Source organism: Selaginella moellendorffii, unplaced genomic scaffold, assembly GCF_000143415.4.
Source record: "Selaginella moellendorffii unplaced genomic scaffold, v1.0 SELMOscaffold_40, whole genome shotgun sequence".
Taxonomy (NCBI): domain Eukaryota; kingdom Viridiplantae; phylum Streptophyta; class Lycopodiopsida; order Selaginellales; family Selaginellaceae; genus Selaginella; species Selaginella moellendorffii.
Window position 1 is genome coordinate 1,011,874 of NW_003314301.1, and position 124,788 is coordinate 1,136,661.

The 124,788-nt window shown below is 45.6% G+C and overlaps 38 protein-coding genes, 1 long non-coding RNA gene and 1 other non-coding gene across 51 annotated transcripts; 26 read left to right on the forward strand and 14 right to left on the reverse strand.

The window, feature by feature from the left end:
* Positions 1-22,955: 22,955 nt before the first annotated feature.
* Positions 22,956-27,376, reverse strand: LOC9633851 (protein TORNADO 1). Its single transcript, XM_002979300.2, has 3 exons — positions 23,457-27,376; positions 23,200-23,396; positions 22,956-23,148 (listed from the first exon to the last, which is right to left on the reverse strand). Exon 1 carries the CDS (start codon positions 27,295-27,297, stop codon positions 23,641-23,643), a length of 3,657 nt encoding a protein of 1,218 aa, XP_002979346.1. The 5' UTR covers positions 27,298-27,376; the 3' UTR covers positions 22,956-23,148; positions 23,200-23,396; positions 23,457-23,640.
* Positions 27,377-27,589: 213 nt separating this feature from the next.
* On the reverse strand, positions 27,590-29,580 carry LOC9633852 (diphosphomevalonate decarboxylase MVD2, peroxisomal). Its single transcript, XM_002979301.2, has 9 exons — positions 29,321-29,580; positions 29,019-29,217; positions 28,871-28,937; positions 28,755-28,818; positions 28,615-28,695; positions 28,472-28,558; positions 28,204-28,410; positions 28,027-28,148; positions 27,590-27,958 (listed from the first exon to the last, which is right to left on the reverse strand). The coding sequence occupies exons 1-9, from the start codon at positions 29,534-29,536 to the stop codon at positions 27,790-27,792; spliced, it is 1,212 nt and encodes a 403-aa protein (XP_002979347.1). The 5' UTR covers positions 29,537-29,580; the 3' UTR covers positions 27,590-27,789.
* A 16-nt stretch (positions 29,581-29,596) lies between these two features.
* LOC112349618 lies at positions 29,597-30,984 on the forward strand. Its single transcript, XM_024684347.1, has 2 exons — positions 29,597-30,685; positions 30,759-30,984. The coding sequence occupies exons 1-2, from the start codon at positions 29,630-29,632 to the stop codon at positions 30,807-30,809; spliced, it is 1,107 nt and encodes a 368-aa protein (XP_024540115.1). The 5' UTR covers positions 29,597-29,629; the 3' UTR covers positions 30,810-30,984.
* A 221-nt stretch (positions 30,985-31,205) lies between these two features.
* Positions 31,206-32,354, forward strand: LOC9633853 (GDSL esterase/lipase At3g05180). The gene has a single exon (XM_024684189.1). The coding sequence runs from the start codon at positions 31,206-31,208 to the stop codon at positions 32,352-32,354; it is 1,149 nt and encodes a 382-aa protein (XP_024539957.1).
* A 378-nt stretch (positions 32,355-32,732) lies between these two features.
* LOC9660381 (50S ribosomal protein L15, chloroplastic) lies at positions 32,733-33,874 on the forward strand. Its single transcript, XM_002979149.2, has 5 exons — positions 32,733-32,817; positions 32,889-33,042; positions 33,135-33,347; positions 33,413-33,561; positions 33,607-33,874. The coding sequence occupies exons 1-5, from the start codon at positions 32,767-32,769 to the stop codon at positions 33,829-33,831; spliced, it is 792 nt and encodes a 263-aa protein (XP_002979195.2). The 5' UTR covers positions 32,733-32,766; the 3' UTR covers positions 33,832-33,874.
* A 37-nt stretch (positions 33,875-33,911) lies between these two features.
* On the reverse strand, positions 33,912-35,881 carry LOC9660382 (beta-glucosidase 6). Of its 2 annotated transcripts, XM_024684214.1 has the most exons (7): positions 35,710-35,881; positions 35,448-35,649; positions 35,242-35,395; positions 34,606-35,192; positions 34,389-34,517; positions 34,134-34,317; positions 33,912-34,047 (listed from the first exon to the last, which is right to left on the reverse strand). In XM_024684214.1, exons 1-7 carry the CDS (start codon positions 35,845-35,847, stop codon positions 34,014-34,016), a joined length of 1,428 nt encoding a protein of 475 aa, XP_024539982.1. In that variant the 5' UTR covers positions 35,848-35,881; the 3' UTR covers positions 33,912-34,013. The 2 variants fall into 2 exon arrangements, with proteins under 2 accessions (XP_024539982.1, XP_002979348.2); XM_002979302.2 differs by having other exon boundaries at positions 33,912-34,317.
* An 85-nt stretch (positions 35,882-35,966) lies between these two features.
* On the forward strand, positions 35,967-36,527 carry LOC112349582. 2 transcript variants are annotated; one of them, XM_024684216.1, is made up of 3 exons: positions 35,968-36,198; positions 36,261-36,364; positions 36,423-36,527. In XM_024684216.1, the coding sequence occupies exons 1-2, from the start codon at positions 36,010-36,012 to the stop codon at positions 36,345-36,347; spliced, it is 276 nt and encodes a 91-aa protein (XP_024539984.1). In that variant the 5' UTR covers positions 35,968-36,009; the 3' UTR covers positions 36,348-36,364; positions 36,423-36,527. The 2 variants fall into 2 exon arrangements, with proteins under 2 accessions (XP_024539985.1, XP_024539984.1); XM_024684217.1 differs by having other exon boundaries at positions 35,967-36,198; positions 36,261-36,527.
* An 11-nt stretch (positions 36,528-36,538) lies between these two features.
* LOC9633854 (2-(3-amino-3-carboxypropyl)histidine synthase subunit 2) lies at positions 36,539-38,572 on the forward strand. Its single transcript, XM_024684215.1, has 10 exons — positions 36,539-36,635; positions 36,693-36,877; positions 36,939-37,044; positions 37,112-37,381; positions 37,437-37,507; positions 37,559-37,626; positions 37,694-37,809; positions 37,856-37,962; positions 38,020-38,153; positions 38,213-38,572. Exons 1-10 carry the CDS (start codon positions 36,555-36,557, stop codon positions 38,458-38,460), a joined length of 1,386 nt encoding a protein of 461 aa, XP_024539983.1. The 5' UTR covers positions 36,539-36,554; the 3' UTR covers positions 38,461-38,572.
* Positions 38,573-38,586: 14 nt separating this feature from the next.
* On the forward strand, positions 38,587-40,527 carry LOC9660383 (mitochondrial adenine nucleotide transporter ADNT1). Its single transcript, XM_002979151.2, has 8 exons — positions 38,587-38,875; positions 38,953-39,001; positions 39,053-39,216; positions 39,289-39,326; positions 39,396-39,508; positions 39,575-39,688; positions 39,742-40,071; positions 40,130-40,527. The coding sequence occupies exons 1-8, from the start codon at positions 38,682-38,684 to the stop codon at positions 40,211-40,213; spliced, it is 1,086 nt and encodes a 361-aa protein (XP_002979197.1). The 5' UTR covers positions 38,587-38,681; the 3' UTR covers positions 40,214-40,527.
* Positions 40,528-40,852: 325 nt separating this feature from the next.
* On the forward strand, positions 40,853-42,065 carry LOC9660384 (leucine-rich repeat protein 1). Its single transcript, XM_024684190.1, has 7 exons — positions 40,853-40,940; positions 40,990-41,122; positions 41,191-41,262; positions 41,500-41,643; positions 41,712-41,783; positions 41,835-41,906; positions 41,965-42,065. The coding sequence occupies exons 1-7, from the start codon at positions 40,853-40,855 to the stop codon at positions 42,014-42,016; spliced, it is 633 nt and encodes a 210-aa protein (XP_024539958.1). The 3' UTR covers positions 42,017-42,065.
* LOC9660385 (pentatricopeptide repeat-containing protein At1g11290, chloroplastic) lies at positions 42,065-44,484 on the forward strand. The gene is made up of 5 exons (XM_002979153.2): positions 42,065-42,162; positions 42,219-43,920; positions 43,967-44,157; positions 44,207-44,278; positions 44,336-44,484. The coding sequence occupies exons 2-3, from the start codon at positions 42,221-42,223 to the stop codon at positions 44,085-44,087; spliced, it is 1,821 nt and encodes a 606-aa protein (XP_002979199.2). The 5' UTR covers positions 42,065-42,162; positions 42,219-42,220; the 3' UTR covers positions 44,088-44,157; positions 44,207-44,278; positions 44,336-44,484.
* A 232-nt stretch (positions 44,485-44,716) lies between these two features.
* LOC9660386 (leucine-rich repeat protein 1) lies at positions 44,717-46,209 on the reverse strand. The gene is made up of 7 exons (XM_024684379.1): positions 45,924-46,209; positions 45,722-45,854; positions 45,581-45,652; positions 45,368-45,511; positions 45,246-45,317; positions 45,090-45,161; positions 44,717-45,025 (listed from the first exon to the last, which is right to left on the reverse strand). Exons 1-7 carry the CDS (start codon positions 45,976-45,978, stop codon positions 44,971-44,973), a joined length of 603 nt encoding a protein of 200 aa, XP_024540147.1. The 5' UTR covers positions 45,979-46,209; the 3' UTR covers positions 44,717-44,970.
* Positions 46,210-46,279: 70 nt separating this feature from the next.
* Positions 46,280-47,737, forward strand: LOC9633855 (GDSL esterase/lipase At5g45910). Its single transcript, XM_024684378.1, has 5 exons — positions 46,280-46,568; positions 46,633-46,854; positions 46,915-47,075; positions 47,129-47,396; positions 47,452-47,737. The coding sequence occupies exons 1-5, from the start codon at positions 46,301-46,303 to the stop codon at positions 47,691-47,693; spliced, it is 1,161 nt and encodes a 386-aa protein (XP_024540146.1). The 5' UTR covers positions 46,280-46,300; the 3' UTR covers positions 47,694-47,737.
* Positions 47,738-49,115: 1,378 nt separating this feature from the next.
* On the forward strand, positions 49,116-50,910 carry LOC112349632 (GDSL esterase/lipase At3g48460-like). Its single transcript, XM_024684377.1, has 5 exons — positions 49,116-49,545; positions 49,637-49,864; positions 49,921-50,084; positions 50,184-50,451; positions 50,511-50,910. The coding sequence occupies exons 1-5, from the start codon at positions 49,269-49,271 to the stop codon at positions 50,747-50,749; spliced, it is 1,176 nt and encodes a 391-aa protein (XP_024540145.1). The 5' UTR covers positions 49,116-49,268; the 3' UTR covers positions 50,750-50,910.
* Positions 50,911-53,163: 2,253 nt separating this feature from the next.
* Positions 53,164-55,169, forward strand: LOC9660387 (pentatricopeptide repeat-containing protein At1g11290, chloroplastic). Its single transcript, XM_002979155.2, has 2 exons — positions 53,164-53,403; positions 53,487-55,169. The coding sequence occupies exons 1-2, from the start codon at positions 53,164-53,166 to the stop codon at positions 55,167-55,169; spliced, it is 1,923 nt and encodes a 640-aa protein (XP_002979201.2).
* LOC9660388 (GDSL esterase/lipase At3g48460) lies at positions 55,157-56,832 on the forward strand. Its single transcript, XM_002979156.2, has 5 exons — positions 55,157-55,468; positions 55,540-55,761; positions 55,818-55,981; positions 56,041-56,311; positions 56,386-56,832. The coding sequence occupies exons 1-5, from the start codon at positions 55,228-55,230 to the stop codon at positions 56,628-56,630; spliced, it is 1,143 nt and encodes a 380-aa protein (XP_002979202.1). The 5' UTR covers positions 55,157-55,227; the 3' UTR covers positions 56,631-56,832.
* Positions 56,694-57,272, forward strand: LOC9660389 (U2 small nuclear ribonucleoprotein A'). The gene is made up of 4 exons (XM_024684380.1): positions 56,694-56,831; positions 56,893-56,933; positions 56,992-57,121; positions 57,185-57,272. The coding sequence occupies exons 1-4, from the start codon at positions 56,750-56,752 to the stop codon at positions 57,199-57,201; spliced, it is 270 nt and encodes an 89-aa protein (XP_024540148.1). The 5' UTR covers positions 56,694-56,749; the 3' UTR covers positions 57,202-57,272.
* Positions 57,273-57,704: 432 nt separating this feature from the next.
* On the forward strand, positions 57,705-59,916 carry LOC112349631 (protein OVEREXPRESSOR OF CATIONIC PEROXIDASE 3-like). Its single transcript, XM_024684376.1, has 10 exons — positions 57,705-57,715; positions 57,772-57,822; positions 57,900-57,947; positions 58,028-58,077; positions 58,203-58,367; positions 58,428-58,931; positions 58,993-59,322; positions 59,383-59,477; positions 59,545-59,605; positions 59,663-59,916. Exons 4-9 carry the CDS (start codon positions 58,030-58,032, stop codon positions 59,576-59,578), a joined length of 1,176 nt encoding a protein of 391 aa, XP_024540144.1. The 5' UTR covers positions 57,705-57,715; positions 57,772-57,822; positions 57,900-57,947; positions 58,028-58,029; the 3' UTR covers positions 59,579-59,605; positions 59,663-59,916.
* A 206-nt stretch (positions 59,917-60,122) lies between these two features.
* Positions 60,123-62,478, forward strand: LOC9660390 (pectin acetylesterase 8). The gene is made up of 11 exons (XM_002979158.2): positions 60,123-60,287; positions 60,337-60,761; positions 60,840-60,922; positions 61,018-61,147; positions 61,202-61,296; positions 61,353-61,433; positions 61,487-61,608; positions 61,666-61,780; positions 61,837-61,914; positions 61,968-62,189; positions 62,251-62,478. Exons 2-11 carry the CDS (start codon positions 60,548-60,550, stop codon positions 62,356-62,358), a joined length of 1,248 nt encoding a protein of 415 aa, XP_002979204.1. The 5' UTR covers positions 60,123-60,287; positions 60,337-60,547; the 3' UTR covers positions 62,359-62,478.
* LOC9660391 lies at positions 62,408-63,885 on the reverse strand. The gene is made up of 3 exons (XM_024684191.1): positions 63,167-63,885; positions 62,868-63,105; positions 62,408-62,796 (listed from the first exon to the last, which is right to left on the reverse strand). The coding sequence occupies exons 1-3, from the start codon at positions 63,883-63,885 to the stop codon at positions 62,506-62,508; spliced, it is 1,248 nt and encodes a 415-aa protein (XP_024539959.1). The 3' UTR covers positions 62,408-62,505.
* Positions 63,886-64,092: 207 nt separating this feature from the next.
* Positions 64,093-64,810, reverse strand: LOC9633856 (actin-related protein 2/3 complex subunit 5A). The gene is made up of 4 exons (XM_002979305.2): positions 64,662-64,810; positions 64,527-64,599; positions 64,367-64,467; positions 64,093-64,283 (listed from the first exon to the last, which is right to left on the reverse strand). The coding sequence occupies exons 1-4, from the start codon at positions 64,778-64,780 to the stop codon at positions 64,148-64,150; spliced, it is 429 nt and encodes a 142-aa protein (XP_002979351.1). The 5' UTR covers positions 64,781-64,810; the 3' UTR covers positions 64,093-64,147.
* Positions 64,811-64,894: 84 nt separating this feature from the next.
* Positions 64,895-64,966, forward strand: TRNAG-UCC. The gene has a single exon. It is a non-coding gene; the product is annotated as a tRNA-Gly (tRNA).
* An 84-nt stretch (positions 64,967-65,050) lies between these two features.
* Positions 65,051-67,257, forward strand: LOC9633857 (diacylglycerol kinase 5). 2 transcript variants are annotated; one of them, XR_002993443.1, is made up of 12 exons: positions 65,051-65,388; positions 65,460-65,570; positions 65,627-65,755; positions 65,820-65,905; positions 65,972-66,056; positions 66,109-66,157; positions 66,214-66,296; positions 66,352-66,419; positions 66,476-66,550; positions 66,601-66,688; positions 66,763-66,851; positions 66,902-67,007. XR_002993443.1 is itself a non-coding variant. In XM_002979159.2 (12 exons), the coding sequence occupies exons 1-12, from the start codon at positions 65,206-65,208 to the stop codon at positions 67,193-67,195; spliced, it is 1,368 nt and encodes a 455-aa protein (XP_002979205.1). In that variant the 5' UTR covers positions 65,051-65,205; the 3' UTR covers positions 67,196-67,257. The 2 variants fall into 2 exon arrangements, 1 of the variants encoding a protein (XP_002979205.1); XM_002979159.2 differs by having other exon boundaries at positions 66,735-66,851; positions 66,902-67,257.
* A 167-nt stretch (positions 67,258-67,424) lies between these two features.
* On the reverse strand, positions 67,425-69,074 carry LOC9660392 (O-glucosyltransferase rumi homolog). The gene is made up of 5 exons (XM_024684346.1): positions 68,436-69,074; positions 68,184-68,379; positions 68,044-68,108; positions 67,780-67,990; positions 67,425-67,723 (listed from the first exon to the last, which is right to left on the reverse strand). Exons 1-5 carry the CDS (start codon positions 69,038-69,040, stop codon positions 67,505-67,507), a joined length of 1,296 nt encoding a protein of 431 aa, XP_024540114.1. The 5' UTR covers positions 69,041-69,074; the 3' UTR covers positions 67,425-67,504.
* A 304-nt stretch (positions 69,075-69,378) lies between these two features.
* LOC9633858 (cyclin-dependent kinase B1-1) lies at positions 69,379-70,932 on the forward strand. Its single transcript, XM_024684328.1, has 8 exons — positions 69,379-69,614; positions 69,673-69,817; positions 69,878-69,939; positions 70,002-70,113; positions 70,170-70,263; positions 70,322-70,391; positions 70,466-70,604; positions 70,674-70,932. Exons 1-8 carry the CDS (start codon positions 69,418-69,420, stop codon positions 70,764-70,766), a joined length of 912 nt encoding a protein of 303 aa, XP_024540096.1. The 5' UTR covers positions 69,379-69,417; the 3' UTR covers positions 70,767-70,932.
* LOC9660393 (beta-glucosidase-like SFR2, chloroplastic) lies at positions 70,920-73,259 on the forward strand. 2 transcript variants are annotated; one of them, XM_024684326.1, is made up of 10 exons: positions 70,920-71,099; positions 71,164-71,273; positions 71,322-71,489; positions 71,551-71,717; positions 71,774-71,995; positions 72,046-72,211; positions 72,264-72,503; positions 72,559-72,708; positions 72,766-72,895; positions 72,956-73,259. In XM_024684326.1, exons 1-10 carry the CDS (start codon positions 70,937-70,939, stop codon positions 73,126-73,128), a joined length of 1,689 nt encoding a protein of 562 aa, XP_024540094.1. In that variant the 5' UTR covers positions 70,920-70,936; the 3' UTR covers positions 73,129-73,259. The 2 variants fall into 2 exon arrangements, with proteins under 2 accessions (XP_024540094.1, XP_024540095.1); XM_024684327.1 differs by having other exon boundaries at positions 72,766-72,899; positions 72,956-73,073.
* A 4,568-nt stretch (positions 73,260-77,827) lies between these two features.
* LOC9660394 (sterol 3-beta-glucosyltransferase UGT80A2) lies at positions 77,828-79,852 on the forward strand. Of its 2 annotated transcripts, none has more exons than XM_002979162.2 (11): positions 77,828-77,961; positions 78,018-78,129; positions 78,178-78,348; positions 78,404-78,467; positions 78,520-78,574; positions 78,630-78,801; positions 78,850-78,980; positions 79,050-79,158; positions 79,222-79,343; positions 79,407-79,556; positions 79,619-79,852. In XM_002979162.2, the coding sequence occupies exons 1-11, from the start codon at positions 77,851-77,853 to the stop codon at positions 79,823-79,825; spliced, it is 1,404 nt and encodes a 467-aa protein (XP_002979208.2). In that variant the 5' UTR covers positions 77,828-77,850; the 3' UTR covers positions 79,826-79,852. The 2 variants fall into 2 exon arrangements, with proteins under 2 accessions (XP_002979208.2, XP_024539999.1); XM_024684231.1 differs by having other exon boundaries at positions 79,059-79,158.
* A 418-nt stretch (positions 79,853-80,270) lies between these two features.
* LOC9660395 (aldehyde dehydrogenase 22A1) lies at positions 80,271-83,010 on the reverse strand. Its single transcript, XM_024684230.1, has 14 exons — positions 82,832-83,010; positions 82,733-82,773; positions 82,553-82,651; positions 82,344-82,471; positions 82,166-82,288; positions 81,941-82,094; positions 81,786-81,889; positions 81,657-81,735; positions 81,513-81,608; positions 81,312-81,449; positions 81,035-81,256; positions 80,782-80,973; positions 80,585-80,725; positions 80,271-80,524 (listed from the first exon to the last, which is right to left on the reverse strand). The coding sequence occupies exons 1-14, from the start codon at positions 82,941-82,943 to the stop codon at positions 80,381-80,383; spliced, it is 1,773 nt and encodes a 590-aa protein (XP_024539998.1). The 5' UTR covers positions 82,944-83,010; the 3' UTR covers positions 80,271-80,380.
* Positions 82,996-88,249, forward strand: LOC9633859. 5 transcript variants are annotated; one of them, XM_024684228.1, is made up of 20 exons: positions 82,996-83,119; positions 83,174-83,274; positions 83,338-83,484; positions 83,572-83,763; positions 83,811-83,906; positions 83,960-84,019; positions 84,074-84,562; positions 84,623-84,710; positions 84,754-85,149; positions 85,201-85,257; positions 85,310-85,366; positions 85,423-85,510; positions 85,565-86,058; positions 86,113-86,412; positions 86,468-86,846; positions 86,893-87,090; positions 87,151-87,282; positions 87,371-87,446; positions 87,543-87,886; positions 87,959-88,249. In XM_024684228.1, exons 1-14 carry the CDS (start codon positions 83,035-83,037, stop codon positions 86,223-86,225), a joined length of 2,463 nt encoding a protein of 820 aa, XP_024539996.1. In that variant the 5' UTR covers positions 82,996-83,034; the 3' UTR covers positions 86,226-86,412; positions 86,468-86,846; positions 86,893-87,090; positions 87,151-87,282; positions 87,371-87,446; positions 87,543-87,886; positions 87,959-88,249. The 5 variants fall into 5 exon arrangements, with proteins under 5 accessions (XP_024539996.1, XP_024539995.1, XP_024539993.1 ...); XM_024684227.1 differs by having other exon boundaries at positions 87,963-88,249; XM_024684225.1 differs by having other exon boundaries at positions 87,543-87,750; positions 87,813-88,234.
* Positions 86,266-86,679, reverse strand: LOC9660396 (kynurenine formamidase). Of its 2 annotated transcripts, XM_024684233.1 has the most exons (3): positions 86,573-86,679; positions 86,459-86,526; positions 86,266-86,405 (listed from the first exon to the last, which is right to left on the reverse strand). In XM_024684233.1, the coding sequence occupies exons 1-3, from the start codon at positions 86,661-86,663 to the stop codon at positions 86,280-86,282; spliced, it is 285 nt and encodes a 94-aa protein (XP_024540001.1). In that variant the 5' UTR covers positions 86,664-86,679; the 3' UTR covers positions 86,266-86,279. The 2 variants fall into 2 exon arrangements, with proteins under 2 accessions (XP_024540001.1, XP_024540000.1); XM_024684232.1 differs by having other exon boundaries at positions 86,299-86,405; positions 86,459-86,679.
* Positions 86,677-87,223, reverse strand: LOC112349571 (kynurenine formamidase-like). The gene is made up of 2 exons (XM_024684192.1): positions 86,890-87,223; positions 86,677-86,843 (listed from the first exon to the last, which is right to left on the reverse strand). The coding sequence occupies exons 1-2, from the start codon at positions 87,221-87,223 to the stop codon at positions 86,677-86,679; spliced, it is 501 nt and encodes a 166-aa protein (XP_024539960.1).
* A 3,255-nt stretch (positions 88,250-91,504) lies between the features above and the next one.
* LOC9633860 (queuine tRNA-ribosyltransferase catalytic subunit 1) lies at positions 91,505-93,953 on the forward strand. 2 transcript variants are annotated; one of them, XM_024684356.1, is made up of 16 exons: positions 91,505-91,578; positions 91,738-91,811; positions 91,894-91,987; positions 92,074-92,252; positions 92,320-92,370; positions 92,430-92,486; positions 92,556-92,676; positions 92,742-92,808; positions 92,878-92,919; positions 92,984-93,089; positions 93,175-93,285; positions 93,351-93,422; positions 93,480-93,581; positions 93,633-93,679; positions 93,750-93,777; positions 93,829-93,953. In XM_024684356.1, exons 2-16 carry the CDS (start codon positions 91,785-91,787, stop codon positions 93,910-93,912), a joined length of 1,188 nt encoding a protein of 395 aa, XP_024540124.1. In that variant the 5' UTR covers positions 91,505-91,578; positions 91,738-91,784; the 3' UTR covers positions 93,913-93,953. The 2 variants fall into 2 exon arrangements, with proteins under 2 accessions (XP_024540124.1, XP_024540126.1); XM_024684358.1 differs by lacking the exon at positions 91,505-91,578 and adding an exon at positions 91,628-91,667.
* A 157-nt stretch (positions 93,954-94,110) lies between these two features.
* On the reverse strand, positions 94,111-95,007 carry LOC112349572 (fasciclin-like arabinogalactan protein 8). The gene has a single exon (XM_024684193.1). It carries the CDS (start codon positions 95,005-95,007, stop codon positions 94,111-94,113), a length of 897 nt encoding a protein of 298 aa, XP_024539961.1.
* Position 95,008: 1 nt separating this feature from the next.
* LOC112349622 lies at positions 95,009-95,192 on the forward strand. The gene is made up of 2 exons (XR_002993445.1): positions 95,009-95,049; positions 95,104-95,192. It is a non-coding gene; the product is annotated as an uncharacterized LOC112349622 (long non-coding RNA).
* LOC112349621 (fasciclin-like arabinogalactan protein 8) lies at positions 95,163-96,991 on the reverse strand. The gene is made up of 2 exons (XM_024684355.1): positions 96,805-96,991; positions 95,163-96,621 (listed from the first exon to the last, which is right to left on the reverse strand). Exons 1-2 carry the CDS (start codon positions 96,895-96,897, stop codon positions 95,185-95,187), a joined length of 1,530 nt encoding a protein of 509 aa, XP_024540123.1. The 5' UTR covers positions 96,898-96,991; the 3' UTR covers positions 95,163-95,184.
* An 81-nt stretch (positions 96,992-97,072) lies between these two features.
* On the forward strand, positions 97,073-98,254 carry LOC112349573 (pentatricopeptide repeat-containing protein At4g18520, chloroplastic-like). The gene has a single exon (XM_024684194.1). It carries the CDS (start codon positions 97,073-97,075, stop codon positions 98,252-98,254), a length of 1,182 nt encoding a protein of 393 aa, XP_024539962.1.
* A 776-nt stretch (positions 98,255-99,030) lies between these two features.
* On the forward strand, positions 99,031-99,747 carry LOC9633861. Its single transcript, XM_002979165.2, has 2 exons — positions 99,031-99,169; positions 99,241-99,747. The coding sequence occupies exons 1-2, from the start codon at positions 99,046-99,048 to the stop codon at positions 99,687-99,689; spliced, it is 573 nt and encodes a 190-aa protein (XP_002979211.1). The 5' UTR covers positions 99,031-99,045; the 3' UTR covers positions 99,690-99,747.
* Positions 99,682-100,976, reverse strand: LOC112349598. Its single transcript, XM_024684278.1, has 4 exons — positions 100,405-100,976; positions 100,264-100,338; positions 100,139-100,208; positions 99,682-100,068 (listed from the first exon to the last, which is right to left on the reverse strand). Exons 1-4 carry the CDS (start codon positions 100,437-100,439, stop codon positions 99,916-99,918), a joined length of 333 nt encoding a protein of 110 aa, XP_024540046.1. The 5' UTR covers positions 100,440-100,976; the 3' UTR covers positions 99,682-99,915.
* Positions 100,977-106,169: 5,193 nt separating this feature from the next.
* Positions 106,170-107,856, forward strand: LOC112349574 (pentatricopeptide repeat-containing protein At3g63370, chloroplastic-like). The gene is made up of 2 exons (XM_024684195.1): positions 106,170-107,027; positions 107,158-107,856. Exons 1-2 carry the CDS (start codon positions 106,170-106,172, stop codon positions 107,854-107,856), a joined length of 1,557 nt encoding a protein of 518 aa, XP_024539963.1.
* A 67-nt stretch (positions 107,857-107,923) lies between these two features.
* On the reverse strand, positions 107,924-109,492 carry LOC112349575 (pentatricopeptide repeat-containing protein At2g13600-like). Its single transcript, XM_024684196.1, has one exon. It carries the CDS (start codon positions 109,490-109,492, stop codon positions 107,924-107,926), a length of 1,569 nt encoding a protein of 522 aa, XP_024539964.1.
* Between the last annotated feature and the right edge of the window lie 15,296 nt (positions 109,493-124,788).

A 124,788-nucleotide genomic window follows, 5' to 3' on the forward strand; every position in this document is an offset into this window, starting at 1 on the left:
TCCTTACGTAGATCTTGGTGAAACCAAAGTTAGTGAAGTTAGTTTCTTGTGATCCCGCATCTGATTGTGATGTCCCTTTGCAGTTTCGATGGAAAGGTCAATGCACACCAAACTGTAAAATCTTGGAGCAAAATAACGGTCGGATCTATGGCAAATGCCCCTGAAACATTGTAAGGCTCGTGTGGTCTCATGTGGTGTCCGATCGAGATGCTTCTTTGCAGGGTCATCAAGAAAGACATTGTATACCATTCTGTAAAATCTAGTTGTGATCTAACGGTTGGATCTCCAGAAAACTCAAAACAATCTCGCGCGTGTCAAAATATTCTAGGAATATACTCCTATGTGCCCCTGAAAATGGCATGCGGCCCCACGCCATTCAAGAGATAACGCCAGATGACGCCGAGAATTTTTTGGTGCATTTTTTGGGTTCAAAATTGCATAAGCCCACACGCTATAAAGTTTATCTTTGCCAAATAGAGAAAAGTTTATCTATGTCATGTGAGGTAGTTACAGTCCTTTGTGCTCGGCATCTGCCTCTTGCAGCATTTGCACTGAAAGGGAATTTTTCTCCATTCAGCATTTGGCCCTGAAAATGGCATGTGCCCACACGCCATTTAAGGAATAACGCCACAGGACGCCTGGATTTTTGGGTTTAAAATGTTTAGGGTTTTTTGGGTTTTTTCAAAATATTTTGGGTCCAACGTTTTTTGGGTTTCTTTGGTGCAAAATTGCATGAGCCCACACGCTATAATATTGATTTGAGAGAAAAATAGAAACAGATAGAATTTCTTTATTTAGCTGAACATCTGCCATTTTTGGAAATACAAGATGCTTTGGAATATCCAATTATGCATGGTATAAATATAGCGAGGGTATTAAATGATATCCCAATCATGATCTTTCTTTTGGATTTCGCGTGCATGCAGTCTGAGGAATGATGACGTTGCGGATTTCTTTTGGATTTTGCGTGCTTGCATGCGCGCGGCAATCCAGAAATTAATGGTGGCGCCCAAGTCCGAGGAATGATGACGTGGCGGGATTACCAACCGTTGTGACATTTCGCGCGTGTGAGGTTAGGTTTTGCATTTTGCTTCGTACTCGCGCTCGCACACTCGCGCTCGCATCGCGCTCCCACTCGCGATCACGCTCACATTCGCGCTCATCTACCTTCTCTATAGGTTTCTCGTGTGCATCGGCGTCCACTCGCGCTTGCATCACACTCGCGCTTGCATCGCGCTCGTGTGCATCGGCGTCCACTTCAAGACACACCCAGTTTGTAACTTCGCCGCCAACTCCGCCGCCCACTCCGCCACCCACACGCAGCCCACTTGGCGTCCCGGGAGATTTCAGCGCCACTCTCCAACTGTAAGTGGCAGAGTAGCCTTGCTGCTACGATCCGCTGCACACACAGTGCACATTCGCCAGCGAGTCCGGCCTCGATTGTCACGGCCTCCATTCGGCTTCAAATGGTAAGTCTTTTAGGCCAAGTAGAAAATGGCATAAGGCCACATGCCATTCAGTAGCAACATTGGCATGCACCGATTGGGCTCTCGAGTGCAGTCCGGTTACAGATGGCGTGTAGCCTCACGCCATCTTAGGATGCCACCTCAAGACATCTGATGCAGTGGTGAATGGCGTGTGGCCTCACGTTATTTCCAGCTGCTAGCTTTTCATCTGTCAGCTCTAATTGTTGTGTATTTCTGAACAGGCAAGGAATTGCGTTCTTCTTCCAGCCACTGTCAATGTGGATGCAGAGAAGGGGGAGGAGCTCACCAGTTGAACTTTCGGGATGGAAGGCGAGGATCTGATGCTGTACAACACAGATGGTGGGAGAAAAGAATGCATGGGGATCCTCATCCAAGTGACAGACACTCCATGCAGTTCCATGCAAGAATATGGACTGGCACTTGTGGTAGAGACAGCGTCCGCCTTCAAGATCCACCTTGCACATCCTAGCAGCTTCCCATAGGGGGGCAGTGGCTATGAGGAATTCCTAGAGGGAGCTAGGGAGAGGTTGTCCAGGAGGCCCACAATTTCAAAGACGCTGCGGGTCTATGAAGATCACATGGAATCCACGGACCTCACCTACGGCGATGTTCAAAAACTATATTCCAACATTGAGCCGTTGAGAGTGCCTCCAGTTCGCGAAGCGAAGGGGAAGGGGGTCGATCTGGAAACTACCCCGAAGCAGAAAAGGGTGGTCAAGCTCAAGCTGACGTCCGACTCTGCTGCTCCAAAAAAGAAGCTACTCGGTGATGCCATTGCCTCGGGTTCGAACACTACACCCACCAAAAAGAAGAGCCGCAAAGAGCAGAAAGAGCAAGAAGAGGCAGCAAAAATCGTCGCAGATAATAGTACTTGTTACTATTCCAACAAAGTATATACAATCGACGTGAGCCGTATCGAGATCCAAAGCAAATACAACCACAGGCTAGTATCTGATGAGTGGGTGGAGAAACTGAAGCAGAAGATGCTGGCAAGTCCAGTAACACCCGACATCGCAGACGTGATCCCCTACTACCGAACAATGAAGGGCGAGACGAGGTTTCCAGACTTGATCAATAGGAAGGTGTTGGACGATCAGAACATCCGGTTCTATGCCGTCTCCGGGCAGCATTCTAGCTTGGCGATGCAACAGATAGTTGTGGATATTATGGTGGGCGAGGAGGTGAAGAAACTCTTCAAGACAAAAGTTGTCCGCCTGATAAAAGGCAACTCGCCCCTCCGATCTATCATATACATCTCCCACGCGCAGAATGTCAAGCAAGAAATGTGCTATAAATCGGGTCTGCACGAGACATTGGCACGAACATGGAAGCTCTGGGTTCAACTGAAGAAGCCACAAAAACCAGGACAAGGACGTGCACTAGCAACTAGCGCCTGGCAGGTAAACCTCGTTGCATGTGGCATAGCATGTGGCCTCACGCCATTTCCATTGCAGGAATTCTCGAGTCTTCTCTCGAAAACACTGGGGGTCAATGACACACTCAGCATCCATAACATTCTACTCGCGACAAAAGTTGTTTTTGACAAATGGGTAGATGTGCTGAGGAGGTACCATGACGGGGAGTTGCTAAACTCAATGGGTGTGGAGGACGGCCGGAAGCCCAATGATTTGAAGCTCAACGCCTTGCGTTTCTCGCGGTCTCTAGATGACGACGACCTTCTGACAGTGGCTAATGCTCTTCTACGTGGTGAGGTAGTTTTCAACAAGACCAAAATGACTCCCAGCCATATTGTGACATACGAGGACTTGTGCACGACTCTGAGAGCTCGTGCGCTATTGAAGGATTGGATCTTCGAACAAGTGGCTGTGGAGAGGGTGAGCATTGACACCACGCAAGAGATGATGGAAGAGCTGGAGTTGTCAAATGAAGACATCGACGACTACGTGAAGGGGGCCCCCAAGTTCATCGATCTGTTGCGGGATGCCACGAAAAGTAAAGCTGAGAAGTTGGATCAGTATCCAAATTTCATTAAGAGGGATGTCGACCGCCGGCTTCAGAAACAGCTCGACCCCGCAGCAGAGGCCTATCGAGAACCTTACCGGGTATACGTGAATTCGGATGAGGATCAAAGGTGGAGGAGCATTGTTTCCCGCGGAGATGAGCAGGTCAAGAACATCTTTTGTGTGATGGACTTCACAAACGAGGAGATCACTCATGCAGACGAAGTCAGCTCCATCATTGACTTAATGGTGGGACTTGCGGAGGTGGAATCTTCAGTCCACTATATGATCTACGACTCCGAATCCTATCACAAGTTCTGGAAGGCCTTGAACGAGGTGAAGGCTCGGTTGAAAGGCAAGGAGATGCAGGAGATCCATGGGATAATGGCTAAGAAGAAGATACCGATGAATGTCCGCATCTTCACACTCGCCCTTGTTATTGGTCCTACAGCAGAGTGGGACTGGAGTGACTTCCCAGCTTCAATTAACAAGGCCGATCGAATTGATCTGAGGGAGGTCAATTTACCCGTGCCTGACGAACTGAAGATGGCTATGGAGCTTTCGAATCCAAAGAAAGCTCCAGGTGCAGCATGGGAAATGCTCAACTGGGTCTTTAACGCAATAGCGGGTGACTCCAAGGGCAAATGTGTTGTCGAGTACAACTGCGGCGGACTATTCTTTCGAGCCGCACTACTCAAGGGTGTCCCGTGTGTTGCGGTGACAAACTCCATTGAAGAGGTGACTTCAATGGAGCATATAATTACAGTTGCCAAAGAAAAACAGTATCTTCTCTGCGAACCTGGTGAGTACGCACTTTAAGTTTAAATGTTATCTCACAAGCTCTGTATGCAGGAGCGTGGCCACCCCCAAATGCTGAAACGGCGTTAACAGCTACTGATGTTAGGCCGAGCTCACAACCTGCACAAGGTAAGGTCACGTGAGGCCTCACGCCATTTTGATTATAGATCGTTGTGAATATTCAGACACGAGGACTGAAAAGCGCACTGGTGGCGCGTCGAAGAAGGACAAACAGACAAGCAATAAGAAAAAAGGAGGTACAAATTATATTTGCAATGGCGTGTGGTCTCATGCCATTCCTTGCAGGAGACACTTCTTCAAAGGCAAAACAGGCAAGCACCAGCCAAGCTCAAACTGATAGTGGTCATAAAAAGCGAAAGTACGTTGGACAGTCGTCGGGATCAGAGGTGTTTGATTCGAAAAGGAAGAAGGGCAACGAAAAGATGATAGGTAATGCCTCGCGGTTATGGCATGTGTGCTCATGCCATTCATTGCAGATCAAGGGCTGAGTGAAAGGAGCCAGTCACCACCTCCTGACTCAGATTCCTATGGCGGACTCCCCTTCCCCAATCTCAATGGAGAGGTACAATGGATGAGGGATGCTTTTCAAGTTAGGGCCACGTTTTTCTCATCTCGTCATCTTCGAAGGGTGCAAGAACGTGCAGAAACCATGTTAAGACAGTCGGGTGAGGATACGGTCCTAGGTCAAGCACTAAAACAGGCTATGGATGTCTTGTATTTTGAGATGGAGACTCGGCCAGATGATTTTCCCAAGATGGTCCTGGAAGAACAAGCCATCCAGCCTGAGCAGCCTATGGAAGAAATCCAGGAGGGGGATGAGGAGCCAGAGAAAGATAATGAGCAGGAACAGCAGAAGGACGAAGAGGAGGACAAAGAAGAGGAGGACGAAGAAGAGGAGGACAAAGAAGAGGAGGACGAAGAGGACTTGGATGGTCCTCACAATGGTGACGATCACAATAATGACGATGACGATGATGACGACGATGGCCAGCCTGAGGTGGCCAAAGAGCAGCGGAGGAAGGTCATACAAGACAAACCATCAGGTAAATAATAGTACATCCATTCCTAACCTTTTACCATTTCTAACATTGTCCATGTAGGTCGCAGAAGAAATGGTAAGTAGAGATTATTCAGTTGAATTAAGATACAAACTCTAGCCTTTAGTGTCGAGGAAGGATAGTGCCAAGCAAGGGTCGAAACGTATGTCCAATCCTTCAGAATCAGCAGTGTGCCCAAGTGATATCGGTCCTAGTTCCTCAATAGCAGTTGATGGTAAATACAGTATAGTCGATTCAATGTGCTAATGAGTTTGTTTTTAGTAGCCAGTAGGGAGGATACCATCTCAATCGAAGGGAGATATTTGGACATGCATATGGATCCGCCAGTGGACTCTACTTCCCTGCAAGAGTCATCAGAGCTGGTGGAGGCTACTATCCATATCAACGCCAAGCAAGCTGACCACGCTCCACTTGATGCTGCCCATACCACTGAGTCAATCTTGTCCACGTATCCAACTGACGGTGACCAGGCGCCATTGGACCCGCATGAGGCCGCCCCAACCGCCGAGCCGGTCTTATCCTCATTTCCAACGTGTGCCCAATCGTCTGACTACGCGCCGTTGGAACCTCCCTACACCGCCCCTGCTGCCTGTTCGGTCATGTCCACTTTGCCAACGGAGGCACCAGCTGAAATGGCGTGTGATCACACACCATCGGAACCACCCCATGCCACTGTTGAGCCAGTTATACCAGAGTCTACAGCTGAAATGGCATGTGCCCACACGCCATCGGATGCGATTGACCCCACATTGCAGAGGAGAGTATTTCCGCCCTTCACGTTTCCTCGACCAAAACCCTCTGAACGACCATCGGGAGCACCATTCGCTAATATTGTAGATGGTAAAATTGACTTGTACCATTTTTTATGTTGACGCATTTCATTTCAGAGTCACGGCGAAAGTACTGTATCGTTTTTGATCTGAACGGTGTCCTTTTCTCCCATGAGCGTGGCTCGTCCTCGAATGTCACTGCACCCTCCAAAGCCTGCGGTCACAAGTTGGTCAAAAGAGACAGATTCACATTAATCACACGGGAGAAACTGCGGGATCTAATAATGACCATGCGACACTTAAAACAGAGGGCCGAGTTCAATTTGCAATTGGGAGTTTGGATATCCATGATGCACCACAATACATTAACGTTGCTACAGATGATGCACGATCAGACGCGAGTAATATTACCATTTGATTTTCTCCTAACGCAGGAGGATTGCTTGACTATGGTCCATGTGAGAGGTAGCAAGCCCATCTTCGTCAAGCCAGAGGCTATAGTGATGAACCAGACTGCTAGGTCAAGTGAAATCCTCATCATCGATGACTCGCCGATTAAAACTGCAGCGAACACGCACACATATGCAATGCACCCCATCTCTTGCAGTATGGAAACTAGGGAGAAGAAACCGTATGTTCTGGGGGACCTTGCAAAACGGCTTGAAGCGATGGTGATAGAGAACCGGCCAGTCCAGGAGGTGGCTGCAGAAATCAATCAAATGGCAGATGGAACGGTATATCAGAAGCCATTTGATCGGACAGACACCAGTCATCATTTATGGCATGTATATTGTCTAGCCAAGCACTATCCGCATCTCCATAATCTGCTCAACCGGATGGGTTCTTCGACCACTGAACATGAGCGTGGACGTATTAGAGAAGAGATGGCATTACTATTGGGTTTAAATCCTGATAGTGTGGAGAGTGATGAAATTCCAAGATTATTGTATAGGCGTTGGAGGCAAAAAATAACAGTCTGAGATGGCATGTATTTATTTAAAAATGTAACTTATTATGGCATGGGGTTCCATGCCATTGTATTAATATTAAAAGACAATTCTTTGAGAGGATTTGCATTATACTAGAAGTGTTACAACATGTTATTGGAAGTCTACGAAGTTGTTTTATTAATAAGGGGAAAGTAAAGATTGAATGGGGACTTGGGCTCCACCTAGACTCGGAGCAACTGAGCCAATATTAAAAGGATGGAAAGAAATTGGACGACGATGACAAGGAGAAGAGAGAGGTGAAGCAGTGGCAGGGGGAGGAGAAGTGATTGAGTAGACATTTCCTTGTTTAAAATAAAATGGCATGTGCCTCAATGCAGTTGAATTTTGTTATATTTATATACTATATAAAGGTTTGGAAACCTTATTTTACAAGTGGGATAATGACAATTCCCACTTTAACGAAATAGAGCTTAACCATACTTTGTTATATAACTTCATCTTTTTAAAATATAATCTCAAGCAAAGTCTTTGACTACAGCCAACATAGAGTTGTAAGCGACTAATTTTTCCATTCTACTTTAGTCACTTAACCACATCTCTGACCACTTGGAGGAGTCTTTTTCACAACCTCCGTAAGTCCAATTCGGGACTTGGGGCTTGATAGCCCCGAGAATGGCATCCATGCCACTCAACCTTAGCACTTGGTCCAAGTGCTCCACGTGTCCAATCCCATGACTGACACCCCAAGGTACCACCGACATATCGGCCCGTTACGCTAAGGCCATGCCCATTCACCTTGGTCACACTGGTGGTCTAACACCACCTTTCCTGGCTAAACTAGCTCCATGCAGTCCTCCCCCCTACTATACTTTTGGAGCTCACCAAACCTCCTAGGGTCTGGGAGACAAACGCTTTGGGCTTTCACCCTCTCAGACTCGAACTCGGACTCGGACTCGGACTCGGACTCGGACTCGAACTCGGCCTCGGTCTCGGTCCCAATCTCGGTCTCGATCTCGGTCTCGGTCCCGGTCTTGGTCCCGGCCTCGGTCTCGACTTCGGACTCCATCTCGGGTCCATCTCGGACTCCATCTCGGACTCCATCTCGGGTCCATCTTGAACTCCATCTCGAGTCCATCTCAGACTCCATCTCGGACTCCATCTCAGGTCCATCTCGGACTCCATCTCGGGTCCATTTTGGACTCCATCTCGAGTCCATCTTGGACTCCATCTCGGGTCTATCTTGGACTCCATCTCGGGTCCATCTCGGACTCCATCTCGGGTCCCTTTTTGGAGCCTCGCTTATTGCTCACTTCATGCTCGTTCCTTAAGCACTTTGTTGGGAGTTCCACTCCCACTCTTGACCTTTCTAAGTCAGAGCTTTTGGTCCAAACGTGTTACGCTCGTTTGGCTTTTGCTTCGGCCACTACCACGTGGCACCCTTTCGGCTACACTTTGGGGCCTAGGGATTTTGTGTCTCACAACTCTACCACCCATAGACAAAATTTGATGTCCTCATCGAACAGTAAACCCTTTTTATAAAGTAACACCCACAGGTGTTACCAATTCCATCCTTGGTACCCAGCCAATGCTTGTCTATGGTTTGACACTGAAGGCTCACCATGCCTTGTCCATCCTCTAAGGAGCATAGTCTCTCCAACATAAAGACTCATTCGGCCACCTAGGGTGGTTTGCTCCCTTTTATTGGTTCAGTTCTTGCTAAACCCGTTAGAGACACCTTCTCTAACTCAATTCCACTACTCATCCTCGAGTAGTCTTAGATTCCATCGACATAACCTTTGCACTTTAGAACTTTTAATTTTGACTTCTCAGAGTCAATTTCCTAGGTGTCTCTGACACCTTACGTTGCACATGGTGCAACTCCACTTCCCCATCCTAGGAAGTTCTTTACTTGAGGGCACCCTCATCCTCTCTTCGATATCGTGCCACCTTTAGCACTAAGTTCTAGTTATCATAATTTGTGCCAAGGCTGTCCACGGCCTTATTATTTGGCTACCTTACTGCTCCCCCATTTGGAGCTTCCACTTTCGCCAAATCGAAGCGGTTGGGAATCCATCCTTGGGAAAACATTGCATTTCCCACAATCCGTTAGCACCCAACACATTAGTGTTCTCGGCCTAACTTTGCCATTTAGATTCTTCCCCCTGATTCTCATGGCTCTTTCTTAGCCACTAGTCTTTTCCTCCTATCCTTGATTGTTGCACTCAGCAACATCGGATCGCTACTTCCATTTTCGAGGTATCCTTTCGGTTCCATAGCAAAGACTCTTCTTTGCCAAGTCCGGAGGGTGTTCACCCCTAGTACGTCTCTTTAGCATCTTCTGCTGTGGGCTCTATCCATGGCCCAACTTCGTGACCCTCCCATGGGTCTCTTATAGAGACTACTTTCCTCGGACTCACTATGCCATCGCATTGACATATTTCATTTCCCTAAGGTGTCCTTCTCACTTGGTCACCTTGACCAAGCCACACCATCATCAATAATTCAAATCAACACTTTGAACTTGGAACTTTATCCCTTAACCTCACAAGGACTTTGTGCTTGTTTTGGCCACAAGATCACCTAGTGATCTAACCTTGGCACCTTAACAGGTTTGCTAATAGGTATTAGGTCTTCTAGAACTTAAGTTGTTGACCATGACCCTGGGGGCATCCCCCACACTTGGCGGTGCACCCAAGCCAACCCTTACAGCCAAGGGTCCATAGCAACTGAGATTAGGTGTCCCCATCTCACTCACCACGTCCTTGGTGCCACTTGCACTAAAGCGTTCAAGTTAGATATGCCAAGCTTTCACACTAAGCAATCTAACCGTGCATCACGACTCCGAGGCATCTCTCGCTTGGCGGTGTGCCCAAACCAGTCTCCCCACTGAGAGTCCATGACCACCGAAATATGAGTGTCCTCATATTCCAAACCATCACCACGCCCTAGTGAATTGGGACTCGAACCCAAGCACTAGAGGGTCGGGACTCGAACCCAACCTCCGTATATGCATCTACGGACGGCATCTCATAAGATGCCTGGCGTGACTCCCCACGCCAGTGCACCAATTTATATTTAAAGTGCGCTGCAGATCACAACTTAGGAACTTAGTTCCTCCGCACTGCTAAGTCCTCTCACTTGACATGTCTGCGATCATGCATGGACTCCTCCATGCTCGGCCCCATAGGCCACCCTTTTGACGTTGGCTTCTTCAACTAGGGTATTCGTTCCCCCCGACTTACCAATCTCCCTTAGCAAGTCATCCGGCCACCGTAACATAGTTCATGCATAAGCATGAAAGTCCTTAACCATCAACTTTTGTTCAAAGCCCTCTCTTGAACACTCGGGAACTACTTCCTCAACCTTAATAGCCTCACCTCATGGCAAGCTTCAAGACCACACTTCTGCTATGCCACTCTGATTTCGCGCGTTCTATGAACCATTTACACTTGGCTAACTAGGTACTTATCTACCTAGAGGGACGTTCAATGAACTCTGTTCCTTAGCTTGCTAAGGTCTCTCCTTTCGCAAGCTTTCCAATTACTATATAGTCTAACATGGACAATCCCATGCTTTAGACTCTCTATAGCATCCCGGTCGCTAGTAACAACATGCTTGAGCACCCACTTGATTCTCCACTCCCAACCTGCATAACCACCCTTAGTCATGCCTATCAATTCCTATGGTTCGGTTCTATCTTTATATTACTTGCCTTTTAGCCTCATACATTTCCTTCGGTTATTCTCCTCCAGACTAGGAAGATAGTTTTGCACTTTCTACCATGCCTTAGCAAGTATTCATAAGGATGAACCTACTCGACAGCCTAGGGAGTGGTTCCTCAATCCGGGTCTGCTCACTTTGTAATCCCACATACTGGGATTACCGTTGCTACTTATGGGCCTTCATATGCCCATCACTAGCCCCACAAAAATCCCGTCTTTGGCTTTGTCTGATTTGGGTAGACGGACTTCTCCCATCACCGCAACCTTTGACATTTGGATAGCACCTCCTATTCATCATTTGCTAGGGACTTTGTCCCTTGGGCATTATCCATTGCCCTCATGACACCAAACACCATTTTCTGGTGTTTTAGAGTGTTTGGGTGTCCCAATGATGGCCTCTCTGACAAGAGCATTCCTCTTTCGACATTGACTTACTATATCGCAACATAAGAAATTTATCCCCCATAAGGGTATATCTAACTTCCTTATCCCAATAAAAAGTCTTAGGTAGTTGCCTTCTACCAGTTTAACGAATTATTTTGCACCTTTTGCTTAGTTGCCTCATAGTTGTCAAGTCCTACAACTCATTGCTGGTGCTTCCACACCTCCATCATTATCTGGATCACTACACTTTAACCATATGCCTTCTAGCTTAGGCTATGCCATTCCTATTTCCATTGGGATTCCTTTGGACAGGGTTCTCATGAACCTGCCAACTTGACCTCAAAGCAGCACGCCTTGGCACCTTCGGTGTCTCCACACCATCGGCTCCACGAGCCTACCTTTATGACACTTCTTACTTGTGTCTAAGTCTTTTTGCCAAGACCAATATAGTTGTCTTTTATGCCAATTATCCATTAGCACTACACCATAGAGTTTATGCACAATTTTGTGTTAAAGTTGTTTTCTTTCGGGAAACTCTTTCCCATGACTTTAGCATGGCACCTTCTGCCATCAATGAGATACACATTGTTCTCATGCTTGGATCTCAAAATCCTCCCCATCCTTTGTGGGGCACCACACACTTCAGTCCAAATGCTTCCATCAATCCTTTAGGATTATTCTTTGACTGTATTGGAATCATTCAACTTTTTGGACTTTGTTAATTTGACGACCCATGAGGTCCTATTTTTGAGGTGCTAGCTCACTAGAATACAACTCCTTGTATTCATGTCCTACCCACAAAAACCATCTTTGCAAGTGTTACTCTGATACTTGATTTGTTCTCTAGGGGCAACCTTTTGCCCCTTATGACCACTTGTCCATGTGATGAGAATACCAACTCATCCTCTAAGTACACCCCCAACTCCTTGGGTTGTTCCAGCATTTATTAAAGGTAGCGCCAGCTACCATTTCAAGGACTTGTATCCTCTTCTGTATTTGACCTCCCTCGGTCATCAATTCCGGTCTCAAGTTTATGAGCACCAGCCTCCACTATATAAAGGTAATCTTGTGACTCCTTTATTGTTTTGGAGTCTGCATCTTTCCCGTGATCCCAACTATAGTTGTTTACCACAACTACATTAGCCTATTTGCTGCATCAAACGCTCATCTGGATCACATCCTCAACTCTTTGAGGAAACCCTCATACTATTCCTAAGGTCCAAGAGTCGTTCCCTTACTGGCCCTTTTCCATCCACCACATCATGCACAAGTTCACGCATGAACTCAAGTGGAGAGCCATGTCCTCTCCACATGCTACTCCTCGAGGATAGGTCCATACCTAGGACTTTCCAATTCCAATACAAGTGGTGATATACTTGGCCACCAATAAAAGTTGGACTAAGGAACGGCTCCGATACCAAATTGTAAGCGACTAATTTTTCCATTCTACTTTAGTCACTTAACCACATCTCCGACCACTTGGAGGAGTCTCTTTCACAACCTCCGTAAGTCCAATTTGGGACTTGAGGCTTGATAGCCCCGAGAATGGCATCTATGCCACTCAACCTTAGCACTTGGTCCAAGTGCTCCACGTGTCCAATCTCATGATCGACACCCCAAGGTACCCCCGACATATTGGCCCGTTACGCTAAGGCCATGCCCATTCACCTTGGTCACACCTTTGGTTTAACGCCACCGGCATCATAGTCCCATCTCTCAAAGACTGGGCCATCCGTCCGTGAGTGATCATCCCAGATCCACTCCTTAGCATCCCTAGGATGCCTGCAGATATGGGGAATAGCCTTCCCCGACATCTCTTTTCCAGTTCCCACCAAATCCCTTCTCGTCCATGGTTGTGTTCGCCAACACTGCCACTGGATCAAGGCCCACAAGCCCAACCACTAAGTCCAACTGTCCTCTGGGACTTCCTCACTGTGTGACTATGTCCTTGGTCACCACACCAGAGGGCTACTCCTCTTCCTTTCCGCAGTCTGGGACTTTGGGGCAACATTTCGGAACACCGTGGCCATATGCGGGTCTCGTGGGTACTCTCCTTGCCTTCTGCCCTTGGGTGCTCTAGCCATGGGCTTAGAGCGAGGTTCTGTTGAGCCACACTAGGTATCCAAGTAAGTAGTGCCACCCACACTTGGACTGGGAGCATCGGCCAGTCGATCTCTCGGGGGAACTAGAGCCGGCTCTTGAATACTTCACCAAGCTACCCCACTTGTCGGTCCGTATTCACTCTAGTCTTGGACTTCCCAGTGGTCAGCTCATCACCCAACACTGGGTATGGCCTTCCTGGGCCAAAATGGCCTTTCCTGGCCAAACTGGCTCCACTGCAGTCCTCCCCCCTACTATACTTTTGGAGCTCACCAAATCCCCCAGGGTCTGGGAGACAAATGCTTTGGGCTTTCACCCTCTCAAACTCGAACTCGGACTCGGACTCGGACTTGGACTCAGACTCAAACTCGGACTCGGGCTCAGTCTCGGCCTCGGCCTAGGCCTTAGTCCCGATCTCGGTCCCGGTCTTGGTCCCAGTCTTGGTCCCGGTCTCGGTCTCGACTTCGGACTCCATCTCGGGTCCATCTCGGACTCCATCTCGGACTCCATCTCAGGTCCATCTCAAACTCCATCTCGGGTTCATCTCGGACTCCATCTCGGGTCCATCTCGGACTCCATCTCGGGTCCATCTCGGACTCCATCTCGGGTCCATCTCGGACTCCATGTCGGACTCCATCTCGGGTCCCTTTTTGGAGCCTCGCTTATTGCTCGCTTCATGCTCGTTCCTCAAACATTTTGTTGGGAGTTCCACTCCCGCTCTTGACCTTTCTAAGTCGGAGCTTTTGGTCCAAACGTGTTACGCTCGTTTGGCTTTTGCTTCGGCCACTACCACGTGGCACCCTTTCGGCTCCACTTTAGGGCCTAGGGATTTTGTGTCTCACAAGAGTTCATAGGTGAGTCGAAGTCCTATATATCCACAACCATCAAACATAAGGTAAAGCTCAATGGGTTAATTCAAGTTCTACATAGCTATAACCATCAAACACAAGTCAAGAGGCTTTATAGAATGTTTCAAGTGAAAGATAATTATAGCACATGTGGTTTTTACCCTTTATTCTATAATGATTTACCATAGGATAACCACGAAGCAGAACCTAAATCCTCTATGTGCCACATGTCACATGCCATGTGTTCAAAAGATAGTGGTTTGGAACCCAAATTTCAGGGCCTTGGGCCACTAAACGAAGGAACGGAGCCAAATTCCCAAGCATGGAGCAAAAAAGCGAAGGAACCGAAGAAAAGTAACTCCTAAGCATACAACCTAAGGAGTGAAGAAATAAAAGCATGGAACGACTTGGAACAGTCTTGGAGGATCTAGCATCCCAATGCCATGACCAGCATGCAAAACGGAACAAAACAAAGTTTGGTGCTATTTTAGCATACCGGTGGCCTAACGTAAGGATATAGGTACTCCATCAGCTAGCATGATGTGTAAGCTTAGACCCAAGTCAATTGCAAAACAAAGAAAAGCATCCAAGTGGGAGCTAAACTATGCTTTAGGTTAGTTGGCCATGCCCAACTTGCCCACTATCCCTACTATACATTTGAAACCTTTCCTTTGAGGAACACACACTTTGGGCTTTCACCCCAATCCTCCTTTAGTATCAGGAGTTAGTCTCTGGGACAAGCTCTAAATATGGAATATCCTTAGATTATGAATTTGGACACGAGATGAACACCATTGTGTTCAGGACAATTTCTACATTCTGTAGATATGCCAAATGGACAAATTTAGGCATTTTTCATAAATAGCATTTGGGACCGGAATGACACTAACACAAAGGGCATGATAGCAAGGGTGTTTGGCAAACACGGTAAGCTATCATCCAATAATATTAAGGGATTAATCTCAATATACAAGGGTTCTTGTCACTAGCTAGTGCAAGACATAACAAGATGGGAACTCTTTATCGGGTTAAGTATACTTAGTTAATAGTACGTAGGAATTTTATCCTTATGCTTATCCAGTTTAAGTACACTTGAAATGCCCAATTAACTCCACTAGCAGAAGAAAGACTAATAACAAGTCCAGGAATACCTACCTCCTGCCATTGTGGTAGTAAAGAAAGAATATTCGAAAGAACAACCAATAGATAACTTTTAATACCTAAAGTTACATTTGCGACACGTTCCCCCCCGTTAGGGAAGATCTACGTCCTTGTCAATGCATACTCCAGTCTAAACCACCAACAAGGAAAAAACTTTAGAAAAAGATCACAGTGATCACATTATGTGAGAAATGCACCAACTTAAATGAGTTATAGTAACTTCTTTGTCTAATGCAAATGCACTACCAACTCAGACACCTTCCGGCTGTTGCCAACAAGGAAATAACCAACAGAGTCAACCACCCTTACTACTCTAGGTGTCACTCAATTTACAAAAGTGTGATATGTCCTTGCCTGCAGGGACATAGAGAGAGAAGCCAAAGGCCCCAACCCTTATAAACAAAGAAACCAAATCCGTCGGTAAAGTTTAAATAAACTTTTATAAACAGGTAGTTAGAGTTGTTTACACGGTCACACCCTTTTTACGAAATAAAGAATATCGACAAAGAAGCAAGTGATGTGACCAATCGACAATAGTTACCCCATAACTAAAGATTTCACTATACACACAAAGTGCGGAAGCCAGTCTGCCTATATTGGCCCAAACTAAAAGATCAATATATAGACAATATCAAAGTTAGAGACAATGAAATTTTAAAGACTTAATTATTAGTGAATAAATCTTAGATTAAAACACAAATGTATTCTAAGTAAGTTATCATTTGATAAACCAGTATTATAGTATAGGAATCACCAAGATCACTATAGTTGGAAAACATAGGATTCACTATCTAACAAAATTCAATAACTAATATATATCATTAATAACACTCAATGATAAAACTTAACTATCAAAGATTGCAAATAACATACTAAACAACTTATGAAAGACAGCTCAAATAACACAAAGTATCATTGAGAGATAAGTAAAAAGCTCGCAAATGTATCACCCAAAGGTAATAACATTCAACCTATCAAAATCAGTTATAGTAATAATCAACAAAACAAAGTGAATACCGTAAAACCAATAAACACTTATTCATGCCGACTATCACACTAACCAAGTTTAATAGATCCTGTTCAACAATACGAAGGAACTCAAGTTGCTTAAGTAATCGTTAGCAACATCCTATCGATGTCTTAAACCCAAAAGACCAATCTAGAATATACTACAAAGAACATGTGGTAATGCGAAAAACCATAAGCCATCAAAAAGAACAATTAACCATCATAAAAGATTATCAATCATCCCATCAAAAAGAGATATGCAGAATCATTGTCAAAGAAAGAATTTACCATCTCGAAGAATAGCGAATTATTTTATATTAACAATAATCAAGTAAAACCTTTTGACAAGGATAATCAACTACCTTAGATGATAATCAATCATCACCAATGATTGTTAAATGCAAAAGGCAACTTCAACATCGAAGTGTGAGACACAAAATCCCTAGGCCCCAAAGTGGAGCCAGAAGGGTGCCATGTGGTGGTGGCCAAAGCGAAAACTAAACAAGCGTAACACGTTTGGACTAAAAACCCCGACTTGAAAGGTCGAGAGCGGGAGTGGAACTCCCAACAAAGTGCTCAAGGAACAAGCACAAAGCGAGCAATAAGCGAGGCTCCAAAAAAAGGGACCCAAAAAGGACCAACACATGACACGTGGAAGTGTCCGAGATGGACTCAAGTTGGAGTCCGAAGTGGAGTCCGAAGTGGAGTCCGAGATGGACCCGAGTTGGAGTCCGAAGTGGAGTCCGAGGTGGACCTGAGTTGGAGTCTGAAGTGGAGTCCGAAGTGGAGTTCGAGAAGGACCCGAGATGGAGTCCGAGATGGACCCGAGATGGAGTCCGAGATGGACCCGAAATGGAGTCTGAGATGGATCCGAGATGGAGTCCGAGATGGAGTCCAAGGCGGAGTCCAAGTTGGAGTCCGAGGTGGACCCGAGATGGACCCGAAATGGAGTCCGAGGTGGAGTCCAAGGTGGAGTCCGAGGTGGACCCGAGATGGACCCGAAATGGAGTCCGAGATGGACCTGAGATGGAGTTCGAGATGGACCCGAGATGGAGTCCGAGATGGACCCGAGATGGAGTCCGAGATGGACCCGAGATGGAGTCCGAAGTTGAGACCGAGACCGAGACCGAGACCGGGACCGAGACCGAGATCGAGATCGGGACCAAGACCGAGACCGAGGCCGAGGCCGAGACCGAGGCCGAGCCCGAGTCCGAGTCCGAGTCCAAGTCCGAGTTCGAGTCTGAGAGGGTGAAAGCCCAAAGCGTTCGTCTCCCAGACCCTGGGGGGTTTGGTGAGCTCCAAAAGTATAGTAGGGGGGAGGACTGCAGTGGAGCCAGTTTGGCCAGGAAAGGCCAGTTTGGCCAGGAAAGGCCAGTTTGGCCCAGGAAGGCCAGACCCAGTGTTGGGTGATGAGCTGCCCATTGGGAAGTCCAAGACTAGAGTGAACACTAGCCGACAAGCGGGGTAGCTTGGTGAAGTGTTCAAGAGCCAGCTCTAGTTCCCCCGGGAGATCAACTGGCCGATGCTCCCAGTCCAAGTGTCGGTGGCACTACCTACTTGGATACCTGTCGTGGCTCAACAGAACCTCGCTCTAAGCCCATGGCTAGAGCACCCAAGGGCAGAAGGCAAGGAGAGTACCCACGAGACCCGCATATGGCCACGGTGTTCCGAAATGTTGTCCCAAAGTCCAAACGGTGAAAGGGAAGAGGAGTAGGCCTCTAATGCAGTGACCAAGGATACGGTCACATGGTGAGGAAGTCCCAAAGGATAGTGGGACTTAGTGGTCGGGCCTGCGGGCCTTGATCCAGTGGCAGTATTGGCGAACACAGCCATGGACGAGAAGGGACTTGGTAGGAACTGGAAAAGAGATGTCGGGGAAGGCTATTCCCCATATCTGCGGGCATCTTAGGGATGCTAAGGAGTGGATCTGGGATGATCACTCACGAACGGATGGCCCAGTCTTTGAGAGACGGGACTATGATGCCGGTGGCGTTAGACCAAAGGTGTGACCAAGGTGAATGGGCATGGCCTTAGCGTAACGGGCCAATATGTCGGGGGTACCTTGGGGTGTCGGTCATGGGATCGGACACGTGGAGCACTTGGACTAAGTGCAAAGGTGGAGTGGCACGGAGGCCATTCTCGGGGCTAGCAAGCCCAAGTCCTAACTGGGACTTATGGAGGTTGTGAATGAAACTCCTCCAAGTGGTTGGAGGTGCGGTTAAGTGACTAAAGTAAAATGGAAAAATTAGTCGCTTACACGAAGCTAATGAGCCAGAATGCCTTCCTTAACAAATTCTAACAAATGAACCACAAGCATGAAAACTCAAGGAACTAAAAGCTCGAAAATGTTTATAGCCAAATCTTGTATAATAATGATCATGAGTCTTGCATGAACTAACTTCAATGTTAAAAAAGAAATTATGGTATAACCCACAATATCCTCTTTAACACATCTATAAGCTAAACTTCATAAATGCAAAACTAATGAAGAGTATTTTTGCATCAATCCAAAATTAATGATCTATGTTTGTTATTTTACATATGAGTATTGCATGAACTAACTTCAATGCTAAAGAAGAAATTATGGTATAACCCATAATATCCTCCTTAACATATTTATAAGCTAAACTTCAGAAATGCAAAGCTAATGAAGAGTATTTCTGCATTAATCCAAAAGCCAAAAATAACAAAATTATGCTCAACAAGTGACCACTAAACCGATCCTCCATGAATCCGTTTATAACAAAACATAACTCACTTCATAACAAGCATAAAAAGAATCATTAATGATCAATATATTCCAACTCAAATCCAATAAAGATTTAAACATTCCAATATTGATCACTAATTCTTCCGCTTCTAGAGTTAATATAGTCTATGATTAAATCACTTTTCAAGAAAAAGCTAAAACACAACCCCTACTAAATAATCTTATCTAGAACATAACTGATTCAACTTGCCACTCAATTAATTTGCACAATACAGTTGCTAATTGACAAATGCACAAATGCTAATAACACAAAGTTATAGCCAAATCATTAACACTATCTCTATTGAGACCAATGAAACTTAATATCAATCCTACGGAGAGACATCTCATTTCACTTAAATCTTAACATTAATAATATCAACAACAAGACATCACTTCTATGCCATCAACACCAAAACAAAGCTAAAAAAAAGCAAGAGTGAATCACCACCCAAAACTCTCTAACAGCTAAGCTAACCAAAGTTGAAGATATTTTAATCAGTATCCAAGACTAATCCTTCAATAATACTCAGATACAAATAACACATCATCAAGAAATGAATCACCACATCCAAGATTCAATGTAATCCAACTCTACAGACTAAATGTAATTAAATGATATTGACAAAGGAATCGATATGCCAACATAGAAAAACCATGTAAGCCATGACATGACCCTACGCAACACTATCAGATAAAGCAAGTCTATCATTGCTAAATTATCATCAAGTGAAGTAAGTATCAAAAGTCCTTAACGAAGTCTAAAGCAACCAACAACCACTTTTCAACTTGCCTTCACAAAACCCAAACACTAAACTCATGCCATCAAGTCATATACTTGTCTAATATGAATGTAACACCCCAAGTATGAGATATAGGTTCATGGACAAACAAGAACTAAATAACCACTCAAATTTAATTTAACTGCAATAAGCTCACCAACACGTTTAGCTGTTAGCTCTAAGCATACATTGAAGAGGCTAGCTATACATGACCAACACTTAGTCAAAACTAAAATGAAAACTCATATTGGTACATAACCTCCTTATAGACAAAGTTATAGTAAGGTATTAACATCTTAACCTCAAACAACTAAGTTGGACATCACCATCTTAAGCCAAGGTATAGGGCCACCAAGACCAAATCAAGATCAATAAGAATTCACTACTCTCACAATGTTTAACGAAATGCAAAGTGCAACCTACCACCAAATACAATACTAAAAAAAGAAAAGCACAAGGGTCACCTTTCTAGAAAAATGTAACGACCACTTTTTTACACCAACTCCAGACTCTATCCAACTCAATTGCCTTAGCCTCAAGAAAGCAACATCCCTTTTAGGCTATATCATACAAACTACATACTAAGGTTTAAACAAACCAAAGTCAACTCCAACCCTTTCACTAGTTTGTATTAATTGTCTCTGGGACAAGCTTGAAACTTACTAAATATAGAATGTCCCTAAATCTAGATTGTGAATTTAGACATGGGATGAATACTATTGTGTTCAGGACAATTTCTACATTCCATAGATATGCCAAATGAGTAAATCTAGACACTTTCCATAAATAGTATTTAGGACTGGAATGAGACTGATAGCGAGGGTGTTTAGTAGACATGGTAAGCTATCATCCAGTGATATTGAGGGACTAGTCTCAATACGCGAGAGTTTTTGTCACTAGCCAGTGCAAAACATAATGAGACGGGAACTTCGTACTAGGCTAAGTATGCTTAAGCTAATAGTATATAGGAATTCCGTCTTTATGCTCATCCTGTCTAAGTACACTCAAAATGTCTAGTTAACTCCACTAGCATAAGAGGGATTAATAACAAGTCTAGCAATACTAACCTCTTATCATTGTGGCAGTAATAAAAGAATATCCAAAAGGATATTTAATAGATAACTTTTGATACTTAAAGTCATATTCACAACAATAGTAGGTAAGTTATGTATAGTTGACCAATTTAAAGCATAGTCTAACTCATGCCTACATGTCTATCCTTGTTTTATGTTTAGCTTGGGTGTAAAATTAAGTGTTCTACCATATTAGCTAATGGAGTATTTATATCCTCGCATTAGACCATTAGTATATTGAAATAGTGTAAAACTCCATTTAGCTCTATTTTGTATGCTAGTTTTAGCATTAGGATGGTACTTGCTCTAAGACTATTCCTAAGTTACTCCTTAATTATATCTCTTTGCTCATTGGGTTATATGCTCAAAAGTTTTTTTATGTTTTGATTCTTTCACACTTTGACTATATGCTCTAGAGTTTGGCTCCATCTTTTTGTTTAATGGCTCAAAGCCCTAAAACTTGAGTTTTGCTTTGCTACTCTTGGTGCACATATTTAAGGGTTTAAGTTTCACTATATTGCTCTTAGTCCACATGTCTAACGATTTAGATTCCTTTTCGTAGTTTTCCTATAGTAAATCACCATAGGGTAAAAAGTGAAAACCACGTGCCTCATATCACCCTAGTCCTAAAAGATAGTATTTGGGACAAAATAAAATATTAAATATAGAATTGTGTCAGATTGTAAATTTAGGCCTAAAAGCAATACCATTGTATTGAGGACAATTTTTATATTCTATAGATATATCTAATTAGCAAATCTAGGCATTTTTCATAAATAACCAATGAGACTAAAATGGGACCAAAATATAAAGCATATTAGTGAGAGTGTCTAGTGGATATAGTGAGTTATCATGTTGTGATATCAATTCAAGTATACATAAGATAGTTGATTTCTAAACTAGCTTAGGCAGAAACCAATAAGGGGGATCTTCTATTATTATGGCAGTAAGAAGAGAATATTTAAATGGATTTACTCTATAAATATTTCACCTCATTTGGGTCAAATAGGCAATATACCATAAACTTGTTTACTATTGAACTCTTGAAATTGAATATAAAAATTAAAATTTTGAAAGAATCTAGAATAATTACTTTATTAAACTTTTCCAACAAAATAATTTACCATCCATGCTATAAGCTTCACTAAAATATACCCATCCTACTTTTATCACATCCTTCAATATTTTGTTGAGTTGTTTATTAAAGAGTATACCATTGCCAATAATGGTACACTCCACATGATATGGTTGTTGAAGAAAAAACCTTTTCACTCTAGATAGATGACTTCTACCATTGTATTTAATGCAAAATAAAAATTCCCTGCTAAAAAGATCTCTATAATAGTAATCCAATGTGACTCCATACCTAAAATTCTTTGCAACATTTTAACACAATCTGGTGAAAAAGCATACAAGGCTTTAAATTTTAATACATTCTAAGTCACATTTTTTAATGTTAATTATGTAGATATATTTTTATAGTTATGATTTTCTGTTATTAAACTTTTCTCTGTTTGTAATCAAGGTTGTAATATTTCTTATCACTAGAGTTTGCATGAGTTGGATACTTTAAATATTGAAAAACTTTTATATCAACAGTTTGCATGCTTACTATAAGTTTAATGGCTGATCTTGTTATATGACAAGTCTTCAATCACGTGACTTAAAATTTAATGTTTACCATTTTGCATTGTGTGCTGAAAAAGTATTCTAACTCTAATGTTTAAAAAAGTTGGCATAGCTTTGCCACCAAACTTTACTAAACAGCATCTTTACATAATGTTTTGTGTTTACTTATTTGTATATTTGCAAGGAAGCAAATATCAAACTTTGAAATTTTTGTTTATCTGGTAATGACAAGTGTGAGTTTCTGAAACTTTACCATTTAGTAATGTATTTTTTTAACCATGGATGCAAAAGCAAGCAAAGCAAAATGGATTTTATATTTAAGTTAGTCATTTAATTTCCAGAGTTTTTAGGTAATCACAAACATTCTTCTAAAGCTATAAATAAAAAGCACCCTTCCCTGGCCGGTCTCCATATCCTTCATTTCTCTTTTGAAGATTCCATAGGGCGGTTCAGGGAATAAATATCTTCAATGCCTAATCTGTGCCAACAACATAGCTACACACCACGCCTTAGAACTACTGATCGTATAAAAAGAGAAATTTGAGAAATCCAGGCCTTCCGGGGAACTCGTAGAGAAAACGATCTCCTCCAGATATCTGGGGAGAAAAGATCACTGCATTTGGTCCAGCATCAAAAGTGTACGCTGCCTGGAATGTTCTCACATCAATGTAACGAAATCTGATTAAATAAAAAAATACCTGAGGACTTCCTTCCAGTGCTCCACGAGTCCAATGATCCTTCTGGAGGTATCGTTCATGTAGCAAATTGGTGGAGAGGTGTCTAGGCAAGTTGCATGGAACTGGTTGCTGTCCGCGCAAGTCAACTTGGCGAAGGAAGAGAAATCGCGTTTGGACAGAGCTTCTTCCATCTCCGTGATTCTCTTTGGCACTACTCCCTGTTTGGGAATATAAACTTACATATGCCAGGAAGTCAAAATCGAGAGAGAAAAAATCACCTTGGCTCGATAATGTAGGAGTGGACTTGTCTGGACAGACTCTTGCATGCCCGATGTATTGCTCACTTCTTTCTGCCGCGAACGAACTCAGATAAAATCACAATAGGTACACTCAGAACTTCCAAAGCTTCATACTTGCCCACAAATCACAAACTTGTGATGCTCTACAAACGGAAATCATTTGTCATTGCAGGTGTTCCTGGCAGACCCAGATGCCCTTCTCCTTGTTGCGGAAGAGACCAAAGTCGGCAGCAAATCTCAGTTTCTGCTCTCCGAGAAAGTACTTGTAAAACACTTGCAGCTCCTCGAGCGTGGGGATTCTTTTGTGTAGTGGGTTCTCATGCGTCGGAGACTCATCCAGACGTTTGTCTATGGCTCCAAATAGCTTACCCACGACCTCCTTGAATACGTCGTCTTTAACGCTCTTGGGCAGCGATGGCAAAGATACCCCAAGTGTAGACACCAATGCAAGTTTTCCCGCGAAGAATAAGATCTTGAGGGCAGGAATCAGCACGGGAGCAGCCTTTGTCCACCACTCGGGATCGACTCTGATGGGAAATCCCTTTTGATCTTCCACCGGATGGCAGCCACCGTACTCGCACAGGAAATGCAGCTTCCAACTGGAACCAAAAGCCGAGGATGAAAACCGCTGCAAGATATTCTTGTTGTCGACGAAGTATGGATACTTGGGTTCCTTTGAGTCCCACTGCAACGCCAGCTTGGACATGATCTTATCACTCTGCAGCTGGACTGATGCCAGTTTCTGCAACACCTTCTCCTCCAGCTTGGAGATTCGAGAAATGACCCGGTCGGCCTCTTTGGTGACGTGATTCTTGATGTGCCTCTCCAGAATTTTGATCTGCGCCTGCAGAATTTTGACTGCATCCTGAAGTGTGATGTCCTCCGACTTATCAATGCAAGCACTCGCTGTCTCCAAATCTTCAGCTTCTACACACTCCTGCACCTCGTCTTTGATGGCGTCCAGGAGGTCTAGACGAGTTGCAAAGTATCGCTCCCGCTCTTCCGGCAACACCATCTTCAGCACCTGACTATATTCGAACTTCCAATGATCTTCCGAAGGCCATGCATACTTGTAGAGCAAGTTCTTCTCCAGGACCTCGGCAAGCGGAACCACTTGAACTGGAGGCGAGCTCGTGAACTCCAAGTTCAAGAGCTTCACGCACTCTGGCTTGATGATCTTCTCTTCCAGCTCAATGGCCGGGCAGCCCCAGTTGTACGCACCACATATCTCACTGATGCATTTCTTAATTTTGAAGAAGAGCCTTCCTGCCTCGTCGAGATTTGACTCCTCAGGTATGCAAGCTAGCACGTCGATCCAATGCCGGTCGTTCCAATGACCCCTCTGGCCTCCTACTTTGACGATCATCTCAATGTTGTTCTCACCCAGGTGCCACCAGCCTTGCCCCACAGTGTAGGCGGATGATAAGCTCGCAAGCCTGACCTGTAGCATTGTAAATATACCTGTTGGAAGCAGCATCTTCTCTGAATCCTTGCATTCGAGCCTCCTCCCCCAGAAAGTGGTGGTGTCGTCATCCGCAGCCATCGAACCGGCTGGTAAATTCGACCACGATTGGATTCTCTCAGTTAGGAGTGACAGGACAATGGCTCGTTTAGTTTTCTGATCCAATAGCAACACTCCTAGCCTGTTCAGCGAGGTGATAATATAGGGAAGATCGTCCGGTGTGCAGCCTTTCTTTGGAAGCATGTCTTCGACCTGGATTATCGGCATCCAAGTGGGAGGAGGCTGCTCCGCTGGCAGGTTGTCGATCATCCTATTCTGGCGAGGTAAGAAAACTCCGATAATATCTCGAACAAACCACTGAACATCGAGAATGAGAAAAACCTGGTCTTCATCGTCCACCTCCTGATCAAAATAGATCACCTCCCCCATGTCATGCAGATGGCTCACTGCGACTTTGAATAGTCGATGGTCCTGAATGCCCAACTTGCTCCTGAAGTGCTTCATGCGTATAAGCTTTTGTTGTTGAAATTTCTTTGCTTTGGCTAGAATGACAGCTTGACAGATCTCAGGTACCTTCGGTCTACTTGTTAGCAGCTCATCCAGTTTGAGCTTTAGGTGCTCTTTCAAAACTTTCACGCTCTTGACCTTGGTGGCCACCAAACCGAAGAGGCTGTTTTCAGCATGCCCAAAGTCGATCACACTTGAGTACTGCCGTACCATTTCTTTGCATCTTGACTTTGCCAGGTCTGACATCGTCCAACCGTCTTGTGGCGGGATACTGTCCTCAAAATAGTTCAGCACAATCAGAACTTTTGGTTTGTGCTTGGTCAAGGTTCTGTGTGACACTATGAACCTTAACCAGTACTGAAGTTGGTCTTCCCACGTTCGAATATCTTCCTTACCAGGAGCCTTGGAGACGATTAGAAAGAGGTCCTTGTCGCTCCCTCTGATGAAATAGTGGTGGAAAGCATGGAATTCCGGTTGACCAGCCAAGTCACATATTAGCAGGGTCTTCTTATCAAATTCAATCTTTTCCATATCAATCCCGTAGGTGGATAGATGGCGCTGCAACTTGGGAAGGATACCTTTTTGTCTGGAAAGATTTTTCCGTATTGTAGTCTTCCCGACTCCAGAATTTCCACAGATGAAAAGCTTGGCCATGGTTGGTTCCACCCGCTTTTGGGCTGCAAGGCCCTCAATACGATATAACTTGTTGCGCTCCATGATCTGTGAGCAGTACGTAGCCATAATATCGGTGTCCCAATTCGTTCTAAATGTCTCCAGGGGGCAATTAAAATTCTCGTTGAGGTACTCAACAATCTGTGCCAGGCCATCCAGCTTACCAATATCAAGGCGTTGAATTTTGCAATTAGGTAACAACTCCAGGAGCCGTTGGCCTTTACAGCATGGAAAGCTTGTATCTCGAATGTTTTCTGGCTCGTGTTCAATATCCAAGACGAGACTGCGGAGGCTTGAGGTTAGAAGCTCACCCATGACAGATAGCAGCTTCTCTTCCTCGTTCATGAAACCAGAATAACCTGAATGCACTTCTAGTGAGTTGAGAACCACCGAGTCCTTGCATAGCTTCCCAAGTTCTCCAATGAAACCAGTGCTCTGCACCCCTCTAAGCATCAAATGGTGCAGCTTGCAATGCTTACTTCTCAAACCTGTCATAAACTCGCTGGCACTCTTGTCGACGGTAATGAGCTTCTGCTGGTACACATCCAAGCCGAGGTCAACCAGCTTACAATCTGGGCTTTGAAGTGTGCGGCCCAAATGCGACAAGATCTGAGAGTTAAGTGTGCGGCGATAGAGCCTGAGCCTCCAAATGTTGCACGCAGGATTGACGAGCCGTTGGACGAGCAGTTGTAGAGCATGCTCTTCATGGATATTACCCCCGTCCACTGTCAGCTCCAAGCTCTCCAGGGAGGGAACCGATGTCAAAGCCGAACAGAGGCGCTCATTTAGAATGAGTGTACCTTTTTGTGGAGATTTGATGGATAAGTGCCGCCAGGAGCAAGATGGAGCCTGGAGAGCACAAATCAGACCTTCTAACGTAGAATTCTGGTCGATCTCTAGATCCAAGGATGCCAAACTGGTGAGACTTTGCAAGGACATGTCATCACAATAAGATGCTGAGAGGTGTTTCAGCTTCTTTCCTAAACGCTCTAGGATAGCCATCCGGTTCTCATCCAACTCAACCCTTCCAGGGACAGACACCCAAACATCACGATCCAAACCATTCAACTTATCAAGATCCTCAAACTCAAACTCTTTAAACTGGACATCAAACTCCAGGGATGACAAACCAGCAAAGATCCTATGTAGCTGCACATTAGAAAGCTGCCTAATGGCCATAACTCGGAAACTCTCAATGAAGCAAGTGCATAGCCAAGAAGAACTCTGTATGCTCGCTGCTAAGTACGAGTTGTGAGGAAGAATTAGTCAGTGGGAGGAGCCAGAAAACGTTACCTCTCACATGTAAGAGCTAGCCTTTCTTAATAGTATAATAACATCATCAATAACACTAAATGTATCCAATTGCAAGGTACACATCAAACACCGTGGCCCTTCGTAAACTCTCCCCACGTTCGGCCTCTAGCCACACATAAACAGCATATAGATAAGCTCAACAAGTTCCACCCGAACGAACAGGAAGCGTTGACATCTAACTGCAAATGTAAGAGTACAAGTTTCACGTTTTACAACCTTAGCCAGTAAGAGTGTCCAGATCTCGGCCCAAGTTCCACAACAAAAGCTTTGGAATCAATCAGTCGTCCTCCTTTGTATTGGATTCTCCATTGGTAACCGCTTTTGAGAAGGCTATGGCTAAGTGGTCTTTCCTTGAAATCATTCACACAAGGAAGCGCCATTCCCTGGCCGGGTGCAAATTAGATAAGCAAGCTCTCCATGTCCTTCGTCTCTCTTTGGAGATTCTATAGGGCGCTCCAGGGAACGAATATCTTCCAGTTTATCAATGCCTAAAGCCTCCAAAAGCTCTGTGCTACCAACAACGTAGCTGCAAACCACACAAACAAATGCCTTAGGACTACTATTCGTGAGAAAGAAGAAATCAATCTGTCTTACCTTGATAGATTCATGCCTTCCGGTGGGGGAAACTCGTAGAGCAAACGATGCAGCAATGCTCCTCCAGATTTCTGGGGAACAAAGATAACTGCATTTGGTCCAGCATCAAAAGTGTATGCTGCCTAGCAGTTCTCACACCAATCAACCACAAGTCACGAAATCGAGATCGAAAAATACCTGAGGACTCCCTTCGGACTTGTTCCAGCGCTCCACGAGACCAATGATCCTTCTGGAGGTGTCGTTCATGTAGAAAATTGGTGGAGAGGTGTCGAGGCAAGTTGCATGGAACTGGTTGCTGTCCGCGCAAGTCAACTTGGCGAAGGAAGAGAAATCGCGTTTGGACAAAGCTTCTTCCATCTCAGTGATTCTCTTTGGCACTACTTCCTGTTTGGGAATATAAACTTACATATGCCAGGACGTCAAAAATCGAGAGAGAAAAAATCACCTTGGCTCGATAATGTAGGAGTGGACTTGTCTGGACGGACTCTTGCATGCCCGATGTACTGCTCACTTCTTTCTGCCGCGAACTCACCTAGAAATAAAAATCACAATAGCTACACTCGAGAACTTTCCAAGCTTCACACTTACCACACAAATCACAATCCGAAGATCATCCCACTCGTGATGCTCTGCAAGCGGAACAGCAATGCTATCTTTTCCATCGTCCCTCTTTACAGCACACAAAAATGCATGTTAGTATCAAAGTTTTTCAAGGAAAAAACAAGTACCTTTCCCATCTCCCACTTGACAAATCCTCCATGGAGACTGCGGCAGGCGCTACCGGAACCACGCCTGTAGCAGCAAAAGTTTGCTCCAAAACACTCCATTCAGTGAATGGCTTTACCGAGCGATCGTAGAAAGCTCCCCTGGAAACGACTCCTTGATCCCCATAAGCTGAGCAACGGTGAACACTGTAGGGAAGAAAACAAAGAAAAAACCCAGTGTCAGTCAGGATATATCTCACAGAAATTTCTTTCTGCTTTTCTTCTTACCAAGACAAGCAAATCCAGCTGCTGATGAAGCTAATCCAGCAGCGGTAGGAAAGTTGTTTTTCGAAACGATGTGAAGCTTGAGATGTTTCCAATCCTCCTTTGTAATCACGATCCCAGTTTTCTCGTCTTTGACATCGGTGGCTCTATCACGAAGCTCTTTGAGGCAGCTCACGTATCTATGGCTCGACAAAGAAACCTCCTGCGATAACAGAAAGAAAGAAATTATGAAAGAATTTCGATGGATCGAGAGAAAGAAAAAGGATGTGTCGATCTCGAGGAGCCTGGATCTGAGAGACGCTCACCTTGTCATTGAGCCATAGCCTATCAGCATCGAAATCCGGGCTCGTAGAGACCGTGGTAGTCGCGGAGAGATCGTTCGGATCCAGCGTGACACTGATGCTGGAATTCAGCGGGAGGATGAGATCCTCGTCGCGCTTACCCCAGTACTTGATCACCGCGATGTTGCTTGGAGCTCGCGCGGTTCGTGACACGATCCAGGCGCTCCCATCGGTCCCCATTTGCTAGGAATCGATTAGGGTTCTAGCGCATTTCCTTTCCTCTCTTTACTAAATCTAAAACCCTAGCCAAGATCTCTAGGGCAGAGCGGGGAAATGGACGATCCCATAGATCGTGTGGAGATTTCCGGATCCACATTGGCCATGGCGCTGCGCGAGCTGGGATCACACACAGACACCGACGGGCTGCTCTTCGGCCGATTGCACACCAGATCCATCCAGAATTTCCAAGACGATGGCGATTCCCCTGCGGCGCCCAGCCGCCGCGAGGAGCACACGGCGATCATCACCGGCTGCTGCTGCTCAGGTACGCTCATGAGCTTCTACGATGCCGCCGGGGAGCTGGACGATCGGAAGCTGGAGCGCCTTGTCGGGAATCGCCAGAAGTGGGGCGGGGACACGATCATTGGCTGGCTCCTCGGCCGCAGGAGCTCCTCAATGCGGCCATCGATGCGAGAGGCCGCCGTCACTGCGAACCTCAACGCCAGGAATCCAGCCTCTCCAGCTCCATCGCTCGATCGGGAGAAAAAAATACTAGACAACTCCAACTCCTCCATCGATCTGGGCTTGCCCTACGCTACCTCCAGCAGGAGTAGCAGCATTAGCGACTCTTTCATCGATCGCCAGGAGGAAAAGCTGGGCGATGCTCCAGCATTGTCGCCGTGTTTGTTCCTCCTCCTCACGGAGACCACGGCAGAGAACTCGATCCAGACGCACGAGTACCGGGCATTCCAGTTCCAGCGCCAGACACGGCAGTTCCATCCTCGGCTTTTGGTCGTGAGAAACGTTGGAAGAGCAGGGAGATCATCCGAGCAAGGTGGCTTGTATGGAAGCTTTGTTCCAGTGTCTCCGCTGCCTTGGTTCTCCACGAGCTTTGGGAGCTCTTCCACGATAGGCGAGGAGGAAGAGGTTGATAGCTGGAGGAGTTCCTCCGGGACTGGTGGAAGGGGGGAGAGATCTTCTTCCTCGCTGCGGCAGCAGCAGCAGCAAGCGCTGCTCGGCATGTACGCCGAGGGATTCAGCATCGACCAGCTCCAAAACGTTTCCAGATGCGGTGGTAGCGTCCAGGAGATCGAGCTCCTCTACTCGAGAATGCTGGCCAAGATGCAAAAGATCGCCTACGAAGTTCGACAAAGCTCCGAGGCTGTCCAGGTACGTCATCCATGCTTTTCTCTCGTTTCTCTTCATGATCAATGCGACTGATGAGTTTTTCGTGCTCTCGCAGGAAAAGATGACGAAGATTGCGAAGCTCAGAGCTTCTCAAGATCATTTGTGACTACCGTCTCTTATATATTTACCCTCTTCGTTTCGTTATTTTTCTCGAGCAGGGTTTTTCAGGCTGCTCGCATGACGAGATTAAATTTGTGTGAAGAAGAAAACAGTCGTTGGTTCACGTAAAAAGGTGGCGACCATTATTTAGGTGTCGAATCTAATTCCAAACCAACTTTTTCTACTTTGACCACAAAGTCAAGGTGGTAAAAAGAGACGCTGCGACCCCTCAAATTGAAAGGGATTTTTCGATCGCTTTGGTAACTCAAAATACATTGATCGTTCGAAAGCTGAGATTAGCGTTCCTGTTTCAGATATTAGCACACTTCACAACTAGTATATAAACTTCGGCCCCCAAACCCAATTCCATCAACTTGACTCACAGCTCAAAAGCGAAAGAGAGATGGCTTCTTCTACTTTCGCTGCTCTGGCAATCTTTGCTGTTTTGTTTGCTGCATTGCTCTCTCACTCCGCTGCAATCCGATCCCCGAAGCAGGACTCATTCTGCCCCACCGCAGTCTTCACCTTTGCAGATTCTCTCAGCGATGGCGGCAACCGCGACATCGAAGGCGGCGGCAAGACTCTCTCCGGCATGTATCCCTACGGCGTCACCTACGGAAGGCCCACCGGACGCTACTCCGATGGTCTCGTCATCCCCGACTTCCTGATCCAGAAGCTCCACCTCGAGAACCTCGGCATCCCCAGCCTCGAGTTCAATGGCACCGAGTTCGTCAGCCTCAACTTCGGATACGCCGGAGCCACGGTGATCAAGGTCGAGAACCAGCCCTTCTCGAGCCCCCACATCTTCTCGGCCCAGGTTGACGACTTCGTGCGTCACCGCGACACGGTCGTGCGCGAATACGGCCGCGAGGATAGCGATCCATGGTACCAGAACGCGCTCTACATGGTCGAGATCGGAGGTGACGATATCAACTTCGGGCTGCCGCTGGGAGGCGGCTACGTGATCAATGTCACCATTCCGGCCGTGATCCAGGGCCTGGCTGATGGAATCCACAACTTGTACACACACGGAGCTCGCCGTGTCTTGCTCTACAACATGCCCCGTGCCGATTGCTCGCCAAACTATCTCCAGTCCTTCCTGCAGTACCCCGAGGGGATGTTCCACTACGACAAGGATGGTTGCATCGTCGAGATTGCCCAGATTATCTCCTACTTCAACGCACAACTCCATGCTTTGGCGACGGACCTCACGGCAAAGTATCCCGATCTCACTGTCTACTACTTCGATTGGTTTGCCGCCAACACCTATGTTTTGGAGAACATGGACGAGTTTGGCTTCACGAACTCGCTCCAGTCGTGCTGCGGCGGCGGCGGCAAGTTTAACTGCAATGGAGATGGGCTTTGCGGGTGCGCTCCATTGAACCAGACCGATGCTGTTTACACGGTGTGTAAGGATCCCAGCAAATACTTCACTTTTGATGGTATTCACTACACAGAGCACTTCTACAACATCATGTCCGACTTTATCATTGCCGGAGACTATATCTCGCCCATGGTTAAGCTGGACCAGGGATGCAAGGTCATAGTCTAACTATGGGTGATTTGTCATTTTTATGCTAATCTCACAACCACAAACACCTCATATAAAGCAATGTAACCACTAATCACTAATCATTAATCAATTATTTTACTTTGGAGACTATATCTCGCCTATATCTATAGCTGGACAAAGGTTGCAAGGTCATAGTCTAACGTGATTGTATTGTCATAGTGTGCTAGCACAAGCATCTCACAACCACGAACACCTCATAGCTAATCAATTTTCTATACACAACTAGATTGAAAACCCACGTTCTTATTATGTGATCAAAACACCCCTCAACTCCTTCTCTGGGTTTATATCAACGGCTGGGATCACAGATTTGGACGGCTGAGATGTGAATTTTCAAAAGCGCAAATGCTCTTTTATTCTTTAGGTTGGATTTGACGCTAAGGCTTTGGCTATGGCGACGCCGCCGATGGCGAGCTTGTGTGGCTGCCACGCCTCGATTAGGGTGAGTGAAAATCTTTGTCCCGTCCAGCTGTGGGAGCGCATTTGTGATTACGGTGCTGCATTGTTCTTCAGGATCGAAGTGGCGGCGGACTCTTGCTGCGGTCGAATTTCACACAATCTTTCAGGTTCTCGGCTTCCAGTTCCGTGCCCGCGCAAACACAGAAGAGGAAGCGGTGCATTGTCACAGCCAAGAATGATCCATTCGTCGAGCCACCAGCGGTTCTAGGTGAGCCGAAAGCTTAGCAGTTTATGTTTGTTTTGTGTTGTTTTCTTAGAACAAGAACTCTCAAGTTTGTTTGCTACTTTTTTTCCTTCCAGATCGCTTTCGCCTCCACAACCTGGCTCCACAACCCGGATCCAGGCACAAGAACAAACGAAAGGGACGAGGACACTCAGCCGGACAAGGTGGAAGCTGTGGCTTTGGTATGCGAGGACAGAAATCGCGAGCGGGGCCTAAAGTAAGGCCGGGATTCGAAGGAGGCCAAATGCCTCTCTATCGCCGTCTACCAAAGTTGAAAGGAATCGCTGGAGGTAAAGCTTCTTCCATCGATCAGTCTAGTAGTTATTCTCGAGTTTCTACTCCTTCCACCTTACAGGCATGCGTGCTGGTGTTCCAAAGTACGTTGCCGTCAACATAAGAGACATTGCCACGCATTTTAACGATGGCGAGGAAGTGTCACTGGAAACTCTCACGAGCAAACGTATCATCAATCCCTCCGGAAAGGAGAAAAAGCTTCCACTAAAGGTATAGCATAAACAGTTTCGCTACTATACATCGTTGTTTCCACAGGTTTTGGGAGATCTCGGCGATCTCCAGGACTCGAGCATAAAGAAACTGTCGATCAAAGCTAGATCATTCTCAGCGTCCGCCAAAGTGAAGCTCGAGGCAGCCGGATGCACGCTGATCACACTTCCCGGCAGGAAGAAGTGGGTCAGCGCTTCAGTGTCCAAGAACATCAAGCGAGCGGAAGAATACTTTGCGAAGAAAAAAGGCCTTGTAACTTCTGAGACGTAAGATGATGTAAGTTAGCGTGCCAAGGCACGATTTTTACGTGTCCTCTCTGTCATGCTTGCGTATCTTTCCTGTTTTCAATATCTTGTAACGACTTTCAACTTTATTTTATAAAACAGATTTTTAGATTGTGTTGCTTTCAATCATGGTGACATTGGTGTTGCAAAATTCACTTGATTGCAGCACTATTTAACATCGCAATCGTGTTGTAGTATTTGCCTGCAAGAAAGCTCTTGAACCACTTGGCCGATTCCTTGGGGTACCTCGTCAAGTTGTCATGGCGATCAACATAGTAGAGACCATACCTCCAAGTAAAACCATTCGTCCATTCCCAGTTATCACAGAGTGACCACACGAAATAGCCTCGGATCGTGCTTCCCTTTCGGATAGCCGTGAGCATCGCGTCGACGTATCCGCTTATGTAGTTGATCCTGGTAAGATCACCCAAGTTGCTCGAGTTCGTCAGGGAATCGACAGCGTCGCTAATCCCTGAAAATAGCGTGAAACAAACCAGATGTGAGTGTAAGGGATTTTTGTCCCAGCAGGGACGGGCCACTGACCATTTTCGGTGATGAAAACTCGTGGATTCTTGTATCTCACGCGAATGTAGCCCAGCAGCTTTTCAAATCCCCAGGGAACAACGTTGATACCATTCACCTGTGGGCCTAGAGAGACTCCATCCTTTTGAGCTGTGAGGCAAAGAAAAGAAAAAAGGTCGCTGGCACGTATCAATCAAACACGAGGCAAAGAATCATAGAAGGAAATCTACAAACGTACCTAGAAGCCGGACATTGTGATCTTTGTAATAGCCCACGAGTGAAAGAGGAAAATCCAGGCCCGTGGTCGCGTAGTTTGTAGTGTAGTGATTTACTCCAAGAAAATCGAGAGATCCCTGGACAAGAGCTTTGTCCTCGACGCTGAATCGTGGAAGCCGGTCTCCAACCAACCGGCGCATGGAATCCGGATAATCCCCAAAGAAGATCGGGTCCAAGATCCATCCCACCTCGAAATCCCTTGCCCGCTGCGCCGCTTCCTCATCGCTCCGGGAGCTCGTCAGCGGCTCATACCAGCTCGCATCGATCGCGATCCCGATCGACCCGCCCTGGTGCTGGAACCTGGAGCGGTAGATCCCCACGGCGGCGGCGTGCGCGAGCAAGAAATTGTGCACGACGAGGTAGGCCTCCGTGGAGGAGTTCCCCGCTGCGCAGCCCCTGGGATACTCCTGAGAGCATCGCCCAGGCGCAAGAAGTCCAATAATGTAAGCGAAATTCGCCTGGAGATGGGGCTCGTTGAGCGTGATCCAGTTCTTCACACGGTCGCCAAAGAGAGAGAAGCATAGCTCGGCATATTCCGCGAAGTCCTTCCTGGGAATATTTCGTCAGCGCCAGAGAGCACATCCCGTCAGATTCGTACCTTATGCGCGGGCTCAGCCACGAGCCGTACTCTTCGTCCAGCGCGAGCGGTGTGTCGCTGTGAAGAATCGTCACGAATGGTGTAATCCCTTTCTCGATCAGTCTGTCGATCAGTCGATTGTAGTGGGCCACTCCTTCGGGATTGATCTTGCGATCTGCGAGATGACCGATCAGCTCTGGAACAACAACAGATACTTGAAAGAGTACCGGGGAAAATTCTGCTCCAAGATATCGAGAATCGGTAAGCATCCGTACCGAGATCCACCATGAGGTCGATATCGTCCTCGAATCGGTGGTACTGGTCGATAGCCACATCCCCGGACGTGGAATCGACAATCTTTCCTGGAATTTTCGCGAATTCATCCCAAATGGATGCCTTCCTTCCTCCTGTCGTCGCCGCGCCTTCATACTGTGGAAGCATTGGAGGATTGACACGAGAAATCGCGAGAGGAATTCGAGAGATTTCTACCTGGTAGGACGATGCCGCTGTGCCGAAGTGAAATCCTGCGGGAAAATCTCTCCTGGAGAGCGCCGGGGCAGCGCGGACGCAGTGGAGATTAATCCACATTGTCCCAAATGCGAGCAATAGAGTGGAAATCTCCATCATGCTGGGTTCCAGTCAGTAGTGCCTGCCTTTTATGCTTTGGCCAGATAAAACAACGGTATACTACCAGTTAGTCAAAAAGTTTTAACCCTTTCATTTGACCCCGTATTTCGCGAGGCTTCTTTTTACCCTTGTTAGGGTTTCGGGGCGATTAGGGCTTTTGCCATGGAGAAGAAAGAGGAGACGAAGGAGGAGAAGACGCCGACGCCACAGGAGCCGCCAGTTCCTCGCTCCTGCCGCAAGAGATCCAATCCAGATGCGTCCTTCATCCAGGACGTGAGGGATCACTTGGACGAGTTCATGAGCGCGTCCATGGAGGATCACAAGAATTGCTTCATGAACACGCTCGGCAAGGTAGAAATCTCTGTGATCTTCCGATCGTTGGCGAGTAATCCTCCATCGCTCCTTCTCTGCAGATGTTTGGAAAGCCGGCCCCCAAACAGGAGGCCGCGTCGAGCAGCAGTCCGCCGATCGAGGGCGTTCTTGCGACCACATCGAAGTAGGTGCTCGCTCTATCGAGGTAAAATTTCCCCGCGCGTGGAGAGATTTCTTGGTGGCAACACTTGGATTTCTTTCAGGGGCAAGAGCAAGAGCAAGGAATGAGAGGAGAAATTTTTCTTGTGAATACACAACTCGAGGGATAGCGCTATGTTTTAATCAATAAAGAAGCTTTTCTTTCTTCTCACCTAGGGTTTGTAGGGTTTTAGGCGATGGCGCTCCTGGATCGCTACGAGGTCGCCTCCACTGCGGCTCACATCCAGCAGCACGGATTCTCGCGCGTCGGTCTCCAGGCAAGAATCTAGCGTAGAATTTGTCGAGCAGAGGCATTGATCTTCTCGAAATCTTAGTTTCCGGATAATCTTCTCGCCGACAGCGTCGCCGTGACGAGCGCATTGCAAAGCGCTTGCGGTCCTGGCGTGAGATTCTTTATCATGGCGGACACCACGTTTGGCAGCTGCTGTGTTGACGAGGTCGCGGCCGCTCACGTCAATGCCGATTGCGTCGTTCACTATGGCCCGGCTTGCCTTAGCCCGTAAGTTTACTTCTATCATAGAAAATTTTCGAAAGTTCTTTGCTTACGTTGTTCTGTGCAGTGTGACCAATCTTCCTGCCTACTTTGTGTTCTTAAGAACTCCTTTGGATATAAATACGTGTGGAGAAGTCGTAGCTGACCTTGTTGCTAAAGACGAACGTCTACTGGTTGGTGTCTCGTTTTCTTAGTTTTTTTCTTTTGTTCTTATCGAAACTGTATCTCTTTTGCTTACAGGTTCTCTATGATCTTGAGTACGCGCACGCGATTCCAGAGCTGCGAGAAACAGTCCGACAGGAGGCTCCAGAGAACTCAGGCCTGACTTTTGCAGAAATTATTGGCAGGGAACTAAATCCTTGCAAGTGTGACAAAGAGCCAATACTCGATAACGATGAACATTCAATAGGTGGCTTGAAATGGAAAGGATCAACGCCGACCAAGATTCTGTGGATTGGAAAGGAAGGCCCGGCATTGATAAACGTGATGCTCACGTACAACTCTGCTGCCGTAAGTTCTTTCTAAGTTCTTTTGCATTCGTGAGGACCTGACGGGCTACTCGCAGACAGTGAGATATGATCCTGCGAGCGGTGAGCAAACTAGCATGTCCAGTCAGAGCTCGACTTTGTGGCGAAGGTATAAAAGCTTTTATTCGCAGTACCTGATTTTTAATATCGAGTTTTCCAGGTACTATTTAATCGAGCGTGCCAAGGATGCAAACATTGTCGGCATAGTTGTGGGAACACTCGGGGTTGGTCGGCGTTTTTCCTTATTAGTTGATTGAAGGATGTTTTTTTCTCTAACACCTGTTCTTTCTCGCAGCCGGCTATAAGCAAGCTATACAGAATGTAAAGCAGATGGTGAAGAGCGCAGGGAAAAAGTCATACACTCTTGCAGTCGGGAAGCCAAATCCTGCAAAGCTTGCAAACTTTCCCGAGGTATGTCTAGCTACCACTCGCAAAAGTTTTACTCTTCTTTGAGTAGTGTGATGTGTTTGTCCTTATAGCATGTCCCCAGACGGCGTTAGTAGACAACAAGGAGTTCTTTGCTCCTCTTCTCACCACATTCGAAGCTCAACTGGCATTTGTGAGGTATGCTCTTGTTTGCGATTAGTATTCATTCAGCTCTAAGCACGTCGAATTTGACAGGGGCAAACAATGGACTGGCTCGTACTCCCTCGATTTTCGAGACGTCCAGCTGCCAGCTGATCCGCAAGACTCCACCACGGAAGAAGAGCCACGCTTCTCGTTTATAAGCGGTGGCTATGTTTCCTCAAGAACTGGTGAGACAAAGCGTTTTTTACTCTTCTCTCAGGTCAATCTTCACTGACGTCATGCTTAGCGGTTGACAACAAGGACGAGGAAAGCAGCGGCGATCTTGTCCTGGTGGGCAGTGACTCCTCGTCGATTGGAACTCTTTCGACTGTCGGGAAATCACCAGGAACTAGAACCGCGGCGGATTTTTTCGCATCCAGAAGCTTTCAAGGTCTGGAATTGGAAGCCAAGAGCACGAAAGTTTCCAAAGACGGCGATTTGAGAGCAGTGACAGGACGAAAAGGGCGAGCCGCAGTGTACGAAGATGAGCAATAGGAGTTACACTTTTCCTCGATCTCGGGGAGATCCAATCCCGACCGCTCGTGTGGGGAACGGACGGTCGTGATACTTTTTATAATGGTATTCCATGGTAGTACACGTGATGGCATTCTCTATCCGGCTTCGGTTAGGGTTTAGGGTTTAGAGCTCCTGGCAGCGGCCAAGCCCAGCGCGGATTGGCAGCGGCTTGGCGATTCTTGAGCTCCCAGCGCGCGCGCATGGCCGATCAAGCAGGTAGCAAGAATGCACCCGCCGGTAACGCGGCTTTCTGCGAATCGCCTCAAGTCTACGATAGAGACGCGTCGGCGATCGCCTCGCTGGTCGACAACACGAAGCTGGATGTGAAATCTCCCACGGATGTCTTCCTCTCGATCACCAAGTCGCTGATTGCCGGTGGCGTCGCGGGCGGAGTGTGAGTAATCTCGGGTCTTTTCCCCCTTGCATGCATTGGTGGAGTGATATTTCGTGAAATTTCCATCGCTGATCCAGGTCCCGGACGGCCGTTGCCCCCTTGGAGCGCCTAAAGATTCTTCTTCAGGTACTCTCCATGCACTGGGAGACAATGTGCCACTAACGGTGTGTCGGACAGGTCCAGAATTCCCAGAATGCCCGCTACAAGGGGATGTTTCAGGGGCTGAGGACGATCTGGAACACGGAGGGAGTGAAGGGATTCTTTATCGGGAATGGCGTCAATTGTGCCCGAATCGTCCCCAACTCGGCCGTGAAGTTTCTAAGCTACGAGCATGCGGCCAAGTAAGTTGCGACGCTCGCTTTGTTTCCTTGCCTTTGTTGCGTTGCTGAAGGTTCTTTTCTCTTTTGTCACAGTGCCATCCTCTGGGCGTATCGAAGGGAAACTGGCGATAGTAAGACCTTGTTTTCTCATCAACTGCGATGACGGTTTCTCATGGTGTTTTTTTGGGATTGCATTGTAGGCGAAGCGGAGCTCAATCCAGTTCTACGCCTGGGCGCCGGAGCTTGCGCTGGGATCATTGCAATGTCTGCGACTTACCCGATGGACATGATTCGAGGTCGACTAACCGTGCAGGTCTACCTTCTTTTCTCGTTTGCATGCTGCTAGAACAATTTAATGCTCACGTCGGCGTCTCTACAGACCAAAGGTTCCGAGAGTAGCTACAACGGGATGCTCCACGCGGCAAGGACGATCGTCAGGATGGAAGGATGGCAAGCGCTATACAAAGGATGGCTCCCGTCTGTGATCGGAGTGGTAAGTTTTCAGTTTTCTGTGCGTGTTTACTTTCACTAATGTCTGTTTTCCAGGTGCCTTACGTGGGACTTAACTTCGCCGTCTACGAATCGCTGAAGGACTACATCGTCAAGGAAGAGCCATTCGGACCCGTTCCAGGCTCAGAGCTTGCTGTTCTCACGAAGCTTGGGTGTGGTGCCGTCGCGGGAGCAACTGGCCAAACCGTGGCATATCCTCTGGATGTCATCCGACGGAGAATGCAGATGGGAGGGTGGTACACGACAACGATCAACGGACAGAAGGTGCAAGTTCACTACAATGGCATGCTGGACGCATTTTCTCAGACTGTCAAGAAGGAAGGCTTCACTGCGCTCTACAAAGGCCTGGTTCCCAACTCGGTCAAGGTGGAGTGGCTTGTCTATGTTTTCTCGTATGGCTGGCTACTAACGATTTCATTCCCAGGTGGTTCCATCCATCGCCTTGGCGTTTGTGACTTACGAGATCATGAAGGACCTGATGACGCTGGAGTACCGTATCACCGACTGAAAGTGCAGCGGCCCTCGTTTTTCCTTTTTTTTGACGAGCGCAGAAATCTGGTTAGCTGCTCCCAACGCGGCACCGGGCTGGTTCCTATCACCCTCTTCCTTTCTTTCGTACATTGTGATCCTTCGGTCGACGAAATTTTCCCATGGCAAAGGTACTTTTTAGTATGCTGATGAAAACGTAGGTGTGAAGCAGTGGGTTCTCGGTGACAAGATACGTCATGGAAAAAGGACAAAGAACGAGAGGATTAGAATGACAGACCGAGATTGGTAATTTTACAATTCCCCATTGCAATAAAGGAACGAATGAAGTGAAAATCGATCGGTGTCAACTCTCGACTCGGTCATGGTATGAGTTTGGTGGGCAAGTAATGACCGCGGCGGTGGGCACGTAAATCAACGCCGGCTTCTTCTCCTGATCCGAAGGTTGGCCTTGGGCCGTGAAGTAAGTCGAGAGGTTTGCTCTTTCTTTTCTTTCTTTGTTGTTTGTACATTACTATGACGTCTTTGCTGGATTGATGAGCACAGATAAAGAGAAGTGCACACAGAAACGCTTGTAAGGTGTGGTCTTTTGCGTCCTGCAAACAATTTAGTATCTCCGGCGGTGGTGCGTCTTGGTGCTTGAGGGAGAGGGAGAGGAAGGATGAGGCGACGAAGCGTAGGCGCTGTGCTTCTTGTGACACTGGTGGTGGTGGCGCTGCTCTTCGAGAATGGAAAAGCAAATCGGGAAGGTTATAAGCCTGGTTTCTTTCCTATTTTTTCTCAAGGGAAAATATTCAGGTGAAGCTTTAGCAGCTTTCAAAGAAGCGCTCGTCGACCCAAACGGTGTGCTGGATAGTTGGGATCCATCTCTGGTGAATCCGTGTACATGGTTTCGAGTGACTTGCAACAGCGACGATTTCGTGATGCGAATGTGAGTTCCAAGCTCATACATGACAAGAAGCTAACTATTATCTCCCTCATTTTGTTTTCCCGTTCCAGAGACTTGGAGAATGCATCGTTGCGAGGGAGACTAGTACCTCACCTTGCGAGCCTCCGTCATTTGCAATATCTGTAAGTACCTACATTAAAAAGAGGAAGGAGCGCACTGTAGAGAAATAGATAGAGAATAGAATAGAGGGGCCAGTGGGGTCCTTGTCTTTGCAAAAAGAAGAGGAGGATTTGAACCTGCCACACAAGCTGCCACAGATTTTCAGTCTGTCTGCTTGGCCACTAGGACCTTGCTGCAACTCTTGTTACATACCAGTCTTCCTTTCGACTTGTAGAAGCTGACTTGTTTCACATCTACAGGGAACTTAACAATAATCTCTTAAGCGGTTCTATCCCACGGGAACTTGGGGAGCTTAAGGAACTGATCAGCCTGGACTTGTACGACAACTATCTCACTGGAACCATTCCTGACACTTTGTCTGAGCTCAACTCTCTCAGATTCTTGTGAGTACACTCCCAGTATCTCTCTGTCTGACTCTCGAATTAAATTAAACACTGTGTGTCGAGTGCAGAAGATTAAATAGCAATTTGCTTTCGGGATCTATTCCGGAATCACTCACCTGTTTGTCCAATCTCAAAGTAATGTAAGTGAAGAGTGTGCGTTTGATAGCAAAACTATGATTCTGATATTCCAGAGACTTCTCGGATAACAATCTCAGCGGACGGGTTCCCAGTGATGGTTCATTCGCCCGCATGAGCTCCAAGAGGTGCGAAGATGTTCTTTTCATGCTTCAAAGTGAAGTTCGAAGTTTTATTTTCTTGCAGCTTTCAAAGAAACTCTGGTCTTTGCGGTCCCAGTGTTGGGAGAGAATGCTGATTTCTATAATTCTCACACAGGTATATATAGCAGTATACATGTTAAGATTACGTATTATGAATGGATTGAACTTGTTGAAAAATCCCTGTGCCTTCGTTTTCGTGATTCAAGCATTAGTGCGGGTCATAATTCAAAATATCTAGCAAGTAAGTAGCTTCATGTTTCTGTGGTTTGTGACTTACATCTGTGTTTTCATGTACAGAAATGGAAAATCATAGCTTACCGACTAGAGCAGTCGTCTTCTCTGCAAATTCGGGAGCAAACCAGAGGCTCATGTCGAAGCGCAAAAAGAACCCCCTGGATCACCTGGAGGTTGCACTGATTGGAGCAGGCAGTGGAACATATGCCCAGCTTTTGGACGAGTGCGGCCGAGCAAAGTCGGTGCTTCACGGCAAGTTTGTCCACCAGCACATTATCGACAACGGGTACGAGCAGGACACATTCGTGGCTAATCTGGTAATGCAGATGTACATCAAGTGTGGCTGCTTGGAGGAGGCACGCCTGGTTTTTAGCAGGATGGTAAAACCGAGCCTCGTCTCATGGACCACTATGCTTTCGGCATATGCCCAGAACGGATATCCGTCGGAGGCACTGAAGCTCGTAAATTACATGGAGCTCAACGGACTGAAGCCAGACAAGGTGACCCTCTTGTGCATACTGGGAGCTTGTTCTTACATCGGAGAGATCTCACGTGCCAGGGAAGTGCATCAGCGAGTAGCTGCCTGTGGATTCGACAGCGAAACTCCTATCGGGAATTCGCTGGTCCACATGTATACGAGATGCGGTAGTCTGCAAGATGCAAGGCTCGTCTTCGAAGGCATGACCAGGAGGAACGTCGTGTCGTGGAACTCAATGGTGGCTGCGTGTGCACAACTAGGCGGTGCTAAGGATGCTCTCGAAGTGTTTGCGCGAATGCTGGAGGAGAATGTGCAACCAGACAAGGTGACTTTCATGAATTTGCTTCAAGCCTTTTCTACTGACGAGGATCTGGCAGCCGCTCGAGATATCCATTCGAAGATTGTGGAGCATGGATTCGAGTCGGACGTGGCCGTGGGAACCGCGGTAATGAGCATGTACGGGAAGTGTAAAAGTTTGGAAGACGCCCGGCTGGTGTTCGAGAGACTACACGGGAAGAACTTGGTTACGTGGAACACCATGATCTCAGTATACGCTCACGGTGATCGTCCAGAGGAGGCACTCTCAATCTACAATGCAATGGGGGAGCAGTACATACAACCGGATCATATCACTTTCACCAGCGTTCTCGCGGCCTGTGCATCGATTGGTGTTCTACAAAACGGGAAAAGGATTCACGGTCACGTCAAGGTGTTTCGGATGGAGGACCACGCTTCTGTGGCAACTGGCCTGGTGAAAATGTACAGCCAGTGCGGAAGTGTGGGAGATGCAAGAGAAGTATTCGAGACAATGAACAGGGACTTGGTGGCATGGAACACGATGATAGCAGGATACGCACAGCACGGCTACACAGAGCAGGCAGTCGAGCTCTTCCACAAAATGGACGTGATTCCAGACGAAGTTACGTTCGTTAGTCTGCTGGACGCTTGCGGCCACAGTGGCCTCGTGACAGATTCGTGGTACTACTTCCGTTCCATGCTCCAGCTGGGAGTATCTCCAACGATACAGCACTTTGGCTGTATGGTCTCGCTTTTGGGAAAAGTGGGGAAGCTGGACCAAGCCGAAAAGCTTATACTGAGCATGAAGGCCTTTCGAGTAGAAGCAAATGCCGTGGTGTGGAAAATGTTTCTGGATGCGTGCAAGACGCACGGAAACATGGAGAAAGGAGCTCGAGCTGCTGCTGAGGTTCTACGCCTGGAGTCAGGGGATTCTTTCCCTTACGTCGTCCTTGCGAACATATGCTCGACAACTGAAGAACCAGAACCACAGTAAGCACGCAAGCACCGTTCTTTCTGATCCAGTTAATCCACGCAGGAACCTGCTGCTCGTGAACACTGTCATCAGTACGGATGAGGCACACGAATTTGTTTCCAGTTCTGGAAAGCTTCCTAAAGGGCACAGTACACCATCTTTCTTGGTAACTGATCTCGCTTAAAGTATTATTGCGAACCAAACTTTCGAGACCATTCTTCTGACCCACCGAGAAAATTTTCGTGTCGAGCAGAGTACGTTGTGCTTTTTATTTTCTAGTGCTCATGCATTTCTTGTGTTCAGGGACGGGCGTGCAGCGTACTGGTATTTGACACGAGATTCTTTTTGACCTGCATCAGAAAATCTGATTTACTGGTAAATATCACATTTTAATTGTTTGCTTTTCGTTGTTTCTAAGACATTAGCCTGCAGACACTTTCTTTACGAGTCTCAAAGAATGAAGTGGAACGACGAAACTCCAAATTATTGTTATAGTGCGCTCTGGGTGGAGACTGTTGGACTGCTTCTAAATCTCCGTCTTTTCCAAGACTGGTACGGACAATACAGAGAAAATTTTGATTTTTGAGAGACTTTTCATCAGGTGTTTAATGCCGTTTATACTAGAATCAAGTGTTTTTTCCTGCTGGCTTGTGTGTAAGTGCTGAGCTCAGATAAGTACCATTTTTTCCGGGCTGCAAACGTTTAGCAGGGATGCAGAAGAGAGCCCAAGGTCTGATTCCAGTCCTTGTCGTCTGTCTGTGGCTACGACGCTAAACGTTCGTTTTTGAATTCTTTACAGGTCCCAAAGCGAAGGAATTTTGAACGGTGACTTTGGATTGCATGATCATTGTTGGAGGAAACTTCCAGAACGGAGTCCGAGGATTACAACTCATGGCATCCCCGGAAGATCATTCCCTCTACAACTCTCTGGAAAATCATAATTCTGTGGACGTGAACTATGGTCTCTGTTTTGCTGAGAGCGGTATGCATAAGTCTGCTGCTACGCCTTTGTCATTACCAAGACTGACTTTTCGTGGTGATTGATTGATGCAGTTTGGACTTGAGGTTCAAGTACAGGGTCTTTTGACTGCGTGTCCACAAAGTCCTGGATTGCCTTCAAAGCTGCAACACGCAGTTAATGTGACAATTAAGCTCCCAGACGACTCGAAAACTACATCTACCTTACCTCTTTTGGCCAAATTTCTGAAACGAGCCTCCCCGAGGAACAGTTCCTGTGAAGCTGTTATGAGAGAGATCGCTGCAGAACAAAAAAACATACAGGGAAGAAATGTAAGTTCTTTTGGAGCTTTCCGCCGGCAGAACTGTTCAAACTATAGCTTACAGGACTTTCAGGTTCGGCAACGTCGTAAGCTCTTGTGGGATTTGACCGGATAATTGGTTGTCGTTGAGCCGGCTGTAGTGAGAATTATCGTAAGAGGAACGACGTGTCGACAAATCACTCACAGGAAAACAAGACTTCGCATGTTACCGATCGATTTCGGGATTGATCCGGACAGGTGGTTGTATTGCAAGTCGAGGCTGACCAGGGACTTCAAGTTTCCAAACTCCGGAGGGATGGATCCAGTAAGGCTGTTGTTGAAAAGCTCCCTGCTCATCGACCAATCGATCCACAAGAAAGGTAAGCTACATAAACTTTCCATAAAGTGCGACACTTACAAATGCTCCAAGTTTTTCAGATTGGCGAGCTCGGGAACCAGCTTCCCGGACAGATCTCCTCGTGCCAAGTCCCTGCAAGGAAGAACACGATCCGATCATCAAAACGTCCAGGTTGCTTTCCAATCTTCTCTCCCTGCTTACACTCTAGTGACAAGGTCGTCTTGGTTGCAGGTAACATAGAGCCAGGTGCAAGGATTGATCAATGTCGGATCCCAGGTCTCGAGCATCCCAGTGGGATCGCTCACCGCCTGCTTGAACGCGTTGAGCGAGTCTCCTGCCAAGAAGAACAAACAATGCCCGGTAAGAGACGCCAAGAGAGAAGCTCTCTTCTCCTCCTCCTTACCTTCCAAACTGGCCAGGACGAGATCGAACAGGAGAAACAAGCCCAGGAGCTTCATCCTCTCCTCTCCGAGCTCCAAATCTTGGCTCCAAACTCTTTCCTCTCTCCTTTTGGCCAGTCCACAAACGTTTAAAACTATATGGACCGGGTACGTGCGATCGAGAGCCTTGTTTACAGGAATGTGGCCTTTCAGTGGATCACAGCACTACTAGTCTTCGGTCAGAGTTGACTGAGTTAGTCAACCAAGTCCAGTGTTCGAATCGCTGGTCTTTATCTTATTTAGCGCGATTTTCATACAAGACGACAAAAGAATCTATAAAGTAGATTTTAAACTTTCTAGGGATGCCCCATAGCGAATATCTTTGCATAGTTCTTGGCCAATGGCTATGGTTATAGTGTCTGTTATCGCAGCTTTGATTTCTCTCGAATTCACGGACGCTGGATCATCATCGTCCTGGGAACTGGGAGGATTCACGGAAAAAATCCCTGCCATCTTCCAGTTTGGGGATTCCCTCTCCGATACTGGAAACTCTCTCATCGCCTTTCCACAAGCTTACAAGCGTCTCAACACATCGCCCTATGGCGAGACCTTCTTCCATGGTCCCTCGGGGAGGGAGTGTGATGGACGCCTCATTGTCGATTTCTTGGGTGAGAATGGTGGCCTCTTTCTCTCTTTTGGATCATCTCTTCTTGTTCTTTGTGTGTGATTAAGCTTCCAGCTATGGATTGCCGCTGCTGGAACCCTACTTGCGTCGATTCAAGGGGCAGGATTGGCGACATGGCGTGAGCTTCGCGGCATGCGGCGCCTCCGCGCTAGGCCGCTCCTTCTTCCACGATCACAACATCTCGATCGGGGCGACATTCCAGCTCGATATCCAGCTCCAGTGGTTCCGGGAATTCAAGACTGTCTCGGCGATGCGCTCCTCGAAACGAGGTAACCGTCGATTAGATCAGAGGATACGATCAAGAATTTCGTGAGATAATTGCAATCCAGGTCGAAGAACGCACCCCTCTGCGGATGATTTCTCCCAGGCGCTCTACATCGTCGGCGAGATTGGTGGTAACGACTATGGAGACATGATGAGCACTATGGATTACTCTCAAATGCTCCAATTCGTACCGATGGTCGTCCAAACCATCCGGGATTTCATCCAGGCAAGGATGAACTTTCCCAATCCGTTCGTTTCTTTGTTTGATCAATGTCACAGGATCTCTACAATTTGGGGGCGCGCAAGTTCCTGGTGATCAACATTCCACGCCAGGGATGCAATCCCTCCGTCATCCTCTCGCGCCGCCCAAGCGATCGACTGGACGATTTTGGCTGCGTCGCGGATTTTAATGCGCTCAATTCTCGTCACAATTCACTGCTCCGGATCGCAGTGGACAATCTCCGGGAACGCCTTGCCGGAGCATCGATCGCGCTCGCGGATTTCTATGGCCTAACTGGAGACGTCCTGCGAAATCCCCAAGAATATGGTAAAAAGCAACTCTTTTTTACTGCACCATGAAGGTAAAAATTGGTCTCGCGCAGGGTTTACTGAGACGAGTAAACCGTGCTGTGGCTCGCCATGGCAAAACTGGATCGTCGATTGCGTGGACGGACTGATGATCAACGGTGCGCTGACCATGGGTCAGACATGTGCTGACCCGTCAACGCATCTGTATTGGAATGGATTGCACTTCACGGAACACCTCTACCAGGTTGCGGCCAACGCATTTCTCAAGGGACAGTACATAAGTGTATCCAAAATAGGGGATAATGTTAAATTGTGATGAAAGATATTTTTTAAATCAATTTGATAAAGGCTTGCCATCTACCGCTCCTGAGGTAAAAATCAAACATTTCAATCAACAAATTCAGTTCTATATGAGACTTTTGAGATGGCAATAAAGCTAGGAGGGGAGAGATAGGTGTCATCTATCTATCTATCTATTTATATGTTGTTTACAGTCTTGTAGTGCTCATAGAGAAGCATAAGACTTTATGAATGCAATGCAATTGAAAAACTTTAAAATTGGTGGTGGATGTTTTCTGGATTAAATAATCATTCATGTTTACATCCCTAATAACCATAAAAACGACCAGATTCAAGTATGCCATCTATTATTCTATCTTTAAGATCGTCATAGGCTTTACTAAGATATTTAAACCAGGGATCCTAGAACCTGTTATTTCTAATTCATGGACAATAGTTTTAAAATCTTTTGGCCTTACTTCATGCTGGGTGCCATGAGACCTTGTAAACAGTATATGAATGAATGATTCAATTCCAAAACAATGTTTAAATACAAGATTAGTAAGAAATAATCAATTCACGTTTTATTATGATTATTAAACTTTGATCTGATGTGTCAGCCATTGAGTGGCTGCCTAAATCCTAGTTGCCACCGCTCCATTCAACTTTGTAAATATATGACATCATCCCAAGTCAATCATCTAGATAATAAACATGGCTTGTTAGGGCAGTGGTCTTCTAATAACAAGCTAAACAGATTTAACTAGTGAGAATGATTTGCACCTTGGGTGAGAAAGTTGATTGGTGGAGTTCCTTGTAAAGAGAATTCAATGAGCAATATTGTCAGACTAAGGCCTTGAAGAAAGCAATATGACCACAAAGAGTAACGAGAATTGTTTAATTAAAATTCTACAGTGTTACATAAACATGGATATTGATGTGATCAAACGTCTAGGAGTCTCAGTTCCTAGTGCAGAGCTGGATTTAGATCCATGAATAGGTTCTTGTTTGGTACTGACAAAACATTTTATGGTTTTTCTTTAAATGATACCATCCTTAGATGGAGTTTTTTGCCATGAGTAAAAAGAGAACTTCCAAAGGTGGAGATTGGTCCTCAAGCATTTTAATGTTCCCCTGGAAAGTTAGTGGATTTCTTCTGTTGTATGTTTGGTAAGATCTGGACCTTATGAACTTGCATCTTGGCACTCACATTGTTTCATGCTTCTTATTGGGCTTCCTCGTATTACCCATGCTAGGTAATATCTGGTCTATGGAGATTACAGCATGGAGCAGCAAATAGATCCTGATTCCTGCATACGACATGAAAGTACAGCACAACAATGTCAAATAGCTCGTTGTAAACATGTACGATGTGTAGGACTCGCGTACTGGACCTTATCCTAGCCAATGAGAGCTTGACCAGTAGATAGAGAAAAAGCTAAAGTTCACAATGTACTAAATGGTAAAAATATTTTAGAGTAATATGCATCTTAAACAAATTCAGTTTGGATAAATTCTAACCTATGGCCATTGTTGGCTGTTTTAAAGAAGCAAGAGCCTAAAGATTGGTCCTCATTCCTTCCAAAGATATATTCCTTCCAGTCTGACGCCAATGCGATCAATGAGATCAATGGTAGCAGCAGCTTTCTTTCTCGTTTTCTTTCTCAAATTTGCAGCAGCTGGAGCCGCGCGCTCTCCCTGGGCGCTGGGAGGCATCAAACAAGTCCCAACGATCTTCCAGTTTGGAGATTCCCTCTCCGACGCTGGCAACTCCCTCATCGCATTCCCACATACTTACAAGCGCCTCAACACGTCGCCCTATGGCGAGACCTTCTTCCATCATCCCGCGGGGAGAGAGAGTGACGGGCGCCTCATTGTCGATTTCTTGGGTGAGAGCTCGAATCTATTTTATCCTGGGAAACAGTGTCTCGATTTTCTTTGCCGCGATCTTTGTCTGATTCTTTGATTCTTGGGTTATAGCTGAAGGCTATGGATTGCCGCTGCTGGATCCATACTTGCTGCTGTCCAAGGGGAGGAATTGGCGCCATGGCGTGAATTTTGCGGCGGGAGGAGCCTCGGCGCTACCCCTTCGATTCTATGACCAACACAACATATCGCTCGCGGGATCACGGCACACATTCCCGCTCGATATCCAGCTCCGGTGGTTCCAGGATTTCAAGAATGTGTCAATGCTGCGCTCCAACCAAGGTACTCGATCCATCAATCCATTTCGCAAGCGAGAAATTTCACTCTTTTCACTCCAGGGGGAAGAACACACCCTTCTCTGCATGATTTCTCCCAGGCCCTGTACATCGTGGGCGAGATCGGTGGAAACGACTATGGATTCATGAAGAAGAGTGGCCTGGATTACCCCCAAATGATGGAATTCGTCCCGTTCGTCGTACAGGCCATCCGGGATCTCATCCAGGCAAGGATGAACTTTCCCAATTCTCTGCTTTTGTCAGTTTACTCTCGCGCATTGATGGATCTCTCGATCTCACACTAAATCTCTCCACATGGTGGGCAGAATCTCTACAACTTGGGCGCGCGCAAGTTCCTGGTGACCAACATCCCGCGCCAGGGATGCAATCCCAGCTTCCTCGTCTCCCGCCGTCCCAGCGATCGCTTGGACGAGCTCGGCTGCATCGCGGATTTCAACGCGCTCAATGCCCACCACAATTCGCTACTTCGAGAGGCAGTGGACGATCTCCGCGTCAGCCTAGCCGGAGCGTCGATCGCGCACGCGGATTTCTACAGCGCGATTGAACCGATCTTGCGAAATCCTCAATCATACGGTAAACTTCCACTCTGTTTCTACCTTTTTCACCTGGCTAAACCGAGAGTTTACACGCAGGATTTACGGAGCCTCGTACGGTATGCTGTGGTACGCCCTGGCTAACGCAGGTCGTTGATTGCGTGGACGGTGGGATGATCAACGGCATCCTGACGAAGGGCCAGACGTGCGCCGACCCGTCAGTTCACATATACTGGAATGGAGTTCACTTCACGGAACACTTATATCATATTGTCGCAAACGCCTTTCTCACGGGACAATATGTTGATTTAGTCGCAAACCAAAAGCTTGACCAGTAGATAGATAGATACAAAGCCAAGAGATTAAAGAAACTTGCGGGATCTATACTGCTGGGAAGTTCTTTTGAAAACCAAACATGTCATTGGACTCACGGAAGTGAAGATCTGGAGAATATATGACACACAGGACTATAGGCATTATGCTAAAACTCATTTTAAAAAATAGAATAGTGGAAAAATAAATATTAAAACTATTTTAAGAATACAATGTAGAATCTGCTAAAATTTGAAAGTATATACATTACTATCAAAATCTGCTCCATCTTTTATAAATAATTGTCTCATTATTATCAATTTCAACTATTAAAAATTATAAAAAGCTTCAGACCAATGGGAATATGCTAATGAATTTTTATTATTATTTTGAGCTGAATAATTAAATATATTAATTTAAAAGGTTAAGAAGTATTATTATATATAAATAGATAGCTTTAAATAGTTGTGTCTACAAGATAGATAATTATAGTGTAATACAGACATTACAAGTATTAATACTATAATAGTGCATTTATTTTTAGTTTGCTTGAGCAGGATTGAGATGGTAGTGGATATACCTAAAATATGCTTGGATATTCTAGGATATTCTACCATCTAAAGGTTGTTATTCATTTCGATTAATCTTGTATTTATAATTTATAAACATGTTTATAATTTATAAATTTTCTTAAACCCTTTATTCTACCATTTAATGATTGATATATAATAAGATTAATCTTATGTTTATAAATTACAAACATCATTATAATTAGAAACTTTATTTGATCAATTGGAATAACACTACTATTAAGCAAACCAAGCATTGCTACATACAACACATAGCAAAGTATTTAATAACTTTTTATATTTCATTAATGTGAAATTTAAAAACATTGGAGAAACATAATTTCTGTAAAATTATTTCTATTTTTAGTAAAATAAAAATGTATATATATTCAAATTAAATAATTATCTATTTAGATACATATAAAGCTACTAGAGTTAATATTTTAACAACTATACATACTAATAAAAAATAACAAAAAACTTTTAATTATTAGTAAGAAAATATTTATTTACCTTTTATGTGTATACAATATTATAATTATTATTTAGGATTAATATATAGCTTTTTATTGTAATAATTACTTCACATATAAACTTGTAATTTTTGCATAATGTTTTACATATATATTAATTTCTTATATTTTCAAAATATCAATAATATAGAACTCATTAATTAAAATATATTTTTTATTATTTATTTTTAAAAGTAGATAAAAATTTTATTAAAATTATTGCATGAAAATTTTACATGATTTTAGTTCACTTTCCAGTGATATTTATTTTTGTTTAAAAGGTTTATCTTTTTTCACAATGATATTTAATATATTAATCTAAATATTATTAAAGTTTATATATTACAAGTGGTTAATTTCATTATCTTAGTATTTAATGCTAAATTTTTACCTCATTTGTGTTATTATTTTAATTTTATTTTTCTAAATTTAGAAAAAAAATTTAAAAAAATTCAATTCAATGTTCTTTTAAAATCACACATTTTTTAATAGATGGGTCAAATGTACAACTATATAATTACATTGTTAACTTTGTAAAAAATCCTTCCATGTTATAAATGTTATTTGTATTAACATTCACGTATAAATCAAGAATTTTTTTTTCAAATATAAAGTTTATACTTTTTCAATTAAGGAAGATTTCTCAATAATTACATAATTTTTATTTATATTTTTTTTTTTTTTTGCATTATATAACAATTGGATAGTTGTATGCAAGTGATTAAAATTTTAAAATTTTATTAAAATCAACAAAGTTTTGGCAAAAAAATTTAAATTCTACAACTATTTTATTCTGAAAATAGATGTGAATATAATAAATTAGTTCATAAATAAATTTATATAAAAAATTCTTACATAGTTTTAAGTTATTTTTTAATCACTTTGATGTAGTTTCAGTCTAGCCTAATGATCACAAACAAACCTTCCTAGTTAACTCTCCTTTTTTTTTGTTAAAAATTCTTTAACTTTTTTTTATAACTAACTATGGGTTTAATGGTTTGGCAATGGAGAATGATAGTCATGCTAAACGTTATATGACAAATTGACATTTATCCCTCTCTAGAAATTGTAAATGGGTGACCTTGAGTATGAAGTTGAGACAATTCTCTTGTTAGCTTATATCCAAAAAAAAATTTGAAAAAGAATCTCCAAAAAGCTTTCACTGCCAAAAAGAATATACTGGACTGATCAGTCTAATTAAAGCTTGTTCAATTTTCTGTTGGCTGTTTTAACAAAGCCACTAGTCACAGAATATTCATTGCTCACACTGTCCCTGGCTCCCATTGCATTCCCACATACTTACAAGCGCCTCTATGGCGAGACCTTCTTCCATCATCCCACAGGGAGAGACAGGACGCCATGATCTTTGTGTCTCATTCTTCTGTGATTCTACATAGCGGAGGGCTATGGATTGCCGCTGCTAGATCCATTCTTACGTTACCCTGTGGCGAACACAGGTCGTTGATTGCGTGGACGGTGATGATCAACGGCATCATGACGAAGGGCCACTGGAATGGAGTCCACTTCACGGAACACTTCTATCATATTGTCGCAAACGTCTTTCTCACGGGACAATATGTTGATCTAGTCGCAGACCCAGTAGGTAGATAGAAATCAGCCACCTTTCAATACAAAGCCATGGACTTTGCTAAATCCTACGGTCACAATTCAAATGGTTTTAGGGCTTATGGTGGTCTAGAATGACCGATTTGGCGGTAGGGCTAGCGGTGGAGGTGGAATCCAGCAGGGTTGGGACGAAGGACAGAGTTTTTGATTCTCCTAGCGACAGAGCCAAGGCGAAATTCGCAGCGCTGCTTCGTCAATGCAAAAGCCTGGCGGAGGTATGCGCAATTCACGATGAAACTGCTCGAGAGGGGCGAGATCGCGGGACTTTTGTGGGGAACATCCTTGTCCAAATGTATGGGAAGTACTGTGATCTTGAGAATGCGCGTGAGGTGTTTCAGAGGATCAACTGGAAGAACGTTTTTTCATGGACTATGATCATTGCTGCGTATGCCCAAAACGGGCATCCGCGGGAGGCGATGCAAATGTACCGCGAGATGTGCCAGCGCGGGATGAGGGCGGACAAGGTCGCGTTCCTCGGGATCCTTGGCGCGAGCGGACAATTGGGCGATCTCGCGCAGGCGATTGCGATCCGCGATGCCGTCACTGCCACCGGGCTCGACTCCGACGTTGTCATTGCCAATGCGGTGATCGACATGCTGGGCAAGTGCCGCAGCGCCGAGCTTGCCAGAGAGTACTTCGATTCGATCGAGTGGAAGGACGTGATCTCCTGGAACTCGATGATGGGCGCCTATATCCAGCTCGGCCAGCCGGATCGAGCGCTCGAGCTCTACGATCAGATGGCTCTCAAACCAGACGATGCTACGTTTGTGGCGGCATTGGGAGCCTGCGCGCTGCTCGAGCTCCTCGATAGAGGGAGGGCGGTGTACGAGCGGGCTGTACGGCACGGATACGGCTCGCATTTGCTGGTGGCCACCGCGGCCGTCAACATGTACGGCAAGTGCGGGCGCTGTGCTGAGGAGGGACGTACGGCATTTGATGCCATTGGGCCGGACAAAGATACCATTTGCTGGACAAACATGATCTCCGCATATGCCCAGTACGGGCATCCGCGGGAGGCCATGCATTTGCTGTGGAGAATGGAGCAGGAAGGGTTTAAGCCAAACCTTGCCACCTTTGTTGCCCTAGTTGAGGCGTGTTCTCAGCTTGGAGCCCTTGAGATAGGAGGGATGATCTACGCGCGTGTCGTTGCGAGCCGGCTTGATTCAGATCCAATCCTCGGGACAGGAATCCTACACATGTATGCAAAGTTTGGGAACGTAGCGGAGGCTGCGAATGTTTTCGAGAAGCTCAGTCTCAATGGAGACATTATAACCTGGAATTGCATGCTCATGGCTCACGCGCAACACGGATCCGGCATGGAAGTGTTGAGGCTGTACCAGGAAATGGTGGTGCAGGGTTTGCAGCCTAGCGATATCACCTTTGTGGCCATCTTGTGTGCTTGCAGCCACCTCGGGGCGTGGGAGAAGGGGCACGAACACTTTCGTTTCATGAAATGGGACTTCGGGATAGATCCCACCGCAGAGCACTTTGGCTGCGTGGTTGATCTTTTGGGAAGATCCGGGAGAGTGAAAGATGCCGAGAGTTTGATCGAGAGCATGCCCGTGTACCCGGGAAGCGTTGTGTGGAAGGTCTTGCTCAGCGCTTGCAAACTCCATGGCAATGTGGAGCTCGCCGCAAAGGCTGGCGCTCTCGCGTCGGAGCTGGAACCCTACGATCACTGCACGTATGTCATGCTCTCAAACGTTTTCTCCGCGAGGGAAGCAAGTCTAAACACGTAAAAACTGTATTTTTACGATCCGTAATAGAGGATATTCTTTTCCCTCTTTCTTGCCCCCAATGTCGCTCTTCTTGCTGCTCGCGGTGATCTTGTGCGCGATCCAATTCCATCTCGGGGTTCTATGCGATCACCGGGTTGTGTTCCAATTTGGCGATTCCCTCTCCGACGCGGGCAATTCACTCCTCGCGTTCCCGGGCCTGAATGGATCAGGAATCTTGGGCCTCCCCCCTTACGGCGAGACCTTCTTCAAGAGGGCGACTGGAAGAGTGACGGACGGGCGACTTATCATCGATTTTCTAGGTGAGTGATTGATTGATTCACGTCGTTCTCTCGAGAGGGAAATGCGTGATCGATTCGACTTTTCTGTGCAGCGAGTGGAATGGGTGTCCCTTTTCTGGACCCATACCTCGACAAGGCCAGTGCGAACTTTGTCTATGGCGCCAACTTCGCTACGGTTGGAGCCACAGCTTTGAGCATCAGGGATTTCTACCGCAAGCGCAACATCATGCCTCGCAGGCCCACATTCTCGTTTGACACACAGCTACAGTGGTTCCATAGCTTCCAGGAGCAAGCACTTATGAATGGATCGAGTGGTACGTAGTCTTTGTTTCTTGTCTAGGTAGTATCATACTGTTTTGATCTCGCGCAGCCTATTCTGTTCCAAATCTTCGCCAGTTTCGTGAAGCTCTGTATGTCATCGGTGAGATTGGGGGCAACGATTACGCAATGCTCCACGGAAGTGGGGTCGATTTCTTAGACATAATCAAGTTCTTTGTCCCTCGAGTGGTCCACGAGATTGAAGAAACGATCCGGGTAAATTAAGAATGATCGAAGTTTACAGTATGTTGACAGGAAGATTTTCTTACGAACAGGAGCTGTATCAAGCGGGAGCGCGGAATTTCCTGGTGATCAATGTTCCAATCCAGGGATGTAACGTTCGCTCCCTTGCTACTGCTGATTGGAGCAAGGAGGAAATGGACGAGTTGGGCTGTCTTGCACGATTCAACGAGGTTGGCTATCGTCATAAATTCCTCCTCGAGAGAATGGTACGCAAGTTGCGTGACGAGTTGCCCGGCTCGGCTTTCGCGACCGGGGACTTCCTCGGGATCACCAAGAAAATCTTTGAAAACTACAAACACTATGGTCCGATCATTCATCCTTATCCAAAGCTTTTCGATCCGGATGAGGTTCTAAGTCTGCTCCAACTTTTGTGGCAGGATTCACGCACAGATTCGAGGCTTGCTGTGGGATTTATAACGCTACCACCACTGTCGACTGTGGAGAGAGCGTTTTCGTGAATGGAGCTCGCATCCAGGGCCCAACTTGTGATGACCCATCGCAGTATATCTTCTGGAACGACAATCACTTCACGGAACACTTCTACGAGATTGTGGCAAACGCGTTTCTATCGGGAGAGTTTCTGGATCCTCCAATCTTCCCGAAATTATCGCAAACCATATGACATCAAAATGTATATAAGCATCTATCAAAAGTTTCGTACGAAAGTACCGTACTTGCTTTTGGGCTCTGTTTCTTAGGGTTTATCGAAAAGCCCTAGGGCGAGCGCGCTAGGGTTCCGCGATGGTGCGGCTTGGAGCGGAGCTCATCTCGCGGGCGCCGCAGTACCTGAATGCCGTCAAGGACCGCGAGATCGATCTGCGAGGTACTCTCACACCGATCTTTGTATGGAAAGCGCTCACATTTTCTTTCTTCTGTGGCTGTAGGAAACAAAATCGCTGCTATTGAGAACCTTGGAGTCACTGCGGTACGTAATGCGCGTCTCTTCTAGTCTCTGATTTCTCGTTTTTTTCTATTCTTCTTAGGATCAATATGACAGTATAGACCTCTCAGATAATGAGATCGTCAAGCTGGATGGATTCCCAGAGCTGCGACGCTTGTCCACACTTCTCATTAGCAACAACAGAATTTCTCGCATCAGTTCCAGCCTTGGAGGTAAGTTGCAAAGAACAGCTCTTAGAAAGCTCTTAGGAATTTTTTTTCAATCCTTTCATTCAGGAGGACTCAGCCAGTGATGTGTTTTACACCTGACAATGGCTGATCATGTACATGATTCCACTACTTGACTGAGGCTGTCGACATGCTATTCTCGCATTGCATTGTTTCTTCTTTCGTAGTTTTCTTCTTGTATTTGCTCTAACGAGTGGTTTCCTTCTACTTGCAGAGTTTCTTCCAAAACTTCACACTCTCGTCTTGACTAACAACAGGCTCAGCAATCTCGCAGAACTGGATCCCCTGGCATCGCTCGTAAAGCTCCACACTCTCTCGCTCCTGGAGAACGTCGTGACCAAGCTACCCGAGTATCGGCTCTACGTCATCCACAAGCTTCCAAACCTGCGGTTGCTGGACTTTAGCAAGGTGAAGGCCAAGGAAAAGATCGCCGCCAAGGCAAGGTTTGCGTCGCAAGAAGCCGAAGAAAATGCCAAGAAAGGTGGAGCGGAGCAAACTTTCGTTCCCGGCGAGGTTCCCGCTGCTGTTGAGCCCGCCTCGGACGCAAAGCACCAGCATCTAAGCCGGACGGCTCTCAAGGTAAAAAACAAATCACTCTTTCAGTCTTTCTTATCGTTTTCTTTGTTTTTGTATAGGCTGCTATTCAAAACGCTCAAACGCTGGCAGAAGTTGCGAGGCTCGAGAGGGTATGTTCCAAAGTCTTTGAATTTCTCATGGAGATTGGCTCAGCAAACTCTTCTCTCTTTTTTTTTCGTGTTTACAGGCGCTTGCGACTGGGCAATACAATGGATCTGGAGACGCAATGGAAGAGGTAAGAAAGCGAGAGTTTTTCTCTTCCATATTTCTTTTCCTGGATGAAAGTTTCAAGCTTGATTGTGTTGGTGTTCACAGGGATGAGAGCTCCATCCAAGCAATCCAAGCGAACCTTAAGTACCAACATGGTAATTCTTCTTCCTATAATTTTTTTTGCTTCGTAGAGAGTAGCTTATGTAACTTCCAAAGATTTTTCTTTGTTGTAACAGAATGAAAGCAAACGTTCTTCTATAAACCCTAAACCCCGATGTAGGTAATGGCTATGGCGGTCTCGCTCGCGCTCGCGCTTCCGGGGCAGAGGAGCGTCACAGCGCTATGGAATCCGGTGAGCACAGCGAGGCAGCATTGTGTGGGCAGGGCGATCGTGGCTTTGGCGTCGCCTAGGCGGAGCAAGGGAAGTGGGAGCAGCAAGAGCAAGGTTTGTTTCATTCTTTCTCTTGGACGAGGATAGAGATATGGGCTGATTGCTAGACTCCAGGCAGGTTTCAAGGATCGACAGCAGCAGCAGCCTCGCCGGCAGCAAAGAATTCGAGTGGAAGAACTTGAAGATGATGATTTTGACGATGAGGAGGATGAAGCGGGTCTGGAGGCACTGTTCGCTCAGCTGGAGAAGGATTTGGAGGCCGAGCGAGCGGGAAAGAAGGTGGAGGTGGAGACGATCACTGAGGAACAGATGGTTGCTCTGGAACAGGAGCTGATGGGTGGTGGTGGCAGTCGGGGCGCAAAGAAAAACGCAAAGAAAAAGAAGAACAAGGATCGAGAAGAAGAGGAGAAAGACGTTTCGAGGGATGAAAGAGAAGATGAGGAGGAGGAGGAAGAACAAGAACAAGAAATCAGCGGTGGTGGATCTGGTCTGGCGAAGTTTATTGAAGAGGCACAGCGATTGGAAAGCGAAATGGTGGCGAAGCGAGTTGTCAAGCTCGAGAAATGGCAACTTCGAAAGCTAAGAGATGCTTTGGACGTTGAAAAGAGCCAGCTCAAGGTATGTGCATGGCTTCTCTCTTTCTCTTTCTATTCACTGGTTCTCTCTTTTCTTTTTCCAGGTGAAGGCCCTGGCTGGAGAAACTGGCCTCGACCGCAGGGATGTTCTTACCTTTCTACGCGATCCTCCACCGGAGCTCATCGAACTGATTGACTCGATATCCGACAAGGAATCGGACGAGGAAGAAGACAAGCCCGAAGATCAAACAGGCACTCAAGAACAAGATAGCGAAGCTGGCAAAGAGGAAAACGACTCTCCTCGTGTGGAAAGGATAGGCTTGCCGGGTGATACTCAAGGAACAGGTCCAAAGGCTTGGTACGGGAAGAAGAGAATCCGGAAAGAACACTTGGAAACTTTTGAGAAGGTGTTCCAACGTACGAAGAGGCCGACTGTGAGTTTTCGATCAAATCTTTCGGTGTTTTTTCTAACTAAACTCGTGGTTTTCGAGCAGGGTGCTTTGATCCAAAACATCGTTGAGCTGACTCACGTCCCAAGGAAACGCGTTTTGGATTGGTTTGAGAATCGGAGGCAAGAACACGCAGCCAGGTTAGTGCGCTATAGTCGAATGTTCTTTCTTGGAGTGTTTTTTTTTTTCAATCCACCTTTGTTCCAGGAAGGAAGAAAACAGGCACTTGGCAAGGAAATGAATCAATTGTAGACATCGCACTTTCAAGGTTCGATTCGATAGAGACATTGCCAAAAGGATGTTAAGTTGCGTGTCATGTTCTTAGGTGTCCAGTTCCGATCAAACTCCACCAAGCGTTGGGATTGTGTAGCGACGAGCAAATCGCGTCGACAACTGGAGAAGAGAGTGATGTGCCTTTTTTATTTTCTTCTTCTCTTTGTTTTTCTCCTTTCGTGAACAAACAGGAGGAAAGATTGGGGGCTTCTTATCTCAGCCGAGCTGCGTCGCTATCCGTGCTTGCCAATGATATCGACAAGTTGTCCCAATTAACAATGCAAAATTTCTGTCATGCTTGGCTCTTCCTTTGCAATTATTGGTGGAATACTGGCAGGAGCTATATAAGAGCAGTGCTTTTGCATTATAATCACTCTAAGACTATAAGACGTTGAGACTAAGATGTTACACCGAGATGACATCGACAGAATTGCCAGGGCACCATGCGTGCGGCTTTCGCTGAATTAGCTGGCTAGTCGCAAAAGTTTGGGTCCTCCAACTTTCGTTTCTCATATCTCAATCGCAGCAAAGGTGACAAAGGTTTTCACGTGAATTTTCTTTTGGTAGAAAAAAACACACACAAAAGAAAACAATGGAACTCTCAGATATATAGATCGATCCAGCAACAAGCAGAGCGTTAGGCGATGGAGCTTGTGTAACCACAACAAAAGGCAAACGTATAGTCCATAAATTTCACAGGGTTAACGACACCAAACTTCTCTCCAGCTGGTTTACGACTGGCCACAAGAACGATTGTCCACTACACACGCTCGGCGCTATAAATTTGGGATCTCTCGACAAAGAGAGAGTGACACATAGTACTACTAATCTTGTCTGGTAACTTTCTTGCGCGTCAAGTGGTACTTCCATACATCGCAAAGAACAAGATCGAAGAATTTCTTCTCCGAGGAGCGAGTATCTTATAGTTTTTGCTGGCATGGGAACTAGCAGCGCACAAAATTCGATGCTCCAGTCTCGCCTAGCTTTAGCTGCTCTTCTTCTTCTTCTTCTTGTCCAGAGCACTTACAGCGCGTTTGAATTGACACCGGACGTTCCACCGATCCAACACCACCATCGCAAGGCCGGGGACGGGCAACTTTGGGTGGGAATTACGATCGTTTCCAGCGCTTTGGCCTCGGCAACTGGAGGCGGTGAGTGGAAGGATCGATGAAAAGTTCTTTCAAGTTTTCCAAGAATCTCTCGTGAAATTCGGTGGAATTGTGATGCAGTATGCTTGGATGGGAGTGCTCCTGCCTATCATCTCCTCAAAGGCTCTGGAAGTGGCGCGAACAGCTGGCATTTACATCTAGAGGTGTGCTTCCTCTGTTTTTCATTATCTCGATCTCGAGAAATTGGACCAGCCATGCCATGGATTCTAACACAAATTCTTGGATCGTCGTCTTCCAGGGTGGAGCTTGGTGCGAATCGATCGAGAAGTGCGTCGAGAGGGCATCTACGAATCTGGGAAGCTCCAGCAAGATGGAGACCTCAATCCCTTTCACGGGCCTTCTCAATAACAATTACAACGTCAACCCAGGTGAGATCATCATCGTCTTTCTCTAATTGTTTTTGATACGTGGTCGAATCATAGACTTCTATAACTGGAATCACGTCTACGTAAGATACTGCGATGGATCATCGTTCAACAGTGACGTAGCAAATCCTTACAAGACTTCTTCTGGTCAGGTAATCTATCGTAATGTCACAAAACTTAATGTTTTTCTTAAGAAAAATCTTTCCAGACGCTGTATTTCAGAGGAAGAAAAGCTTTTAAAGCGATCATAGATGATCTCAAGTCTCAAGGTCTTGGCAATGCAGACCAGGTAAAAGTCCCCAGTAACACGAAATAAATTACAAGAGTTTGTGATTTTTACAGGCATTTCTCACTGGATGCTCGGCCGGAGGACTGTCAACGATTCACCGTTGCAATGACTTTCAGTACTATCTCCCTGGGATCAAAGTCAAGTGCTTGAGCGATGGTGGCTTCTTTCTCAACGCGTGAGTCATCGAAAGTCAGAGTTCCGTTGACCCACATTCTTTTGTTTTTATTTTCAGGCCGGATACCAGCGGCAACTATGCACTGTATAGTTTTTATAATGGAGTTGTCAACACACATAGCTTGAAAGATACACTGCCTAGCTCTTGCATCTCATCAAAAGATGCAACCCAGGTATTTTCATAAACAATCTTGCTGAAGTTAGTGTATTTCCATCGAGAATCTTCCAGTGCTTTTTTCCACAAAACATGCAAAACTACGTTGGACCGCCCTTGTTCTTCGTCAACGGTGCCTACGACTTTTGGCAGGCAAGAGTTCTTCACTTGGTACTATTGTTGTTTCTTATATCCTATTGTCGCAGCTAGAGAATGTCAAGAGATTGTCGAGAGATCAATACAGCTCCTGTGTAGATCACTCGGCGTGCCCAAACGTAAATGTTCTGCAAGGGTTCAGGCAAAGCATGCTCGACGCGCTCTCCATCTCGCGCTCCCGGGGATCGTCGGGGATGTTCATCGATTCCTGCTTCAGTCACTGCCAAGTTCAAGGGGATGACAAGTGGAACAATCCCAAAGTCAATGGCCTGGTATGGAAAAACTTCTTGTAGATTGTTTCAAACCTCATCGTGATCTTGTTTGACTGGACAGTCAACTGCAAAAACTGTGGGTGATTGGTACTTTGGCCGTTCGTCGTCGTCCATACACATCGACTGTGCATACCCTTGCAATCCAACTTGTGTCACAAGGCTCGATTGAAAGAAAGAAACTGCAAAAGAAATAAGCTCCTCTTACAAACCCCAAGAGAAAAGAGATAACATATCGAAAGCTTTATTCATGGATGTATAAATGAAAAGTGATACTTCCTCTTATTCTTCACGACAACACTATAACGTTCCCATAAATCTATCCGATACTTGCAATGTTGAGGAGGCTGCTAATGAGATTCAAGACATTCTCCGCGGGCACAGCAATCCCAGATCCCAAAACATTCACCGAGAGGATGTCGCCACCAGATCCATTCCCGGAGCTACCATTAGGATCTTGCTGCAAATTCGCGGTCAGGGAACTCGTCTTTTGCATGAATTCTCCCACGGTATAGTTGTATGGCTCCACGCGAGCCTCCCTTTCCGAGTATAGAACAGTGCGCATGGACGCATCCTGGCTCGCCAAAGCCGGAAGAATCCCAGCAACAAGCTGCCAAATTCCAATACCATTAGTTACAAAGCTCGCCAACTTTCTCGTAAACTTTCAGAATGATAACTTACCGAGACTGCTCTGGAGCTCTCGAGATTTGGAAGCATGTCTGTTGCCACTGATGCTGCCAAGCCCGGGCCGAGCGACTGAACACCCAACAGCAGTTTCGTGGGATCGTCATCGATGCTGAAGTCGGGCCGCAGGCTGCCATTGAAAGCCCTGTTCACTGCCGTGGAGAGCACTTCATTGGTCACGTTTAGATCTTGAGGCCTCTGGATGGCCCGGTCCTGGAGCACACTAAGCATGGAACTGAAAGAGCGTTTGATCAATACACTTTGCAATATGGATTGATTGATAATTAAAATGTTACCTGACTTGGGCGATTGAGATTGCACTGAACTCGCTCAACATCTGTGGAATCATCTGCTGATCTCCTGAAACTTGCTGAAACACAACTTTCTGGGAGACCGAAGCTGGCTGCACAACTGAAGACGGTCTCGCCCTTGCGTTTCCGAGGCTGGCTCTGAGAAAGATGTCGTTGAGCACGAACTGCACAGCCAGGAGATTATTAAGATTCCGAACATCGCGATCCGTCAGCTTGTCGCCCTTGTGATCGTCCTCGTCGTCGCCGTCCTTTGGTGGATTCTTGGAAGACTTCGGTGGAAACTTTGGGGATTTGGGACGACTCTTTGGCTTGCAAGACCTGCAATCATCCTTGCAGTGCTTGCAATCGTGCTTGCAGTCATCCTTACAATCGTCCTTGCAATCATCCTTGCAGGGCTTGCAATCGTCCTGATCATCTCGATCTTTGACACCCTTCTTGCGATCATCGTCTTTCCAATCCTTGCCTTTGTCACAGGACTTGCAAGGCTTGCAAGGAGGAGGAGCTGGGATGCAGCCCAGCGGACACTTTGGCGGTGGCGGGGGGCAGGGTGGCGGCGGCGGTGGTGGACATGGTGGCGGTGGACACTTCGAATCATCATCTTTGTCACCCTTCTTGTCACCCAGAGTGTGGACGCGTTCCAGCGAGAATGTGGAGAAGATGGAGAGGAAGAAGAACGCGATCAAAGAATGTGTGACGAGCGCCATAGCTAGCTGCTATCGTACCTAGTAACCGAGCAAGGGCTTGTTTATATATGGAAACGCTTGAGAATCAACGCGACTGTGCATGAAGAACACGTCTACCTTTGACAAAGATGGAGAAATCTCCTTTCTAATTCTAATTGGTGAGCTCTTCGAATATTCTACTATTATCCAATCTTTCTTTCTAAAAGAATGCGAGGTATTTTCCAAAGAAAAAAAAAAGAAGAAAAAGTTGACCCATTGACTGTAGTAATTTTTACAAACTTAGTCAAACTACGTTCCAAGTGTCAGCTATGGCTCGCATTATACACCCCATCCCTGCTCGATCAGTTAATTTCTCGTGGATTCGAAGGCATTGATCACACGTTGTTCTATCGCCCGTGGCGAGACCTCTATAAACATACCTGGCAATCTCAACAAAAAAGCAAGGAAAGAAGAGAGATATCTAATCAGCAATAGTCGAGCACGAGAGGAAATCTTTTCTTACTTCATAAGAATGTCGTAGTACTCTGGATCTAGCGTCGCAAACAACGCATCCACGTCTTTACACGCCATGAGAGCCTGATGTACCAAAATCCAATTGGCAGACTGCGCAGCATTCCTAGAAAAAACATAAGAAACTTGGAAAAAACCATTGAATCCCAGACCTTGCATCGCTCGTCCTTGGTTCTCGTCGGCGGGTCCTCCAACGCGACCTTGAGCGCTTCACTATTCCGAGATCTATTGCAAAAGAATGAGAGAGAGGTGAGAGAAATCTTGCGATTTGATAGCGCTACACTTACAATCTAAGCAGGCGCTCCATTTGCGGCGCCTTGTGCTCGATCCTCGCGATTATAGCATCGACCGACTCCTCGGATTCCTCGTACTCGTCGTAGAGCGCTCCATCGTCCGCCTCCCCCATGCCCTATCACTCTCGACGCAGGAAACCCTAATTGCGAGAAAAAATTTAAATCGGTCAACGGTCATTGGGAAAATCGTAGAGTAGGCTTACTTTGGAAAAAGTATACAAGATATCGCGTTAGTAGTCCAACGGTTAGGATAATTGCCTTCCAAGCAATAGACCCGGGTTCGACTCCCGGCTAACGCAATTTCTCTTATAAATGCACAGATATGACCTTCTCTATTATTTTGAAAATATTTGAATACCTAGGTAGGAGGCAGGAAGTTTAGCGTGAGTGGCTGCTTCTTTTTTCTTTGACAAAATTTAGGCTTTCCAGTAGCCTCCTTTGTGGAACACCGCGTCATTCGTTCACTCCTTGACGGATGGTATCTTAGCTCATCTCCTCCTTGATCGATCGCACTGGGAGGTTTTTTTTTTTGTTTACAATGCTGGATTTGGGAGAGTTTTTGTTGCCGGCTTTTGTGTTGGATCGCGAGGAGCGCTGCGATGGTGGCGGCTTGGAAAGGGTTCCCAGGTTTCCTTTGCTCGTTTTTGTCAATGCCAAGAGTGGTGGGCAGCTGGGAATCGCGCTCCTGGAGACCTTCTCCAAGCTTCTAGCGTCACACCAGGTACGTATCTTTTTCACTTCCAACTTTTGTTTTTTTGGTTTTCTGGCTTAGTGGTTTCTTTGGTCTACTAGGTGTTTGATCTAAGCAAGGTTGATCCTCGAGAAGTTCTATCCAGAGTCTCGAAAAATCTAGAAGCCGAGAACGATGTTGCGAAGAAATTGAGAAACTCTTTGAGGATTGTGGTGAGCGATGTCTTCTCTTGATAGCTCAGGAACTTTTTGTTCTAAAGATTTAAAAGGTTGCAGGGGGTGATGGCACGGCTGGATGGCTGCTTGGAACAGCGAGCGACGTGAGCCCTCACCATCCATTTCCAATTACCACGATTCCTCTTGGAACTGGAAACAATCTTCCATTCTCGTTTGGCTGGGTAAGTGATCTCCAAGCTTTCCACTGCTCTCTTACATTTTTCTTCTTCCAAACTTTACATTCAGGGGAAGTTCAATCCTGGCACGGATGCTCGCTCCATGAAAAAGTTTCTCAAGCAAGTGCTCGAGGCACATTCTCTGAAAGTGGACAGGTTTTGATCTAAAAATCTAAAGAGCTAAAAATCTCTAACAAGTTGTGATGATTCTGGTAATCTAAGATGGCAGCTAACAATGACAATGGAAGGAGAGCCGGATATGCTGCCTCATTCAATACAAAAGATTCCAAGAATCGAAGAAACCAATGTAAGCTCTTTTTGACGTTCTAGATGACGGCTTGACTCTCGAAGATCGTCAGGAAGCTCCACTAAAGTTTCGTGGAGGATTTTGGAATTATTTCAGCATAGGTGATTATCATAGTGTTCCAGTTTTCAAAATATTCTCATTCTTTATACTTTCTCAGGTATGGATGCACAGGTTTCATACGAGTTTCATAAGCAAAGACGTGAAAACCCCGAGAAATTCAATAGCCAACTAAGAAACCAAGTATGACAAAGTTTAGGATATCTATGGTTTTAAATAACAGATCAATTTTTTACAGTGTGCTTATGCTACTCTTGGCTGTACTCAAGGATGGTTTTGCGCTCCTTGTTTGCATCCTTCCTCAAGGTTTGTGAATTTACTTGTTTCTCGTCTTGTGATTTATTCCAACGATTTGTTTCCAGGAGTATCAATGAAATCGCGACAGTGTATACAGCTGATTTCAATGGTCCATGGAAGAAACTGCCGATTTCCTCTAGGTATTATGTTGAAGTCCAATGTGCTTGTGTTCTATGATTTTCTTTTACAGCATAAGGTCCCTGGTTTTGCTAAACTTACCAAGCTTTTCAGGAGGCTTGGATCCTTGGGGGACTCCCAATGACAGAAAATCTATCAAGGTATTCTAGCTATGTCATCTTCGATTTTACTGGAAGAATTTTGTAGAGAGGATTAACTTCTCCATCTGTGGAAGATGGATTGCTGGAAATAGTTGGCTTCAGAGATGGATGGCACGGCTTGTTCCTGTTGTTTCCAAAGGGCCATGGAACTCGTCTCGCTCAGGTATGAAAAACGACTTTTCTTGCGGTAAAGTTTGCGTTTTTCTTTGTCAGGCACACGAGATTAAGATCGAGCTCCAGTGCAGATCATCGTCACGATCAAATCAGTGCTGCACTTACATGAGAATGGATGGGGAACCATGGAAACAAAGGTTGGAGAAAGATAGAATTATCACAGTGGAGATTTGTCACAAGGGTCAGGGAGCAATGCTTGCAAGGCAAGGATGCATTGCAGAGAGGAAAGATGCTTACCGGCATGCCCTGACAATCACCAAGCATGGCTTGGAGCATGGATTGAAACCAAAGTCCAATGGTTGCTTTCCTTTCAAACTAACTTCTGAAAAATAATAATGTATAGGTTTTTGAATGTTCTTAGAATTGATATAATTTTAATCATACCTCTTTGCTTATACATACATACAAATATTTAAACTATTAGGAAAACGCCAAAGGCCAAAAGCCAGCTAGTGAAATTTCTATTTCATAGGCGTCAACTTCCTTGAAATGCCAAGGCACTACATTTTCTTCTAGTCCTTGTGCCAAATGGAACACAAAAAGTCCAGGGACACAGTGGAGATGAACTAGAAAAGTCTTTCTCGTGCTTGGGGTTTATTAAACTAACAGCTAAAGTTAAATAACAATTAATCGCTCAAAATTTTAGTATATAGTGCAAGCTTGGGTCAGAGCTACACTGCTAGTTTTGTTTACAAAAGCTTTGTTGTCAGTTTGGAATGGTGCCAATCCCTCAGGCAAAACCGGCTCGAATTTTAGCAGCTGGGCATAATGTTGGAGAAGCAACAACATATACTGGTAGACAAACTTCATATCGAGCTCCATGTCTAGAAATGTTTGAGCACACTTCCCCATAGCTTCGGCCTGGCCGATGAAATGGTTAGGAAGCACAAAAGAAACAAGAAAATCTCGTGACAAACCTCCTCAGGAAAGGCATTCCCCCAATCTACAGCAGCTTTGATCGAGTTGCAAATGTCGGTTCGGTTGATCGGCCAGTAGTGGACGAACGGGATCAGTGATCTCGAGAAGAACTCGTGGAAATCGGGGTTGATGAACAAAACGGTGGATCCACACGACATAATATACTTGAGACTGGCAGACCAGCCTCGACCTTCCACATAGACTTTGTACCTATGAGGATCAAAGCTAGATCTGTAGCTGGCGCTATGAAAATGAGACTCTACCTGTGAGTGCACTGCTTGGACATGTCCGAGGATTTGAAACCCTGCCCTTTCTCAGCATTCCAATCCTGCGATATCATGGAGACAAAGAGCTCTTTCGAGGTCTAAGATCTTTCAAACCTGGATTGAAACTTGCTTCTTACCTGGTGATGAGTGATCAAGCGGCTGGAATTGACATCTTTGTTCGCAGCACACTTTACTAGATCCGGTCGAGCGGCCCCAGTCCAGTAATTCCCCTTCCAATACGCAAACCTCTGCCGCTTTGACCATTTCTCCTCTCGAGCTCCCGAGTAGATCTTTTGCTTCTCCTCCTCCCACGGAAGAATGTTTACCTCGGGCCTGGCCGTGATTCAAGGAAGTTATAAGAACATAACCGAAAATCTCGGGAGCCTTACCATCCCCAGAAGGACCAATCTGGAAATACGATGTCGTAGTTCTCGCCCCTGGCGGTGGTACAGTAGGAGAAGAGAGGAGGCGGCGATGGATCGTCGCTGCCCTTTGCGCGAGGGATTGCCGGGAAATCTCCACAGCCAAACATGAGATCCACGTCCGGGACCATCCCTGGGAAGCGATCGAGCAGCAGCTGGAGGCCGCGCAGCGTGAAATCGTCGCGCGTCTGGAAGCACTTGTGGTAGCGCTCCATGTAGAGCGTGCCATTGAGGATGAGCACGCGAAAATCCGCCCTCTTCTTGGCTTCTTGGAGGCTGTGGAGCGTGATTCCGTGGTCTTTCCACGGTGCCAGGTCCCTGTCAATCCAGGAGAAGTAGGCCGGGCACTGCGATGGGGATTTTGAAATCGCGGAGCACTGCTGGAGGCGCTGGCGATCAATCGCTCGGGCAGAGGAATTCGGTGGCCGTGACCGGATCAAATTGGAGATTACCGCTGATGGAATGAATCTGGCCTTGTCGACCACTGGAGCGAAAGCGATCAAGATAGTGGCGATGGCGATCGCTCCAGCCGCCACGATCACCAGGCGCGGCGAAGAAACCCTGACCATCATCGCCACCAATGACCATAGCGTGAGACTTTGAAGTTTGAACGCGCTCTAGTGTAACGCATATCCCACGGTAGAGATTTTTATCACCGACGGCCCCGATTTGATCAGCTCCAACGGCTGTGATAGCGTCTGGGTTGGCGTGACACGTCATAAGCCACGGACGGCCCCGATTCAGTCCGATCCAACGGCTGTGATAGCGGCTGAGTTGGCGTGACACGTCATGGATATGACACGTGGAATTAACGTTAGAGCCACGGACGGCCCAGATTCGTTGGAGTTTGAAGTGAAGAGCAGAGGAGGGACTGCAACGGCTCCAAATATTTCTTTAGGGTTTGGGCGCTGGAGCTCCAGATCGCCGCTGCCGCCGCCTCGATCCGGCCATGGACAACTACGTGAAGCTCGAGAAGGTCGGGGAAGGGACCTATGGCAAGGTCTACAAGGCGCGAGAGAAGAATTCCGGGCGCCTGGTAGCGCTCAAGAAGACGCGGCTCGAAATGGAGGAGGAGGGAGTGCCATCGACGGCGTTGCGCGAGGTCTCGCTGCTCCAGATGCTGTCCCAGAGCATCTATGTCGTGAGGTGAGCTCGAAATCTCTGCCTTCTTCCTCTGTCGCTCAGTATTTCTTGCCGCCGCCAGGCTCCTGTGCGTGGAACACGTCGATAAGAAGGGAAAGCCAATGCTTTATCTGGTTTTCGAGTTCCTGGACACAGATCTGAAGAAGTACATCGATCTGTTTGGCCGCGGCAACACTGGGCGTCCTATTCCTCCGAAGATCATCCAGGTTTTCGTGGATTCTAGTGGTTTCGTGACTGGATTTCTTACTTCTGTGATCTGTTGCCAGAGTTTCATGTATCAGCTGTGCAAGGGCGTCGCGCATTGCCACAGCCATGGAGTGATGCACAGGTATTTTCTTAAGTTTTTCCTTGGTAGTTTTTTTCTTCTTTCTAACGAGTGTCCTTTTGCAGGGACCTCAAGCCGCAAAACCTTCTCGTCGACAAGGAGAAAGGAATCTTAAAGATTGCTGACTTGGGACTCGGCCGGGCTTTCACTGTTCCCTTGAAGAGCTATACCCACGAGGTTAGATTGAGCATCAGTTCATGAAACTCGACCTGACGATTTTTCTCTCGTATTAGATCGTGACACTGTGGTATCGTGCCCCGGAAGTACTTTTGGGTGCTACTCACTACTCCATTCCTGTAGATATTTGGTCCGTCGGCTGCATTTTCGGTATGTTTCCTCGTACCTTTCGCAAACATAATGTGGCTCGCTTGCTTTCTTTGTGCAGCCGAGCTCTCCAGGAAGGTCCCGCTATTTCCAGGCGACTCAGAGCTGCAACAACTGCTTCACATTTTCAGGCATGAAAAAAAGTTGTTGTGTATCACTGTTTTCTTGAACGTTTGTTTTTTTTTTTTTTTGCTTCGTCATAAAGGCTCCTGGGTACTCCGAACGATGAAATCTGGCCGGGAGTGAGCAAGCTCCGTGACTGGCACGAGTTCCCGCAGTGGAAACCACAAAACATAAGCCGCGCCGTTCCGGACCTTGATCCCAAAGGAGTGGACTTGCTGACTGTGAGTTTCTCGATTTCTAGAGATGAACCTCTTATCTCACTTTTTACATTTCCATCCGTCTTCTCGCAGAAAATGCTGCAATACGATCCTTCCAAGCGGATCTCTGCAAAGGCAGCAATGCAACACCCTTACTTCGAAAACCTCGACAAGTCGCAGTTTTAAGAAGTCAGAGTGAGAGACACTACCGACCTGAAGCCTTTGCTTCTGTACATAGCTACAGGTACACTAGTTCTTCTAGCTGGAGTGTCGAGACTGTGTGTGGTCTGGTTCAAAAAACAATGCTCTCTTTGTTTTCTTTATAGGGTTGAATGCCATTTTAAGTATTTTATCCCATGTCAAGAGCAGGCTTCTTCTTCTGGTTGGGGTTCATAGGTGTAGTGTATGCGATTGTGTGTGGCTGGATTCTTGAGCGTCAGTCACCGAAAGCCAGGCTTCTAAGCGGCGATGAAGCTCCAGTTCTGGCTGATTTTAGTACCTGCAACGTGGAGCCGCCAGGTATGCATTTTTGTTTCTCCTCTGTGCTAAGAAATGTAGCTCATTGATTGATCAATATCATCAGACTTTTCCTGTGAACGGGAATTCTTTTTCGGCCTTGCGACTGCACCAGCTCATGTAGAAGACAAGCTGAACGACTCCTGGTTGGAGTTTGCGCAAGAGAAGAGATTCAATGTAAACGTCATGTTTTTCGTTTTTGTACTTACAGATTTTAAGTTGCAGGTGAGAGCATGGCATAACATTCCACAACCCGATGAGCGCCTCCGTTTCTGGTCGAATCCCGAGGTAGAGCTTAAGCTGGCGAAAGAAACGGGAGTGAGTGTGTTTCGACTGGGCATAGACTGGGGTCGAATTGTGATAGCTGAGCCAGTGAATGGCATCGAGCAAGTGGTACGTAGTGTCTGTGTTTTGCTTCTTTTTTTTTTTTTTGTATCTTGTTTACATGTTGTAGGTGGATAAAGCAGCAGTAGAGCAATACAAAAAGATCCTTAAAAGTGTCTTGGATCACGGCATGCGAGTTATGCTCACTCTTTTCCATCATTCTCTTCCAAAGTGGGCTTTGCCATATGGAGGCTGGACGGACACTAGGACGATTAAGTACTTCACGGAGTTTGCAAGGTACCAATTCTTGTGCTCTTGAGATAATACTTGTTGCTTAAATAAAACCTTTCCAGGTTTGCCGATGAGAATTTTGGAGAGTATGTTGATTACTGGGTGACATTCAACGAGCCACACATATTTGCCTTGCTCACTCACTGTTCCGGAACCTGGCCACCGGGTGTTCGACTGTCGCTGTTTTCCTCTTTGTTGTGTTTCTCCCCGCTCGGTGATTATGGGAAGGCTATACGGGCGATAAGCTCTGCGCATATTGCTGCGTATGATGTGCTCCACGAAAGGTACGTTCGAGTTTTGCTATTTGACAACGACTGAGATGCTTCTCTCGTAGAAATCCAAAGGCCGTCGTAGGAGTTGCTCATCATGTGGGAGTGATCAAGCCTTATGGTTTTCTCGACATTCCCGCCTCGCTTTTGTCCAAGTGGCTCACTCAGTTTCACTGGATTGATTTAATCCAAGACCACCTTGACTTCTGTGGGATAAATTACTATGGCCAGGTAAGTAGATTTGCGAATCACTATTACTTACACAAGGTCCGTTGGTTTGTAGGAAATTCTGTCTGCGGCTGGGCTGATGCTAGACGAACGAGAAGAGTACAGTGAGGCTGGTAGAGGAGTCTATCCTAATGGACTGCTCGAAATACTCGAAGCGTTTCACGATCGTTACAAGACGCGCAAGCCTGAGCTCAGATATATCATTACAGAGAACGGCTTTTCGGACGCTCGTGATATTTTACGAAGGCCATACCTGATCGAACACTTGCTGGCCGTGAGCACAGCTTTGAAGAAGGTTTTTGACGGTTTTTCCAAGTTTTCTATTCACTCTTTGGTTGGTTTTTTACCAGGGCATTCCAATCGATGGTTACATCCACTGGACAATCTCAGACAACTGGGAATGGGCAGATGGTTACTGTCCAAAGTTCGGCCTTGTGTCGGTCGATCGCTTCAATGATCTGAGACGAGTTCCACGGCCATCTTACTACCTCTATCAGCAGGTTAGTCGTTTCTTTCCTCTTTAACGTTTGAAGCTGATACTCAATCCTTCCTTCCAGATCGTGCGAGGCAGGAGAGTAACGCGGCAAATGAGAGTGGAGGCGTGGGATGTGCTACAAAAGGAAGTAAGAAGAGGTAGCATGAGACCGTTTTGTAGAGGATTTGATGCACACGGCAGGATGTGGGCAGGCAAGTATATGTATGATCAAGTAAACTTCCTTGATCTGATCAAAGGCAATTGGTTTTCAGATGGTCTTGACACTCCGGCAATGCGAGCTTATTCTGCAAAAGACTGGAGATTTGGAGAGTATCAATCGCCGGGCATTGTCATTTACGCGGGGAGGTCACTCGACGTTCTCCGCATCCTTGCCAGTGATACTATCAAAGCTCTAAAGAATCTCATCGCCAGCGACAAACATTAAGAAAGCTTGGAAATGAGTTTGGTTGAATGATCACTGGGATTCTTGACGACCAAAAAAAAACTTGTTTTGTATTCCTTGATATATGATATGATTATTAGAAAGTAAAGCAAGCACAAGTACCTGTATCTAAATCACATGATAAAACGACACGACAACTATGTGGTCCATATCCAACAAAATTCAAGCTGTTATCCTTTTGAATAAAAATAAATCTGATATTCGGTCTAGCCTGTATAGCTTCTACTGTATGCGTACCCACTACGGCAATCTCATTGCCAGTCTTCGCACAAACCTTCTTGATTGTAAACATTCAGCCTCCATTCAGCCACACCAAGTAGAGCTTTTCCCTCCAGCTAGCAATGTAGATACACTTACCGCTCGTGCGATACAGACTGAGATCCTTGTACGTGATCTTGTTGGTTTGCACATCAAACTGAACAAACTTGCAATGCCAGGAATCTATACAAGCCAATTTGTTTTGTACGAGAACTTGATGCGGTCGATGCAGCACGGACACCGGGACACGACACCATTCCGTCTGGCCGCGAGTGAAAGTGTGGATGTTGCCATCCAAGAACCCCACCACAACCTTGAACTGCTCGGCAGCAGTGGCCAAGAGGAACACACTCGAAACCGTGAATCCCAAGTAGGGGATCTCCTCCCACCTGGTTGCGAAGGGACTCCCAACGTAGAGTTTTTTAAGCTTTGTGGATCGAGCGAGCAAGAAGCGATTGCCTTGGGAGATGGCACACAGACAGTCGGGAGCATCGTGACTGCGAGGCTCCCAGCGCATCATCTTGCCACTGCTGTCCAGGATATAGTTTTCCCCGGGGTCGAACTTAGTGCTATCCGTATAGGAGCTCCGGAAGCTGGGCTCGTCCACCGCTGCTTTCCACGCCCGGCACACGCATCTGGAGATGAGGGCGTTCGAGAATGGAAGCCTGCACAAGATTTCTCCCACGAGCTCGGGCGTCAACCCCAACATTCCTGGTTATTGAGTAGAATGGGATGCTGACTAGAGATGAAACATGCATTCATGGGCGGGAACTGTGGCCGCGCTTTTCTTCGTCCACGCCATACCCTTGCCAAAGAATCCTAAACTTGTTTTATACTTTCTCTTGCCTTTTCCCCTCACTCTTCACTCCTTTTTGAAATGGCATCCTTGCTTGGTCCAAAGATTTATTCTCGCATAATTTGATGGATCGCACTTGACGATGCTAGAGTTTTTGGTGGCGGCTCTTGTGTTGGATGGCGAGTCCTGAGCGCTGTTCTTTCCAAGGTCTCATAAATTCTAGCGGAGAACAACGTTTCTGAGGAATTGAGAAACTCTATGAGAATGCTGAGAGCGATTTCTTCTCTTTCCTGAGGACTTTGGGAAAGTTTTAAGAGGCTGCAGGGGGCGATGGCACGGCTGGATGGCTGTTTGGAACAGCAAGTGACGTGACCCAAAGTTCGGCCTTGTGTCGTCGCTTCATTGATCTGAAACCAGTTCCAAGGCCATCTTACTGTTGACCTTCGAGAATTTAGCTGGACTTGATGTGCGGCAGGTTACGCGCTTGTGACGAACTTGGCGACAAGAAGTTGATGATCATTGATCGATCTCTATCAGCAAATTAGTAGTTTCTCTTATAGTCTTTAAAGTTTGAAGTTGACATTCAATCTCCAAAGCAGAAGAGTAATGCGGCAAGGGCAGGCAAGTATATGTATGATCATAATCTGATTGATTGGTTTTCAGATGGTCTTGACACTCCAGCAATGCGAGCTTATTCTGCAAAAGATTGAGGGTATCAATCACCGGGCATGTCATTACGCGTGGAGGCTACTCGAAGTTCTCAACATCCTTGCCCGTTGATATCATTGTAAGAAATCATGTAAAGCTTTGATCCACTTTTCCAATCTTATTCTCTAACGGCAATTATATTCATCTACCTTCTTATCAGCCCACGTACCTGTATCTAAATCATATGAAAATCGGTTTGCCATGTCCATAAAAATTCAAGTGATTATCCTCTTGATCAGAAAAGGTGAGACGCAATGTAGGTTGTACCACACGCATACTCACCACCCCGTCTTCGCACAAACCTCCTTGATTATAAACATTGAGCATTCAGCCACAGCATGTAGAGCTTTCCCCAAATGGACTCACCGCCCGTGCGAGTGCGATCTTGACCGAGATCCACGCTTGCTTTGAAAGCAGCCATCTTGCTTTCCACGCGCCATCTGGAGGTGAGGACACTCGAGAATGGAACCCTAGCCAGGATTTCTCTCACGAGCTCGGGCGTCAACCCCAACATTCCTGTGACCCTTTTTAAATCCAAGTGCACAAAGAATTATTAGACATGTTGAGGCCACGATTGAATTTTTATAATTGGTCACACAGTTATTCAGGAATGAAGCAACCATAGTAAAGCAAGGACAGGGAAAGGTTTGATATCCATGTTTGGAAGCTGAAGGAGACGTTTTGGAGAAACAAATCGAAGCCGTAGCCTGCTCTTTCCACAACTGATAGTTCAGGAGCCAAGACAACGCCCATGAAAGCATGACATTGAAATATCGAAACAGAAGTCAGGAAGGTCACCACTTGTACCGTGGTTCTCAGATGGCAACCTCCACACCTTCATTCGTGGCCAGGCTGCCATGGTGTATTCTTTATAATTAGGAATTCCCTTACATGTTTATAATAAAAGAAAAAAGAATGTCAAGAATATATCTAGAATATCTAAGTATATTTAAACTATATGATGACTTGACTAAAGCCTCCATGATGCTAGTGTAGTAGTAGTGTACAAGCATGATGGCTTAACTGAAGAATCCAATGTACTCATGCCATGGTTACAATCCCTATTTAAATTAAAGCTAACTGGAACCTTATTATCCAAGCTATGCCCTTCTAGACTCAGAAGTATGAAGTACGTGATTGCAATTGGACCACAAGCATCACTTCTTGCACAATGCTTTTCATCACTTAAAACACCTATTAAGGGTTTAATGACATCTTCTTTAATTTCCCAGGAAGTCTCCATCACTACCTCAATAAATGAGCTGTTCATTAGATTATTTATTTCAAATTATTATTTGCAATTCTAGTCGTGGTTTGTTTCATTTAAAATAATCAGGATTTTTATAGCAGGTTGATTCCTTTGTCACATTTAAAAAATGCCAGGGAGACATACTACCCACAATGAGACCATTATGCATGAATGGTGCTTCAGCAGCCAGACTGGAAAAGAACTTATCCAATACCACACTAATACATAAAGACCATTAATATGCAAAGTTTGTCATTTCAAAGTAGAATTTGCAAAAAGTTTCCACTTTTCCATAAGAACAACATGTAAGTTCAATCTTTCTCTTTGACTTTGTTTTAAGGATCACTTCTTAAGGCAGCAAATAGATTTAGTATGCTTGAACACGCATTCTATAGTATAAAGAAGTTAACTTAACGTTCAACACAGAACAAGCAAACAAATTTAACATTTTATAAGAATAATTAATGCTTTTTGGAGGGCATAGGCGTAATTGATTTTTATGCATATTTTAATTCATGGTTGTGCTTATTCTAAAAAATGGACTAGTTTAATAATTAAATCAATGAATAATATGGTTTTCCTCAATCAAATATCTTAAACTTAAATAGTGTTTTTAAATTTAATTACTGTAATCATTATTCTGAATTTAGAATGGTTAAATTTATTTTGAATTTGACATCAATATCCAAGAACTATGATCGATTGATGGATTGATCCATATTGATCGATTTTGACTTTTATGATTCTCTAAATCTAATGTCAAGTTTAGTGTTTTTTTACTCCTCAAAATTATTGAAACTCTATAATAGAGGAATGAAAAAAAATTGCAAGAATGATAAATAATTTTTTTTTTGTAGCTGCCACCTTAGCTGTAATTCTACTTATAATTATACTTATACTTAAATCATTGTGATATAGTTACTATTATAGACAAGAACTATATTTATCTCTACAAAACTTGATCCTAAATAGATTTTTTTTATTTTTAGTTATTCAAATAAATTGGAGTTTTCAGCTCATTAAATATGTTTTCTTCATTTGCACATTATAAAAATAATAATAAAAGTAATAATACACACTAATTTTCCATGTGACAACGTAGAAAGAAGAATGTGTATGTTCATCATGAAAGCTATTTGATCTTTCTCTTTAACTTTGTTTTTCTTAAGGCAGCAAATCAGATTTAATATGCTTTATAGTTCTTGAATACACATTTGCATTTCATAAGAGCCATATATGCTTTTTGGAGGCATATAATTGATTTTTTAACAACTGTAATTAGTGGTTGTGATTATAAATGAATAGATTAGATTTAATAAATAAATCAATGGATACTAAATTTTCCTCAATCAAATGGCTCAAAATTAAATAGATTTTTTAAATTTAAATCCTAATAAATATTTATTTGTAAATTTGACATTAATCTCTAATCATATTTATAATTATACTTATATAACTAAATATATATATCTTTGAGTTTATAGGCAAGAATATGATAAACCTTAAACTGCAAAAGGTATGTTGAAGAATACTTTCTTCTTTTATATATGATAGATTCGAACTTAAAATAATAGTTTTAAAGTGAATGACAGTGGGTCCTATTGAGTGTTGAAGAGAACACGAAACAGATGCGGCAAGCCTAGGACAGATCTTAAGTACCGAGTATGACTTCAAGATAGGAGTTGCCTGGATTATGGAGAAAGCGCTTGGTGAAACGATGAGACCTTTGCAAATAGCAATTCTCATAGTAGGCAGCCGTGGAGATGTGCAGCCGATTGTTGCCATCGCAATGCATATGCAGCGAGTAAGTACTAGTCGAGAAGTTCAATTCGATCTTAATATCACTTCATTTGTAAACAGAAGTACAACCATCAAATCAGAGTAGCAACACATGTGGACTTCAGGAATCTGGTGATTGAGGCCGGCCTTGACTTCTATCCCTTGGGTGGAGATCCAAAGATACTTGTCCAATGTACTTCGCTTGATGCTTAAATCCTTCTCTGACATTGATTTCATCTAGACATGGCAGAGAACAACGGATGCATCCTTCCCTTGCGTTTCAGCCGCATCTCCATTTACAGGAAGCAGCTAAGAGCGATCATCAACTCAGTGCTGCCAGCGTGCACTGAGCCTAGCATTCTGAATCCCTCGTTCCGAGCACAAGCCATACTAGCAAACCCAATGGCATACGGTATTTTGTTTATATCTTTGCAGCAACTTAAGCTTTTGTAATGATGTTGCTGCAGGTCATGTGCACATTGCTGAGTATCTCAATGTTCCATTCCATTTGATATCTGCAATCCCCTGGACGTAAGTTGTAAGTCTTTCATTCTTATGTTGAAAGCTCAACCCCTTGTAACAGGCCAACCAGTGAGATTCTTCACCCATGTCTTCGTATCAAAGGACTGGATAATAAGGTAAACACTGAAAGAATTTCTTTCAGATTTGGTTTTGCTTTCTGGCTACATACAGATGACATACAAGCTAGTGGATGTGTTTATGTGGCTGAGTTCTGGCTCCTTGTTGAACAAACTACGCAAAGACCAGCTCAAGCTCGATCCGCTTCCACTTTTGAGCAGCTTCATAGACTCCAATGTGTCCGCGACGTACACATGGAGTCCACACCTGGTCCCCAAGCCTAAAGGTGGGAATGAACCTTGATTCATGAAATTGATCTGTTGTCTGTGATCAGACTGGGGCGAGAACGTGGATGTGACTGGATTTTGCTTCTTGGATCAAGCACACGATTTCAAACCACCTTTGGGGCTTCTCAGTTGGCTAGAATCCGGGCAACCTCCCATACATATCGGGTTTGGCAGCTTGGTGAGATGAAAAACTTGGAAACGTTTTCATTCTGGGCTAACCTCATCAAAACCATGCTCTATTTATTAGCCTATGCAGGATCCAGAGCGCACAACAGAAATCATCATAGAAGCTCTCAAACTGACCGGCCAAAGAGGGATCATTTCCAAGGGCTGGGCTGGACTGGGTGGTGAATCAAGTACACCAAGTCATGTTGTTCATTATATCACTAGTCGATTGAATTTCTGCATCCTCCTTGCAGCTGAATTCCCAGACCACATTTACGTGCTGGATGAAATTCCTCACGACTGGCTGTTTCCTCGCTGTTCTGGAGTCATCAACCACGGAGGCGTTGGCACAGTTGCTGCAAGCCTCAGAGCTGGGGTAACAATATCGTGAACTCATTTTCTTCTTCTGAATTACGACCTTGGCAAATATATTGTGCAGTGTCCAACAGCAGTGGTCCATGCATGTAGTGATCAAGAGCTCTGGGGTGAAATTGTTCATTCAAATGGGGCTGGACCAGCACCGATCCACATATCTCAAATCTCCCTGCAGACAATGGTCCAGTGTATTCTCTGCTTGATCAAGCCTGAAGTATTGCTCGATTTTTCTTTGCTGTTTTTCAAAATTATTGTTATAACCAAGTTTATTTTCAGGTCAAAGAGAGAGCCATTCAATTATCCGAATGGCTGCAGCAAGAGAGTGCTATCGAGGCAGCAGTGAGATCCATTCATAAGCATCTTGATAAGAGTTTCAAGACGAATGATTATTGTAAGAATGATCCGAGTATGCCCGTGCACTGGGACAGAGTTTACTGCTGCTTTGTGTTTGCCTGCGTATTCATGAGAGAGTTACTTACATAATTAAATAATTAGTGTATATTATTATACATAAATATATAATGCATGGAAAATGGAAAAGTATAGTACCATCTCTAACTTTCACCTTTGCTCTTCACAATAACCTATGGATGCTTAGTGTTGGGCAGACCCTTGCAAGAAAAATCAACCAGCTATAAAATCTGATAAATTTGTAGTAAAAGTCTTTATCCTTTTTTTTTGGTTTTATGCTTTTGAGATTAACCTGTTTAAAGGCAGAAAATGGTTTTTTTTCCAAAAGGTTTTGTAGCTCAATTGGTCAGAGCGTTGGTCTAATTACAACATCATACACCCAATAGTAAATATCACAGCCATGACCATGTTTTTATCTTTGTCTTTGATCACACACTTAATAACAAATATCACAGCCATGACCATTGTCCTCATCTTTGTTTTTGAACATTAGGAACAGTAAAGAATTTCCTCCCACTTGTTGGAAGAGGCATTACTAACGCAGCCTTTGTGGAGAGATAGTATTACTCATGTCAGTGAACGTCCTCTAAGTCATGATAATTGTCAACAATTTGTACTATACGTTTTTTACAATGTCTTTTTTACGTCCTTTTGTTCTGTAAAGATTTTCACCAGGTTGACGAGGCCCTGGAACTTTTCCACGACTGTAAGCCCGTAAAACATTCTTACCAGAGCCTCCTCAAACTGAAAAGCATTCTCCGCTACGGGATACTGCCACAGCGAAGACGAGGATGATTACTACACAGTGAAAGAGAAGTGAGGTTTTCTTACCTGAAGTGGCTTGGGAATCACTGTCTTGAAAAAGGAAAATCGATCCTCGGCAATAGATTTCACCAGACAGCAGCCTCGAAGGCCTTCAACGCCGGCAAACTTTCCAAAACCGCTGTTCTTCACACCTCCAAAAGGAAGAGACTGCAGAAGAGGCAATTCTGGTGCTTTAGAAATGGACGAAGAAAAGTTTAGAGTACCTGGCACATATAAGTTACTGCAAAATCGTTGATAGCCGCCATTCCACAGTAGATTTTCGAAGCAATAGCAACAGCTCGCTCCTTGTTGGCCGAGAAAACCGAGCATCCTAGTCCGAAGTTGGAGTCATTTGCCAAAGTGATAGCTTCGTCGTCGCTGTGGAACTTCATGATGGGAATTATTGGACCAAAGATCTAGACAAAGCTTCACATATGTAAATCACTTGGAAACGAAAAGGATAACAATGCTGCATACCTCTTCTTGCATCAAGCGCATGGAGTGATTGACATTCAAGAGAACAGTCGGAGGATAAAACTGTCCAACGACAGAGTTCCCAAAATCTGGGAGAACCAGATCTCCACGAACTGCAATCTCGGCACCTTTAGTAACAGCGTCATTTACCAAAGCTTGCAAGCGATCAGTGTGTTCTTGTATGCACACTGCTCCCATGTCAAACAGACCCTCTAGAGGTGGCCCCTGTAAGAAGAGAGTTCGAACGATTTGAGAGTCGAGATTACAAAACCTCACTTACCATTCGAACTGTTCTCACGATTCTTACTACTTCATCCACAAACTGCTGGTAAATTTGAGCATGAATGTAAAATCTCTCGGCACCGGCACAGTTTTGGCCGCTTGACTGCAGAGCCGCTCTTGCAGCTATCTGAGCAACCTGAACAAATTCGAAAAAAACATTCGAGTTTCAACAGAAAAACTTAGCCAACAGAAAACTTGCCTGTAAAACATCTGCGTCTTCACAGACGATAAAAGGATCTTTTCCACCGAGCTCCAAAACCACAGGAGTTAATGTTTTAGCAGCTTGTTCCATCACCTGCATCGATACAACATAAATGACCAGATAGAAAACTCAAACAGCTACCATTTTCCCGACGGCTGTTGAGCCAACGAATATCAATTTGTCCACAAGACTAACAAGCGCTTTTCCAGTTTCACCGTATCTGCCAGACTTCTTCAAGATAAATGCAAGAGTATAGAAGAATTCCCGTACCCTGTGATGACATGAACAAGATCAGCGGGTGCTCCCGCGGCACGAAGAGCAGCTTTGATAATTCGAGAATAAAAAAACGCCGACCAGCTTGCATGCTCTGAGACCTTTGGAAGTTAAACGTTTAGCAGCCATCGAAGAGAAGAGATCGATCATACCTTTATAACAATAGCATTACCAGCGAACACTGCAGAGACCATGGGATTTAAAATGTTATGAAATGGATAGTTCCATGGAACGATGGCCCCGATGACACCAATAGGTGAGTACTCTACTCTTGCAGTCTTGTGAAGCATCATTCTTCCAGCAGATCTGAGAGAACAAGAAAAGAAAAACAAAAACGTTAGAAGAAAAAGGAAAACAACATGAAGAGCTTTACGAGCCTGTATTCCGGCTGAAGCCATTGCTCGCCTTGGCCAACGAGCCAGGTTATCTTCTCACAAGTCGTCAAAATCTCCCCCAGCGCAGCATCAACTAGAGTTTTTCCAGAATCTCTTGCTGACACTCTGAAATGCAAAAAACAAACTCGTATAAGCACATCATTGTATGCAAGCCACTTACTCACAAATGAGCTCTTGATGATCGATGGTGTACTTGAGCAAAATTCTCAGCAGCTGCCGTCGCTTCTCAAAGCTACTCCGAGCCCATTTCTTCTGAGCTTCTCGGGCTCTGGCGACGTGATCACTAACCTGGATAACTCCAAAACCAAGAGAAAAAAAAAGAAGAAGAACATGAGAAAAATGCGCAAAGAAATTTCCCAGCTCGCTCACCTCATCGAAATTCAATGCAGGTAACTGGCCGAGGTACTTCATGGTAGCCGGATCGTAGCAATGCACAGTATCCTCGTCGCCGCTCCTCCTTCTAGCCACCTGAAAGACATTTTTCCAGATCAAAACCTTTCCTTCTCGCTGCTTCCTAGCTCACTCCACACACATGAGAATGTAGCTTACATAGATATAGCTATCGTCGTCCCCGCCCTTGCCTAGCATCACTGCGCCAAGAAAATCCCTTGATCGATGCGAGAAAGGAATCAATCGAATCGCGCTTACCATCGGAGGTATCGACCACGATCTCGGGCACCACGGGCGGGATGAGCAGCATGAGGAGGCGGCAGAGGTAGAAGAGGATCGCCAAGATCGCCACGGCCCACAGCACATCCATGGCGATGGAAGACGAAAAAACCTAGCCCTTCCAATCAAATCGAGAATATACCTTTGCCTCTACTCTCGAGGTTTAGGGTTTTTGGGCAGCGATGGCGGATCTCTTCCAGGGGCCGGCACCGCCGTGGTGCATTGGCGCGGTGTTTCGAGCGCCACATTTGCGAGCCGGCGCCGATCGTAAGCTCGATCTAGCGATATTTCCGGCTCTGATTGATCGATCGTCTTCTACAGGCGGGCCTCTGCTGTTTGATTCCGTGGGAGAGCCTCAACAACTACTGTCGACGGGGTGTAAGCTACATCTCTTTGATCATCCGATTCCTCCCCTTGAGAAGGTTTCTCGAAAATTTCGACCCCAATGCTGGATTTTTCTCATTGTGCGATTGTTTTGTCCGCAGCAATCACGCTACGCGGGGGAGGACGCATCGATCGGCTACACCCCCGATTCTCTCCTCCAGGGGCTCGTCCAGGAGGACACAGCTGCGAAGGTTGCTATGATCCACGAGAGTAACAACATTTTTGGAAACAGACTGGAGTGTATGCAAGTGTGTTCTAAGTTTCTTACTCTTGTTCTCTCATTTGATTCTTCTTCTTCTCTCTCTCTCTCTCTCTGTGTCTGTGTCTCTGTGCAGTGTCAAGATGGAAAGCTCCAGCTCACATTTCCCGTTGGTGAGAACTTCAACAGTATAGGAAGTATACTTTGCAAGCGTGATCCCGCTGGTCGCTTGTGTCCTCTAAAAAAGCAAGAGGACGAGCCGGACAGTGAGTGGCTCGGTGGCGTGAGAATGTCAGTCTCACCAACATTGAATCATCCCATCCGCCAGGTACTTGTTACTTCTTTCTCTCGTTCTCTTCTTTACTTCGGTTTCAGTTATCAGCGATGAAGATTTCGAATTCAAGTGTAGATGAGAACATCCTAGTAGCTAGGACTCAGCATCAAGTACATGTTATGAACGTTCTAAGAGAAGTAAGTTTTTTTTTTAATTTTTGGGCTTCGATAGCTTTATCAGGAGTTTACAGGAAGATCGCGTATGCTTTGCTTCACGCTCAGTGACGACTTACCGCCAGGGTGTATCTCATGTAAGCTTTTCATTTTGTGTTTCATGATGGTGGATCACGATGCGGCTCCCGCAGGTGGTCTGGAGTCCTTATATCGAGGGAGAACTTGCAACTGTCCTGGAGTCTGGGGAGGTTTTCGTTTACAATGTGCACTCCACTAAACAGTCTACAAACAATCTACGAGCGAACTTTATAGTACAGGCGCGCATGGTCGAGGCTGCAACGGCCGACGGAAGTGGCGCTGCTAAGTTTCCAAAGGCTGTGGTTGCCGAGATTTGGAATCTCAGGCGGAGCTGGTGGCGAGTCGAGTATGGTTGGCATCCGAAGCTGCTTGTCATAGCGAACGCAGAGGACATTCTTTTATCCGACTTAAGACATGGCAACGCGACTACTCTACTTGGTACTGTTGGAAACAGCAAAAATTACTGCCATCAGAGGCGCTGCGAACAGGATCGCTTCGTAGCTATAGTGCGCCCTGAGGATCGTGGTTATCATTTTGCTGCTGCAACTATGGAACATATCATGCTCTTCGACATTCGTAGGCCAAGAATGCCACTACTTCAGGTTTGTATCTTCTACTTTCTGCTAGCCTGATTCTTGATTTTTCCCTTTTTCATTCTGTAGTGGGAACACTCAATGCACGACGATTCTCCCGGATATTTGTCTATGCATCCTCTGTCATGGCTCCGGCCTGAGGAAGATAATGGCGCAGGTAATGGGGTTTCTACGTGAGTTTGGCTGACTATGTCGTGCAGGAAGAGTTATCCTGGCTGCGAGCTTTCGGTCTGGTGATGTTCGAGCATTCTGCTATGGTCCTCAAGCGCCATCTACTGCAATCGTGTCAGGAGCAAGTTCCAGATTTCGTGAGATAGAGGAAGCGTACTGTGCGTGGGATCTTCCTTCTAAGATTTTCACTTCTCGTCCTCGGAAACTATCCATGACGGCACTTTATGATTCTCTTTCCACTGGAACGCAGGACAGCTATATTGAAAGCCTGTCTGGAGTTGCGGTTCTGCCTGGGGCAAAGACTGGTTTCAGCTTGTTGCAACTTACGGGTACAGGTGACATTCTGAATCAACCTTATATCGCTTCCAAGACCTTGAAGAGAGAAAAGAACACTAAGTTGTGCGAGTACCCTGATCGTTTAATAGGTGGGCTTGAATTGTTTCATGGTTTTTCTTCTCTAACCATGATATATGCAGCTAAGAACAAGAAGAAGCTTGTTATGAAAAATTGCTCTTTCCCAGCTATGCTCAACTGTATGACTAGCTTCTGAAGCGTTGTGTTTTCTGACGCTGTTTTTCTTTGCAGACGTGAAACACGGACTGGATTGTCTTGCGGCTTTGGGGTCGTCTCATGAAAGCAAGCGTATGCTATGGGACTGTGCTTGTACTAGTTTTGACTGGAATTGCGGTGATTTGCAGGGCTCAAGGCAACAGTGATGGACCCTGTGGAAGACTACCAGGATCGCATATACAAGGTTTTGTCGGACGTTGAAGTCTTTCTCTCGAAGTATCCTTTTTCTTTTTCCTGGCTTCTTCTTTGTGTGTCTTGACGATTTTCAAGCCATGAGATATCGTTTAAGGTACTGCTCTTGGGTCTATCACAAGATCTAGCACTACACGCAGCAAAGATGCCGTCAAACGTCACAGGATATATTGATGTTACTGATAGAACACCTTATCTTCGACCACCGCTGAAATATTTGGAAATGCAAGAAACTCCGGTTCCAGTTCCGTTGCCGGTGCTTCTGGAAATTCAGGCTAAGGAAGGCAACAGAAAGGCAACAAAAGAGAGCTTCCAAGCTGCCTGTGACGCGGTTGAAACAGTAACATCCAGCTTAAGAAAGAAACAGGAAGAACCAATTGTGTCTCTTGGTCAAGGTGAAGATGCAAGCTTCAATTTGTCCCAGCAGTTACTATTCCACTCAAAGCACTCAGATTCTGGAGCATCATCGTCATCGAGCACTGGCAGCATGAAATCCCAGAATTATGTTGGATCACAACAACTAGTTGGAGGAGAAGTTGGGTCGTCGAAAGTTTTCGGGCGACTCAAATCAGGTTCGTCTGCTCTCAGTCGATATTCTTATTTTGATTTTCTTTCCCTGCTGACAGATGAATTTGAACCGTCAACGTTTGGGGCCTTGGAGCGCTTGCAAATGGACTTTGAGAAATGGCAGCAAAACTATGCTCCATACGTAAACTACTGTAAAGGAAAACGTCTGTAAGGCGAGCCTCGGGAAATACTGATTCAACGCTTTCTATGTACATTCTTCGTTTTGTTATTTAGTTACTATGCATCTCGTAGGCGAGCCATCAGAGCCGATTAATGCTGCTGGAAGGCAATTCAGCGTATAGAAACCGGATTGAACGTTGTCCAAGTTCAATCCTTCCACGAGTACGACTCCCTGTAAGGTAAACATATATTGCAGCATTGATAAAGCAGGCTAACTCAACTCACCTTGCTCAGGAGGGGCTTGTGCGTCGCATCCGGCTCGTTGTAAACTCCGACGGAAAGGTAGTCGAGTCCTGTATATATGCGCGTGAGAACAAAGAAGCACCAAACGGAACGTACCGATGAGCTTAAGGGATGTGTTCTGAGCTATCCATTCTGCTCCGTCTTTGGTCAGTGCGGTGAAATCCGACGTGAACTCTCGCTTCCACATGAGCCTCCTGGGATTATAGCTTACTATCAGATTCTCCTCTCAATTCATTTTCTTGGAGAGCTAACCGTTCTGTATTCAGTGTTCTGAATAGCACGCGCTCAACTCCAGGGGGGACGACGTTCTTGACAACCTCGGCTGTTATGTTTTGATCCTTCGGCGTCTCCACCACAAGCACAAGTCCTGGTAACAAAATGCTTGGTTTAAACAAAACTAACTGGCTGTGTACCAGTGAGGATGTCAAGCTTGAGACTGTTGGTGGTGTCGACTCCATTCAGGAAATCCTTCTGGAGAAAATGGCTTGGCGAATCAACATGTGTTCCAGTGTGCACGATGAGCTGGAGTTCCGAGACATTGACAAGGGATCCATTGGCGATACTTGCGACGAGACTTACAACCTTTCCGAGTCCCTCCTTGGAATCCCACACGGGTAAATCTTGTCGAAGAGAGTGCGTTATGTCTGTTATCTGACGAGCCTCCTCCACTGCAGCTAGCTCACGAGCTCCTGTCCGGACTATCAAAGCCATCATCATCAGATTAATCAAAAGCCCGAACAAAGCCATGCGTGAAAGCTTTCTCTTCAAGACGCTGAGTTTGAATGCTCGCTTCTCACTCTTCACTGGTAAGATCTTAACATGAAATAATAAGTTCACTTTCGTGGGAATTTATGTTGTGACTTTGACGCGTTTTCTTTGCTGCCGAACGTACAGGAGAAGCGAGTACTTGGGAGAAACATTCCCGCTCCCAGCCAAAACAGCGAATTCCTCCTCTTCTCTTCCACCAAAGGTACTTTGTTTTTCTATCTTTTCTTTCCGCTCGCTCTGTTTCTAGCAAGGAACGAATGTCTGGAATCGTGCCATGACATGTCACTGCGTGTTGCAGGGCCCTTTGTTTAGTCGCTAAGCGATGGAAGTTGTTCTTGAGATGAAAGGGACACAGTGGCCGAAAGCAAAATGGAGGAGCAAAGCAACCAACGACACAGGCAAGAAAAGAAGATCACTCAAGTGTTCTTTGGCTTCACGGGAGAGTTTTTCGCAGATCTTGCGAGATTTGGACGCGCCAGCGATCGAGCGAACTTGATTGATTGAGCGTAAGTTTGGTGGCTTGAATCGCTGCTTTTAAAGGAATGTAGAGCTAACTTTACTGCCGCAGATCAAACAAAGACACATTAATTCGCGCCACATGAATGAAGATTTGCAGTCAAAACACTATTTTTTCCTCGCCAGGTGAAAAAATATTCGTTGTTTTTTTCAAACATTCTAACTGGAGGATATTCTTTTCTTAACGGAATGGTTAAGCCAGGAAAATGCGGCGTGACCTGGCGCCACGTTTTGCGACGGGGCCCACCGCGTGGCATCGGCGCCGTTGGTTGTAGATATCCGACGGCTGGGCTTGCCGGCGCTCGGGGATTGGGCCACGAGTCGAGATGGTGACCGTCGATGCGAGTGAAATGGACGGCCGACAGTTTCGTCGCCGAGGGAGGGAAGTGAAAGGCTTTTAGAGGTGAGAGAGAGGCTCTTCTTCTTCTCTGTTTGGAGAGCGCGACGAAAGAGAAAGAAACCCCTGGTAGGGTTCGTGCTCGGTGTCAATTCGATCGTGGCGGCCGCCATTGCGATGCGTGAGAAAGATACGAGGTGAGCAAGGATCCTTTCCTCTCCCGCCGATGATCCGAAATCTCTCCTTGCATCGCGGAATGCAGGTCCTGGCGCCTGGTACTGCGCAAGAAAATGGTGTGATTCTCAAAGACCTCGCTGGATTTCGCTGTACGCGAGGCGAGAATTCCACTGGCAAGGCCAAAGGCGGGGCATGCGTTTCGTGCCTGGAGCGAGACGCGCTACACACGCATTCCTGATGCTTCGACGGCGACTAGTGAGAATTTCGAGGTACAAGAAATCTGCGTTACACTACAGCGTGGTCTGAATCAATGCTCTTCTCCAAAACTGTATAGGAGTGGATTGGCCGCGAGAGCTCGTAGCAGCCATCATGGTCTCTAGCGATTCCTAGAGGTAAGCTATGCTTGGAGTTGGAGTTTCTTCTTTTACTTAGCGGCTTGCTTCCATGGCCCAGGAAGGAAGACTACTACCATGGCGAAACTCAAGTCACTCTTTGGAGCAAACGTAAAGACCACCCCGGAAGAAGGAGCAACGAAGGAGATGTCGAGTAGGAACAGGACTCCCAGTGTGGTGGCCAGGCTGATGGGTTTGGAGGCTCTTCCGGCGGAGCCAGCTACGACAGGGAAGAAGGAAAAGGCCGTGGTGTTGTTGGAAAAGCGTGTGCCGGATTCCAACACACTGGTAGATATCACAGTGTCAGGGAAGCGGCTGAATGGAGGGGTCACGAGATCTCAGAAGTCGAGGAGTTTTGATGAGGCCTTTGACGACCGGCATAAAGATGTGCGTGAGGTACGAGCGGTACTCCAGGGGGCCGAGTGCTTGCAATCCATACAGCTCGACGAGCTCAACCGGCAGCTCCTGGCCAAGCACATGAGAGTTTTGGACGAGCTCAAGGAAGCCAAGCAGCAGATGGCGCAGGGTAAGGCTGGTGTGGAAAGGCAGCAGCAGCAGCAGCAGCCTCGCAAGGGACTTAGCGATTCAAGCGAGTTTTTGGACGCGGTGGAACTCTTACAGGCAAACAGGCAGTTTTTCGAGAAGTATTTTCGGAGCTCGGGAGCTTTGGAGGCCATCTCACAGAGAAACGATTCTGCTTCGTCGACACGGGAAAGTAAACGGGAAAGCAAGTTGCCGACGGGAAGGATTCCTCGTTTTCTGAGCGGTCAGTCAAGTCCTCGTCCTCTGATGAAAGAGCAGTCCAAGGTGCTGAATGGTGACAGCGGCAGGCTTCTAACGAGTCGGGATGAAAAACACGAGGTGTCTAGTATAGTGGTGCTGAAACCAAGGAAGAGAACCGATCAACGAGACCGAGAATCAAAGCAGGAAGATCAACGAGAACGAGAATCAAAGCAGGAAAAGCAAACGGTCAAGGACAGGAAGGACATTGCTAAGCTGATTGCGAAGAAGATCAAGGAGAGTATATCGAAGGAAGTTGCAAAAACATTCTATTCGAAGGTGGAATCCGGGTCACCACAGCGATCACCTAGCAGAAGTTTTGATAAGTCGGACGATACACCAAGAAGCAGGCATTCGCGGAGTTTGAGCCAGCCAGAGTCCGAGTTTTCTGGTGATCTAGACGCTAGTGCAAGGAAAAATGTCACAGGAGCGACAGACTTGGATAAGAGGAAGCCTGAATCTGTGTCACCGAGATCAAAGCGTCTTTCTAGAAATTCTGGATCCAGGGACGACACCAACTCTGCAAAGAATGCCGGTGCGAAGGCTCAGAAACCAGTGACGGAAAGGAAATCCAAGTCAAGTTCTCCGAGAAACACTGCCAGACACAGGGAATTGAACTCTCCAGATGCAAGCCCGAGAAATCCTAGTCCGAGATCTACCGTTTCTTTGGACGAGTCCCCCAGGCCCCCGAGACAGAAAAGTAACAACGCAGTTAAGCCTCCAAAACCACACGACTCGAGGGAAATTGCCAACGGAAAATGCGACAGAGCAACAGCTGAGAGGAAATCAAAGCTAAAGTCTTCAAAACCGAAGCCCGATGGAGGAGATGACACCAAGAACTTGGCTGACGTCTGGCTTGAACCACAAAAAGGACACTGTCACCTTGTTAAACATCAATTAGTTGCTGAGATCGCGGACGAGGACTGCATAACTATAACACCAACAAAGAACGAACCGGTGAGCAATCTCCTTCTCTCGCCAGTCTTGTGTCTTACTCCTGTCTTTTCAGGATTCTTCAAGCGTAACTTCCAAGCACGGATTGAAAAGTTTTGCGGATAGCACCAGCCCAGTGTCTGTCCTGGATCTACTTGATGAGGACGAGCATGATCATGACGTCGCCCACCAGGAGGACAGATCGACGTCCAAGCCTGCCACTAGTGAGCTACTCTAATAATTTTTTTTCTTTGCTTTAGTGAACACGTTGCCACGGACTAACTTATCCTCGTGTGACAGCTTCCCAAACGTCGCAAGCTCTGCAAGGAATTGTCCAGCCAGAGCCACAGCACGAAGAGTGTAAACCTCCGCCATCACAGGAACTTCCTTGTTCTCCTGGCCGACAAGACGACTTGATCTACGTGAGAAAGCTGGCGGCCGCGGCGACAGCGTCCAGCAGGATCCAAGAACTCGGCACCAAGCTCGACTCCACTGTCTTCGAGAAACTGGAAGACGAATACAGTCGAGATCAAAGCAGCCAAGACAGCGCCATCGATGCAATGAAGATCCACTCGCGCGCCATCAACAGGTGGCTCATCTTCGACTTCGCCAACGAGATTTTGTCCGCGCAGCCAGTGATCCCAAAGCTCAGTGACAGTGGCAGGAAACGAGAAGAGAAGCTCCTCCACGAAGTCTGGAGCTCCATGTCCGAGCATCACAGCTTACAGCGATCCGGGGAGCAGAGTCTCGAGTCGATGATCAACGGCGAGCTCCAAAAGGAGAGGAGAAAAGATTGGGTGGAAGCCGAGAGTGGATTTGCAAACGTCTGCCAACAGATAGAAAATTCTTTCTTCAACGAGCTCATTGAAGACGCCATCGCTGATCTCGTCTAACGCATTCTTTTCTTCCTTTTGTGTTTGATACGTAGATTGTATTGTATAAAACTTTTGTACTGTATACAATGTGTGTATAAAAAAAAACAGAATCTAAAGCCCTAGCCGCCGCCACTCCGAGAAGTCTGGAGCACGTGGCTACACTTTTAGGGCAAACCGGCTTGTCCGGTGAGCAAACCCGTCTAGATTCTTGCCACGTGGGCTGGCGACCGGCTGCTCCCGGTGACCGCTCCAAGAAGTGGAGCAAAACAGAGGAGCGTCCTCGTCGAGGCGCCGGTCGTGTGGAGTGGAAAAAAATTTGGCGAGGTGGGCATTAGATTTGATTTCTGTTGGATTAGGGTTCATGGGAAATCTCGTGCGCGATTTTTTCTGTGGCGTTTTTCTGCTTGTTTCTGGTCAAGACGATGGTCCAGGAATGCAAACTCCTGACGCGTTTTTTTTTTTTTTTGCTTCTTCGCGGGGTAGGGATTTGTTCTTGGTTTGGCGTCGCAGGAGCAGCAGCGAGCGCTGGAATGAAAATGTGCGCTCTTAAATTCGAGGCAAGCGGTTTTTTTCTTCGTTTTTGTGCGTCTTTTGTGTGTGTGTGATTCTTACAGGCGAAAGAAATTTGTTTTTGTTCAGGTATTGGCAAGATATAAGCGAGCTCGCGCAGCAAAACTCACGCTTCCACATTACGAATGCCTCACTCCGATGTTCATGCCAGTTGGAACTCAAGGTCGAGAACATCTTTGGTTTTCTCTTCTTATAAAACTTGGTTTGTTTTTTTTTTTTTCTTACTTTTTTTTTTCTTGGGGGTGTCAGGCTCGATAAAGGGTCTCACTAGCGGTCAGCTGGAAGAGCTTGGCTGCCAAATTGTTTTGGGAAACACTTATCATCTCGCTTTGAGACCTGGAGCTGAATTGCTGGATGCTGTGGGAGGCCTTCACGAGTTTATGAACTGGCAACGGGGCTTGCTCACGGATTCCGGTGGCTTTCAAATGGTGAGTCCAGCGTTTTTATTTTTCTGCTCGAAAAACGTTTTTGTGAATTTTTTTCCTTGCGAAATAGGTATCACTTCTACACTTGGCAGACATCACTGAAGAGGGAGTGACGTTTCAGGTATTTCTTTACATGTTTTTTGGATGGATTCTAACGAAAGAAGGTGAAAATGGTTGCAGTCGCCTGTGGATGGCAAGCAAATGCTCCTCACACCCGAAGAGTCTATAAGGATACAGGTTTGGATTCTCGTTTTTTCTTCTCTTTCATGGATGATTCATTCTCACGACTGGAAAATTTCTACGTAGAACAAGATTGGAGCCGATGTGATCATGGCTCTCGACGACGTTGTCAAGACAACTATAACGGGCCCTCGCGTCGAGGAAGCAATGTATCGCACTCTCCGGTGGATCGATCGCTGCATATCTGGTACCTGCTCGACCAGTTTATCGAGATCGAGTAAAACTTGCATAATTTTTGTCGTGAGATTACAGCACATTCAAGGCCAAGGGATCAAAATCTATTCGGAATAGTACAAGGAGGACTCGATCCACATCTCAGGCAAGGAAAAAAAGCAAAGTTTTTCCAAGTGTGGCTCTTTCTTTTTGGGTTTTTTCTTTCTACTTTCAGGGATATATGCGTCAAAGGCATGGTGGAGCGAAATTTGCCAGGGTACAGTCCTTGAATTCCATCAAAAACACTGGTTTGTTTTGTTCTCTCTTGACGCCGTGCACAGATATGCCATTGGTGGGCTCGCAGGTGGAGAAGAAAAGGACTCGTTTTGGAGAGTTGTAGCGCAGTGCACTGCGGGTCTTCCAGACGACAAGCCTCGCTACGTTATGGTATTCCCTACTGTTTTTTTTTCTTCGAAAAAAGAAAGCGAGGATGGATAGTTTTCTAAAGTTTCTTCCTTGGATTGGTTTTCAGGGTGTTGGATTTCCACTCGACATTGTTGTGTGTAGTGCTCTTGGAGCGGACATGTACGATTGCGTCTACCCAACGAGAACTGCTCGTTTCGGCACTGCTCTAGTCCCCGAGGTTGGAATTTTGTTCTCTTCGTTTCTTCGCCTTGTTCTAACTGGAGCTTCAACAACTCTTGGCAGGGTGTTTTAAAGCTCAAACACGCTTCAATGGCGACGGACACTCGACCGATCGACGCTTCTTGCTCCTGCATGGTACGCAAAGAAACAAAGAAAGATCCATGCATTCTTTTGTGAGTTTGCTTTGTCAAGGTTTGCAAGAACTACACTCGAGCGTACATTCACACACTGGTGACGAAAGAAGCCATGGGATCCCAGCTGGTTTCCTATCACAATGTTTTTTACATGATGCGGGTAAGATCATGGTGAAACACTTTCTGGGGTTTTATACTTTGCTACTGGCAGCTTAGCAATGATCTCCATACCTCCATACTCGAGGGTCGATTTCCAGAGTAAGTGGTTTCTTAAACTTCTTAGCGTCATCGGTTTTCTTTTCGTTTTTTTCGTGGACAATGCTCGCAGGTTTGTACAAGATTTCTTGCAAAAACAGGTAGAGCTTTCTAGTTTCAAGTTGATAAGTGATTAAAGTTTTGATGTTTAGTATCCACAAGGAGATGTTCCGGAATGGGTGTGTAATGCCATGGACGTGGCGGGAGTGGACATTTCTATGTGTGTCAAATCGTGAAAACTCCAAAAAAAAATTGAAATTAAAACCAAAGTTTTGTTTAAGAAGGGTTAAATATATTTAAGTTTGCTATTAATAAAGTAAACCGATATATAGTAAATATTTTAGAACAAAATAAATTTAGTTTCTACTTTAGGTAAATAAAAATTACAAAATACTAATTTTAAACTTTTGGTTTTTTCGATCAAAATGTAAATCTTAACATACCAGAGCTAGCAATGCCGCAACATATACGAGCCAAGACAATAGATTAGGCCTTGATGATCCACTAAACGCCAGTGGTGGAAGAGGGGGACGCGACGCCTCGGTAGGGCGAGGTGGAAACACTGGCAATGGTGATGGTGTGGTAGAGAGTGGCAATGGTGATGGTGGTGGTGGAAAGGCCTCGGTAGGGGATGGTGATGGTGGAAGGGATACCTCAATAGGAGCGGGCGATGGTGTTGATGATGGTAATGGTGGAAAGGATGCCTCAGTAGGGGCTGGTGATGGCGATGGCAATGGTGATGACGATGGTGGTACCTGGGTAGGGGGCGGCAATGGTGCTACCAGCGGTGATGGTGATGGCGCGGCAGCGTGCTCCTGGCAACTGTCATGGGCGTGCTCCAAAGGAATCAGCACATTGTCAATCTCATACACCACCATTGAAGCCTCGCGATCGAAGACGACGCTGGAAATCTCGGCGTAGTTCTGCCCGCTGGCGATCAAGTCCCCATTGATCTCCATGATCTGGTAGGCGCTAGAGTCCTTGCCCGAGGCCACAGTGGACACCGGAAACTCCATCTCGCTGAGAGCGCTGTACGAGTGGTACCTTGGAAGGATGTGGTACCTGACGATCTTGGAGAGCTCATCCCCCGTGAGATCTGGAGCGAAAGAGAAGGCATCGTCGTTTGGAACAAAGATGGTCACCTCGTCAAGCTCCCGGAGGTGAGCCAGTAGATCGATAGACGAGAGGAACTTCATGAATCTTTTCGCAGCGGCCAATTCTCCCACTGCTCTCACGAAATCTTCATCTGCAGCCGGAGACCTTGCTCTCGTTCCCGATGAGAAGATTGCGAGAACAAGAGCCAGAACGAGGAAAATCCTCGCGGCAGCCATCGCCATCTTTCTTCCAAGCTTTAACGAACAGTATAAATTAAGGTGATGGAAGCTCTTTTATGGCATTCATGGCCCATTTTAGTTTCTTTTCTGCAGGAGGGGCTATACATGGTCGGCCAGATTATCAAAATAAATCAAGAGGTATAATTCATATAAACTATAGAAATGAAATTCGGTTTACACAACTTCTAGCATGAACTTGGAAACCATGGCCAAAACCACCGAGATCAGCCATAATTCACCCAATCCAGCAGGAGCAGTAGCAGCGGAGTTTTGGTTGGTATCCGTGGAAGCAGCACCAGGTCCCGACGCTGGCGGCAAGTTCCCGATATCAACAACAGGAGCCGGACTGGACGATCCGGATCCAGATCCAACAGTCGGAGGAGCAGAAGTGGTGCCAACTTGAGGAGAAGAGGCTTGCTGTGGAGCAAGAACAGGGACGATTGGAGAAGCCACCGGAGGAACAAACGGTGCTAGAGCCGGTGCAAGCGAAGGTGACGAAGACGGAGCGCGAGCGCTACCGTTGTTCTGATCGGCGGCAACGACGAAGATCTCCTTGGGAAGCAGCACCCGATTGACCGAGTAAGCAGCAGTCGGGGGCTGATCGTAGATGGTGGAGACGACGTCAGCGGTGTCAACTCCAGTCGACAGGCTCACGCCGCCAGAGTTTCCTCCCGATGGAGCGACTTGGATCAGAAACTTCTGGTTGTCGCCGTTGGACGCCACCGTCTGGACGAGGCTGTTCTGTCGCTGGAGAGATCCGGAGCTCGTGTAGGCCGGGAGGGTGTGGTAAGCCATCAAGCTCGAGGCCTGGGACGGCGAGAGAGCGGCCATGGTTCCATTCGGCAGCCCCTGGAAGGCCTCGTCAGTGGGAACGAAGAGCGAGAAAGCTGGCAGAGTCGCTAGCGCAGCCGTGAAGCCGGTGCTCTGCATGAGATTGAGGAAGGTGGTGAACTTCCCGGATCGCTGCAGCGTGTTGGTGAGATTGAGGATGCTGGAGGCTGCCGCTTGGGGGCGACCGAGATCTTCCGGGACGAGAGCTTGGTCTATCTGCATGTAGCTGATGTTGTAAGGGAACTGGGTGATGTTGGTCCTCACGGTGGCGAGAGAGGTGGCGGCGAAAGGAAGCCCGGCGTGGATCTGGCCATCGCTGGAAACCGAGACGTTGACGAATCCATTCTGCCCGGCTGCTCGTCCGGTGGTCTGGTACAAGCTCGTCACCAGCATCCCCAGCTCGTTGGTCATGGACTTGATCTGGGGGACGTCGAGGTACTGGAGGAGGCAGTGGTAGCGAAGAACATCCGCGACGACTGGGAGAGGGAGGGGAGTGCTGGAGGGGGACGATCGATTGAGGACGGCGTCGAGGGCCGAGTTGTGGGGGACGAGGAGAGTTAAGGAGGAGCGCTGGTTGATCTCGGAGATGACACCAGTGTCGGTGAGGAGTTTGCTAAAGGTGGAGAAATCGGGGCGGTTCTGGAGGACGGAGGTGGGGTTCGTGGTGGCGGTGAGCTGCGCGGTGGAGTGAGCTGCGAGAGTCGAGGCGAGGATGGCAAGGAGAAGGATCGCCGCTGGCTTGCTGCCGCTCCGCCGCTCCATCGCCACCAAGTAGATCCCCTGGAAGAACAGGGAGAACGAAGGTGAGAAGAGATGGTCGATGAGAAAAAGCTATGATCGATGTGGGCAAGAAGAGAAGAAAAGCTGGAGGAGATTGGTCGAGGTGGGCGAGGAGAAGGAAAGACTAGATGTGGGCGAAGCTGGACGAGAGAAAGCGTGAAGTGATCGATGTGGGCGACTTACTTTGATCGATCGAGTGTCGCCCAAATGCTTCTTTGCTCCAAAATGTTTCCTCTTTTCGATGGATCGATTTGATCGAGGGAGAGATGGGAACATATGTGGCGAACTTATACAACACTTGACCCCTTGATTCCAGCAGACAATCACGGAGATGAAAAAGCGCGGTAAAATTTCTCGCGAGTGTCGGTGTGGGGAAAAATTAATTTTTGAATTTACGGCGAGAGAAATTTGAATTTTGGGTCAGGAAAACAGGGGTTAGGGTTTATGGCGAATGAGGCAATGCCGCGCCAAGGAGCGAGCGATCCACGCCTTCGCGAATTTAGGCTGGAATTCCTCCACGATTCCATCGCAGTGGCGGCATCGATCGTGTTCCGGCGCGAGGAGGAGGGATTTCTTCAGCGAGGTAGGCGGTCCAAACGTTTTCATCTTCCTCGCGGCATTCAAGGCGTGCAGCGCGGCGAGAGAGGTCGGGCTTGGCCGGAGAATCCAGGATGACGCTGCCGGGATTGGAGATCTTTCTAGCAATTTCGTGGCCACCGCTGCCGAGGACATGTACTCGAGCTGTGGAAGCATGGCGGAGGCTCGCAGGAGCTTTGAGAGCTTAGCAAATCCAGACGTGGCGCTGTGGAACTCTCTGGTGATGGGATACGCGAGAAACAGGGATAGCAAGCTGGCTTTGGAGTTTTTCTTCGCGATGGATCGCAAAGCAAATGCTCGGAGCTATGTAACGGCTTGCTCGGGCATGGCTGGCGAAGAACAGGGACAGGAGATCGATGGGAAAGAGATCAGAGTTCTGAGCCTGGAAAAAGGGATGGAAATTCACTCGCGATATCGACTTGGCTCTCGATCCCCTCTACTGGATCCATCGAAGCTGCGAGCTGCTGATAAACCCGAGAGTCTACGTGACCGCGCTCACGGCGTGCTCTCGCAAGGCTATGAAAGAAAGGTGGGAGGACTTGTGAACATCGAGAGCCTTGAGAAAAGCATGGAAATTCACTGCTTGGCGAAGAACGACTGTGATCAGCTAGATCTCTTCGTGGGAAACACACTCATCGAAACGTATTCGAAGTGCTCGTCAATGCTGGACGCTCCGCGAGCTTTGGACAGAATCAAGGACCACGACGCTGTGTCTTGGACGAGCCTCATCCTGGGATACACAGACAACAACGAAGCGGAGATCTTCTCGACTATGGCGGCTCAAGGCTTTTGCAAGCTCCACTCTGGGACTTTCGTGGCGGCCTTGACGGCTTGCTCGAGCTTGGAGAGGGTCCAGGAATTCCACTCTCGGTTTCTGGAGGCTGGTTGCTACGACAACGCTGGGGCTGTCGTCGAGAACAGCTTGATCGACGCTTACTCGAGATGTGGAAGAACAGTGGAGGCAAAGTCTGTGTTTGATTCGATCGAGAACCCGACTGTGGTCTCGTCTCATGCTGGGATACGAGGAGAATGGTGAATCCCAGCTCGCTCTCGACTTGTTCCAGACGATGATCCGGCAGAGGCTGTGCTCTCCTAACGCCAAAACTCTCGTCGCCGCGCTCACGGCCTGTGCAAGACTCGGGGCAGCCGAGGAGAGCTCCGGAGAGAAGGCTGCGTTGCTTCAAACAGGCGTGTCCATTCAGCGTGAAGCCGAGAGACTCTTCTACGACTCGGACGCGTCTGTGACGCGAGCTCTCGAGATCATGTATGCAAAGTGTGGTGAAGCTCGCGAGATTTTCCTGGGCGATGGTGGTGATGGAAGTCATTTGTAAGTTTTGATCAAATGTGGTGAACCTTTCCTGGTCGTTATGGAAGTCAGAGATAATTCTGAATGTTTTGACCGATTTCTACGATCGCTTTGGTGAAAATCAAAACTCTTTTTGAGTTTGATGTTTAAGAACGCATGCTCTTTGGCTTGACAGTCTGCATGGCCCGGAGCGCCACAACATGGCGAATTAAACACTTGGGAGTTTTCCAAGTGGGGACCAACATGCCAAAGTTCCATCGCATAGATCTCTTCTTCTAGCAAACTCTAGAGCCTCCAACCTCCGCGTCCTGGCACTGCGGCACATGTACGGCGCCTATGCTAGCTTGAATTATTGGTACGGATACTTCATTTTCCTCACTTGTCTCTTATATCTTGCTGGGTGGCTGAAATGTTATTGATAAAACCATCCCAACCTTCAATAGTACACCAGTTGGAGGCCTAGGACCACTGGGATAGTTACACGCCCCTCTATAAAAGAGAGCTCTCATCTTGCCCAAGCCATGGCAAAGCTTGGAGCTCTCGCAGTTTTCTCCTCCTCCCTCTTCTTCTTCTTCTTCTTCTTTGCTCTTTCCTTGGCTCGTGAACTCCCTCGAGTTCCTACGCATCTCTGCAACAACGGCACTGGTTTGATCAATGCATCCTCTCTCTTTCGGTTCTGATCTTGTGTAAAATTGCTTTGGATGATTTACCAACAGGAGAACCTCATTCGAAGCTCAAGGGTGAGAGCAATTACTTTTCACTGAGAATCTACTACACCAAGGGGCCCTTGACGCTCGAAGTCAAAAACTCGTGGCTCAATTATGGGAAATGGATCCGTTCCACGAAGGATTTCACGGAGACTAAATCTCCCGATGGTCTCAAAATGAAGGCGTGGGGCGAGTACCACATCTATGCCTCTGGCAGGAGGTGGTCTCCCTCTGGTACGGATGGCTCCTTTGATATTTACGCGAGCGATGGCCCGAAGGTAGTGTATGTCTACTGGGACGTTTCTTATGGTGGAACGGCGCAATATAAGCAAGTGACTCATGATAGCCGGTTCAAGGTGACGTCCACAAGGATTGGAGAATCTGCTTTGGACGTGACTATGGTCATACGATACAATGCCACTGAGGCCACTGAGGCCACTGGAGAAGCTATTGCTTGAAAGTTTATGTTTATATAATGGCAAACTAAATAATTTAAACTAGCAACTCTCATCCCAATTGCTACCGCCACAAAACTATGAGTCATGGAGACTTGCGCGGGATGTGGTGGAAGACCTCGAGTGCTTGATCCAGACGCCCATAGCCAGAGAAGATTTTGATCCGGGATGGAATCAAAAACCTGACGCTGGAACTTTCAGAGAGAAGAGGAAGAGAACTTTCTCTAGCTCAATCCCTCCATACCTTGTCCGCTCGAAAGACGTGTGGTGCTTCAACCTTAGCGCAGCCCGGATGCTTATTCGGCAACTTCTGCAACCTCGACAACAGTCGCTGATCACAGGAAGAACTTTGCTCGAGCTTGGCGACGTATGCCGGGTATTCCTACAAAAAAACACACAGAGCTTTGAGTTTCCAGGGCTCTAGAAAGTGTAGCAAGGGGAGAAACTCTTACTCTATCCAAGGCAGCTTCTGCAGGAAGATCAAGCTTGGCCTGGCCGTAAACATCCAGCAGCTCATGAAGCCTGTTAGAAGGTGGTGGAAAAACTTGCAATGAAATAATTGATTAGAAACGCTTACCCTGGCAATCGACAGCATTCACCATTGTAGATTTCGCGTATAGTCGGACAGGGAACACGAAAGGGAGTTCCAAACCTGAGAAAAACAAGCAAACAATATGAAAAAGAAACAAAAGAAGGAAAGAGACCGGAATGTTTTTACTCTGGGATCTTCTTGCTTCGCCTGGCACCGGGCATGATACACTGCTCCACGGGCTCGGTGTGGTCAGGAAGAACGGGCCAGACCCGATAGTTTGCCCTGTAAGGCGAAGCACAGACTTGGAGCTCGTAAGTGATGAGCAGGCGAGTTCTCGTCCCGTGGCAAAGCCTGGTAGAAGCGCTGGCTCCCCGTCACAAACACAACGCTGGTGCTAAACCACGGCCCGTCCGGAAAATGTGGCGAGGCAAGACGCGTGCATGAACACCACCATCGCGTCCAGCAGCTCCTCCTCGCCCAGCTCCTCTTCTTCTCTGAATCCAAGAGCGCGAACAAAGTGTGGAGCCTTGCGAGTTATGGCATCGCATCCACACATTGCTTCCCAGATTCCCCATCCCAGCATCTCGTCCTGCCTGCCCAATTTGTGATTGCTGAGGCAGTAGAGGGCAGCCGACGACTTCTTCTTGTCCGCCCAGGTGCACAACTCCGGCGTCTGCGGATGATTGAGGAGGTCTTGGGCCAGGCGATCGCACACATAGATATTCTGCAGCGCCCCTGCGCTTTCTTCCCCTCCATGATCATCTATGCGCCCGCAGGAGCCCTAATTTCTTGGATGTTAAATAGGATCTACTTTATTAACTTCGTCGCATGATACAATTTAAAGACGAGAAGATTCCCTCCAAAGGTTTAGGGCTTTACTTGTCGAGCACCACTTGTCTCCCAATCTTTCACGAAAAAGAATGGAAGGAGTGACGAATCGAGCCCTGGAGGAAGAGGTATTCCGAGATTTCCCCGATTTTGATCTTTGTGACGATTTTCCCTCGGATCGGGAAGAACTCGACCCGATCTAGCTATAAAGAAGAATGCGGCATCGGAAATCCCCGGCGCAGTCCCTGAAGTCGCCGCCTTTCAGAAAATGGTAAGAGATTGATTCTTCTTTACTACCATAGCCAATCTTCCCCACTGCAGCTGGTTCTTTCGGATCGCATGCACCTTGCTGCGCACCAATCTTTCGTCGCTAGAATGGGAGAAAGCACGACAGCACTGGAAGAAGAGGTATTTACAGATTTCCCTTTCTTCGATTCCTCCCGATCCAGAGATAAAGACGACTTTGGGAATCCCCAGAGCAACACTAACGTTGTTCCAGCTCTTTCCGATGCCCGGGGTAAGTTTTCCTGCAAGTTTTCGATTTTGAGCATGGATATATGGAACAGGATGCGACGAAGGCCACGAGGACCATGGCATAAAGCTATGGTCGACTTTCTTTGATAGATGCGATCCTTTCCGGGAACTCTTAGCTCCAGGTGATGTCTATTTTGGTTCTGCAAGGCTATAACAACTGGACCACATCTTTTCAGATACTTCCTTTGCTAGATGCGATTCTTCCTGGGAGGAAATGGAAGCCTTATATCTTGTAAGTCGTCTCATTTCTACTTTCCAGCAGCCGTTGCCTTGGCTTCATGCTGCATACAGATAAGTGGCATTCTGAACCTTGCTCTTGGGACGATCGACATTTATCGATGTATCCAACAAAAGGAGCAGCTGTTTACGCCACCAGAGCCTCACTATGCATACAATATGGGAGATCTGTGCAGGTGACGAGGACCAAAACATGATTGAGTCTCGTTTGCAGCTCAAATGCGACTACGTTTTCGGCTATGCCAATTCCATCCGAATGGATACAACAAACTTTCCGAAGAGGTATGTGTGCATTGCAATCTTCGTTGGCATTCCGCACTCCGGTTAACAAGCTCTGTCACAGGTATGAAGATGCAACGATTGTGGAGGAGCGAGTCGCTGAGCTCAACTCTCAAACGAGAAATCCTCTTGTCTTGGCTCTATATATCAGACGTATTCTTCGACAGCCGTATGGGAATGCTTTGCTAGCAGAAGTGGGAGGAGTAGGCCGCCAATCTCTCACTAAACTGGCCACTTCCATGGCAGCTTATATGCTGAAGGTTTGTCTCTTTTCTCTTTCTTTCTTGCTTTCCTTTTTGTACTGTGTTCAGTGAATGAACTTTGCAGGTGGTTTTGAAAGGTGATAACAATGCTTTCAGTGATCCTCAATTAATATTTCTCCAAGATATAAATAGTATTTTGAACACTGGAGAGGTATGGACTAGCCGTAAGCAGTCTCCAAATGCCCTCAAGCTTTTCTGGTTTGCTTTCAGGTGCCAAACCTTTACCCCGCGAGGGTCCGTGCTAAAAAGGCAGGAGTAGCAGGCACACAGGTGGAATTTACATGGTGGAGCAATACAAGAGAAATCTGCACACAGTCATTCTATTTTGTTCAGCATTTCGCACAAGCAGCAACGGCATTTTCACGTCACTCCGACTTCAGTTCTGGAGCTTTTGGAGGTGTGTTTCTGCGCTCATGTACGTAATGCTAATCCATTCTATTACTGTCACGCAGATGGGACTAAAAAAGCTGCTGGGTGCTCAACACCAAGTGAAAGTAATGAAAAAAGGAACGTAAAGCTCTTCAGACCGTCTTAATCAAAACTCGTGAAGAAACGGATTCAGAGCTTACTGTGGTAAGTATCCATCGCTGGTGATACTTGCACTTGGAGTAATAATGTGCTGCTGTGTGTAGGATATGCCAATATTGGGCGTTGGATACTCTTGCATCTGAAATTCAAGCAGCTGTGACGCTAGCTTATTGGGAAAGACTGCTGGATGCCTGGCTAAAGATGTGCAAGGAAAAGAACATCCCTTCTGCTCCAACCTTCGAGCTTCCCACAGTTCTGGGCAATCCTGCGGGAAGTAGCAACTGGGTGATACTGAATGATGGGCTTTCTATAGACCATGGCATCATTATCAAATAGTAGCCTTTGTTGATTGATCATTGAGGCTTGCTTTAGCGACAGCATCACCAAATACAACAAATCTTTCTAGTTTCTCAAAATCTTTTCATTTAATATAAGTATGTATTTCATTTTTTCATGGCTTTTGAATATGTTGTGTTATGTTCTAAAGCAAAATATTGATATTGCTGTTTATTTCATGTAATATATTAATACCTTGTGAATTTCACATTGATATGTCAATATTAATTTCATTGAAATAAAATAAAAGTCAATTTGATTGAAATGAAATCAATGAGATTTCAAAAGTCACAATAAAATAAAATTGATCATTAAAATTTTATTGAATCAATTTCATTGATTTTTATTTCAATTTTAATTCAATTTAGATGAAATTCAATAAAAATCAATAATCAATTTGAAATGTTCATTTTTCATGGCTCTTAAATATATCATACTATATTCTAAAGTAGGATATTAATATTGCTCTGTATTTCATATAATATATCAATACCTCTCCAATATTAAATTGATATATCAATATCAATTTTATTGAAATAAAATAAAAGTTAATATGATTAAAATTAAATAAATGAAATTTTAAAGTCACAATGAAATGAAATTGATCATTAAAATTTCAATGAATTAATGATATTTTATTGAATTTTATATAATGTTTATTAAAAAAGTGTAAATTTTAATTCCTTTAGTAATTATTTACATGAAGTCATTTATAAAAAATACACATTCTAATTCCATTTCTAAATAAAATATTAAGGAACTATTGACATGGGTGTTAATCTCAAAAGTTTCATCAAATGCCCTTACGTTGATGGGATTTTTGAAAAATATCAATAGTTACTAAATGAGACTCTACTAAGAACATAACAACTTTTAGAAATGCAATTGGAATATATAATTTTTACTGACAAATTCATGTACATAATTATTAAAGGAATTTAAACTTATATTTTGTAACAAAAAAATTTAAATTTCAATAAGCTTTGCAAAATGAATGTCAAGATCTATTTAATTCTTGACACTAAAGAATTTTAGTTTCCTTGGTATCCACTTGAATAAATGTGATGAAAAATAGTAATTATGAAACTTAAGTTAGATGATTTATTCAAATTATTCATAGTGAACTATCAAAACACCAAGTGCTATGAAATCATAAATTAATGAAAATCAATTGAATTTCAAAAGTCACAATAAAATAAAATTGATCATTAAAATTTCATTGAATCAATTTCATTTCATTGATTTTCATTTCAATTTCAATTCAATTTAAATGAAATTCAATGAAAATCAGTGATTAATTTAAAATGTTCATTTTTTTATGGCTTTTGAATATGTCATACTATATTTTAAAGCAGGATATTGATATTACTCTATATTTTATGCAATATATTAATACCCCACCAATGTCACTTTGATATATCAATATCAATTTCATTGAATCAATTGAATCAATTTCAATAAATATGATAAAAAGTAGTAATTATAAAACCTAAATTAAATGATTTGCTCAAATTGTTCATGATGGACCATCAAAACATTTCATCCCTAACCCAAGTGTTCTCCACTACATCTTGAATGTGCTGCAGCAGTTCATTGTGCCTGGATCTCTGGGTACATCACCACAGAACCATCACGAGCCACTCCCATAGCATCGGAGCAAGAACTTGGTGAGTTTGGACAATCCTTGGCCACATAGTATCCCAATGTCTCTGTGGTGATATCTCCAACCTCCTGGAAGTTGCCATCACAGCACTGGGATCCAATCACTTGGAACGAAAATCGAGGTTCTTCACCTCTCGTGACGCCAGGAGGCTATACACAAGATACACAAACTTCACACAGATTGTTATCCTTGCTGATATTTATACGGCTCATACTTGGCACCAATTGCCAGCGTCCTCTTTACGTGTGCAGATGCACAAACCACAGCTGCCACCTTGTACTCTGGATCAAAAGGCTCAAAATGGAGATATGGCTGAAGCGTTTCAGGTTTTGTCTTAAATATCCACGCACTTCTCCTTCCGGCCTCAAGCAAAGCAGCCTGGAACTGGCACAATCAGTCCGGATCATCGGCTCTGTCCAGCACCACTCGGGGGGATCCAGCCCAGAAACCAAAGAGCTGCTCGACCGCAGCAAAATCTCCTGGGCTGGTGAGCAATCCAGTGGACTCATACAGCAGCACGAGCTCACCATGGGATCATCGTGTTGCCACTCTCTGAAGGCTTACAGGTTATTTAGTAATACCTTTTAAGTGTGAATGCAAGCATTTTAAAACACGTTATTAATCTAAAAGTAAACTAACATTACTCTTATGATTAGCATTATTTATGGCCTTGCACTAGCAATGTATTCCAGATAGACCAGCCGTTAAAAGCTGACACAAACAGTTACTTTTTTGTTGACTTTTATTTGACTAGGTTGACTTTACATGTGCATATGTATGACAGATGGAGAGCAAGGTTGGAAGTATTGCAGAAGACATAGGAATGCATTTTGGACAGTGCTAATTATCTATTCGACGTAAAAAGCACACTTCTACATCCCGTAAGTTTTTGCTGTATATTGCTGTTTATGGTCTGTCCAATCCTGTTTGGGATTTATAAAAACATGTTCGCATGAATGACAAAGGCATTTGTGGTGGGCGAGAAGAAGAGATTGATCGATGTGGGCGAAGCTGGAAGAGAAAGCGTGAAGTGATCGATGTGGGCGACTTACTTTGATCAATCGAGTGTCGCCCAAATGCGTCTTTGCTCCAAAATCTTTCCTCTCGTCGATGGATCGACTTGATCGAGGGAGAGATGGGAACATATGTGGCGAACTTATACAACACTTGACCGCCGATTCCAGCAGACGATCACGGAGATGAAAAAGCGCGGTAAAATTTGTCGCATTGGTCAATAATTCTGAAGTTTAGGTCAGGCAAACAGGGGTTAGGGTTTATGGCGAATGAGGCAATGCCGCGCCAAGGAGCGAGCGATCCACGCCTTCGCGAATGTAGGCTGGGATTCCTCAACGATTCCATCGCAGTGGTGTCATCGATCATGTTCTGGCGCGAGGAGGAGGGATTTCTTCAGCGAGGTAGGCGGTCCAAACGTTTTCACCTTCCTCGTGGCATTCAAGGCGTGCAGCATGGCGAGAGAGCTCGAGCTTGGCAGAAGAATTCACGACGACGCTGCTGGGATTGGAGATCTTTCTAGCAATTTCGTGGCCACCGCTGCCGTGGACATGTACTCGAGCTGTGGAAGCATGGCGGAGGCTCGCAGGATCTTTGAGAACTTGGCAAATCCAGACGTGGCGCTGTGGAACTCTCTGGTGATGGGATACGCGAGAAACAGGGATAGCAAGCTGGCTTTGGAGTTTTTCTTCGCGATGGACCGCGAAGCAAATGCTCGGAGCTATGTAGCGGGGCTCACGGCTTGCTCGGGCATGGCTGGCGAAGAACAGGGACAGGAGATCGATGGGAAAGAGATCAAAGTTATGAGCCTGGAAAAGGGGATGGAAATTCACTCGCGAGCAGTGAAAGGTGGTCACTTGGGAGAGATTTTCGTGCAGAACTCGCTGGTGGACATGTATGGAAAGTGTGGGAGCGTTCTGGACGCAAGAACAGTGTTTGACAGGATGATGCATCACGACGTGATCTCGTGGAATTCTCTAATGGTCGGATCTGTGGAAAGTGGTGAGATCGACTTGGCTCTCGATCTCTTCGACTGGATCCATCGAAGCTGCGAGCTGCTGATAAACCCGAGAGTCTACGTGACTGCTCTCACGGCGTGCTCTCGCAAGGCTATGAAAGAAGAGCGGAAGGTGGGAGGACTTGTGAAGATCGAGAGCCTTGAGAGAAGCATGGAAGTTCACTGCTTGGCGTCCGGGAAGAACAGCTGTGATCAGCTAGATCTCTTCGTGGGAAACATCACTCGTCGAAGCGTATTCCAAGTGCTCGTCCATGCTGGACGCTCGGCGAGCTTTCGACAGGATGAAAGACCACGATGCTGTGTCTTGGACGAGCCTCATTCTGGGATACACAGACAACAACGAAGCCGAGCTAGCTCTGGAGATCTTCTCGGCTATGGCGGCTCAAGGCGTTTGCAAGCTCCACTCTGGGACTTTCGTGGCGGCCTTGACGGCTTGCTCGAGCTTGGAGAGGGTCCAGGAATTCCACTCTCGGTTTCTGGAGGCTGGTTGCTACGACAACGCTGGGGCTGTCGTCGAGAACAGCTTGATCGACGCTTACTCGAGATGTGGAAGAACAGTGGAGGCAAAGTCTGTGTTTGATTCGATCGAGAGCCCGACTGTGGTCTCGTGGAACGCTCTCATGCTGGGATACGAGGAGAATGGTGAATCCCAGCTCGCTCTCGACTTGTTCCAGATGATGATACGGCAGAGGCTGTGCTCTCCTAACGCCAAAACTCTCGTCGCCGCGCTCACGGCCTGTGCAAGACTCGGGGCAGCCGAGGAGAGCTCCAGAGAGAAGGCTGCGTTGCTTCAAACAGGCGTGTCCATTCAGCGTGAAGCCGAGAGACTCTTCTACGACTCGGACGTGTCTGTGACGCGAGCTCTCGAGGTCATGTATGCAAAGTGTGGTGAAGCTCGCGAGATTTTCCTGGGCGATGATGGTGATGGAAGTCACAGATAATTTTGTAAGTTTTGATCATTTTCTTCGATCTCTTCTGAAAAAATTGGTTTCTCTTCTTGTGAGTAGTTTAAGAGCGCATGCTCTTTGGCTTGACGGCTTCCATGGCCCGGAGCGCCACCTCCGCGTCCTCCTTGTTCCTGGCACTGCCGTACATGCTTGACAATAGCATGTACGGCGCCGAGTTCTCGGGATCCATCACAAACGCCCTCTCTGCCGCCCTGGCCGCGCGCTTGAAATCCCCAAAGACTTTACACCCGCCGACGAGCGAGATCCACGCCACCACATCCGCGCTCGCCGGCATTGTCTCGATGAGCTCCTCGCAAATCTCCAGCCACCCCCCGCGCGCCAGCAAATCCACCACGCACCCAAACAGGCTGACCTCCGGCACGATCCCGAAGTCCCGCTGGAGCGACACGAAGTAACCGATGCCGTCTTCCAGCCGACCAGCGTGGCTGCATGCCGACAGCAGGCTCAAGAAGCTGATCCCGTCGGGGACATTTCCTTCCAGAAGCATGACGTGGAAGAGTTCTATGGCCGCCACGTTGCAGCCGGCCTGGGTATGTGCCGACAGGATCGCGTTCCACGCCACGACGTTGGGACGGGACATTCCGGCGAACACGTCAGCAGCCCGCCGGAGGTTGCCGCATTTAGCGTACATGTTGAGCATGCCGGTACGGACAGCCGGGTCGGACGCTAGGTCCGTACACTTGATGCTTTCGTGGACAAGGATCCCATCGTTGAGTGCTGAGGCGTTGAGACACGCGTCAAGGATCGCGATGATGGTGATGACGTTGGGGCGTACCCCGTCCAAGTCCATCTCACGGAAGAGGCCTAGGGCTTGCGTTAGCTGCCCGTTCTGGGCATATGCCGACAGCATGGCGTTCCACGTGGCTGCCACGCGGACAGGCAGCGCGTCGAATATGCCCCGCGCATCCCGCAACCAGCCGTGATGCCCGTACGCCGTGATCGCCGCCGTCCATCCCACCATGTTGTTGGACGGCATCCACGGCAGGAGGGCCTCCACCTCCTCCAAGCTCCCGCATTTGCCGTAGAAATTGACGAGCGAGGTCACGACAATGGCCTCGCGCTCCAATCCAACCGCTGCGAGGGATTCGTGGATCGATCGGCCCTCCCAGAGATCCCCCAGCGAGGAGCATGCGCTGATCACACCCGCGGCAGTGACACGATCCGGGAGGAAGCCCTCGAGATCCATCGCCCGGAAGAACCCTAGCGCGAGCTTGGCGTGGCCATTCTGGGCGCTGGCGGATACCATTGCGTTCCAGGAGATCGTGTTCTTCTCGGGCATCTGGTGGAAGAGATCGCAGCACTCGCCCAGATGCCCCAACCGGGCATAGCCTGTGACGATCGAATTCCAGCTGACGATGTCGCGCTCGCGCATCCGATCGAAGAGATCCCTGGCCTCGCGGATTCGATCGCCCTGGACGAACGCTTGGAGCATCGCATTCCAGGAGACGATGTTCTTGCGCGGGATGTGGTGGAAGATTTCCACTGCTAGATCGAGATGCCCGTTTTGGGCATAGCCAGAGAAGAGGATGTTCCACGAGTAGAGATTTTGATCCGGGATGGAATCAAAGACCTCGCGCGCCGATTGTAGATCGCCGCACTGCGCGTACATCTGGACGAGGAGATTGAGAAGAAATCGATTGCGCGAATGGGAGATCGAGGAGGAGATTTTGGAGTGGATTCGTTTGCCCTCTTCCAGCGCCCGCGCGAAACCGCTGTCGCGAAGGAGCGCCGCGTAGATAGCCTGGCTCTCGGCGATCTGCCCCTGCTCGAGGAGATTGAGCGTCGACTGGACCCCCTTGCGGCATTCTTCCCGGATCCCGGCGTCTTTGTTGAATGCCTTCTTCGCAGAGTGGCCCTTGACGAAGAATGCGGGAGGAATCGCATCGGTGTGGAGGAAAGACCGCTGGATCCAGCGCCTTCTCTTCATTCCATTCCATTTTCTTGCAAGAACCTAATCCTTGTTTTTAGGGCTCTTGGTAGCGCGCCAAATTTTTTTTATATAATGCTTAAATCGGAAGGGTGGTCGAGCATGCCAACGAGGTATGCCGCTTAGTTTCCAGAGCTCTAGAAAGTTTAGGAAAGTAGCCCCAAGCTTGGCCTGGTTGTAATCATCTAGCAGCTCGTGAAGCCTTGGAAACACTTGAACATAAATGCTTGCAATGGAAATCGACTGCATTATATATTTCGCTGATGGTTGGATAGGGAACATGAAAGAAACTGAAATAGCAAAAAACTCATGAAAATTTTACTCTGGAATCTTCTTACTCGTTTGGCACCAGGTATGATACAGATACCTGTATAGGCCAGACCCAATCGTTTGTGCTGTAAGGCGAAGCACAGACGTGGAGCTTGTAGTGATGAGCAGGCTCATCTCCCTCCAAGAGCTTTCGTCCCATGCCAGAGCCTGACGAACACAACGCTGGTGCTAAAGCATGGTCCGTGGGGAAGAGTGGTGAGGTAAGACTCGTTCATGAACACTTCCATCGTATCCAGCAGCTCCTCGTCGCCCAGCTCCTCTTCCCCAAATCCAAGAGTGCAAAGAAAGAGTGGAGCCTTGTGAGTTAGGGGATCACATCCACACATTGCTTCCCAAACTCCCCATCCCATCATCTTGTTGTGTCTGCCCAGTTTGTGATTTCTGAGGCAGTACAGGGTGGGCGATGATTTCTTCCTGTCTGCCCAGGGGCAGGCAATTGCAAGGTTTTTTCTTTATTGTTTTGTGCCTAGGCATTGGATTTGGACCCCAAACCAACTGGTAATGAAATAATAATAATACTTTATATATTATTATATATAAAATTAAACTTTAGTTGTGAGTGCTTGGAATATGGAAAGGGAATATAGAAATATGCATATCAACCCAAAAACCCTAACTTATATACAGAAGCGAATGGTCTGGATTGAAACCAATCCGACGGCTACCAAAATCCCACTACGTTAATATTAGTATACGGCATTATAGCCATACACGTGGCCTTTACATCATCAGAATAATGGAAAACCATTAGGGTTCTCTTGTAGACGGGCCAGGATCTGGAGGAACGTCAGGAGTGTCAAAGTTAACCTACCAAAATTGACCCAAGAACTATCGAACAAGAGAAATGAAACTTTTGAGTTTATAGAAATATATATTACTTTATTGATTTGCAAGATTTAGTGAAAGATTTGCAAAAACTATTCTTTATTTTGATTCTCATACTCTGTGACAAGCTTATGAGTATGTGTAAGATTACCAAGAGGCTCTCATGTTGATTCACAAGATGGATAATGTTAGGTGCCAGCTTTGACTACGTGATCAACGTCGGTCAAAAGGAGGCTCAAGGGTATATTAAGGCACGTTAGGGTAAGGGACTTAACCTACCCTAGGGCTCATAGTGGAGCGGCGGTGCAGTGGAGCTTTTGAGGTAGCTCGGGGGTGGTTGGGTGGTGAGGAACCTCAAGAGGTGGCGTAGCATAGTCTAGGGCAACTAGATCTTTGTCTTTTTGTGCTGGATCATAACATTGGTATCAGAGGATTGGTTGCGATGGCCGACCAAGCTGAATGCTGGAATCCTATTGTCGATGGTAGTGCCGACGATGGTGCCGACGAAGCTGCAGAGATTTGGACCATTCAAGATGTGGTTCATGAGCTACGAGCCCTTAATCGAAATCAGCAAGAGATGCAAGACGAGATGCATGGCATGATGGATACCATGTGTGGGTGTGTTGAGGCACTCGAGGCTGGACAGAGTAGCGCTCCAAGTAAGCCTTCTTTGGTAGATCGACTCAAGATTCCAACCTTTTCCGGTGATGGTGGTGTGGACGAGTGTCTCGCTTGGCTAGCCAATGTGAAGAAGTTCTTGGCTGCTAGAGGAATTCCAGATGCAGAGGCTTTAGTGGCTATTCCGATGGTTTTGCGTGATGCGGGTCTTCGATGGTGGAATTGGCTTGAGGAGTCCCGTGTTGCGGATAAGAAACCACCAGTGTCTACCATGGATGAGTTTGAGGCTGCTTTCCGTTTACGTTTTGCCCCTCATTACGACGTGGAGAATGCTCGTACAGAACTTCGCCATTTCCAGCAAGGGAAAATGACGCTCGGGGATTATATCGAGAAGCTTACTCGTTTGATTAGTCGTGTTCCAATGAAGGATCCAGATCAGAACAAGTCCTACTTCATTGATGGCCTACATAGTGAGAGCATGCAGCAACACTTGCGTCATTCTCAGCCTACAAAGAGTTTGGAGGAGCTCTTTGATGCGGCTCGTCGACTTGACAATGACAAGCACAAGTCTTGCAAGCGTTCGCGGAGTCCTTCTGTCGAGAATCATTGTGATGATCGCCGTGGACACAAGGATGGGAACAAGCATCACAAGTTGAAGTCGGTGGTGACTACTTCAAATGCAAAGGGGTCCAAGAAGCAGAAGTTCTTTGTGAAGAATTATAGACAGGGTTGTCATCATTGCGGCGAACTTGGACACTACAAGGCTGATTGTCTGCAGTTGAAGAACAAGCAGTAGGACAAGAAGAATGGCCAATCATCTTCTCACGGTAAGTCAGATACTAAAAAGTTGCAAGCTTTACAGTGTGAGGATGACGAGAACGACCATTCCGGTCGGAGGAAGAGACTTTTGATTGTTGCTCGTCAACTCAACTGTGTGTGGAACAAGATGGAGCTCGAGGATACGCGTGAATCAGCTTTAATGCTGGAGGGCGTGTTCCGTGGCGATCCAGTGCGGATTTTACTAGATAGTGGGAGCGATGACAACTTTGTTTCGGCAAAGTTTGTTGCGGAGCATCACCTGAACACACGTGGAGTTCTTCCATACACAGTGGAAGGTGCAACTACCTCTGCTCAGCATTTTGATACTTGTGTCGAGAGGCTGGAAGTGTTGGTTGGCATTGTGGAGGCTTTTTATCTCGCGGATATCCATCGTGTGGATCTCATTCTTGGGATGCCATGGTTGGTGAAGGTGGATCCAGAGATAAAGTGGAGCATTAAGCATATCTCGCTGGAGTATGGTGGCGTTAAAGATGTGTGGTTTGGTGAGGGCGTTCAACCACCAGTTGTTATGCTCTCTGCTACATCTTTGAAGCGGGCTTGTCGTAATGGAAAAACACTTTCAAGTTACTTGCTGTTTGTTCGTGACTTGGGGGACCAAGGCACGTGTGGGGGAGAAGCAACAATACGGGATGTACTTGATGAGTTTTCTGATGTTTTTCCATCTGAACTTCCTCATGGATTGCCTCCATTACGAGGTGTGGAGCATGGGATTACATTGGAGCCGGGGATGCGGCCAATTTACCGATGTCCATTTCAGTTAAGTTATGTGGAGGAGCAAGAAGTTCAACGACAAGTCAAGGAGTTACTTGAGTTTGGATTTATTCAGCCAAGTAAGTCTCCGTTTGGTGCTCCGGTCTTGTTTGTGAAAAAAAAGGACGGTTCAATGTGAATGTGTATTGACTACTGCGCTTTGAACAAGAAGACAGTGAAGGATAAGATGCCGATGCCATGTGTGGATGATATCCTAGACAAGCTTGGTGAAACACGAGTGTTTACCAAGATTGATCTGAGGAGTGGATATCATCAGATTGCAATGGATGATGCATCTATCTCCAAGACGGCATTCAACACAAACTTCGGACATTTTGAGTTTACAGTTATGCCGTTTGGTTTGACGAATGCACCAGCCACATTTACTCGGTTGATGATGGAGGTATTTGGGCGTTATCTTCATGAGTTTGTGGAGATTTTCTTGGACAATATTCTTGTTTTTAGCAAGAATATGGAGGAGCATAGGGTGCATTTGCGCAAGGTTCTTTTGTTACTTTGAAACAACAAACTTTATGCGAAGAAGAGCAAATGTGAATTTGCAAAGTCGGAAGTGGAATATTTAGGCCATATTGTGACATTTAAGGGTGTCAAGACAGATCCAAGGAAGGTGGCTGTAGTGGAAAACTGGCCTACACTGACTACAGTGGCCGAGTTGCGCAGTTTTCTTGGTATGGCTAGTTACTACCGACGTTTCCAGCATAAGTTTGCAGAGGTGGCTATTCCTTTGACGCGGATGTTACACAAGAATGTGCCATTCGAGTGGAAGACGCCACAAGAGGAGAGTTTTGTGGCGCTGAAACGATTGTTGAGCGAGGCTCCAGTGCTTTGCATTGCTGATCCATCGAAACCTTACGAGGTGACATGCGATGCGAGTGGTTATGCACTGGGAGGAGTTCTCATGCAAGAGGGACAGCCTATTGTATATGAGAGTCGAACTTTGAATTCCGCCGAGCAATGCTATTCCACATATGAGCAAGAGTTACTCTCTATTGTTCATGCTTTACGGACGTGGCGGCACTATCTTTATGGTGCAGTGTTTGTGGTGTTGACAGATCACAAACCACTTGTGTATCTCTTCACACAGAAGGAGTTGAACACTAGGCAAGCTCGTTGGATGGTCAAACTCATGGAGTTTGGGGAGTTTCCTATTGAGCATCGTCTGGGAAAATCAAATGTGGTGGCGGATGCTTTATCTTGTGTTCGTCATGTGACGACGTTACGAACACGATTTTGTTATCATTTGAGTAAGGTGGTCAGCGAGTTTGGGTAGTTGGTTGAGCATGCTCAGGCTCAGGATGCTGAGGTGGCCTCTTTGCGAGCCCAGATGGAAGCCCCTTTCTCATTGGTGGATGGGATTCTCTACTACAATGGTCGTGTATATTTGCCACAGGTGGATGCGTTAATTACTCAAGTTTTATTCCACTATCATGATTGTCCAGAGGCTGGTCATTTTGGGGGGAAGAAGACATATGAGTTGATTAAGCGCAACTTTTATTGGAGGAATATGAAGGCTGGTATCCTCAAGTATTGTAAATCATGCGAGTTTTGTCAGCGGGTTAAGGTGCCACAGGAGAAGCCGGGGGGACTTTTGCAACCTTTACCTATTCTTCAGAGCCGTTGGTGTAGTATCTCTATGGACTTTATCACTTGTTTGCCACAAACACAGAGGCAAAAGGAGCAAGTATGGGTCATAGTGGATCGGTTGACGAAGTATGTGCGGTTGTTAGCTCTTCGGAAGACTGTCACTGCCTCAGACTTGGCTGCGGTTTATTTGGAGAAGGTTTTTCCTGATTTTGGTTTGCCGGAGGACATCATTAGTGATCGAGATTCAAAGTTCACCAGTGGATTTTGGAAAAGCTTTGCAAAGGCTATGCAAGTGACTTTGAAACTTTCGAGTGGAGATCATCCTCAGACGGATGGGCAAACTGAGCGTGTGAATCAGGTGGTGGAGGATATGCTATGTTGTAGCATTGGTCAAAGGCAAGGGCAGTGGGATCTATATCTTCCGTTGGTGCAATTTTCTTACAACAATAGCCAACACAGTGGAACCAAGCTAAGTCCTTACTTTGCCATGTTTGAAAGGCATCCTCGAACAACGGTGGAGTTGGGATTGCATTTGAGTAAGGACGTTCAAGATAAGCTTGATTCCGAGGCAACTGATCTGGCCACAAAACTTGATGAGATTCTGGTGGTGTGCAAACAGAATTTGCAAGCAGCTCAGGATAGAGCGGAGAAGTTTGCCAATGAGCATCGCCAATTCCGGGAATATAAGGTGGGTGATCTCATCTTTGTGCGAGTGATCTTTCCATTAAGTGAGTGGCGGAACACCTTGGTGCCTTTACGGACAGGGAAGAGTGATAAACTTTCCCATTGATATGCTGGTCCATATGAAGTGCTAGAGCGCATTGGTAAAGCGGCTTATCAGGTGCGGCTGCCAGTTGGGGTGAAAATTCATCCGGTATTTTATGTCAGCCAGTTGAAAGGTGTACTATCTCGGAGTGATGGGCCCAATGCCTTCTTGATGTATGGTTGTGGAAGATGGACCAGGAGCTTGAGCAGGATTCCCCAGAAAGGGTGATCACCAGTACAATTCATCCTTGGGACAAGGACTTTGTTGGGGGGGAAGAATTGTTAAGTGCCAGCTTTGACTACGTGGTCAACGTCGGTCAAAGGGAGGCTTAAGGGTATATTAAGGCACGTTAGGGTAAGGGATTTAACCTACCCTAGGGCTCACAGTGGAGCGGCGGCACAGTGGAGCTTTTGAGGTAGCTCGGGGGTGGTTGGGTGGTGAGGAACCTCAAGAGGTGGCGTAGCATAGTCTAGAGCAACTAGATCTTTGTCTTTTTGCACCGGATCATAATAGATAACCTTTCCATTTGACTAAATATTGACCATTGTGTTTCTGGTGACATGATAAGATGTTTTCAACTTCGTATTTAGATTCACCACCCCACAACTTCTGGTGGCAGACAAATCTCCTCTTGACATGCAACATCTATAATGTAAGGAGCCAATAAATTGGTATGAAATACATTATAAATATTTGATATTTCCATAGGAAGATCCAACTAATAGGATATATCACCAATTCATTTTAAAACTATATTTTGGTATCAGCTTCCAAGACAAAGATCCCTTAATATATAAATTTCTAGAAAATAACCACACCAGATAATCCTCAACTTGAGCATTCACACGTTCAATCTACCCATCGGTTTGAGGATGATAAGCTATACTAAACTTCAACTTGGTGTTGAGCAACTGAGATTGTGCCCCAAAACTTCCCCATCAATCTCAAATCTCTATTTGAGATCATCTCTTCGGGAAGACCACAAACCCACACTACTTCATGGAAAAAAACTTTGCTACTTACTTCACATTCACTATTTCTATAGTTGGAATGAAGTGTGCAATCTTCAACAACCAATCCACAACCACCATCAAAGTATCATAACCCTTAGAGTTCAGCAAGCAAGTGATAAAGTCAAGTATCACACTCTAAAATGGCCATGTCGGTGCTGGAATGCATTAAAACTTCCCAGCCTGCTTCTTAGTTTTGCGCTTACATTGCTATGTAAGAATAAGCATAATCTATTACCTTCTATACTAGACAAAAAAAAACCCTTTTTCAATGAAGTAAGAGTTTTTCGTTTTCCACCATGTCCCGCTACTGAAACATCATGATGTTCCTGTAGAAATAGTTGTCACAAATCCTTGGAAAGAAGATACAATCTTTCTTGCTTATAGAAAATAAGCCCATCTTGAACTAAGAAGTGAAGCTTTACATTGGCATGACTAGCAACTTTCATTGCTTCGCTACTAAGTTTTACTTCACCAAATTTGCATGGTGCAAGATTGCCTTCTCCAATGGATCACTTCCATATAAAGCTTGAATATCTTCCAACTAGTCTGAATTGATTGCCGACATTTCTTAGAACTAAGCCTGACAACTCAATGCATCTGGAACAATATTGTTTTTACCAGGTTTATAGATGATTTCAATATCAAATCTAGCAAGCTTTTCTTGCCAACGTGTCTACTTCGGCATAAACTTTGGCTATGTAGCAAAGTAGCTCAATGTGTTATTATCCATATAAACCTTGGTATGTCCACCCAAATAGTGTCTCTAGTGTTCCAATGCCAACACTATAGCAAATGTCTCTTTCTTGTACATTGGCTATTTTCATTAGGTCTCATCCAATTTCTTGAAATAAAATGCAATAGGACAATTGTATTGTCTTAGTGTAACACCAACTGCATTATCATAATATTGCTGCAACATGGCACCTATAGCATAACCAGATGCATCACAATGCACTTCGAAGTGTTTATCAAGATTTGGGATCTTGAGAATAAGAACTATAGTCAAGATCTCCTTTAACCATACAAAAACACACTGACAAGTTAGTGTTTAATAAAACAGTATACTACTCTTTGTTAACTCAGTCAATGAAAGAGCAATTCTTGCAAAATTGTGAAAAAACTTGCAATAGTATCCCGTCAAACCAAGAAAGGAACGAAAAACTAATATAGTGGTTGGGAATTCTTAGGACTTCATCATTTTCACCTTCTTTTGATCCACTTCAATTACACCACCACCAACTATATGTCCAAGAAAGTTCATGTGAAATTGTACAAAAGCACATATACTTTCTTTAGCATATAGTTTGTGTTCATGCAACTTCTAAAACACCAGTTCCAATTGTTTCAAATGATCCTCCAAGGTTTCATTAAAGACTAGAACATTGTCAATATATAGGATAACAAATGCGTCCAAATAATCTCTGAATATTCTATCCATTATTGCGTTGAATGTTGTTAGAGCATTATATAACCCAAACGGCATGACAAGGAATTCATAGGATCTGTATTGAGTCTTAAAGGCTGTCTTTTCCACATCTTAATGTGCCACCTGTATCTGATGATACCCGAACTGCAAATCAAATTGCATAAAGAGTTTAAGCCAAAGTACTTTTTACATACAGTCCCTTTGATATACTTGTTGAAGAAATCTATACCAAACACCATTTGAAAATCTGGTATCTTCAACATTTCTAAGTCCAAAACTGTATGGGTAATATCTGTTTTTAATCCTAACAACTCTACTAAGTCTTTAGATGTCACGCTATACATAGCTCCTATGTCAATCATTACTTGGATTCAGTGTCCGTGGACAAAGCCTACTAGATACATCAATGGATCAGTGTTTGCATTAACTGCAAGAAAAATTTAAGGAAAGTAACAAAAGTAATTCACCTCCTCTTCCTCATAGTCTGCATTGACCAACTCGTCAACCCCTTCAGCTTCACCACCACTATCTTCCCTCATAACATTAACACAAGATTTTGTCTTATGCTTGTTAGGACATTCTGAGGACTTATGTCCTACCTCTCCACAATGGAAACAATGACCCACACTATCTATTCTGCTAGGACCAGGTTTCATAAATTGTTGTTATTTGTATCCACCAAGAAGAAAAACAAAGGATCTAGGACTAAAAGAAGCTGCTAGTGGTCGCTAACCACCACCTATATTAACTATTGTTTATGAGCCTCTAGGGTGGAATTTTTCTTCCACCCTTTGTTTTCAATCACCTTGTTTATTCCCAAAGTTCTTATTCTTGTTTGAGGTACCAGCATACTGCTGCTAATATTGTTCTATGAAGGAGTGATTGAAAGAAACTAAGTCTTGGTATGTTCCCTTCTTACACTCTATGAAAATTTACTAAATATGAAATGGCACTAGATTGGCCCGTATCTATTTCCTTGTCTGTTTTAATGTGCTAACGTTTCTTTTACAACAGCCAGTTTGTACTTTATCTTGGATTGTAACCATCTAAGAGTTCCAGCCAACTTTTCACATGCAAATCTGTATGATGGATTTGAATGAGTTCCTGGTTGCTAAGGCTACCTCTTTTGTGGTCCTAGTAGCATTATAGTACATTATAGTGTACTTGGATTCAGGCAAGTTCCCAACAGATTCCTTACAAGCGCAACAAAAGGCATTGAAGATTCGAGTGCAGGAGTTTTGCCTTCTTGACGGACATCTTTGCACCATAGCTACTTTTGGCCTCAAATTCACCAGCATATCTTAGACTATGCAAATGTGAGACACAAATCCGTAAGCCCCAAAGTGGAGCCAAAAGGGTGCCACATGGTGGTGGTCGAAGTGGAAGTCCAATAAGTGTAATATGTTTGAACCAAAGACTCCAACTTGGAAAGTTGAGAGTGGGAGTGGAATTCCAAACAAAGTGCTCGAGAATTGAACACAAAACATTTAGTGAATGAATTTCTAAAAAGGGACACAAGAAGGATTGACACATGGCAAATGTCATGATGTATGGAAGTGTTAGGAATGAGTCCAAAAAAGAGTCCAAGAAGGAGTTTGAGATGGAGTTTGATATAAACTTGAGATGGACCCAAGATGGAGTCTGAGATGGAGTCCGATATAGACTCAAGATGGAGTCCAAGATGGACCCGAGATGGTGTCCAAGATGGAGCTAAAATGGAGTCCAAAATGGACTTGAAATGGAGTTTGAGATGGACCTAAGTTGAAGTCTAAGATCAAGTTCGAGACGGAGACCGAGATGGAGTCAAAGGTCAAGACCCAAGATAGAGTCTGAGGTCAAGACTCGAGATGGAGTCCAAGGTTGAGGTCGAGGCCGAAACTAAGACCGAGACCGAGTCTGAGACTGAGCCCAAGACAGAATTCGAGTTTGAGTTTGAGTCCAAGTTCGAGGGTGAAAGCCATAGCGATCATCTCTTAGACCCTAGGGGGTTTGGTGAGCTCCAAAAATATAGTAAGAGGAGGACTCCAATGGAGCTAGTTTAGCTAGAAAATGCTAGTGTGACCAAAGAAGGTTATACCCATGTGTTGGGTGATGATATAACCATTAAAAAGTCCAAGGCTAGAGTGAATACAGACACATAAACAGGGTAGTTTGGTAAAGTGTTTAAAAGTTAACTTTAACTCCCTTAGGAGATTGAATGGTCGATGCTCCCAATCCAAATGTGGATGGCACTACCTACTTGGATATCACATGGCTCATCAAAACCTCATTCTAGCCACATGGTTAGGGCATCTAAGGGCAAGAGGTGGGGAGAGTACCCACAAGGTTCGTGTAGAGTTATGGTGTTTCAAAATGTCTTCCCAAAATCCCAGACTATAGAAAGGAAAAGGAATAATCCTTTAGTGTAATGACGAAGAATGTGGTCACATGGTGAGGAAGTCCTAGAAGTTAGTGGGACTTAATGGTTGGGCCTTTAAGCCTTGACCCAATGGCAATATTAATGAGCATGGCCATGGATGGAGAGGGATTTGGTGGGAACAGAATAAGGGACATTAGGGAAGGGTGTTCCTCACATCTCCAGACATCCTAAGGGCTAAGGTGTGGTCAAAGGATGACCACTCATGTATGAATGGCCCAGTCTTTTGAGAGACGTGATTATGATGTAGGTGGTTTTGGACTACTGATGTGATAAGGGTGAATGGGTATAGGCTTAGCATTACAGACTGATATATCAATGGTGTCAATCATGGGATTAAACATGTAGAACACTTGGACCAAGTGCAAAGGCTGAGTGGCATAGATGTTATTCATGGGGCTAGCATGTCCCCAAGTCAGGAATAAAACTTATGGAGTTTGGGAATAAAACTCCTCCAAGTGGTCAAAAGTGGGGTTAAGTGGCTAAAGTAGAATGGAAAAAATTAGTCACTTACAGCAAAGGTATGTAAACAATGCCAACAGTTCAATTCAAAGCTATGTTCAATGCCTTCCTTTCCAGCTTGTCACTTCTCTAGGTCTCTGTTTTTAGTGGGGACTTGACTTTGTTAGCCCGATCAACCCATCAAGCTCAAAAGGATAGCAATATATCATGGTTGTAATGGACTACTTCACAAAGTGGTTGAGGCCATTCCTCTGCAACAAGTAGATTAACAGTCTACAACAAAGTTTATTTATGAGTACATTGTTTACCGATTTGGAGTTCTTGCAGTTTTGATTTCCAGTCGTGGCAGCAACTTCCTTGGACAGGTGATGTAACATCTCTTCCAGCAGCTGCAAGTCAAGCACATGAAGAGCAGCAGCTACTATCTTGAGTGCAATGGCTAGGCAAAGTCCAGCAATAAGATATTGAAGACCATCATTTCAAAGTTTGTGGAAGATCACCCAAGGCATTGGCATGAGCATTTGGTTATGCTATTGTGGGCCTTTCAAACATCCTTCAAGACATTCATCTCTATGAGCCCATTCTCTCTTGTCTATAGGACAGAGGTTGTGCTTTTAGTGGAGATTCAGATGCCATTGCTCTCACTTTCACTTTGATATGCAGCAGAGATGCAACTTAGCAATGAGGACAAGCTTCATGTATGTGATTTGGAGGTTCTTGCCTTGGAAGAATAGCGAAAAGCCATGACTAAACATCTTCTTTGAGGTAAGCAAAAGATCAAGTTAGTTATTGATCACCAGCAGTCAGTTGAACTAGTCAAGGATAGCAATATTGTTCTACTCAAGGAGTTCATGCCACCTTCAAAGTTTTCTCCTCACTGGACCGGCCTTTACTTTGTCCAACGATACATTAGAAGTGGAGCATATATGCTAGTAGATACCAATAGACATGAGCTCCCACACACTTACAATCACTTTCACCTCAAACGCTTCATTCAATGAGGTGTTCCTTTTTGCTTCTTTTTCATTTACTTCCTATCTTTCACTTTACTGTCACAGTTTCTTTTTTTATTTTTAGAGGGTGTTTCTCCATTGGACTATAACTTTTGCCTTGGATTTCATGCTCAAGTTGCATTACCATTTGTATAGAAATTTTTCACTTGGCTCAGGCTATGTTCTAGGTTATTTGGCCCTTCCCTTACTATTACTCTACCCCACACATTCCCCCACCCATTCTATATCATCTACACTCACAGATCCACCACCAATCATTTTTAGTAGCATTTTCTACACTTACTTCCAAATGCCCGTCTTGCATCTTCCATTCTTTCACCATTGTCCACATAGATCATATTTACTCCATACCATGGACACAAATACACACACCGGTAGCAAAAAACATCACCTCATTTAAACATGTTGTTTTCAAAATATCATTATGACCATTTGCTGATGACGTGCTAGCTTTTCTGGAGTGACTTTCTTTCAACCAGGTGAACCCATTCACTCAAAGCACCTAGGTGGATTTTTAGGCAAGGCCATAGAAGTTGAAGCCACTTTCTCCTGCTCTAGCACTCAGTGGACATATACCACCTATCTTTACCAGCAATTCAGCGATTATGTCATCCTTTTTTGTTGTGGTTTTCTTTAGTCTGACATATCAGACCATAGGTTTGACACTTTTAGAGATGGCCACCTTCTCAAAGTGCCACCACCATCTTGGCACTCCACCATATCACTCCATCTTTCATCATTTTTACACTTCCCACCCTTGGGTAATGCATTCCCTCTTCTACCTCTCTTTCTTTCTCGATTCGGCCAATCCTTACTTGAAGTCATCATGAGGCAATATTTGCATATTACACTTTCTTAAGGCAAAATTCAGGTACAGGTCTTTGGGTTCTCACTTTTTTTACTTTTATTTTCTTTCTTTTTTCACACAGTTTGACTATAGAGATTTCTATTGGGTTTTCCTCTCTATCTTCAAACTTCACCCCTACCCCTTTTCTGTCTTTTTCCATTTTATTTTCCAGAGTTTCTACTAGTTCACGCAGTGACCAAGACTTGGCATCAGCAGTAGAGGTACACTCTACACTTTTTGGGGGGTTCTTATGCATCTAGAGCTAGCAAGATCCACTGTGATCGCATACTAGAGCATGTGTGAGAGAGGGAGAATATTCCAATTCTTAGAATATTCTTTATCTTCCTAATATAAAACCCTTGCCCCAAAAGGGCAAAGGGGGGGCATTTGTGGAGAGTATTAGAGCATTTTTTCGTATTTGAGCAAGTGTTGGGGGAGTGCCCTTCCTCCCCCCAACAACTATTTGAAAGTAATTTTACCTTTAATAGACCAAATGAGAAAAAAAAAGATGGTATAAACAGTGGAATATGAAGTGGCGTTTGTCCACTTCAAAGGAAAATTGAGGAAGGCTCTTATGTTGGTACTACCAAACTTTGGTAAAAACTTTGAGGTAGAAATGAATGCTTTAGATTTTGTATTGGGCACAATTTTGAAGCAAGACAACTATCCAATGGCATTCTTCTTAAAATAGTTAGATAAGGCTCAACAAAAGTGCTCAAAAGAAAATATCATTAGCTAGAATGGCTAAAGATGTTCAAAACTATGTAAAAACATACCTAATATATTAGACGTGTTCCTCCCATATCCCGTCCAAATGGATTAAGATATCATTGATGAAATCAGCAGTCACCTCCGGTATATTGCAAAGAACCTCATCCATCATTTGCTAGAAAGTCGCTGGAGCATTATTCAACCAAACAGCATCACCAAGAACTCATATAAAGAAAATGGTGTACGAAAAGTAATATTCTTCGGCCATCAGTATTTGCTAGTACCCAGAAGTAAGATCTAGCTTGGTGAACCAACTACTTCTCCCCAGACGATCTAAGAGATTAGTAGTGTGAGGAAGAAGGTACATATTCAGGATTGTCACTTTGTTTAACGGAAGATAGTTGATGCAGAAATGAATATTTCCATCAAACTTCATTGTAAGATGAAGTTCACATGCCCAAGGATTTTGCAAATTTCAAATAACACCTTTTTTCAATATCTCCTTGATGTTTGCATGTAGAATCTTGATCTCTTTGGGTGATTAATGATGAATAGGAACTTTGATTGGACGAGCATCCCCAGTTGGAATTGGATGATATATGGCAATCTTAGCCCCAGACAATAGGTCAAATTGAAAGAGATCAACATATTCTTTCATAAGTGAGTTAATTGTTACAACACAAAAACCATTAGAGGGATCAGAAAAGGAAAGAGCGGAACAAGACAACAATATAGAAGGATGTAATCGGGAGACAAAAGTAATGGAAGTAGAGGTAAAAACATAGGGACGAAGAGGTACGGAAGTGAGAAGAATGGATGAAATATAAGGAAGTATGAGACAAGGGGATAAAGTCTCAAAATCACATTTAATATGATTATGTTACAATTAATCTATACCAAAAATGAGGTCAAAAGCTTGACTCAGCATCACCCGCAATGACTACAATTCAAACTCGAGAATGCCCATATGCACAACTAAGTCTGCCTCATCCCATGCATATGCATATGTACGGTTGTTGCCATAAAGAATGAAAACTGGTTTTGCCACACAACGTAAATGTAGATGGCAATATGTGGCAATAGGTCAAGCAATAGAAGATAAACTCGAACTTGTATGTAAGCTTTTGAATTTAAACTTCCTGGGAGGTCACCCAACCTAATATTATTCAAACCCAAGGATGCCTAACCCCAAATATCCCAAGGCCTTTAACCAATTGGAAAAGGGGGTGCACTCTTATTCATGGGCCCTTTCCCTTTATATTTGAACCTCATAGATCGTCTCTCGAATAATTCCCTTTAGTTGCTTACAATTCACCATGCTTCCTTGTAAGTTCACGCCCTCGTGAACGAAAGCTG

Bases quoted from the DNA above. Each gene is read 5' to 3' on its own strand.
- LOC9633851 (XM_002979300.2), bottom strand. From the start codon at position 27,297: ATGGCCATTAGGCAGCTTTCTAATGTGCAGCTACATAGGATCTTTGCT.
- LOC9633852 (XM_002979301.2), bottom strand. From the start codon at position 29,536: ATGGGGACCGATGGGAGCGCCTGGATCGTGTCACGAACCGCGCGAGCT. The intron at 28,411-28,471 runs GTGATTTTTTCT...ATTCCCAAACAG, and splicing joins TCCTACATTATCGAGCCAAG to GAAGTAGTGCCAAAGAGAAT. The intron at 28,149-28,203 runs GTATTTTTCGAT...GAGAACTGCTAG, and splicing joins AGTCCGAAGGGAGTCCTCAG to GCAGCATACACTTTTGATGC.
- LOC112349618 (XM_024684347.1), top strand. From the start codon at position 29,630: ATGGACGATCCCATAGATCGTGTGGAGATTTCCGGATCCACATTGGCC. The intron at 30,686-30,758 runs GTACGTCATCCA...GTGCTCTCGCAG, and splicing joins AAAGCTCCGAGGCTGTCCAG to GAAAAGATGACGAAGATTGC.
- LOC9633853 (XM_024684189.1), top strand. From the start codon at position 31,206: ATGGCTTCTTCTACTTTCGCTGCTCTGGCAATCTTTGCTGTTTTGTTT.
- LOC9660381 (XM_002979149.2), top strand. From the start codon at position 32,767: ATGGCGACGCCGCCGATGGCGAGCTTGTGTGGCTGCCACGCCTCGATT. The intron at 32,818-32,888 runs GTGAGTGAAAAT...ATTGTTCTTCAG, and splicing joins GCTGCCACGCCTCGATTAGG to GATCGAAGTGGCGGCGGACT. The intron at 33,043-33,134 runs GTGAGCCGAAAG...TTTTCCTTCCAG, and splicing joins CGAGCCACCAGCGGTTCTAG to ATCGCTTTCGCCTCCACAAC.
- LOC9660382 (XM_002979302.2), bottom strand. From the start codon at position 35,847: ATGATGGAGATTTCCACTCTATTGCTCGCATTTGGGACAATGTGGATT. The intron at 35,650-35,709 runs GTAGAAATCTCT...ATGCTTCCACAG, and splicing joins CAGCGGCATCGTCCTACCAG to TATGAAGGCGCGGCGACGAC. The intron at 35,396-35,447 runs GTACTCTTTCAA...GTCATCTCGCAG, and splicing joins TTGGAGCAGAATTTTCCCCG to ATCGCAAGATCAATCCCGAA.
- LOC112349582 (XM_024684217.1), top strand. From the start codon at position 36,010: ATGGAGAAGAAAGAGGAGACGAAGGAGGAGAAGACGCCGACGCCACAG. The intron at 36,199-36,260 runs GTAGAAATCTCT...CCTTCTCTGCAG, and splicing joins TCATGAACACGCTCGGCAAG to ATGTTTGGAAAGCCGGCCCC.
- LOC9633854 (XM_024684215.1), top strand. From the start codon at position 36,555: ATGGCGCTCCTGGATCGCTACGAGGTCGCCTCCACTGCGGCTCACATC. The intron at 37,810-37,855 runs GTATGTCTAGCT...TTCTTTGAGTAG, and splicing joins AGCTTGCAAACTTTCCCGAG to TGTGATGTGTTTGTCCTTAT. The intron at 38,154-38,212 runs GTGAGACAAAGC...CGTCATGCTTAG, and splicing joins CTATGTTTCCTCAAGAACTG to CGGTTGACAACAAGGACGAG.
- LOC9660383 (XM_002979151.2), top strand. From the start codon at position 38,682: ATGGCCGATCAAGCAGGTAGCAAGAATGCACCCGCCGGTAACGCGGCT. The intron at 39,002-39,052 runs GTACTCTCCATG...TGTGTCGGACAG, and splicing joins GCCTAAAGATTCTTCTTCAG to GTCCAGAATTCCCAGAATGC. The intron at 39,327-39,395 runs GTAAGACCTTGT...ATTGCATTGTAG, and splicing joins TCGAAGGGAAACTGGCGATA to GCGAAGCGGAGCTCAATCCA.
- LOC9660384 (XM_024684190.1), top strand. From the start codon at position 40,853: ATGAGGCGACGAAGCGTAGGCGCTGTGCTTCTTGTGACACTGGTGGTG. The intron at 40,941-40,989 runs GTTATAAGCCTG...GAAAATATTCAG, and splicing joins TGGAAAAGCAAATCGGGAAG to GTGAAGCTTTAGCAGCTTTC. The intron at 41,907-41,964 runs GTGCGAAGATGT...ATTTTCTTGCAG, and splicing joins GCCCGCATGAGCTCCAAGAG to CTTTCAAAGAAACTCTGGTC.
- LOC9660385 (XM_002979153.2), top strand. From the start codon at position 42,221: ATGGAAAATCATAGCTTACCGACTAGAGCAGTCGTCTTCTCTGCAAAT. The intron at 43,921-43,966 runs GTAAGCACGCAA...TAATCCACGCAG, and splicing joins ACTGAAGAACCAGAACCACA to GAACCTGCTGCTCGTGAACA.
- LOC9660386 (XM_024684379.1), bottom strand. From the start codon at position 45,978: ATGAAGCTCCTGGGCTTGTTTCTCCTGTTCGATCTCGTCCTGGCCAGT. The intron at 45,512-45,580 runs GTAAGTGTCGCA...GTCGATGAGCAG, and splicing joins CTGAAAAACTTGGAGCATTT to GGAGCTTTTCAACAACAGCC. The intron at 45,026-45,089 runs GTAAGGTAGATG...TGCGTGTTGCAG, and splicing joins CAGAAATTTGGCCAAAAGAG to CTTTGAAGGCAATCCAGGAC.
- LOC9633855 (XM_024684378.1), top strand. From the start codon at position 46,301: ATGGCTATGGTTATAGTGTCTGTTATCGCAGCTTTGATTTCTCTCGAA. The intron at 46,855-46,914 runs GTAACCGTCGAT...ATTGCAATCCAG, and splicing joins GATGCGCTCCTCGAAACGAG to GTCGAAGAACGCACCCCTCT. The intron at 47,397-47,451 runs GTAAAAAGCAAC...GGTCTCGCGCAG, and splicing joins GCGAAATCCCCAAGAATATG to GGTTTACTGAGACGAGTAAA.
- LOC112349632 (XM_024684377.1), top strand. From the start codon at position 49,269: ATGCGATCAATGAGATCAATGGTAGCAGCAGCTTTCTTTCTCGTTTTC. The intron at 50,085-50,183 runs GCAAGGATGAAC...CATGGTGGGCAG, and splicing joins CCATCCGGGATCTCATCCAG to AATCTCTACAACTTGGGCGC. The intron at 50,452-50,510 runs GTAAACTTCCAC...GTTTACACGCAG, and splicing joins GCGAAATCCTCAATCATACG to GATTTACGGAGCCTCGTACG.
- LOC9660387 (XM_002979155.2), top strand. From the start codon at position 53,164: ATGATCTTTGTGTCTCATTCTTCTGTGATTCTACATAGCGGAGGGCTA. The intron at 53,404-53,486 runs GTAGGTAGATAG...AAATGGTTTTAG, and splicing joins TTGATCTAGTCGCAGACCCA to GGCTTATGGTGGTCTAGAAT.
- LOC9660388 (XM_002979156.2), top strand. From the start codon at position 55,228: ATGTCGCTCTTCTTGCTGCTCGCGGTGATCTTGTGCGCGATCCAATTC. The intron at 55,982-56,040 runs GTAAATTAAGAA...TCTTACGAACAG, and splicing joins AGATTGAAGAAACGATCCGG to GAGCTGTATCAAGCGGGAGC. The intron at 56,312-56,385 runs GTCCGATCATTC...CTTTTGTGGCAG, and splicing joins TGAAAACTACAAACACTATG to GATTCACGCACAGATTCGAG.
- LOC9660389 (XM_024684380.1), top strand. From the start codon at position 56,750: ATGGTGCGGCTTGGAGCGGAGCTCATCTCGCGGGCGCCGCAGTACCTG. The intron at 56,832-56,892 runs GTACTCTCACAC...CTGTGGCTGTAG, and splicing joins CCGCGAGATCGATCTGCGAG to GAAACAAAATCGCTGCTATT. The intron at 56,934-56,991 runs GTACGTAATGCG...TATTCTTCTTAG, and splicing joins AGAACCTTGGAGTCACTGCG to GATCAATATGACAGTATAGA.
- LOC112349631 (XM_024684376.1), top strand. From the start codon at position 58,030: ATGAGAGCTCCATCCAAGCAATCCAAGCGAACCTTAAGTACCAACATG. The intron at 58,368-58,427 runs GTTTGTTTCATT...GCTAGACTCCAG, and splicing joins GTGGGAGCAGCAAGAGCAAG to GCAGGTTTCAAGGATCGACA. The intron at 59,478-59,544 runs GTTAGTGCGCTA...CCTTTGTTCCAG, and splicing joins AGGCAAGAACACGCAGCCAG to GAAGGAAGAAAACAGGCACT.
- LOC9660390 (XM_002979158.2), top strand. From the start codon at position 60,548: ATGGGAACTAGCAGCGCACAAAATTCGATGCTCCAGTCTCGCCTAGCT. The intron at 60,923-61,017 runs GTGTGCTTCCTC...GTCGTCTTCCAG, and splicing joins GCTGGCATTTACATCTAGAG to GGTGGAGCTTGGTGCGAATC. The intron at 61,297-61,352 runs GTAATCTATCGT...AAATCTTTCCAG, and splicing joins ACAAGACTTCTTCTGGTCAG to ACGCTGTATTTCAGAGGAAG.
- LOC9660391 (XM_024684191.1), bottom strand. From the start codon at position 63,885: ATGGCGCTCGTCACACATTCTTTGATCGCGTTCTTCTTCCTCTCCATC. The intron at 63,106-63,166 runs GTAACATTTTAA...ACGCTCTTTCAG, and splicing joins ATCTCAATCGCCCAAGTCAG to TTCCATGCTTAGTGTGCTCC. The intron at 62,797-62,867 runs GTAAGTTATCAT...GGAATTTGGCAG, and splicing joins AGAGCTCCAGAGCAGTCTCG to CTTGTTGCTGGGATTCTTCC.
- LOC9633856 (XM_002979305.2), bottom strand. From the start codon at position 64,780: ATGGGGGAGGCGGACGATGGAGCGCTCTACGACGAGTACGAGGAATCC. The intron at 64,468-64,526 runs GTCTGGGATTCA...AATGCTGCGCAG, and splicing joins CCAAGGACGAGCGATGCAAG to TCTGCCAATTGGATTTTGGT. The intron at 64,284-64,366 runs GTAAGAAAAGAT...TGAGATTGCCAG, and splicing joins TACTACGACATTCTTATGAA to GTATGTTTATAGAGGTCTCG.
- LOC9633857 (XM_002979159.2), top strand. From the start codon at position 65,206: ATGCTGGATTTGGGAGAGTTTTTGTTGCCGGCTTTTGTGTTGGATCGC. The intron at 65,906-65,971 runs GTTTTGATCTAA...TGGTAATCTAAG, and splicing joins CATTCTCTGAAAGTGGACAG to ATGGCAGCTAACAATGACAA. The intron at 66,158-66,213 runs GTGATTATCATA...ATACTTTCTCAG, and splicing joins TTGGAATTATTTCAGCATAG to GTATGGATGCACAGGTTTCA.
- LOC9660392 (XM_024684346.1), bottom strand. From the start codon at position 69,040: ATGATGGTCAGGGTTTCTTCGCCGCGCCTGGTGATCGTGGCGGCTGGA. The intron at 68,109-68,183 runs GTAAGAAGCAAG...ATGATATCGCAG, and splicing joins GCTTGATCACTCATCACCAG to GATTGGAATGCTGAGAAAGG. The intron at 67,991-68,043 runs GTAGAGTCTCAT...TGATCCTCATAG, and splicing joins TCCAAGCAGTGCACTCACAG to GTACAAAGTCTATGTGGAAG.
- LOC9633858 (XM_024684328.1), top strand. From the start codon at position 69,418: ATGGACAACTACGTGAAGCTCGAGAAGGTCGGGGAAGGGACCTATGGC. The intron at 70,264-70,321 runs GTATGTTTCCTC...TTCTTTGTGCAG, and splicing joins GTCCGTCGGCTGCATTTTCG to CCGAGCTCTCCAGGAAGGTC. The intron at 70,392-70,465 runs GCATGAAAAAAA...TTCGTCATAAAG, and splicing joins CAACTGCTTCACATTTTCAG to GCTCCTGGGTACTCCGAACG.
- LOC9660393 (XM_024684326.1), top strand. From the start codon at position 70,937: ATGTCAAGAGCAGGCTTCTTCTTCTGGTTGGGGTTCATAGGTGTAGTG. The intron at 71,100-71,163 runs GTATGCATTTTT...CAATATCATCAG, and splicing joins CTGCAACGTGGAGCCGCCAG to ACTTTTCCTGTGAACGGGAA. The intron at 72,504-72,558 runs GTTTTTGACGGT...GTTTTTTACCAG, and splicing joins TGAGCACAGCTTTGAAGAAG to GGCATTCCAATCGATGGTTA.
- LOC9660394 (XM_002979162.2), top strand. From the start codon at position 77,851: ATGGAGAAAGCGCTTGGTGAAACGATGAGACCTTTGCAAATAGCAATT. The intron at 77,962-78,017 runs GTAAGTACTAGT...ATTTGTAAACAG, and splicing joins TCGCAATGCATATGCAGCGA to AAGTACAACCATCAAATCAG. The intron at 79,557-79,618 runs GTATTGCTCGAT...GTTTATTTTCAG, and splicing joins TCTGCTTGATCAAGCCTGAA to GTCAAAGAGAGAGCCATTCA.
- LOC9660395 (XM_024684230.1), bottom strand. From the start codon at position 82,943: ATGGATGTGCTGTGGGCCGTGGCGATCTTGGCGATCCTCTTCTACCTC. The intron at 82,289-82,343 runs GTAAGTGGCTTG...TTTGCATTTCAG, and splicing joins CATCAAGAGCTCATTTGTGA to AGTGTCAGCAAGAGATTCTG. The intron at 81,450-81,512 runs GCAAGTTTTCTG...GAATTTGTTCAG, and splicing joins AAGACGCAGATGTTTTACAG to GTTGCTCAGATAGCTGCAAG.
- LOC9633859 (XM_024684228.1), top strand. From the start codon at position 83,035: ATGGCGGATCTCTTCCAGGGGCCGGCACCGCCGTGGTGCATTGGCGCG. The intron at 83,275-83,337 runs GTTTCTCGAAAA...TTTTGTCCGCAG, and splicing joins CGATTCCTCCCCTTGAGAAG to CAATCACGCTACGCGGGGGA. The intron at 83,485-83,571 runs GTGTGTTCTAAG...GTCTCTGTGCAG, and splicing joins ACAGACTGGAGTGTATGCAA to TGTCAAGATGGAAAGCTCCA.
- LOC9660396 (XM_024684232.1), bottom strand. From the start codon at position 86,663: ATGTGGAAGCGAGAGTTCACGTCGGATTTCACCGCACTGACCAAAGAC. The intron at 86,406-86,458 runs GTGAGTTGAGTT...TTTACCTTACAG, and splicing joins ACAAGCCCCTCCTGAGCAAG to GGAGTCGTACTCGTGGAAGG.
- LOC112349571 (XM_024684192.1), bottom strand. From the start codon at position 87,223: ATGGCTTTGTTCGGGCTTTTGATTAATCTGATGATGATGGCTTTGATA. The intron at 86,844-86,889 runs GTACACAGCCAG...TTTTGTTACCAG, and splicing joins CAAGCTTGACATCCTCACTG to GACTTGTGCTTGTGGTGGAG.
- LOC9633860 (XM_024684356.1), top strand. From the start codon at position 91,785: ATGAAAATGTGCGCTCTTAAATTCGAG. The intron at 91,988-92,073 runs GTCGAGAACATC...TGGGGGTGTCAG, and splicing joins CATGCCAGTTGGAACTCAAG to GCTCGATAAAGGGTCTCACT. The intron at 92,487-92,555 runs GTTTGGATTCTC...ATTTCTACGTAG, and splicing joins AAGAGTCTATAAGGATACAG to AACAAGATTGGAGCCGATGT.
- LOC112349572 (XM_024684193.1), bottom strand. From the start codon at position 95,007: ATGGCTGCCGCGAGGATTTTCCTCGTTCTGGCTCTTGTTCTCGCAATC.
- LOC112349621 (XM_024684355.1), bottom strand. From the start codon at position 96,897: ATGTTCCCATCTCTCCCTCGATCAAATCGATCCATCGAAAAGAGGAAA. The intron at 96,622-96,804 runs GTAAGTCGCCCA...CTGTTCTTCCAG, and splicing joins GCGACACTCGATCGATCAAA to GGGATCTACTTGGTGGCGAT.
- LOC112349573 (XM_024684194.1), top strand. From the start codon at position 97,073: ATGAGGCAATGCCGCGCCAAGGAGCGAGCGATCCACGCCTTCGCGAAT.
- LOC9633861 (XM_002979165.2), top strand. From the start codon at position 99,046: ATGGCAAAGCTTGGAGCTCTCGCAGTTTTCTCCTCCTCCCTCTTCTTC. The intron at 99,170-99,240 runs GTTTGATCAATG...ATTTACCAACAG, and splicing joins TCTCTGCAACAACGGCACTG to GAGAACCTCATTCGAAGCTC.
- LOC112349598 (XM_024684278.1), bottom strand. From the start codon at position 100,439: ATGCCCGGTGCCAGGCGAAGCAAGAAGATCCCAGA. The intron at 100,209-100,263 runs GTAAGCGTTTCT...ACCTTCTAACAG, and splicing joins GAATGCTGTCGATTGCCAGG to GCTTCATGAGCTGCTGGATG. The intron at 100,069-100,138 runs GTAAGAGTTTCT...GTTTTTTTGTAG, and splicing joins CAGAAGCTGCCTTGGATAGA to GAATACCCGGCATACGTCGC.
- LOC112349574 (XM_024684195.1), top strand. From the start codon at position 106,170: ATGAGGCAATGCCGCGCCAAGGAGCGAGCGATCCACGCCTTCGCGAAT. The intron at 107,028-107,157 runs GTGGGAGGACTT...GCGTATTCCAAG, and splicing joins CTATGAAAGAAGAGCGGAAG to TGCTCGTCCATGCTGGACGC.
- LOC112349575 (XM_024684196.1), bottom strand. From the start codon at position 109,492: ATGTACGCGCAGTGCGGCGATCTACAATCGGCGCGCGAGGTCTTTGAT.